Source organism: Festucalex cinctus, chromosome 1 (assembly GCF_051991245.1).
Source record: "Festucalex cinctus isolate MCC-2025b chromosome 1, RoL_Fcin_1.0, whole genome shotgun sequence".
NCBI classification, from domain to species: Eukaryota; Metazoa; Chordata; class Actinopteri; order Syngnathiformes; family Syngnathidae; genus Festucalex; species Festucalex cinctus.
Genome location: NC_135411.1, coordinates 56600269 through 56728766, shown reverse-complemented (window position 1 = coordinate 56728766; position 128498 = coordinate 56600269). Strand labels below are relative to the sequence as shown.

The following is a 128498-nucleotide window of genomic DNA, read 5'->3' as shown; positions in this document are numbered from 1 at the left end:
GCTGCACATTAGACTTGCACAGCCCTCGTTGGCATTTATTAATCAGCTTGTCTTGTGATGAGCAGGACAAGATAATGTCCTGAACTTTTTATTTGGTTGCAGACTGCCAGAGTTCAAAAATGATTTTTCACTTATCCCCAGCTACATATTTTGTTTGACGAATGTCTATTTGATTTATGTTTGTAGTCATAAATTCACGTCTGTTGTGGGCTTAATCATTAATTTATATGTGTGTATGTCGTGTTGGCACATTAAGTTTTATGGATTTTAATAATTTTATTATTTCCAGCTTAAGATTCTTGTAGCTATTTACAATTACTTGTGCATTTATGTTCGACCTGAACAAAATACAGCAAATTATTATTTAAATTATAGTTCTTGATATTCTATAACCCATTTATTGGCTATATAACAACCATGTTTTCTATACAGCGTATCCTCAATATGGTCAAGGGTAAGTTGGAACCTATCCAGGGCACAAATAGAAAAACAACCATCCATGCTCTCAAAAACTCTGATGGACAACCTGCAGTCTTCAATGAAGCTAGTATTTGGGGAAAGTTAGAGGAAACCAGTGTACAGAGAGATTTGAACCCAGGACCTCTGGACTGTGAGGCAGACGCGCTAACCACAAAAACAGCTTGCTGCCCCTGAAAAACTCCATCCGCACGTTTCCACATTATGGTCACTGGTGACGTGAAGGCTCTCCCAGCTAACTTTGGGTGAGAGGTAATGTACACCCGAGGCTGGTCGCAAGCCAATCGCAGGGCAAATATAAACAAGAAACCATTCAGACTGACATTCACACCTGTAGACAATTTACAGTCTTCAATTAACAGAACATGCATGTTTGGAGAATTAGTGAGGGAGTCGGGGAGAATGTGCATACTGCAAAGAGGAAAACTGAAGCCATTATTCAAACCCTGAACCTGAGAATTGGGAGGTGTACTAAGCCCAGAGACACCGTGCTGCTTATTGAACTACAGTATTGAACTTCATACAAGAGCAGCTGTACATTTTTGTATAGTATTTTTTCAGCAGTGGTGTGAGGTTGTAGTCTAGGTATTGTTCACACCCTCGCCACTCATTCTTTAAAAAGGGTTGAGTCTCCAGAACAAGAGCACATGCTGTGCTCCACAAAGTGCCCCGGGGCTCACTAGAGACAAACACTACATGGTCATAACCCCCTCCCGATGCTTGCACCCCCTCACATCAAACCATCATCTGCTTTGCCTCCCCTCCCTCCCACTGTGCCCTACAGTCAAGTCTGCTGTTATTGAGCAGGAATTTCACAGACGCTCCCACTGAGACCGAGTGACCTCATCAGCGGGCAGGAAGTCGAAGGGTTCAAGTTCCCCCTTTGCGAGAGCGATCCCACACAGCCCCGCAGAAGTGGAGAGTGGGGGGTGAGGGCTGGGGGGCTCGCAGAGAGACCCTGCCACATCATCACTGTCATCACATGACGACGGCTTATGCAACGTGAGGGCGAAAGAGAACAATCTCCGAGGGAAACCAGCTGGATCCAGGTGTCTCCAACTTCCCGGCTCCGACGTGGCAGTGGAACAATACGGAGGAAGAGGAGAGGGGATGGGGGCATTTTGACAATAGTATATTTAACCATTAACGAGCAAAGATGTTGCCTGTATGTGACCGTTCATAGACAAAAGCCGCCACCCACTTACCCCCCCCCCCCCCCCCCCCAGCAGCATGACATCAGGGAATAATCATTAATGTGAAACAGGGACACACAACCGACTGGAGGCTTTTTTTAAATTCTCACTACAATGGGTCAACGACCTTGACTGTTTGTCTGTCCCTTCCTGTGGTCTGCACCAATGACATCAGTGGGAATATAAAGCCACATGGACTCAGCACGCCCACCTGGTCTCATCGAGGCTTTTCTCTTTGTGGTAGACTTTAAGTCAAGAAATACAAACTAGGGAAAATGTTGCTTTGTTCTGTTCCTTTTTGTAAGTATGTGGCTAAGGCATTGATCCATTTTCATTTCAGGCCAGAAAGTTGCGAGCACTTGTTTACAGTGAATCAATAGCAACAATTTGATGTAACCTGGGACAACATCACGCACAGGGTCACAGACGCACACCATCCCAAAGCGTTCACAACTTCCCCCGGCGTCCAAGAGGCTCATGTTGCGGTCCAAGGACTGGCTGTAGAAGAAAACGCGCTCCCCATCTAATTTATTCCACCTACCGCACACAGTCAAAAAGCCAAGAGAAAGTTTGTTAGCTCTTTGATGACTCAGCTGAAAAACATATGGCCTGGTTTGGTCACTGCTGATGTGTAAAGCACTTCTATGGACAAAAGTGATGAGAGACACCTCATTATTAATTGATCAAATCAACTGCATGGTACCAACTGTAGCTTAATGCTACTTTTCCATTTCATGTGGGGAAACCTAAAAACTACACCACATTGAATGCATCAGCCAGAACCAGACGATAATTCAAGAGGAAATTGAGGGCAGAGAGAAAACAGAGTGCTGCAGAAAATAGGAGATTGTGGAGAATAATATTGCAATGTCTTCAGGTAATGCACATTTAGACCGCATCTCACTGAGCGGCGAGCGTTTCCGAAAGTAGTGAATGTTGGCTTTGCGTCAGGGTTCGTTCAAGGTCGCAAACGGTCGCAAAGATGTTCGCTATACATTTCCAGTTTTAAAGGTTGCAGACTCCCCGGAAAAATTTTCAACAGGTATTTGCGACTTCATGGTAACCTTGAACAAGGGGTTTTAAACAGTTTTAAATCGTGTTTTTCCCATCCATTTTCCTAACCGCTTATTCTAATTATTATGAAAAAAAAAATACAAATTTACAACTCCCTTTCACTTAATGTTTTTAAAGTTTGCTGTCTAATGCTTTAACATTGTCAATGTACCGGTATATTCTTTTAGTAAATTTTGTAACCTACGTTTGTGTTCTCTTCTTCGCTCTGAATGTTGTTAACTACTGTTTGTTGATGCTTCTTGGTGTTGTCTTTCCTTGTGTAAATCACATTGAGTTGTCTTGTGTATGAAATATGCTGTACAAATTACCTTGCCACTCAATGAGATACAGGATTTAGCTAGTGTTTTAGAAAGTGTATGTCTTTCCTTGTTGTGCCTTCTCATATTTGGGAATAATCTGTGAATCTGCTCAATCACACTTGCAATAGTCAGTAGGTACTGAAAATCTTCCCTGGGATGGACACAAATTGACAAAAATCTTATAGAAACTTGTTAAAAGAGCGTGTACGCCAAACACACATAAATAGATCTTTGCGACAGCATTAGCACAACCCTTGGGAAAACAAAAATAAAAATCTGAAACATAAGGAAGCATTAACATGTTTAAAAAAAAAATCCCCGGTTTATCGCAAAGCAACAAAGAATGCAGAGATTAAATGGTGAAATCTAAACAGCACCACATGTCAGAGAGGCCCACTGTCACCAGGCAATATCACAATGGGCTGCGTGTGTGTTTTTCAAGAGCCTCCGTCTGCATTCGTAGCTGGGTGAAAGACAACATTCAACAAGATAGAGGCTGCACTGAAGACTGGGAGGACATTGACTGATAAACTCTGAACCCTCTCACAATGACAACATTCAGACGAGGCCCGGGATCAGCTCACTGAACGGGCGGCTAGAGAGCATGAAGCCTTGAGAAATGGAACAGTAAATGATGATACACTTCAGTCATCTGTTACATGGGACTTGGAACTGACGTACAATCTTTTTAGCATGTAACAGACTAGACCCCCGCCCCCACATTTTATGGACCGGGGAAAAAAAGGCCACATCAACTGATGGATTTGTGATGTTTTTGGACCCATTTTGCTTGAGTGCTGAGTCATTCAAGGTCTGAGGGTCCTGTTGTATGCTTCTTTGGAAAGCACGCCAGTAAGCCAAAGATATGGATTGGGTGGCTAAAGGTCATCAGCATCATCAGAAGCTAATTGAAGCTTTACATCAATGCTTTATTAATAGAAAGTGTGAAAGAGGAGTAGTGATAGAGAAAGCATTTAGAAGTGAGAGAAAGTGGAGATAAGTGCGGGTCAGTGGAGTCTGGCTGTACTGCATGTTAAGAAGGTCAGCGCTCAGACAGGATTGTCATCAAATGTTGCCGAGTGGGATGCCTGGAAAAGGAACACGGGTTGGGAAAGGGGGAGGTGACATTTTCAGGTCTGTTTGGGATCATTGAAGTGCGTCCTTCAGCTTGGTCGAAAAAGAAGAGGAGAGGACCAAAGGCGAGAGTTTTGGTCCTTCAGCAGGTCTGGTTCCCATTAGACCAGAGGCCCTGGATCACTTTGTTTGTACAGGCAGAGAGTCCCAAAGGGGGAACGCAGAGGCGGCCTGCTGTTGCTCCTCCCAACTTGGCTGCCATGGAGGGAATATCAGCTGCAGTGCTTCACTCTCTCACCCCCGAGTTTGTCCCAGTCCTCCTCCTTCCCACCCACCTCCCCTCTCGAAGTCCAAACGGTCCTTTTCGGAACTGTTTACGGATGTTCTGTGTTTATATGATGGAGTTCCCGCCAGAGCTCTGGGCCTTTCCTTCTTGAATGTTAGCCGTGTGATCAATACGAAATTTGTCAGCTGTAAAGAATCGGGATGCAGTGAGAGTTCATTCCTACCCCTCAAGGAATAATCTATCTTTACACTAATGTACTCCAATGTACACAGTCAATGCAAAAGTACAAACACTAGTGTTAAAAAGGTACAAGTATGTTCTCAAGCTGAAAAGACAAACATCATTAGCACAAAAACAAATCCAGGGGTAGGGTCCTGGTCCTTTCCATGATTTCTCCCTCTACCAACAGAAGATGAGGGTTCCCTACCCATGCCTTACAGAAAGAGTGATGCAGCATGTAAACCTAACCTTTGCATGTCCTAGGAGGCTTGCATGAGCTTACATGTCTGTTGCTCACACGGGTTGGGCCAATCAATAAAAAGATTTTCCACTGGCCTTGTACAAAAAAAACAACAACAAAAAAAACAGCTCTTACATAACATCACTTGTCATGGGTGACTTTCCCACCACCAAATGACACATTGCCGTTGCCGTCTGCACTTTGCGCATTATTTGCAAAAATGTGTGAGCAACACTTTTGTGGTCACGTTTTTTGTGCTGTTTTTCAGACTGTAGACACCTAGACTTGACTGACTGGCACCATCTCATTGTATTGCAGGCTATAAAATCAAAAGAACACCCTGACCACAAGCTGAAAACACTGACAGGTAAATGCAACGGTGGGGGTGACTGAAGTGGCGCCACTTTACGCCAATGTGGGGTGACAGACGGCGTCGTAAAGATCTGAATGCCCAGTGAGAGGCTCAAAGTGAAACAGACATTTGCCAAAAGAAGGTGGTAAAACAGTGAGGAAGTTCTAATACTTCCAGTGCAGTATTGTATAACAGACAGTGAAGAAGGGGAGGGGAGGTAGGTGATGGGGGTTCAACAAAAGGAAAGGGGATGATGTTTTTCCCTTCATGCTCTGCAGGGAGTGGTCTGGGGAGGGTGATTTATAGAAGCCAGAACTTCACTACAACTTTTCCAGGAATCTGTACTTTTCTGAGTGTGGGGGGAGGGGGGAGGGCAGATTACTGAGGAAGAGGTCAGGGGTCAAGAGTGTTCCAAAGTTGGAAATGAAGCAATATTTCACCAGGACCTCCAACCTCAATCTACTTCAGGAAGGAAAACGGGAACCAATTGACTTTTCCTATTGCGGCACACTTTGACTTTGACGATGGTCAAAGGGTTGTTTGTCCTTAAGCGAGTCACACAATTTTAGCAGTGTTATTGCAACCTGTTTAAGCAGGTAGTGCAAGTCCTTTGGTGACTGCCAACTGAAGAAAGAGAAGAAGAAAGCTGGATGTCAACACAGTGTAAAAAGTTCCAAACAGTAATCAAGGTCAAGTGTTTTAAACACTGTAACTGTTTTCCAGAAGCAGAAATGTGAAAAATGGCAAGCAGGTGACATCGCATGGCAATGTTTGGCAACACATAATATAAACATACTCTCTCTGGCTACAAAAATAGGTACACCTACATTACCGAATGAGATCCATTACAGTTATAGAGCTACATCGGCTTTTGACCTCCCATTTGTTTGGCTATAGAAACAACCTGTCATGATCCGTGTTTTTGTTCAGATTTGTTTTCTGGTGGTTCATATTTTATCTTGTTTGTTTGTCTTTCCACCTGTGCTAATCAACCCAGTCTCTTGTGTCTTCCAATCGATTCCCCCAGCCACTTCTCTTAACACCCACTCTTGAGGGTGCTGCTTATTTTGGAATACAGGCGGCCCCTCAGTTTATTACGGCTGTTCCGTTCCTACAGCGGTGACAATCACTAACGTACGCTAATGCAGTAGAAAAAGTCAAAATAGTGGAAATATTTTTACGAAAACCATGACATGATGACGTATTCTTGCACCACTGCACAAACTAATTTAATGCATGACGTTTGCCACCTTGAAATAGTTTATGTCGACGCTACTCACTAGTTTCAACTAGCGAGTAAAAAAATGCCTAAGGGCAGCACATGCACTGATTGACTTGCATGATTTGTTTGGTACAGTTTTTACGCCGGACACCCTTCCTGACACAACCCACCCATTTTCATCCGGGCTTTGGAACAGCAAGTGGCTGGGCATTGGGGAATGAAATTGGAGATGATGTTTTCGTCATTGAAGACCCCAAACGTCATATGGAATAGACTTCAGCTCACCTTTGACCCTAATAAGGATACATCGCTGTAGTGGCTGGATGAATCAATGGATTGTAGATTAATTAACTGATTTGGTTCCAACGGTGTTTAGCATCTGGCTGCTGCGTTGTCATCAAGCTAACATGTTAGCAGTGATGCTTTTACTTTCCCCATTTAATTGCCAATTGTTGATATTGCAATTGAGGCGGATGCTCCTTCTTCCGAGGGCTGAGATAATGAATCTCAAGGCTTGGATGGTGTGACTCACGCACACGTCGAAGCTGAGCCGAGCCCCAGATGGCAAGCATCAGCGTGCGCTCACACTCATCATCATGTGAAAAGCTCCCGCGCTGACGTTACGGCGAGCGAGACTTGTCATAATAGAGGGTGGCGCTCTTGAGTCACTGTGGCTCTTAAGGAAGACTGGATTTCATTTGGAATTATTTAGCCGTCGGATGTTGCCGGTTGCTGAGCAATTATAATAATCATGTCGTATTGAGTTTCTGCTGCAGAAGTCCTCATTTTTTTATTTGTATGAAAGGAATAAGTGCAAATCCATCTGTGGTACATGCTAACTCGCCTTTAATTGAAGAGGCTATTACAGCCTGGCAGCGCTGAGATGGCATTCACAAGTTGATTGGCTGTGGCCGATGAGGTCATCATGCGCACGCAGTCACTGTGGCAGCTGAATCAATAAAACTAAACTCCCCTCACTTCTACCTCGTTTTTCTAACTATAGCAAAACGCCAACGAAATATGCCTCTAAAGTCACAAAAAACTTTGTTGGCTGCCAAGATTAGTCGACTAGTCGTGACTACGTCGACAACCAAAAGCGTCGACGGCTAATTTAAATAGTCGACTAGTCAGTTTTCCATAATATATATCAGCCTTATATTTGTTTTTTCTTCCAAAACTGCCTCAACCGCTTGTTTGACTGCCTGCCGCTCGTCCTCCTGCCTGCTCTTACTGGACGCACATGAGCAGTAGCATTAATCCGGGGTCAGACGTGACGTCACCGGAAGCTATATACTCTTAGCGCAGCTGTACACAGTACGCTATCATGGCTAAGAGACGTCGGACTTCGAACGTGTGGGAACATTTCTACAAAGACGCTAAAGCGAATAATGTTCAATGTAAAATATGCAAGACAGACCTTGCCTTTCACGGCAGCTCATCGGCAATGCATGAGTGTTTGAGACGGAAGCAGCTTTTTTCGAATCCTTCTGACGGCGAGGGACAGTCATCTCAGCCGCTGTAAGTTATATGGATGGTTAGCTAAAGTGAACGTTAACGGAGACGCTTGCAGTATTTAGCACACACTGTGATAAAACTTGCAAAATTGTTACAGCGATGTCATGGCTAAATAGTAAATGTGGCAACGATGTCTTAACGCTATGTTACAGTCCTAAAAGACTCAGTTCCACTTCAATGGAGAGCTTTGTTACGAAGCCATCTATCACGACGCCACGACGTGACGGCTCATGCTTTTATTTTTTGGTTACTTATTTCCTGTTTACTTTGAAAATCACTAACTCCCTTCTCACCCCAGGTCACTTGCCCTTCCTGCTGCCTGCTCATTACCGGTGCCCGCCCATGATTGTCGCCACCTGCCACCAGTTATCCCCTGCAATAAAAGCCATCAGCCTCCTCCCTGAGTTTGTCGAAATGTCACGTTCAGTGTATGGAAGCGTTCCACAGTCCTCGAGTCCTCGATCCTGGTGTCTTGCCTTTTTGCCTTGTTTTTGTGCCTTTTCCTCCCCAGTGGCCTAGACTCTCCCTGCGTCTGAGTCCTACATTTCCACGTCGTGTCACCATTAGCGTGTACGTCACAAAAGTAATTTTTTGTTTTTGTTTGTTGTGTTAATTTTAGTAATCGCTATTTTGGTTTTATTTTCAAATGCACTCAACATTTGTTAAATGTTAAAGGCAACGGTATTTGAGCTAAAAGTTCAAATATCGGCATAATTGTCTTTTTTTTTTTTTTTTTTTTTTTTTTTTTGATTGCACAAGGAATGGGCTCTTTGCACAGCTCGACTACTTCCTAAACTGAATACCACTTTTTTGTTTCCTGTCTTTCATTAGTGGACAAACTGATTAATCCAGGTATGTCTGGCCAATGTTGTTGTAGTTACTGAGATCAGGCACACCTGGATTAATCAGCTTGTCCACTCATGAAAGACAGGAAATGAAGGAATGGTGTTGAGTTCAGGAGGTAGTGGATTTGTGCAAAGAGCCCATTCTGGTAGTGCGCTTTAATAAAAATTGAATGTATTGTTACCTTTCACCTGTCACCATCTTTATTACTAACTTGTACATATATCTTAACAAATTCAAGCTATATGCTAATGATGGTTATATAAGAGGGCGGCACGGTGGTCGAGTGGTTAGCACGTCCGCTTCCCAGTTCTGAGGTCTCCGGTTCGAGTCCAGGCTCGGACCTTCCTGGGTGGCGTTTGCATGTTCTCCCCGTGCCCGCGTGGGTCTTCTCCGGGTACTCCGGTCTCCTCCCACATTCCAAAGACATGCATGGCAGGTTAATTGGGCACTCCGAATTGTCCCTTGGTGTGCGTGTGAGTGTGGAGGGTTGTTCGTCTCTGTGTGCCCTGCGATTGGTTGGCAACCAGTCCAGGGTGTCCCTCGCCTACTGCCCAGAGCCAGCTGAGATAGGCGCCAGCAGCCCCCGCGACCCTTGTGAGGAATAAGCGGTCAAGAAAATGGATGGATGGATGGTTATATAAGAGTAGCTGCTTGCTTGTCAGCCCCTTAAAAATATTGACCTAAGTTGTAAAAATAAAAAAATGCTGGCCACCTTTGCTAAAATTGACTTCATCCTTAGTTGAACAAATAGTTTATTTTATGTATAGATCCGATCCGATTAGTTGACTAATTGCGACTACTGTTGATGATTAGTCGACTAGCAAAATAGTCGTTTGTGGCAGCCTTACTTTAAACCAAAATAACCGTGTTGTTCTTCTTTCTAGTGACACTTCAAAAAGAGTGTTAGGAGAAGAACATGAGCAAAAGGCATTATGGTTGCAAAGCAATGTTAGACCAAAGAAAGCATTTTCTGTAAAAGGCACAACAATGGTGACTCGATCAAAAAGGAGGAATAAACGGTGGCTTCACTCCTGAAGTTCACTCTTGAACTGTAAAGTTAATATAACGACCACCTTTCATTCCAATATAATTAATACAGAACAGAACTTCAAACAATTGAGACATTAACATTTACTTAAAGTTGTACCACAATCCTAATCATGCTGGTTTTGGACACATTACCAAAACAATAATTTAATCAGCTAAAGAAGCAGTTATAACTGAAAAATGAGTTCCCAATACAGTATAAATGATAAATCATAAGGAGCCACTATATTTTCACTGTCACATGGTATGGATTTGCAGGTGACCCAATGCTGTCTCTTCAAGAGCATGACATTCTGCAGTCTATTTTCTTTCCTTGTCCTCCCTCATGCGAGTTTATTCCTGCGAGAGAGCCGTGTGGCTGCTCAGGTTCAGCGTGAGGCCTTATCACTGGTGCCCCTCTCATGCAGAGGTTAAGGGTCACGGGAAAAGGAAAAGATTTATTGCAGCTGCAGGAAGGCGAACCCTCTTTAAAAGCTCATTTAAGAGAGGAATAATCCAGCGTGGCATGCAGTGCATTGGCCGGGTTAGCCTACAACGGACATGCCATTGCGTCATGACTTATTATATTATACACACACACACACACACACACACACACATAATATTTCCTTAAAATTCCCTTAAATTCAGTCAAACAGAGGTGACCTAGGATGGGAGTTAGTTATATAGCAAGGGCCCAAGAGGTGTTCCAGCTGCAGCCAATAAAAAAAATATGGCTGGGGAATTGTGACGGTGATGGGAAGAATGCGTGCAGGATGCGGATCAAAGCGTCGCTTGCCGGGCGGTGTGTTAAGCTTGACCGCATGGGCGGGACGGTCAACCGCACTCTGGTTTATAGTATGCAACCTTTGCTGGACTAGCATCATGTAATATCAATCATCAAGGTGTTATCACTTTCTCCATTATAATTTGTATGTTTTTCATTGAGTGTAGTTTTATTTTGTTGTATTGTATTTACTGTTACATTGTTTTATTCAACTGTGATTGGCTGGCAACCAGTCCAGGGTGTCCCCTGCCTACTGCCCAGAGCCAGCTGAGATAGGCGCCAGCGCACCCCGCGACCCTTGTGAGGAATAAGCGGTCAAGAAAATGGATGGATGGATGTTTTATTCAAAATGATATATTAGAATCCTCATTAAGATTGCATGTGCTCGAGCCTACCCCAGGTGGGAGAGCATGCAGAATCCACAAGGCTGAAGCTCAGATTGTAACCCACCAAACTCAGTAGTGTGAGGCTGTTGCGATGACCACTCAGCCAAAAAGCCTTTATTATATTCAACTAATATGAACTTATAAATACTTCAAATATGGCAGTATTTCTGATATTGCAAATGCTTCCTTTACATGTTGAAAACAAACAGCGGATTGTATTGTTTTGCTTGTGACTAGCATACAAACCAGGGAGATTTTTTATAGTAGTCAAACGATACTTCATTACATTTTGAAATCAAAATAATCCTCACAAGTTACAACAATCCAAAGTCCAATGCTTTTCAATGAGCAGAGAGCTTCCTTTCACGAGTTGACCGCCATTCTGGCTTGTGGCGTAAGGTCGGAATTATAAACACTACAGTACTAGAATGTTTCATCATTCAAGCAAGGTTACATAAATGGTTATAAAATTACATTTATTGATTTACCAAGAGCCCTGCGATTGGTTGGCAACCAGTCCAGGGTGTCCCCCGCCTACTGCCCAGAGCCAGCTGAGATAGGCGCCAGCAGCCCCCGCGACCCTTGTGAGGAATAAGCGGTCAAGAAAATGGATGGATGGATGGATTTACCAAGATAGCTTATAGTCCACTAGTATACGCACACACCCACCCACACACGCACACAAAAAAATCGAATAGTTCAGTGTGGAAGCCCAGTTCTGGTTTGGCACAAAATGGGCATCACACAGTAAAAAGTATCAAGTTGAAGTTTACAACAGGTTTGTGCTGGAAGAAGGGCAGGAGGAAGAGCACTTAGCTTGTCTGCGGAATGATTCTCCGTCAGGAATCAGCTTCCAAGCAGGAGAAAGGAGGATGTTATTACCATCAAGTGCCATATATCAGCAGGTATGTTACAAATTCAAGCTTGTTTCACCATCTGCCTCCGAGTTTAATACATTTTGCTCCATGAGGTCATCAGTTCAGAACCCCCCCCAAAAAATGCTCACCTATTTTTTCTTGGAACTCTGCCTCACTTTCTGTTTATTGGTTGTAGGCTACTTCCTGTGTCACTTGTGTCAACCAACAGTAATTCTGCATTTAAGGAAAGTGGGAAGTCGGACTTTTCCAACTTCAAACCAGGAAGTGTGTACCGAACGGCCCCCCTGAACCCGGAAATCCTGTTTTCCCCCCCGACCCGAATTCACCAACCGACAACAATGTGATGTCACTCTACAATGGCGACCCTATAATGAAGATGACTTGACTTGACTTTGGAAACACAGACCTTGAATGGTAAAACACAATTTACTCAAGTATAAAACTAGATAGTCTCTTCATGTAACACAACGAATGTGATTGAATGCCACTATTAAATTAGACGGTGAACTATTGAACTGTATGGCTTCTTATGAAATAAGATAAATACAATAAATGAAGCAAAATTGCGAGAAGGAAAGTTTGTTGGAGGTCAAAATGTGTTTTGAGGACCGAAATAAATAAACAAGTTATCACTATCTGCCATTTTGGTTGTTTACTTTCGCCTGTCAAAAACCAACACACAAATCCGACTTCCGACCATCCTTGAATCTAGCAACATGCCTAGTTAGCTAGTTAACCAGCTACCATTTCTTTCCTTATCTATCTATCTATCTATCTATCTATCTATCTATCTATCTATCTATCTATCTATCTATCTATCTATCTATCTATCTATCTATCTATCTATCTATCTATCTATCTATCTATCTATCTATCTATCTATCTATCTACCTATGCACTTATTTTAAATGTGATATGACTTTTGATCTACCTATCTAACTGCTTCGCCGTAGGCCTATTAGCTGTGTGTTGTGCTCGAGGCTATATCAGACCAGTGTGAGATTTAGGCCCCCGCTGTTCTCTTGTCATCCCTCCTCACACGCTTTGTCTATTCCAGTGCTACATTTCACCACTTTGACCACAAAGCGTATGTCTGTGTGCGCCTTGTGGTCTGAGTGTGTGAGACAGTGGCAAGGATTCCTGGTCAGCTAAGAAAAGAAACACACACATAGAAACGCACACACCTTGGATTAAAGTAATGGCCTGACTCTGATCCCTCTGATCTGATGACCTCCCCCTCCCACTAAACACCGACCACCCCCTACCCCATCACTCGACAGCCAAGTGGCAGCCAGCGTTGCTTTGGTAAGCGGAAGAGGAGAAATGTGCACCTTTGACGCACGTGTTTGCACAAACTGCCTATTGTTCGCCGGCTTTTAAACAAATAGCGAGCGCCGTGCCTCTAGCAAAAATACACAAAGATCAACGTGGACAAAGTCCTCCGGGCAGGCGGCATGCCGGCCTCTCCGGGCCAGATTCCATCGGGCACACGCTTGACCTGTTTACCCAAAGCTTATTTTACCCTCTACTGACCGACTTCACTTCCTCCCCCTTACACACGTCATCTACTTTCTGGTTTCTCATACGATCATTACCTCTCACATTTTTTTTTCTTTAAAGGATAATTTTCTCAACTAACATTAAGAGTTTCATTCACGCTGAGGCCAAAGCATGAGAACAGATGTTGCTGAGCGCTCACAGATGTTGACAAAGAGGGAGAAGCACCTCTGAATGATCTCAATGTGGAACTTAATAGTTATCGAGCAACTCAGTATGGTTTCATTAATGTGTGAATACTTAGGGACACACAGTTATGCATTGGAATATTGTTGTTGTTTTTTTAGTGAACGCTGAGAGACAAGTATTCGCATAATTCTTCGATAATTAAAAAAAATATACATTTAATGAGTGGTAACTGATTCAAAGTGACAAAATTCTGAGGCACCGTTGACATTCATACGAATGCTATTATGCATTGAAACATTTTCACTCTTATTTTTGAGTGAATGCTGAAACAAACATCATGCGTATTTTTGTTACCTTATTGTATGAATGCTGAGATAAACCTTTACACTAATACTATTGTGCATTAAACATCAATCCTTTGTTTTTGTTTTTGTTTTTACTGCTGAGAGAATGCATTTTTCTTCTTTTTCATGTTGAGTGAATGCTGAGTCCATTGCTTGAACAATTGCTACTTTGCCTTAAAATATTTTTTCTTCACATCATGTGAATGATGAGACAAGGATTCATGCTAATGCTATTGTAAGTCAAAATTTCCGTCTACTTGTGGTAATGCTTTTTTTTTTTCTCAGTGTCAACTTGTCAAATTTTCATTGTGGGCTTGCCAGGACTCAAAATTTTTCAAATAAGTGCCAATTTCAGAGCTACATTTGAAGGTCCTGCAATGCTTGACGCAAAGCGATGACTCACCTTTTGAACTTCCCCTCTGCTCGGTGATTTAGCGTCACAAACGTCAGTCTCGGCTTTCTGGCTGCTGATGGGAGCCACATGGTGATGCCCGAGAAGATTAAATGCCGAGCAACTTGCATGTGTGCGATTGTGTCACGACACTGAAGCCTTTGTAGTGTTTCTGCACCTCTTTAAAAGAAAAAAAGGCAAACTATCCAACCAGCTAATGACTATTGGACCGCAAGGCTGACGGGCGCTCTTTCCGACGACTTGGGCTGCAAAAATAGAGCGTCATTATGGCAATAATAATGGTTTAGACTTGTGATGGAAGTGCGGATTTGAACATGTTTTGCTAAGGCTACTTCTGCGAGGCCCTTGTAAACACGGCCTAATCTGTAGGAAGCCGCAAAAGTCATGACTCTCCCCCCCCACACCACCAACTTCAAACCATGTGGTCCACTTTACTATCCACTCAGATCCCCTCCTTTGCCTTAGTGCAGCACAATACAATAAACACATCCGACATCCAATACTCAAGCAGGATGCTCGTGCTAAGGGCGGTGTTATATGGTTTGCACAAGCAACTTATTGAGGGGATGCTTACACAAAGCTATTTTTAATGGAAAATGTCATTTTGACTAAGGATGGGCGAGTACCGATACCAGGTATCGGTATCGGCCCGCGATACCAGCCTTTTTTCAAGTACTCGCGACGCAGACGGGTACAAGCAACCGATATAGAGGGGGAAGACGTTAAGTGAGTCCTCCTTGCCTCTCACTGGCTCTAGCTTGCAGCAGTTTTTCACCAAAACTTCACCGGTTTGGAAATACTTCACAATTGTGAATCTTAAACTAAAAGAGCATTTTTGTGTTTTATTTTGAGCGTTAAGACTCTTGAAGAGTGACTGTGCTGTTTTTTTGTTTTTGTTTTGTTTTTTTTGTTTTTGTCAAAATTAAAGGAAATATATTTGTTTAAAAATATATTTTAGTGATTTTTTTTATTTGTCAAAATGTACTACTGGTATCGGCAGTTGGTATCGGTGAGTACTGAGGGTCTGAGTATCGGTATCGGTCTGAAAAAAAAAAGTGGTATCGAACATCCCTAGTTTCTATCTAACAATAATATAAAAACAGATGACACACATGGTTGGTAAAGAACCCATAAAGTGAACTTAGAGATTTGTTTCTAAACACAATATACATGTTTGAAAATAATTTATGGAACATGGGAGCTGTGTAAAGTATCATTGGCCATGTAGTTCACAATGCTTTGCTGAAGCGGGTGACAATTAATGTTTTTTTTTTTTTGACAGAGATGTACTACTTTTAAAATTGTAACATGACAATGACAATATCGTGGCAATTTTAATATTATAGGATATTGCGATAGGGCAGCACGGTGGGTGAGTGGTTAGCCCGTCCACCTCCCAGTACTGAGGACTCAGGTTTGAGTCCAGGCTCCGGCCTTCCTGGATGGAGTTTGCATGTTCTCCTCGTGGCTCTTCTCCGGGTACTCCGGTCTCCTCCCACATTCCAAAGACATGCAGGGCAGGTTAATTGGGCGCTCCGAATTGTCCCTAGATGTGATTGTGAGTATGGATGGTTGTTGGTCTCTATGTGCCCTGCGATTGGCTGGCAACCAGTTCAGGGTGTACCCCGCCTACTGCCCGTAACCAGCTGGAATAGGCTCCGGCACCCCCCACGACCCTTGTGAGGAGCAAGCGGTTCAGAAACTGGATGGATAGTGCAATATTGCCTTTAGCATTACATCCCTAGTGGCTACCCTCTGAAAATGCATCTTCCCTTCAGATAGTATTCTGGCATGGCTACTTTAGAGCGCCTCGTTGTTGGCCATGAGTGTATGCACATCACAGTGGAAAAGGTGGAATTGAGAGGAGGGGAAAAGAATAGGAGATTTAAAAAAAAGAAAAAGAAAAAAAAAAGCACAGCCAGTGTGTGGATGGCGGCTTTGTGCTAATGTGGCCGATTTAAAGTGCCTCATCGTGGCGGAGTGGAAAAGCTTTGAGACAACCTGGTGATATATATTTTGGCCACTGGATGCTATAACGGGATATCTTTTTGCGGCTCAAATATTCAGCTATGTGCAGGCATAGGAAAGATGCTAGAAGACTGCTTTTTATTCTGTTTGGACACATTTCCACTTTTGAATAGGAATTAATTTTTAATTTTTTTATGTGTTTGTTTATTATCCTTCAGTAATGAGCACATTTCAAATGTCTCTATGTGTGTGTGTGTGTGGGGGTGTGTGTGTGTGTGGGTGGGTGTGCGTGTGTGTGTGTGTGTGTGAGAGAGAGAGAGAGAGAGAGAGAGAGAGAGAGAGAGAGAGAGAGAGAGAGAGAGAGAGAGAGAGAGAGAGAGAGAGAGAGAGAGAGAAGCGGTAAGAGAACACTGCAAAGTCTCAGGGTGGGGGTGCGTGGGTGCACGGATTCCTTCCAAAAACCTGTGAACAGCAGAGACATGTGGCACAGGCAGCTCTTAACCCGCTGTGCAGAGTGCAGACTGAGATAAGCCAGCCTGACTCCAAGCCACAAGAACTTTACACTGTCGAGGGGTCTTTGTGATACACATCACCATTTCCAAATCTGGGACTTTTATTTCCTCCCCCAATCTCACTTCTCTACACACACTAAGTGCAGTGACATACCCCGCCTCCGTCTTGTGCCCACTCACATGAGCGGCCGTAAGTGAATTTTACAGCTTTACGACATAATCAGTTAAATATAGGTCATTACGGCATTTCTGCAGGGAAGTTGAAGTAAGAACGAAATCATGTGTCGTTGGTGATGAATGTTATGTTTTGCTGAGATGCATCCCATGACTGATGCCTTAAGGCCCTTGCAAACTTCCTGTATACAAATGCTGAAATGTCTTTATGAGCCAAAATATTCCCTGAATGTCCTGAGTGAAAGGAGTAGTTACCCTGTAGAATGGCTACCCGGTGAATATCTATCACCCCTCCCTGAGCGCTCATGTTGAAGAACCTGCTGAGGCCTTTAGGTGTTGACGCTGACTCATCGACTTTTGACACTCTTGAGCCATGTTGTTGCCCAAGTGTATTCATTAATTCCCTTGAAACGATTTTGCAAGCAATAGCAAGGAAATGTGGTTCAGGTGCCCACACCCTGGGTGAGCAAAGTATTGGGTAGGCCCACGTTGTTTTACCTGGCCCAATGAGGATTACATGCTCAAGAGTACTGTAAAATGTGTTGCATGAATGTTTTTTTCCCAAAATGCCTTACTTAAAACATATTGTATACATTTATCTAATTGTGTTAACTAATTTATTGCAAATAATAAAATATTAGCAAAAAACAAAAACAAACATATACCATAAGTTTAACACGTATTTAATTGTTTTAGAAATTCATTTAGTATGGAATTAACTATTTTACATCAATTTTCACTTTTTTTGCTACCTCATCTACAAATGACAAATTTGGAAATCAAATGTAATCCTTGAGTCTAAAACTTATCCCACTGGTGACCTACACCAAAAGAAATAATCTAAGCATTAGAAGATTTTGTGTTCAGACAAGCGCAAATGGATGAAAAGAATGGAGTGAGAAGACCTTTGTTATGAGTTTCGGACCATAACTGCTTCAAATTTGAGGTCAAATTCCAAACTCTCTGAGCACCAAATGGTCCACTGTATGAGATATGCTAGTAAAGTAATGCTAATCTGAGATAACTGACACAAACGGAACTGGGACACTCCGAGTGTGATAAATCCGACTTCAAAACCTCCTTGAATGCAGCATTTTGACTTGTGACGTCATTTTTGGATTTGTCATGAGAGGAACAATTGGTTGTGTTGAGTGTTTGCCTCATCAAGAGAAGAGTTTGCTTCCTCAAATTTAGCTGCTTCTCTATCTTCTTTGTATTTAATGGCAGTCAGCAGGCCTGTGACTCTATGCTGCCTCACAGGTTAGTCCTGGTACTGTACCAGACTTCTACTTTGGGGGAGGAGACTCATGATTGTCGGTGGAGATGTTATATGTGTGGTGTGCTGTGTTGGTTATCTCAAGTACATCACAAACTTTAAGAGCAATGAGAAAAAACAGATTTATTTTTTTTTAGCATCATGTGTGGTGTATGTCACTTTTTGAAAATCAGTTAAGATAGCAGTGTGAGTCCGCCCAAGATGACGCTAAGCTAACTGGCTAGGCTAACAGAATGAGGTAACTGGCTGTAGCTCAAACGCTCAAACTGATGCAAAGTAAGCTAGCTGACTCGGCTAACAGACTGTCAAACTACTGTTTTTGCAATTCTCCCCCCTCGAGATCTGTCCTCTCAGTCACATGTGAAATAAGATGATCTTCCTGTCTTGTGAAATGCATGCGTGTGAAACATTAGCACATCCAAGGTGCACGTCCACCATCTTCTCTCATGGCAGGGTTGGGAAGTGTGTGCTGGTGCTGCTGGGTTGGTTGCTGTAGAAGGCTGCTAATAACAGCTGCCAGATGTGTGAGTCCCTCGAGCCCATGCTCATTCTCACAGACAATGGAATGCTTGTGAGGAGACCCGACAGGAAGTGAGGTCAGGGCTCATGCCCCCTTCCTTAAACTATAAGTGCCGCAGCAGGCAGCTCCAGTGGACAAACTCCTGAGAGTGTGCCGTCGTAAAAAGACGCTCCGTAAAGTGCCGCCTGTGACACACCCCACCGTGCTTGCAACCTGAAACGTGAAAAAAAAAAGAAAAAAAAAAGAGTCCTAAAAAAAACAAGCTTTTCTGCAGCTTGAGTACTTTCCACATACCAGCTGCTGCGGGGGCGGCGAGGAGTGTGCGTTGCACAATCTGGTTGCCGTTCTCCCCCGAGTCAACCACGGGCAGACACGACATGAGTCAAAGTAGCTGAAACGCCTCAGCACAGACTCGTCGGGGTTTTTTTTTTGTTTGCACTGCTGACCTCTCCCTCAGCGCCGCAGGTGGATGCTGTGAGACGTAGGCCCATGTGTAAGTGTTATGATGTCACTCAGTCAGGTATGAGCAAACCGCCTGCCTCAGAGGGAATACTCCATATGCAGTCATAATTAGAGGGAGTCCACCCAAGTGGTTATTACCAAGGTAACTTTATTTGTACATTTTCCAGAAATATAAAGGTGCTGTAAAAGGCAAGTGTCAATTGTACTATGTGATACCCCAATGATAGTAAATCTGCAGAAACACACCACTTGGTCAATGAACTAATAAGGCTGGTTTTACAACACAACGCTCAGGTGGTAGAATTTTGAGTTTTGATTTGCTCTCAAGTGGCACAACTGTGATACGTTTCATGGCAGTGTAGATAATCTGGCCTGTTACACGTGGATGAAAATCTCTTATCGTATCAGATATCTCCTTCTCCACAGATCAGATATACCAATCAAAATGAGCTTGATGTCATCTAATGCAACAATCAATGATTGTCTGCCGAACATATGAACACATAAAATCCCACGGTAAAGAAAAAAGTTCAGTGAAAATCTAGACAAATAAATAGCCAGAATATAATACATTAGCGGTGTCTCTATATTTAAGCTAGCAAAATAAAACTAAATTAAATGCTATGTAATGATTAATAATTGTAAAATTTACATAGCATTGTTTACTTTTATGCTATCACTGCCTGGCATAGACACTTGTGGAGTTACTGTATGTGCAATATATGCTATGATATATATATATATATATATATATATATATATATATATATATATATATATATATATATATATATATATATATATATATATATATATACAGAAGACAGCGTGCCTTCTTCACAAATTTTCTTTTCTGTGTAAATTTAACCAATAAAACGTATGACCTTGAACATAAAGTGTATTTAGTTTCATTAAGCTCCATCAAGTAGTTTCCGAGAAATGGGCATTTAGAATGGGGTCAACCATTTTGGAACACCCTGTTTATAAAACGCGACCTTATAAACTGTCAGTGACATTTTTTTTTTTTTTATCAAAATACCCCAAGGACTAAGAATTCCAGTGGAATTTTCACCCTCATTTTTGCTTTTCTGAAATTAGCTTGTGTCGGGGGGGGGGGTCCTTTCTCATGCGAATTAATCCTGCTCACTCTGCTCCTCTCTACTGTGCAACCAATGCAATGCTATGACATACTGTTTAAGGGCATAGCTAGGAGGCTGCTATGAGTTGAGCCCCAACTCTAAACAAATGTCCAAGAGCTTCTTCGCGGTCATGGAAGCAGCACTTCATCACTAATCTGTTGTGGTCTGTATTGTTGCTCCTGTTAGTCTTGCCAAGAAATTAATACATGCTTGGGATGTGGAAGTACTCAAGAGCCCCTGACCTCAGCCCAGTCAAACACCTTTGAGGTGAAATGGGAAGAAATTCCTTCTGGTTTCAATGCAAAAATATCACTAAAAATCATGTAACTGACACAATTCGAGCTTCAAGTAACATGAATCCACCGGACGACAGAACTCTGCTTATGAGCATGGTGAAAATCTATAACCGCAATACACCTGAGACATGACCTCACAACCACACAAGATGACTTGCCTAGTAATGACTATGAAGACGTTATTTGCACCTGCCCCAGTGAATGATGATGACTGACAAGCCCTGGAGGCCCAGTGGTGAACACAGCACGGTATCACAGGGGTCAGACACTAATGTTCATAATGTTTGGTAAGTAGGCTGTATTGACATGTGAAACGCTGCCGTGGGTCACAGTTTGAAAGCGCAAAAAGCTTCTTTCGGTTGCTCACAGAGGAAGCGAGATTAGATGGGAAAAGCGAGGACTCGGACTCGGCGGCACGCTGGGATCTGCATCAGCGGGAGAGGAAGTGAGGAGGTGGAACATCTGTACTTGATTTGTACTATGTTCCGACCCGGGAAAACAGCCCCAAAAATAGGCTGTAAAATGCATTACCTCCACCAAGGAGGTTCAACTTCCATTATGTTTATTTGTTTGTTAGTTAGAGGCCTTAAACAGGATCATTATACTCAATTTCACAGGGAGGAATGGAGGAATTTCAGTTAGTTGAAGAGGTGTGACTATGAAAGTGTCTGAAGAATTATTTTGTCATTGCGGAGGCACCATTTTCTATGAATTATTTAGTATGTTAGTTGATTACTCGCAGTGTTATGCAAAAACTATGGAACGGATGTAAATGGATTTTGTTTCCCCTGCTGCGTCACGAGGCCCTGAATACCAACCCATGAATGATGACAGTGATTTTACGTCTGATCATGTTTACAGTACAATACAGTGCATAATACACCTGTCTACGGTTGGGCAGTCCAACACACCTGTTTTGTTATTGCTTCATTCTCTTCCTTCTCCCCCAAGACCACCACATCCTCCTCTGCCTTCAAGAGGGGTCACCTGGTCACTCAGTAACCTCTCTGCTAGTCACAGCCACCATTGATGCTTCTGCTGTGAAGAACAACAAGCAAGATTTATGATATATTATATTCTATAATCTAAGTCAATCCATATATGAAAGGGATAAATCACTCACACAATGCACACAAGCGCGCATGCTCATTATTGTTCAACAGCAGCATAATTATATTTTGTTAAAAGATTTACAAAAAATATAAATAAATAAATAAATCACTGGGTCGTGTAGGTCTGGTATGGACCTGTCGTTTGTGACTTGGTTATAGAAATGGTTATAGTAGTTCCATTCAAGTACAAGTTCAAAGTACTGTTTTTCAGTCAAGGTACCACAGCATGTGTTCATGCAGCTTTAGTTATAGTCAGTCATTAAAAAAATAAAAATAAATAAATAAACTTTGTTGCAGATGCTTGTGGATATACTTTTTTTTGTGTTTGTGTGTATGTGCGCGTGCGTGCGTGGCGATGGCGTCATACGCGCGCCTACCAGCCTCTGGAGCGTGTGCGTGTGTCAGCGTGCGAGATTGTGTCGTGTGCGTGTGTTCAGTCAGCAGCAGCAACAGCAGCAGCAGCAGGCAGAGTAGGACGAGCACTCGTGCTGCGGCAGACGTGCTGCTGGATCCGAGAAAGCGAGACCGCTGCCGGACACTTTTCGGACAGCTCCGCGCCACCCGAGTTGATCGGACTTGCACCGGAGTCCGCTGAACTTTGGTCCGCTATGGATTGTCTACCAGCACGGACCAGACGGCGCGTCTTGGGACCAAAACGGTCGTGATTGTCATCCGCTGGATGGAGCAGGAGAGCTGAACTTTTAGTTGTGTTTTTTTCTTACTTCTTCTTTCTGTAAGTTGATGAATACACGTGAGCGCCACTGGGGACCAAAGTCATCTTTTCTCTCTCATGGGGTAAGTTTGAGAACATTTAAAAGTGACGCTGTTAACAAAGAAAGTCCCCCCCCCCCTAAAGTTTGGCGCTAAAGTGAAAGTCGAAGCGCAGATGTGGCAACCACTGCAATTGCGCGTCATTGTTTGCGTGTCTGTGTGCATGTTTAATGGATAACACGGTGTCGTTAAACATTAAATAGATGGCGATGGGTGTACAGTAGGCTCAATGCATCTGTCTTGTGCATGCACGTACGTGGGGGTGGTGTTGAAGGGTGAGTGAAGGGGGGGTGTCCTTAAAGCCGTTGTGCAGCCTGCTGTGCCCCCCTTCCCTACTGCTATGACCCCTCCGATGTTGTTGAGGCTTGTTCATCCGTCACTCTAAAGAAGGCATTGTATTGAAAGGATGTATTAATAAGACAAAAGCCTCCATTATCACCAGCACCATGCCCCCCTGCCCCCCTCATGTTCTGGCTAAATCTCTTGGGTCAGTGATGTCCTCCCCAGAGAAAGGCAACTCACAGCTCAAACAATGGCAGACTTAACACACTCATGTTGTGGAAAACACACACAAAGACCGTCACTACTTTCTTAAAAAGGCATTACTAGTGTCTGCCTCTAAAAAAAGGCCTGAACTGCTGCACGTTGTTTCCCAAGATTAAAAACAGCCCTGGAGGTGTCGGCACTCAGCAGCGCTGTGGTGAGAAGCGCCAAATCACTGTGAGATAAGATGATAAGACGGGGGAAATCATGTTTATTGCTCAGATAAAAGCGCTGATCCATCATTCAGTCTGCTGTGGTAGAGCAGGAACAAGTGTGGCAATACCTGAGTGAAGAAACAACTCTACAAAAAAAAAAAAAAAAGCATATGAATGTGGTGATGAGCTTGAATAGACAACAAATGCCCTTGTGATAACATCACAGCACAAATGGGTGAGAAGGAAACACGCTCGGCAGCGCCGCATGAGGGCTTATCAAGTGTCGAAGGCTCTGTCGGCAGGTTCATTGATGGCAGTGTCGTGCCAGACTTGCTCAGTTTGTTTTGGGTTCCCCTTCTTGGGCAATCCCAGCATACCATGAGCAAACCGGAGTCAACACGCCGATGGTCCTTCTGCATTTTGGTTTTGTGTCATTGCATGGTTCATTGAACCAGAACAAACATTCGGACACCACCAGGGCCTGTTTTGGTTTCTTCACACATGAGTTTCCTTTGTCCTTTTTGTGTTTGATCTTGCAGTGTTATTGAACAGACAGTCAGAAATGTAATGAATGATTTCTGTCCCTAGGTAAAATCGATATGAATCTTGCCTATTGGAACTAATAATTTTATCCTGTGTCCAAGGTTGAAAGGGTAAAATTCTAGTAAAATGTGAATATGAAGAGTACAATAGCAGTCATTTTAAGAGATCCTACTGAGATATAAAGTGGTAAAAGTTGGGTGTTGATCAATTGTATCTGGTTTTGGGTTCAAAAGATAGGAACTGGTCCTAAACTGTGAACGTAAATGAGTCAAAAACATGAACCAGCACTGTAGCATTAAAAGTATTAACCTCCAAATGAAATATCTGGTCCAGAGCCAAAAGGTGCTGCAATGTTCCAGAGCAATAAAATATACAAAACAGTATCTCTGAGTAATATCCCAGTAACCATTAAAAGTAAAGATTGTTCCAAATTTTGTAACTTGTCAAAAAAATAAAACACATATATGTTTCCAAGAAAGCTGTGAAAGTGTAAAACAACATTAGCCTATGTCATGGGGAACACCCCAGACACAAACAGTTTTAACCATAAATTTAGAATTTTCACCAATATACTCCTTTGGGCTAATTATTGGACCCCAAGTTTTGTATCCTGTCATTTTCAAGATACAAAACCTCAGTGACAAACCCGTGTACAGTTAAAGATTCAGTCATGTTGATCATGTTGCACTTTCTCCTGAGTCAAAATGGTATATGTACAGTATGTTACAAATCTGTAAAGGTCAAGGGTTAAACACGAGACTCACTCCAGACACAAGCCTCAAGGTACAGTTTTCATCTAGTTTTGCAGCAAGCCCAAGGCCAAAAGGCACAGATAGTTTCCAGTTTGTAAAAGTCAAATGTGAAGGGTAGACCTGTAAAAACAGTCATTTTAGGACACCCATTTTTTCTGAGATCACATGGCAAATATTGGAATCATTATCAGGGAAGCGCATGCCTGCATGCTGCATGTTTGTGTTGCCTGCATTTCATGCGTAACCGGAGATAGGGATTAGCGTGAGAATTGGCGTCACATAGATCTGTCAAACAAATAAACAGATGTTTAAGTGAGTGCGTAGATAAATAAATGACAATTGAGCGGTGGGAACTGGATTTGCGAGGGACTTTCTTTTTCCTACTGGAACCGGTCACTGGGGGGGTCGAAGGCGGGGACGCGGAGCGGGTGGGTGGTGTCGATCCCCCCTCGTAGGATGCTCGGGTTTCAGCCGAAGCCTGGGAGCGGTCCGTAACAGGACGCAGTGAGGCGGCTTTTCCTTTGGGAGGGTGACTCCTCTTTTGTTGTAGACACACACCACTTTATGCAGCGCGATCGGAGGGCTAACAACAGCGTAAGATCTGAGGACTGCACTGCCAGAGGCATCTACCTGGTTAAGTGAAACCATTGCTCAATATGTGAGGGCAGAAAAGAAGTGACAGATCACAGAAGACAATGCAGGAGTTTATACAGTTTTTTCAGGGTAGTGTTCTGACAGTTCTGACCGGTTTGCCCCCACTCCCAGCCTGAAAAACCTTTTTTGGGTGTGTCAGATGCAGCAAAAAAAAAGAAAGAAAAAGTCTTCTCTCACAAGTCACAACACAACACCGGCAGCGCGTTGCTTTCTGATTCACAGCCAAGAGCAGGGAGTGTCGCCCATCTGAGAAATATATGGCGTAATTTTTTTAAGCCCCTTTTATAGATGGATCCACTCAACATCCCGCTAGCTCTGATTATCATTCTAGACGTTCATACAGGCTCCTCTAGAGTACTGAGGTGTCTCAGTCAATGAAAAATCCATTAACTCCTGTTACATTCCTTTTCCACATGAGGGACTTGAACAAACTAAGAACTCCCAATACTACCCTCCCCCCCACCAAACTTCAACACACTGTGACCAGGCGCAGATTCTTCAAACGCATGCCAGGATATCCTGACGCTTGCTAAAGCGACTCATGTCACGTTTCATTCAAAGGCATCCCCAAATCATGCGAGGCCAGACATGTTACGCCCACTACGTATTTTTAAAACTGTTTCGGCCTTTCATCCACTTTTTTAGGTCAGTGAAAACCAGCGTGAAGACTTTCCAAAAACTGTTGTCAGCATTTGCGTGTAGTCGGGGAAAACCGACGTTTTTATTGGCTTATATCCTTTATATGACGTTACCACCATATCCTTACGTGCGCAGATTTTATGCTTTTTCTTCATGACACACTAAAATAACTACACTTTACAAGCGGCCCGCACATATGATTCTAACGTTCCTTTACACCTTTTACAACTTTCTTCAGGCTTCTGATGGGCTGAAACTGGCCTAGTGCGGCATGTTGCTTTTTTTGCAACAGCTTAAAACGCATGCAGCTGAGCTGACACACAATATGATAGCAAGTGTTAGCAACAATCTGTTGGGGGCAGTGTGATGTTTTGAATCCCATAACGTATGACCAGCTTTAGACTGTTCCCCGGCATTTTAAATGTCAGGTTTCTGGTTCATGCTGTGGTTTTGGACAGGATTGATAGCGGTCTGCAGCCTTCACTTGAGGTTGCACTGAGTGATTTATGAAGTGGATGGCAACGGCTTAATCAGTGTGGTCACGTCTTGTTTTTTTTTTTTTCAATTGCTGATCGTTCTACATGACGGAAAAAGTGCAAGAACAGGTACACACGAGGATGCTGTGGTTGAAAAGACCTCCTCTTCCTTGTTCTTCCTCCCACTTGGGAGTCTTTGTTAACCAATCAGCTTTATTTGTGCAGCTGCAAAACTCAACGGGGTTCCCTCCAATCCACCAGTAAGCCAGGCAGCTTTTTCTTAGGTTTTGAATTGTCCAGCTGTTTGGAACTCAGAGCTCTAAGGATGGCATGTGTAAATATTACACTGCCCCCGCCTCCCACAGCCACTATAGCCTCTTTTGTTTTGAAACGGTTATTAAGTTTGCTTCAGCTCTTCAGGCTTTTAAACATAAAGGATTTAACCTTCAGTTCAACGCTAGCCGGGTCACCATTGAGGCCAGACTACTCCATTGGAACAGACTGGCAAGTGGAAATGGTTGCTTTAATACTGCATGACAGAGCACTTCAGAAGGCTCATCCAGGTCCACGTAATTGACCTAACCGTAAACCATGCCCGCATGACCTTGTAAACCAATCAAGACGCAAAACGTCATGTTTGCGATGGCACGTGTGTTTTGATGCGGACAAACAAAAGAAATCCAGCTCCCGGTGGAGCCATTGCGTGGTTGTCCAAAGCCAAGAAAAAAAAATCAATAAAATGGTTAAATGCTGTAGTCACGACTTGTGCAACAGTGATAGCTGTTATCTCCATCGACTAACCGGCAACCTGCTGTAGTCACGGTTTGTGTAAGAGAGACACGAGCGAGACACTGTCCGGTTTATTCCCTTCCTGAAAGCCTCAAACACCTAAAAAAATGCAAAGAAGAACTACAAAGAATCCCTCCAAAATGACCAGAAACTACTACGTCTGTGCTAAGGTAATGTTCTCTCTTGTTGTTTTTAGCCAAAGGCTAACAATAGCTCTTGGTAGCTAACAATTTACATTTGTTGACTTACTATTTATTATAAATGCCAACAAAACATTGAAACTACAAGGTAATATAAATTTATTCTTACCCTGCATGCCAGGAATAATGTCCAAAAACTTTGGTTTTGCCGACAATGGAAGTGAGTGAGGCGACTCGGTCTTTTCCTTACATCTGCAATAGGAGACAGCGATGCATATTTACTTTTGTTTGTATGGCGAGGGAGTGAAGATACCCTTCACTAAAAAATTTAAAGCCCCCTTTGCTTGCTTGGACGAGAAATATTGGCGTCCTGAAAATACCTCTCAGAAATCACAAGGAAGATCTGACAACTTTGCCATTACAGCGCATGCTGTTTCGCTAAACTTGCCCAAACAATGTCGGCGGGAGCTGCTGGTCGCACAATGTGGTCGGGGAGTGGCGTGCCACGGTAATGTCAATTGGGAAATACAGCATATGGACAAAAGTATTGGTATTCGGAGTATTGGGACATTGTGAGGAGTTTTTGTCCATCTATTCGTGAAAAGATTAGGTGTTAGCATTGTTAACTCTCAAATTGAAGTAATCCCAAAGGTGTTGGAGTGAGCTGGAATGAATTTCTTCCATCGCAACCTCATCTGAGAACGCCCGTTTGGCTTGATTACGCACATATTGGCCTTTCCCAAATGTTTCCCATAAAGTTGTTTCATACAATGGCCCAAAATGCCTATAAAGAAGATGACTTAAGGGCTAAAGAACCTAGCCAACCCATGATTGGTTAATTACTTGATCAAGAGGCATGTCTTAAGACCATATAGTGTGTTTTCAAATGGCCAATAAATGCAAGCTGTCCTTTTGGCAGGCAACAGCATGATTTATGGTGTTATCATAAAAATTGCTCCATGCACTCATGCACCGGTGACTAATAGTAGATTGTAGTTCTCCACGAGAAAAGAGTTGACATCATAGAGCGATATCCAAGACACGGAGAGTTTTTTTCAATGCGTAAGGAGCACAGCCATGTTCCCTTGCTAGGCAACCATGTTGTTTTTTTCCCCCCCACTCCATAACATCGTCTCGTTTTAATGGATTTGTGTTTGCTTGGGGATTCTTGGCGCTTTGTCCTTTTTGCTGGAGTGTGAGGATGGATGGACGTTCCTCCATCAGTCTAGCATCTTATCAGCGGGTGCTAGGCAGCGGCAGTGGAAGCCTGGGTAGGTGGTATCATGTTCCATTTCATGCTGTTGTCAACACTTCTTTCCTCCTCCCTCTTCTCCCCCACGTCTGTGGAGTTCATGCAGTGGAACAAGTGCGAAGGTTGCAGTCACAGCGTGGAAACCTTTCACGAATACGTTTCGTCGCCTCTCCTGATCCTTGACGAAAAGATCACATGTGAACATGAGAAGGGGTGGAGTTCAATGTCTGGAGAGGGGACAATACAGTCCGAAAAAGGGGGTTCCAAGCCATTCATTAGCTTGAGCTCATTGTGAAGATATGAACAAGGAAGGTGTCAGCTGAAACTTGTAGATTCTTTGTACTTTCATCAGGACAGCTAGACCTGACCGCACTTCCTTTTGCCGCACACTTCTGCACACATGTACACTGCATGTCGTGATGACACACAAATAGCTCTTTCCTGATTCTGGCAATGGCGGCAAAATTTCTAATGATCTGCTTGGATGAGTTTGATGTGGAAGATGCCCACACAATACTTTTGGGATGATCTAGCATTTTTCTTTGTTGATAATGGATGTACATTTTCTAGGTCACACTCCAAAAATAGAGCAGTTTGATTATGAAGAATATATTAATAACGATTAATTTAGTAATAATTGCAATCATGATTAGGACGATCATTTGTTTTTTGGTGCAAAATAAGAACATTTTTAAACGTACAAAATATGAAGACAAATGTCTTTAAAACACTATAATTATGCAAGTTTCTATTGGACCAAACAAGATTTATTCCATCCATCCATTTTCTTGACCGCGTATTCCTCACAAGGGTCGCGGGGGCTGCTGGCGCCTATCTCAGCTGGCTCTGGGCAGTAGGCGGGGGACACCCTGGACTGGTTACCAGCCAATCGCAGGGCAACAAGATTTATTAAATTAGTTATTAAAAAAAAAAAAAGTAAAAATATAAGCATTTAAACAACTCAAATTTAGTATTAATAATATTTTATTTTTGTTTAGCATTATACCAATTTTGTAATTGTGGAGTGTAATAATTGGAATTGGAATTGAATTTCGATTAATTGCACAGCCCTACCTAAAAGCCAAAGAAAGTCTTCCCATATTAGAGAAGGGACAGAGCAATGCTACATTCTCTTTTATTTCTGCTTCCTTGCGGTGTTAATGGCCATATGTCACAATACACAGTCTAACCTCAAATGAGGGAAAGGCTAGTAAAACGTGTCAAACGTGCTGCAGACATGAGCTAAATATGTCTTGATGTGTTCTTATCGCCGTTTGGAGCCTGTCCTTTTGAGTTTCGGGATGTTTTTTTTTCTTTCTTTTTTTTTTTAAAGACAATTACGAATGGAAATAGGTTAGAGCAAGCCTGTTTTGTCCAAATTGGATCACTGTAATGCCTCTGATGCAGAAGGAACTAGTCAGCCCCAAATGAAATTACACGCAATAAATTTTCGCCTATGGAACTGTTGTTATTTTTATTTTTTTATTTTTTTCATGGCTCTTTGACCATTGGTAAAGTGTTCGGAAGATTATGTCACATTCTTTATTCATTCATTTTCTTTAGAGAAGTATTAGAGGCTTTTCACCTGGATTTAGGGTGAGCGCAGACTTAGATGCGGACGGTTGGTGCTAGTGTAGTGCTGTAACGTGAATCAACATTGGAGTAAATTAAACAGTTTGGAAGAATATAAGCACCTGTCACCAAATAGATACCTCATCAAACAGTGGCCGGGCTATCAGATAGTGACCCACTGACTCAATTTGAATTCTATTGCTAACAAAAACAGCTGCACCTAGCGAGACACGTGAACAGATGAGTCTTATGCCGGCTGCCAAGACGCAGATTGTTTGGTATTGCCTTTTTTTTTTTTTGCATGTTTATGAAAATATTATTTATACAAGATGTCTGTAAAGTAAATAATATGAATACTGTGAAGACATTAAAGTAATTGCCTTAAGAGAAACCTCAACCCAGCCACCGCTCCTTGCCTCCCCCTAGTATAAAGCAGACTATATTAGGGATTTTGGGAGGGGGGTGTCTGGTCCAGTCATGTGGGTTATGGTTCCTGAGGCGCTATGATGCCCTTTTTGTTGTTGTTGTTTTTACACAGCTCTTTGTCTCCTGAGCCCCCCACCTCACACACAGCAAGAACATCTGCCATAAATAAAGCATTGTAAACTTCCTGAGCTGGACGTAAGTGAAGAAGGCAAGTTCACCACCGTCACCGGACTGACTTAAACCGCATTGACATGCACAAGCGGACCCCTCGGAAGAGACTGCACCCAAACTGTCAGACTCTTTGACAAGCGAAAAGGGTAATCCCTAATTAAAAGACGAGACCCCCACTATGAATTGAGGGCACCCATTTTCACCCCCGCCCTCTCACCACGAATTTCCAGACGCTTATGCGGTTTTAATGAAGCATGTTTTTTGTTCTCATGGAACAAAGAACATGTAAGGTTTTGGTGTTCAAGACAAAGAAATGTTTAAAAAAAAAAAAGCCAAGAGGGAAGTGTTTTATCTGTCAGTCAAAGAGGAAGTGTTCTGAAGTGTTTTATGTTGTCTGCTGTCATCTAATGCTTTGGTGACGTAAAGATACTCATGCGACTGATAGCCTACTCAACTGCATACTTTCATTCAATCTGCTGAGCAAATATGTTTGTTGTTCAGTTTTGATTGACACTTTAAGTGTGGTATTGGTTGAACAAAATGTACACTGTACATTAAGAGTGAAGAACAGTTTAGCACAGACAATCTATTTTCCACCACATCTTTTTAAACTTTAGTCACCTTGAAATTGTTTGGAAATCTCAGTTTTCAATCTTTCCATGTTCTGAAACTGCGCAAAGCTTTTCTGAGTTCCTCTCAGTAACGGGAGTTATTACGGGTCGCACGCCTCCTCTTCCTCGTTTAAACTTCCTCTTCAAGGCGCTGCTTGTCATATGTCTTTGTGAATCGCTAGTTTCAAAATCCGATCCTGGCAGTGTCATCGTCTTAAATGCTCGGCCCACACTTTGCTTACTGTAGATTGAGCGTGAACAAGATGTGTTATGCAAAAGAGGGATTAAGACATGGCACCAGTACATTATTTTGGAAGTGAGAGAGGTGCTTTTGGAAAAAAATAAATAAATAAATAAATCAGACTGATAAGATTTGGTGTTTTGTAACATCCCATTACAATTACTTTTCTGGGGTAACATAGCAAATTTCACTGTTTAAATTCACCATTCAGAATATTTTCCCTTTATCGTGAATTGTGACTCACAGAGGTTAGGTTTACATTTTTTCCTGATGGGCTTTACTTTCACTTCATTGTTGAGAGTTCTAACAACATGACGCAGACCAATCTTGTCTGCATTCAAGTTAGGCGGCCTTACTGAGTGGGAACGTAAGATATGGCCGTCGGTGGCTTCACTTCTGCCAACAGCAAGTGAGTGATATTGACAGTGTTTTATTCATATGTAAGTCTGTGATTAATGTTGTCTACGATGGACAAATAAGCCTGACATGCCGTCACACCTTCTGCCTCTGATTGGTTGTTTTTCCCCATGTATGGTTTCTTGTATTGTTTATGAAATCGGGGGCACAAGATGGGGTGAGAAAAGGCAGATTTTTTTGACAGACCAAATTTATCATGTACTACTGTCATAATGATTGTTTTGCAAATATGAAATATCCATTCAGCCTTTTTGAATTTGGTTGCTAACCAAAACAGTAGCACCTACAGAGCCTTGTAAACCGATTTGATCAAAAGTTCACTGTCGTTTTTTGTTTTTTGTGTGTGTGTTTGTGTTTGTTTGTTTAAAAAAAAAAAAGAGAGAGAGAGATGCCCCTCTGCAGTTAAATAAACGCAACAGCCACTTAGAAGAGGAAATACTGTGAGGGCATTACAGTAGTTACGTCTGAGCTCCCGCATAGTTTAAGTAGACAAACATGGGAGTGTGCTGAGGTGTGGTGGGGGGTTTGGTCTCCCGTCTCCCTCTTATCACACTTTGATTTTAGGTGTTGGAATAAACACTTGTAATGGTGATAAAATTTTGCTTGAGGTGAAAATTCAACCACGTTTGGATTATTTGACTGTCGTAGAACACAGAGTATTGGATCTCTTTACACTATGTCAATTTTTTAGGTTAATTTGCTGAACAGGTGATTTTTACATTGTCAGCTTTTGCATCCTTATCAGCAGCGTGTGTGTGCAGGAGGGCATGCAACGCAGATAAGGCTCGTTACTTACATGTGGGCCGTCACAACTAACATATGTAAGCTCTGTTATTTTGATCTCATTTATTATGTAGTAGACTAAACCAGCAGCACTGTGCGGGCTCGTGATCCGTCTGCACCACCGGGGTCATTCAAAGGATTAGCAGCGCTGATTCTCATTATCCCGCTTTTAAACCATGCGTATCGACCGGGGATCAATACTTGTGGTGTGGCTCGGATCAACCACACGCATGAAGCCTCAGGGTGGAGACGGAGGGAGACTATGGCCACGTGCCCGCAGACCATCCCAGCACTTCCTGTTCAGTTCACGCACAAAAGGACCTCACTTACTATATGATCATGTGTGGTGGCTTTTTGTTAGACAAGTATGTCAGTGATCGTGTTGTCCAAAGAAGGCCAAATCAATGTCAGCCCAGTCCAATTAGAGCTGAAGTGGCTGCTGTGTTGAAACCTTGCACTGGAGTGCTTTTTGCAAAAAGCACAAGATTTCATCACTGTAGCCACTTCATTGTTGTATTTACTGCTGTATTTTTGCCATGCAAGAGATAAAAAAACAAAAACAAAATACGTCTTACAAAAATCATGTACATCTCTAAAAATACGGGCAACAATGATGTGACTGCAGTGTTGAAATCTTGCAGTGCTTTTTGCATAGCAGTTTGTCTCACTCACTCTCAGCAGCATGGCTCAACCCAGAGGTGGTGGGTTCGATCCCCACCCCATGTGACCATGTTGATGTGTCCTGGAGCAAGATACTGAACCTCCAATTGCTCCTGATGCTGTGTCATCAGTAGTTGAATGAAGAGTAAGTGTGAAGTGCTTTGTAGGTGGAAAAGTGCTATACAAGTATCGGTTCTCGAAAGGGGTCAATACCAGTATTGGTTGCCCTCTTGTGGCTGTTTTTTTTTTTTTTTTTTTTTTTTTTTTTTTTTTTTTTTTTTTCTTTTTTTTTTTTTTTTTTTTTTTTTTTTTTTGAAGAGCTCAGAATTGTTCATTCGGTAGTCTTACCGATTCAACGTCTTGTCATCATTGCTCTTTTCCTTTTTTTTTTTTTTTTTTTTTTTTTTTTTTTTTTTTTGTGTGTGTGTATGTGTGCGTGCGTTTGCGTGCGTGCGTTTGCGTGCGTGCGTGCGTTTGCGTGTGTGCGTTTGCGTGCGTTTGCGTGCGTGCGTGCAAATACGTATAAATTTATACTCATTCATTCACCTAAAACCTTATAAATATCCCATTACCCTTCGCCTTAACCAGGTACTTCAGAATCTTGCCAGAGTCGTGAGATTTAAATGGTCAGGAGACCAGAGAAAAGGTCAGAAAAAAAAGAAATAAAGAGAAAAGAAAGGTAAATCAAAGTGACATCCAGCACCGACCAAACACTTCCTGCCTTCCCCATGATTACAAAATCAAAGTCTTACGCCAACCCCGGAAGCCTCTAAATTCCAGCAAATTTAGCGAGATCTCAAGAGCCCAGAGGAAAAACTAAAGAGAGGAAGGAGGGAAGGATCGATAAGGCAGAGTGAGATCAATAGAAGCCAGTACATCCAATCCATCAAAGTGAAGTCCAGCACCAACAAGACCCCTCCTGCGTGGTTACAAAACCGGAGTCTTATGCCAACCCCAGAAACCTCATACTTCTAATAAATTAAGATCTCAAGTGACCAGAGGAAAAACTAAAGAGAGGAAGGAGGGAAGGATAGATAAAGAAAAGTGAGAACCACAGACACCAGCACCAACTGATTCAAGGGGCTGTGGGAGGGAGAGGGTACTTCTGTTGAGTTTCAGTAGATGCTGGTGCGACGGATCTGGCATGCATAAGGACCACCACCAAAGAGAGAAGCCGTCAACCGCGGTCCAGCAAAGCGAGCACCCCCCCCCCCCCCACCCCCCCCGGAATCCCCAGGCCGCGGCAGCACCAAGGCCACCCCCAAGCCACCCGAGCGGACACCGGTCAGCGAGCCGACCCAGATACCCGGAACACCCCCGCCCCAGCCCCGGCCCACACCCCCGAGCCCAAGGCCGCAGAACGAGGCCCAGCGGGCCCCCACAGCGCCCCACCGGTCCCCAGCCCCCATCCCCCCACGACCCCCCCGCACCCCACCCAAACCCGCCATCCACCACGACCCAGGCCCCACCACCCCCGACCCCCAAACCCCCGAACACACCCCGACCCCCAGCACCCAACCCCCCACCCACCCATACCTCCACCCCCCCCCCAAACAAGCCGCCCCCCCCCGACGGCCGCCACCCCCCCCCCCGCGAACCCGGCCCCCCGCGAGAACCCCCCACCCCCCCCCCGGAAACCGGCACCGGGCAGCAGCGCAGAGAGGGAAGATGTGCCCACCCCACCTCCAGCCGCGCGAGATTTGCACCGCGGCGGGAGGGGGGAAGCAGAGGAGGAAGCACCAGGGGAGAAGGCGGGACACCAGAACACCGAGCCCGGTGGGGAGAGGCCCCGGTCGTCACGCCAGAGTACAAGTGACACCTAACCCTGTTACTGAGTCCGCCAGCTCGCCGACTGGCGAGCTCTACCCTTACACCGTGAATGTGGCCCCACCCAGTGTATATACAAGTGTGTGCGTGTGGTGCATTAAAATTGGGAGCAGGTGAGTCGGAGCAGAGGGAAAAAATTTCCCCTACTCCGACACACCCGTATCCCCCCCCAAAAAATGAATATGTATATGTGTGGTGCATTAAAAAAGGGAATGGAGGGACAAAGTGGTGGGGCAGGGACACAAATGGGGGGGACCACAGCGCTGCCAGGCACTGCAGTCCATCCCCTCTGATGGCTCCCCGCCCCAACTCACCCCTCCCCTTGGACGTGAGGTGCATTAAAATTGGAGGGGAGTTGAAGGGTGAAGACGGTGTTTCCACCCTTCCCCACCCCACCAAGAAATGTGTTGTGTGCCCTATGTGTATATTTACAAAGTGTATAGTGCAAGCTAGTGAAGTGAGTAAGAGGAGCGACCAGCGGGGCCTCACCCAACCCGGCGGGTGTAGGTGGCACGCCCGCCCCCCAGCACCCCCACCCCCCGCCGCCCCCCACCTCATCCACCCGGCACCACAATGGGCGGACAGCCAGCGCAGCAGGGCTACCGGACAGCCCACCAGCCACCGGGGCCCGCCCGGGGCACCAGGAGTTATACCGGAGCGGGGCAGGCCCCAAACCCTCGCCCGGCCCCCGGAGCCCGACGCCCGGGCCGGGGAGGGAGCCCCAGGCCCAGGGAGAGGGAGGGGGAGGGGCCGCAGGGCAGACAGGGAAGGGGGGGGGGGGGCGGGGGAAGCGGGGAGAAGACGACAAGAAGGCGAAAGGGCGGCTGCAGGGCAGGAGGCGGGGGGGGAGAGGAGGAGGGAGGGCGACAAGGGAAAAGGGACCGGGAGGCAGAGGAGGATGGGCGGGAGGAGGCGAGGAGGGAGAGGCGACGGGGGGGAGGAAGGGGGAGGGGAGAGGGAACCACGGGGCACACCGGAGGCCCACCCACCCCGAACCGCGCCGCCGGGCACGGAGCAGCGGACCGCGCCGGGACGGCACCGCCCCGGGCACCAGGGGAAGCACCCCAACACCGCACCCCACAGGGGGCCCAGGGAGCGGCCAAGACGCAACCGCCACCGAGCAGACAACGGGGGGGGGGGGGGGGGGGGGGGCAGAACCACCCCCGCCCGACCACAGGGGACGGCGTCAAGAAAATTGACTAATTAGCATGCAGTAACACCAAGTGTTGATGCTTAGTGCCCACTAGAAATAGATCTTAAGGAGTTATTGAGTATAGTGTCGTATAGTGTGGTATGCTCGAGCCCACTAGCAGCAACTAGGTTCCTGACTATATAAAAATAAAAACAATCAGATACAAAATACCAAATACAGGAGCAGCGAAAACAGAAGTTGTAACGATGTGGTGGCTCTCGTTAACAGGCAGAATCTTGGCAGGATTAAGTTGCCAAATTGAGATTAAAATATTCTATGTACATAGACCATATTTGTTTAAATCTTGATACTTGATTTTTATTTAAGGCAGAGATTTTTTCCATTGAGATATAATTTATTAGTAAGTTTAACCAGTGGTCGATATTTAGAGATTGTTTATTTTTCCAATTGACAAGGATTATTTTTTTAGCAATAGTAAGGGCTATAAATATAGATTGAGATTGTTTACATGGTCGCTCAGTTATTGTTAAGTCACCTAGTAAACACAGTCTTGGAGATAAAGGAAGCCTACAGTTTAATATATCAGCGAGCTTTTCCAAGATTTTAGTCCAGAAATGCAGCACTGGAGTACATGACCATAAAGCATGAAGATAAGTATCGGCAGTGTTTTGTGAGCACTGGAGACAAATGTCGGAGTCAGAGAGTCCCATTTTTTTCATCATATATTGTGTAATATATGTTCTATGAAGTATCTTATATTGGATAAGTTGCAAATTTGTCTGTTTGGTCATTTTAAATACATTTTCACAGATTTGGGTCCAAAAGTCTGGTTCCGGAACTATAGACAAGTCTTTTTCCCATTTTAAAGTCGGTAAATACGTTTTATTTGTGTATAAAAATAACTTATATATTTTTGATATTTTCTTTATTGTTGTTGGAGAAAGCTTTATAATATCTTTAGCTAAGACAGGCAGTTGGAGCGTATCTTGAAGTGTTGGGATTTGTTTCTTAACCATATTTTTAACTTGCAGATAATGTAAGAAATTTCCCTTTTTTATTTCATATTTCTGGACCAAGTTTGTATATGATATAAACTTATTATCTGAGAAAAGATGATGAAGGTGTGTAATTCCTTTCTGCTCCCATAGGCTTAAATGGAACGACTGATTATTAAGTTGAAAGTCGGGGTTATGCCAAATGGGAGAGAGCCCACAGGGCGCCAATTGGGAGTTTGTAATTTCTAATGCCTTCCACCAGGCAGTCAGGGTGGCGGCTATCATTGGGTTTTTAAAACAATTATGTCGTCTTATTGATTTTGTAATAAAGAGTAAATCTGACAGTCTAAGATTATTACAATCCTTCTGCTCCAATTCCAACCAACAGTTAGTATCTCTGTTGGGTTGTGTCCATAGCACAAGATATTGTAGTTGATTAGCTAGATAATAGTACATAAAGTTTGGTGCCTCTAAACCTCCTTTAGATTTACTTTCCTGAAGAGTAGATAGACTAATTTTGGCTTTTTTTTATTCCAATAGAATTTTATGATAGCAGAGTCCAGCGATTGGAACCAGTTAGACGTAGGTTTAAATGGAATCATTGAAAATAAATAATTAATCTTTGGTAAAACTTTCATTTTTATAGTAGCTATCCGTCCTATTAAAGAGATCGGAAGATTATTCCAGCGTTCCAGGTCACTACGGATACTATCCAATAATGGTGAAAAATTTAAAGAAGTTAATTCAGTTAACTTAGGTGAAATTTTAACACCTAAGTATTTTAAATTACCTGTAGGAAAGGAGTAGTGTGGATCCTGACTTGTAGGATTCCATGAATTTTCTGTAATAGGTAATAATGTTGATTTTGTCCAGTTAATAGAGTAATCTGATAAGTGAGAGAATTTAGTTATTAATTTAAATGCTTCCCCTAGCGAAATAGCAGGTTCTTCTAAATAGAGTAATATATCATCGGCATATAGATTAATTTTATGTTCTATTGTCCCGGAGTGGATTCCTTGGATCCGTCTATCCTGACGTATAGCTAATGCAAGCGGCTCAATAAATATAGCAAATAATAAAGGAGAAATTGGGCACCCTTGTCTTGTTCCCCTTTGTAAAGTAAAACTCTGTGATGTAATCCCATTAGTAGTAACTGTAGCTTTAGGAGAATCATATAATATTGAGACCCATTGAATGAATGACTCCCCGAAGCCGAATTTATTTAAGACAGCAAAGAGGAAGGACCAGTTAACTTTATCGAATGCTTTTTCTGCATCCAGCGAAATAACAACTGCCTTTTTATCATGCCGCTGTGACATACTAATCAAGTTAAAGAGTCTCCTAATATTATTAGTAGAATGACGACCTTTAATAAAACCTGTTTGATCACTATGAATAATTGTCGAGATTACCGTCTCTAATCGAGATGCCAAGGCCTTAGCGATAATTTTAATATCGGTATTAATTAGTGATATCGGTCGGTAACTTGACGGGAGGGTAGGGTCTTTTTCTGGCTTTAATAAAAGTTTAATTGCTGCTATATTCATATCTTGACGTATATCACCTTTACTTTTAATTTCAGTTACTACTCTTAGAAATAATGGAGCAAACATTAACCAGAAATGTTTAAAAAATATAGCCGGAAAGCCGTCTGGACCAGGTGCTCTGCCATTAGGCATACTGTCTAAAGCACGATACAACTCATCTATAGTAAGCGGGGTATCGAGAATATCTTTATGTTCAATAGATAACTGAGGTATATTTAAGCTGTTTAGGAATTCCTCAATATATTCAGGGTTAGGTCTATTAATTTCTGTGTATAGATTTCGATAATAGTTATAAAAAATATGGTTAATTTCTTCTGGTGATTGTGTGCATTCACCATTTATATCTTTAATAGCCGTTATAAGAGATTTTTCCCGATTCCGTTGAAGTTGATTTGCCAGGAATTTACCTGATTTATTATTATGTTCAAAATTATTATATCTCAACTGTTGTATTATAAACTCTGTCTTTTTAGATAACATGTTATCTAACTGTATTTTTATATTCTGTAGTTCTATCCATATTTGATTATTTGGGTTTAATACATATTCATCCGTTAGTTGTTTAATTTTATCTTCCAGGTATTTTTCTAATTTTTGATCCTGTTTCTTTTTATAAGTTGAATATGATATAATTTTCCCTCTAATTACCGCTTTCCCTGCTTCCCAGAGAAGAGATGGAGATATATTTGGAGAGTCATTTATTTCCAAAAAATCTGCCCACTCCCTTCTAATAATTTTATCAAACTCTACGTCTTTCAGTAATGAGATGTTAAAACGCCATATCGGGGGAGGTTTAAAGGTAGAGTCAATTTGTAGAGTGAGGGAGACTGGTGCATGATCACTTATAATTATAGAATGTATTTTTATAGCAGTTTTATCAACAATAGAATTATTTGTAAGGAAAAAATCAATTCTTGAGAATGATCGGTGCACAGCAGAGAAGAAAGTAAATTCCTTCTTAGTTGGGTTTTGAAGTCTCCAGCCATCGCTGAGGCCAAAATCCTCCATATACTCATCTATTATTTTAGCGGATCGTAATCGCCTTGTATATATCGTATTATTAGAACGATCTATTAACGGGTTCAAGACCGTGTTAAAATCACCTCCAATAATAATAGTAGAATTTGTTGCTAAATCGAGTAACCGAGAGAAAAATTCATGGAAAAAATCAGGGTCATCATTATTTGGGGCATATAAATTACCAATTGTATATACTTTATTAAATATAGTTACCTGGATAATAATATATCGGCCCTCTAAATCTGTTACTATATTATTTAGAGTAAAGAATAAATTCTTATGTATAAGTATAGAGACACCTCTTTGTCTACTATTATAGGAGGCAGAGTAAACTTGACTAAAATTTTTATCTATAAATAATTTTTCTTCTGATTTTTGTAAGTGGGTTTCTTGTAGGAGACAAATATCTGCCTTAAATTTTGAGAGATGGTCTAAAATTTTTATTCTTTTTGCCTGGGAGCGAGCGCCACACACATTCCAGGAGACCAGAGCTAATTTCTGCATACAAGCAATATAGACTCAGTCTTATGTATACATCTATATAAGCTGCTTATTAATATTAACATATTGTAGGATAGCAAAAGAGTAATTAGGCAATTTATATAATTTATATAAAGAGAGAGATAGCAAGTAGATAAGTATAATAGTGAAGAAACGTGGGGGGAAGTGAGTGTGAAGGAAATCTGTGGGGGATTCAACATAACAATACACCAGTAAATGGTGACCTAAGCGAGATTATTATTATTATTATTAATTTATTTTTTTAAGAATATATTTCTATATTATTATTATTATTATTATTATTACTTTATAGCCTATGCATAATATAAATTCATATTCTATTTCGTAACCCATTATCCATACATATACATACATATACATATACATATATATACATATATACACATATACATACACATACATATACATATACCTACGTCAAATAATCACACAATGCTCGGCTCTACCAATTGTCAGTTAGAACAGCCAAGGGGTCGAGGTTGGGTTTCGGAATAGCTGGCCGTCGATATATAATTTATCAACGACCATCGAAGTCCGTTTACCCTCCTGTCTATTTTGTTTCATGATAGGAAACAGTACTTTTCGCCGCTCGTTTATCTCTCTTGGGAATTGATCATTCATCCCGAAAGATGTCCCTTTGAGCTCCCGTCCTTTACTTTTTACCAATTCTTTATGTTTAAAATGTTCGAACTTAGCAATAATAGGACGGGGCTTATTGCCCTTACGAGCTCCGAGCCGGTGTACACGGTGAAAAGAGATATTATTTACCGTCTCCTGTGGGATCTTTAGCGATGATGTCATGAATTTTTTTATCTCACCCTCTGGATTATCTGGAGAATTTTCGGATATACCTGAGAATATTAGATTTTCCCGCATACTACGGGATTGAACATCTAAGACCGTTTCCTTTAGCATTTTATTTTCCTTTTTAATCGTCTCCAACTCGGCTGTGACAGCGACGAGAGAGGAGCGTAGCTCGGAGTTATCGCATTGGAGATCGCTTACCTGTTGGCTAACGAATTCCAAACTTGCCTTTAATTCTTTGACGTCCTCGCGGATAAGACAGAGGACGTCAAGTTTTTTATTTATGGAATCCAGCATACTCACCGATACGTCGGCGGTTGCTAAATCGTCCGTGTCTGTTGACGAGTCATTTTTCCTTTTTTTTTTCGAAGGATTATCCCGACTGGCCGCCGGCTCATCCATCGCGCAGCTATAAAAATGATCGTCAATAAAACGTTCGAGGTCGTCCACACTGGATAATATTTCCGATCTTTCTTAGAAAAGAAAAAAATCGAATTTATCTAATCATTAAATTCGGGTTTAATTAGAAATATAAAGCTAATTCTATTTTAGCAGCAGAGCGCCGCCATGTTAGATTTTCCCAGTCTCGCTACCGGTCACGCGATAGTCACAGCATCTCGCGATGGGAAATGTAGTTCCTCTTCTGTTGTGTCTTCTGTCTGCTGTGTCATCAGTAGTTGAATGAAGAGTAAGTGTGAAGTGCTTTGTAGGTGGAAAAGTGCTATACAAGTATCGGTTCTCGAAAGGGGTCAATACCAGTATTGGTTGCCCTCTTGTGGCTGTTTTATGATCAGGAACTAGAAAATAGAATTTAAAAATTGTTATATTGGGATATATATTTTAGGCCTTTCTTAAAATTGTCTTTTCTTGGATTAGGGGTTAGGGTTTTAGGGTTGAGTTGAGTACTTGGACTAGTATCAGTCTGGGTGTGTGTGTGTATGTGTGTGTGTGTGGGGGGGGGGGGGGGGTTATCGAACATCCCTAATAATAAATACTAATACAAATTGCAAATACATTTTTATTTGATTAATCATTGTGAGTCGAGTGGTTAGCACATCTGCCTCCCAGTTCTGAGGACTCGGGTTCGAGTCCAGGCTCCGGCCTTCCTGGGTGGAGTTTGCAAATATTAGCAGCCATAGCTGGAACCATATTCATCTAGAATTCAGAACGACCCACATTTTATTTTTAGGTCATCAAAGGTCAGATTAGTATTTAACATTCTTAGCATCACATTTCAATACTCTTATTTTTAATTTTTTTTTTTTACTATATTATATCATAATCTTACCCTTGATTTTTACTGCATAAAGAGTACAGTCACCCACACTCAAAATGAAGTATGAAAATATGTTCAGAACAAGAATTAGACTGATTTTAGAATACATCTACAAAAAAAAAAAAGTTTGGGATCACTGTACTATAAAAGTACAGCTAGAACCACATTGGTACTGATAAAAAATGTTTCTTTAGAGAGTTTTTTTTTAATTAACACAATTGTCACAGGAGCAAAGATGTTTCTTTCGTGGAAAGAGTTCGCCATACTTTGTTACAGGATGTTAGTTCCAAACCACAAACGTCTGTGGCCACCAAACAGTTGAAACCCTGTAGCGCAATCAAGGTTTTCCTGTAATGAAAAAAAAAGAAAAAAAAAAAAAAAAAAGAGGACGTTAGGGAGCGCTCCTGTCTTGTAACAGGTGTGCAAAGCATGGAGCTCTTTAAAAGAGTGGAAAGTGAGTGAGTTTTAATCAGTGACAGGTAGCAGGTGGTGCAGTGCTAATTGGAGCTTATCAGGTGTTTGAAAGGGTAGGTGAGGGGTAGCTAAAAAAAAAAAAAAAAACAGCATGGCTGGCTTTTGTTCAGCTGTCACTGGAGAGCTTGAACTGTTGGGACTTTTAGGAGGGAAGCATCAGCTTTCAAGATGATATTGAAAGTTTAGATGGCGTGCACTAGTAATGTGTGCCAGGTGCAGGGCCGGCGCTAGCTATTTTGGTGCCCTAAGCATAAATGTTTTGTTTTGATTAATGTAACTGCAATGGATTCAATTCCTAATGTAAATATTCATATTCTTACTAATGCATTAAATTAGAGCAAGAAGTTTCTACTCTTTGCAGCATTGGTACTTTTGACTGTCTAAAATATGTGCTGCATGAATTTCTCAACTGAATCGAAAATCGTTGTGAATCATGAATTGAATCGGGCCCTTGTGAATCGAATTAAATCGATTCTGGAAATCTGAATCGATACCCAGCCCTACTTGTAAGTGTCAATATTGAAGTTTTAAAAATGTTCACAAAAATAAGTGATAAATAATAAGTCTTTATAAAACTAACAATGACACCAAATACTCAAATAAATAAAGCTAAATGAATTAAAATAAAACTCAATGCCACTACTATTAACAAATAAACATCTGGAAAAAAACAAAGTGCAAGCAAGTTAGTAGAGGCCCTACAGAGGCACATGTCTCCATTTCTGGGCTGCAAAATCGGCTATCAGGTCATCATATGACAGCTTTTGTGCAATTTCCGCATTTATGAAATGCTCCTTGAACATATTGAAGCATTGATCCTGTATTCAGAAATACAAGACAATATTCAGGGATTCTACAATGAAATATGGTTTTGAACCAACCATGGTACAAACATTTTCTAAATTGATTAGGATTATGGTAATGTGCAGGCCTATATTTAAAACACAGGTACATGAAAATTGTAATAATCTACCTTTTTAGACAAGGACTGATAGGGCACTATGTAAAAATTCTGGACATAATGTTAAAACTATGAATATGAAATGAGGAAATCTACTTAGCCTTAAGATGATTATTATTATTATTTTCAAATTACACTTTCACCAGTACATGCCGCTCTTGGCCGTTTCATATGAAACAATATTGTCTCGTCACATTCCATTTAACATACCGTATAATGAATGAGTGTTTTTTTTTTTTTTTTGCTAACTGTGGTCATGTAAACGTAGCTGCTACAAAATAAACAAATTGTCATTGTCATACCTGCAAGTGAGGCGCGAGCATCATCTCATTGTTTTTTCTTTTCCTCTTTTCTGCTCCCAATTCGTGATGCCTTTTTGATGACATGTCCAGATATCCAAGAATAAACTTCTGCCAAATTTGCGATTGAAGCATAAAGTGCACCCCGCCCCCCTCCCCCTTTACCGAGTAGTTTGCTTCGTTGGAGCAAAAGTGCACCCCGCCCCCCTCCCCCTTTCCCTAATAGGAACAAACTACTAGGGGAGGGGGGGCACCAACGTAGACCAGCGATACCGCTCGTCGAGTAAATAATGCTACGTTATTATTTGTATTTATTAACACGCTTTACAAGCTTTTATTTTAAATATTAGACACTGATATTATAATTACTATTATTATTATTATTTTTACGGGCTTGATTTGTTTTTTGGTGCCCCCTTAGGCAGTTGGTGCCCTACGCGCAGTGCGTGATAAGCGTATGTGGAGCGCCGTGTCTGGCCAGGTGACTGTGCCTGGTTTGTTTTCATCTGTCGGTCACTTGTCCTAACACGCCTGCTCGCAGCCGTGACGCTTTTCGTCAGCTTTTTTTTTGGTGTGTGTGTGCCCCAAATCCAGACAGCGTGTCATGTTATTTTGTCTTTGCGTGCACGGTGATGTGTCAAGCAAAACAAAACGTCACCAAGTTTGCAGTCAAAATGAGTGAGAATGTGAGCCAGCTCTGTGTGTTAGCCGGCTTCCTTCAAAGCAGTTTTGACCGTTATTGACAACTATCCGCCCATCTGTCCATTTTAAGTCACACTTATCCTTAATAGAGTGATGGATGAGCTTCAGTCTACCCCAGCTGACTTTGAGAGATTGGCTGGACAGCCAGCCAATCACAAGGCAGATATAGACAACATACGTTCATGCTCACGCTCACACCTGTGTACATGTTCATGGAAATTAAGGAGGAAGTTCCCACGGGCAGAACATGCAAACTCCTTACAGGAAAGCCTGAGGCAAGATTTGAACTACAACCTCAGAAATGTGAGGCAGATGGACTGACCACTAGGTTAGCGTATCAACGTGTTGAATAGCAGGAAGTTTAGCCAGTTTAGTTTGGCAGGTAAAGGGGCGGGGCCACGTGGAGGACGAATCGGATTGAGGGTGTGCGTGTGTCTCGGGAGGAACCGGCGCATCAGGTTTCCCCATCCCGTAACGACAGACGCCAGCTTGGTGACAGGAAGACCGGCGAGCTGTCTCCACAACACATGCGAGATCAGTCATGTGCTAACCTGCCGGAGGTCACAGAAACAAGAGAAACTGCAAGAATTTCCTCTTGCAACGCATGATGAGTTTATTCAAGTAGTTTGTTGCTTTCTTAAAAGCAATTCAGTATGCTGACATACATAAAAGCAAAAGACATAGAATCAAACAATAATGATGTGAGAGGGGAAAAAAATGGCCTTCAACATGAAATAGAAAAAAATGGAAATGCTATTGTAGTTCAGACATTGAAAGAGGAAGACAGCTAATAGATAAATGCATTGACAGCAATTCAGCATATCGATTTTGCTTCTAATCAGTTTTTTTGTCATTTTTAAGGGAGTGTGGGGTTTTCATTAAAGGCAGTTACTAATACCGATTATTAGCATTTAAACTGACGCCGATGGAAAGCCGAGGTGGACCCGGTTCTGGGGATGTGTTCATTTTCCCCGTAGGACTTGGTTCGACCGGTACGGGGGTGACAATCCCAGTAGCTGTACCCGGAAAATGTGCATCGTGAGGACTCGGGTTAGCAGCCCTGACAGGTTGTGCCAAACATTTTACTGACGACTGCTTCAGGAATTTGGGACAATACAAACGTGAATTAGCAGAACATCGTTCACTTACCCCGGATCGGTACCAACTATTGAAAGTAAAGCATGGCCAATATTCCTTCAGGTGCAGACGTGAAGACTCTTGTTTGTAAACAGGAGCACACGGAAAAGATGAGACTTGGCCACGCCCAACTCATTTTGTAGTCAAAAACACACGGAAGTCTGGCGAGCCTTGGCCACGCCCACCAAATTCCGCTCTTTGATGCTAGGCTAGACTGAAACTCTACAACAAGGTACAATTTCGTGAACATTTCTTTTGATACAGTATCAGGGCGTCCAGAGGAAGGTTGGTGTCATTGCTGCAAAGATCATATCAGGTGATCTTTAAGGAGACTGATACCCAATATTTCAAGCCGATATTCTTTTAAACATAGGCCTATAAGGAATTGACCACATTGGTAAACAATTATAACAAAAATTGCAGGGAGCTTCAAGGATCATCAGCATGTGTTACGCTAAATTAAAAACTAAGCAAGTAAATAGTTCCCTGTTGCAAAATTTCAACATAATTTTTTAAAAATATAAAAGATATATAAAACATGTAGGGAGTTCCAGTATCAGCATCATTTTTTTTTTTTTTTATGAAGCGTAAGTGTAAATACTAGGGGTGTGAATTGCCTAGTACCTGACGATTCGATTCATATCACAATTCACAGGTCACGATTCGATTCGATACCGATTAATCCCGATACGAATTTATAAGCCGATTGTTGTGATTTTTTCCATTCAAATTTAGAAAATACTAATCAGTAAACTTGTAGAGTGCAAGATTTGTATGAAAATGTATTATTTATTTATCGGAAACTTCAGTCTTATACAGGTTGTAATCTGTTTCATGTTTGAACAGCATTAAAATAAAATATTAAGGCTTAATGTTCCGTTCATATAACAGTCTTCCATGCTTAAGGTGTGAACCCTAACCCGAAGTAAGATGTTTTGTTGAATATTTTTCCATTAAAAATGGAAGTTTAAAAATCGATTCAGCCGCCTATTGAATCGATTCGAGAATTGCACGATGTAGTATCGCGATATATTGCCGAATCGATTTTTTTTTAACACCCCTAGTAAATACATCCATAAATTAAAGTTCTCAGTTTTTCACTGAGCGACAAATGCATGCAAATGTAGCTAATTTGTGGTTTTCGTCAGGGTTCGTAAAATGTTTCAAAAGATCTTCACAGACAGTGAAAAATTAGTCTGAATATGTTGAAAATGTCTTTGTGACAAGTGAAAACCGCCTTTGAACATCTTACGAATCCTGACAAAATCCCTAAATTTGCTACGTTCGTAAGCGTTCACCGCTCAGTGACATACCAGCTTTATCGGCTTTCAGATTCGTAAAAGGGCCGATGCCGACATTTGTCAAAATGCCAAATATCCGCACCAATAATCGGCCCGGACGATAATCGATCTATCCCTACTTGTTATGTCAGACTATGTCAGACTTGCACATGATGCATATAGGATTGTGTGTAGGGTTAGTTGCACACCCGTCACCATGGGCGGGCCATAGGGGTCCGTGCCCGCCCACCAAGATGATTGTGCCCGCCCATTTGAGGCATGGATCTCTTAAATGGTTCTCCTTTTTTATCATTATATTTTTCCATTCATTCGGTTTAGCACTCTTATATCCGAGTGTCAGTAAACGCAACACAGGTCTCGCGATGTCGGAGGTATGTTACGTTTATGTTAGCTGCTTCAGTTCATTGCTTCTAATGCTCGCCCCTCGCCGAATTGTTCCTGTTTTTTGGAGTCGGCTACGGCCAACGGTGGCCGTTTGTACAAGACAACTAAAAAGGTTGACATTTCCAAGTAACGTTTTCTGGCGGCATTCTTGCAAGATGTCACAATATGAAGAAATAGTTGTAGTTATCTGCAACAGCATCACAGTCTTACTGAAAATAATGTTAGGTATGCCTTACGCTGACTTATACGCATACGCGACAAATATGTCAATGTTGGCGTGCAATGCAAGAGTCATGTACATTTTGTACAAGTGAAGCTGCAAGTTTCTGAGGACGCTGGCGCACAAGACAAGTGAGGAGGGACATACTACAAACTTCTTTCGTGTCGGCAACTAAAGAGTCCCTTGGGAAAAAAAAAAAACTACGGGACCCACATATCGTTTTGGCATCTACAATGAGGTAGGATTTTGCTTTCCTTTTTTCTTTTTAATTCTGCTGCCGCCACCGTTCAAACATGTGGCCCGTTCGAAGCAATATGTCAGCGCATCCGCCCTATTGGATGTGGCAATTGTATTTGCCATTACATCGTCAAAAATAGTAAGATTGACTTTGAATTAGAGATAGACCGATATGCTTTTTTCAGGGCCGATACCGATACCGATTATCGGTAATCAAGGAGGCAGATAACCGATATTTGAAGCCGATATTCATTTGCAGTAAAAGTTAAAATGTTGGCACCAAATTTTTGAATATGCAAACCCTAACCGTTCTTTACAATGTATTCTCACACTACACTTTTCATTTTACATCCTTCTATCTGCAATAAGACGTTGGTGGCGGGGGGAGTTAAATGTGGGGGCCAATGTGACATTACCTTTTATAGCATTTGGGATACTTGTAGTTTTATTCTATAAATGTTATATTTTTATATTTTGAAGTAATAGGAGGAACCCTGTCATTCAAAATGTGCATCATCTGTGGCATTACTTATTACTACAGCAAAAAAAAAAAAAAATTCCATGAGAAAAACTATTCATCCCTGAACACCATACAGTTCTTGTAGACCTTATTATGATTATTGTTATTGTTACCATATAGACAGTATTGATAAGCTTAGGATCTTAAATCGAGAACAGCAATATCATGCTACTCCTCTCTACAAGAGAACTGTCAAAAGACACTTCATCATGTAGTTTACTGCCACTTAGGATGCCCCAATCAACGCAGAAAAAGGTAGAGTAAAATAACTTGGTTATAATAATAGTAAGAATAACTTGGTTAAACAGAAATTGTTGCGGTGGAACGCTGCCAGTTTCTGCTGTTTAATCTGTTTTACACTTATAGACACGTGTGTATATGGGCCCACTATTCTCTCACTACTGTACTGTACTGTATCACTTAATGGCACAGATGTACTTGTCTAAATAATAACTGGGCTGCAACATTGCTAATTCACATTAACAAGCACTGTCTTAGCTGTCCACATGAATAGTTACTAACACACGAGAAAGTTATACAACACACCAAACATGAGCTCATTATTCAAAGTATGATGCACGTAACGAAATTACATCACTAAACACTAATTGCAGCCGACTACGGCCGTAGATGTTACATATTAGTGGCATCCATTGAGAGGATAATGTCCCAAATGACGGCAGACATGACGTGAAAAGAGAGACAAAACGAGCAAATAAGCACACTATACTTTAGTGCACTTCTCTACTAATGCCAAACATACGGAAGAGAACACGTTCATGTAGTTAAACGGTGTTTGAGACACTTAATTAGTTACGGAGCGGACTTTAACGAGGTGCACAACGAGCTGTCAATCAAATCGACGTCGAAGCTTAAGGCACACAATGGCAAACCAGTGCGACAAATAAACACAATATAAAGTAACTAAACGCTATTTAGTGTCACTGTGGCATCTCACTGCATAATAACCGCTATGCAACAAGTAGTGGGCGTGACCCAGAATGCAATGTGTGCGTCACGAGAGGTAAATATTATGACGTTACTCTACTCTTAACATGGAACTAGACAATATAATAATGACAACTGTTAATATTTGGAACCTTTCTAACAAACATTATTTACTTAATTAAGTGAAAATTTGTGTGATTCCCTCCCCGAGTAGTTCAAGTAGCGAATTAGCTACTGGGTGTTAGCCTACATGCTAAGCTGAACACACCACTGTTAGCTAGGGGGGATTCAATGCAAGGCAATGCAGCTCCATTCATAAAGTGCATTTAATACACAACATAATTCAATGTGTTTAGCTTATCATGGTGAAAAGTTCGGCGGAGTCTCTTCTCTTTTAACTTACCTTCGAAGCATGTGTCTCGCGTTGTGTCCGTGGGTGCGTGTGTGTGACAGGCTACTGTGATACATGGCATACACTATTGATTGGTTCTGGCTCTTGCACGGCTAACCAATCAAATGCTGCTATGGGCGTTACGTTGCTGGAGTTGGACTCCATAACAGACAGAGACGCTCTGGGCTGCATTCGAAGCGAAAAGACGGAGTTTTAAATGGATCGCTTATATCGGCCGTCAAATTAATAAAACAGGCCGATACCGATATGTACCAATATGTCAAATATCGGCCCCGATTATCGGCCCGGCCGATTATCGGTCTATCTCTACTTTGAATGGGATAATATAATCAAAGGTAATAATAATTCCTTATTAATCCAATGAGTTGTGGCTTTATGATACATCTCCAAGGAGAAACAGAAGGAGGCATCTTTACAAATAGCTTCACTTTGCCTCATCCAATATGGCTGCGGCGTCAACGTACTCACGACGCCACTGCAGTCTACTTTAGGTGTGTGTACTGTAAATGCGGTCTATGATAAAACTGTCAGCGGGCGCTATTCAATGGATAGATGCACGACAGTGCTACATAAATTTATCCAAATATATTGGGCAAGTTAATGCTGTCAGTATGGTATTCACAATAATTGGGCCCGCCCATGCATTTCATGTGCCCCCCTTAAGCCCGGGCTCTGGTGACGGGTCTGGTTAGTTGTCTTGAGTAAACCACACTATAAGAGCAGTGAACGCACACAGCAATATTTTTACGTGTCATGTGGGATCACATATAAAAAAAAAACCCAAAACGGTTAAGATGTTAAAAATCAGATGTGTGCCGCGGGCTCGATGGCCGTGCATGCTGCTCTAACTTTGAATTAATCACTCCCGGCTGCAAGAACGAGACCTCATGGGATTTGCCCGGGTGCAGCTGGCACATGTGCTCAGTCTCAAGCTTTCTTGTTTATTTCTATTAACACAGCTAAGAGACTGATGCCGACTGACTAGACTTCTTGCAAAGCCATGTTCTGGAGGTTCGCAGCTGTATGTCCATTCTTGCCAGCCCTCCAGATGCATCATCAGCCTCCATGCCAAGTGAGCGGCGGCATTATGAGCGCCGAAGGCCGTCGAGCCTGCCCGCCGCCGCGCTCAAGGACTTTATTGTTCCTCGTTGCTGCTTCAGGAAACACTGAGACGGTTATTGCTGGCAAGGCTGTACAACACCTGTGCTTTGCCCACGCGTACGCATATTCAGCTAGGGCGGATATGGAGTTTTTGAGGCTGATGCCAATTCTGATATCTGGTTGAATACAACTACAATAACCGATGAATTTAAAAAATATGATGAATGGAACAAATCATCTGTTTGTTATTTATTTATACAGGAAATGAAGCATGAGTTTTAAACTGTTTTGGCATCACAGTATTTACGGTTGAAACTATTAATGTAGGCAATTATCAACATTTTTGGACATGAATTTCCTGTGGTTTTGTGCCATTCAGTCCTTATTACTGTATATTCATGAAGAACTTTTTTTTTTTTTAGTTTTTTTTTTCACGGGGGGCTCCGTGTGCGTGCTGTCATTCAGATTCTTGCCATTGTGTCCAGATGCCGTTCCACATGCATGCTCGTTGTGTGGCTTTTACGCTCCCTGACTCACTCCTTCTTCTTCCCTGCAGAATTGTACTCTCGCAACCGAATAGTAGTGCGACGCATCAGTGTTGAATTACCTCCAGAGCACATGGATTGTGTTACTTGTGGCAGCTTTTAGCCCGCCGGCTCCTCCCCTAATTAGATTGTCCCTTTGTTAGCTTTTCCTTTTTTTAATACCCAGTTGACAGATTTCAACTTTTGCTGGAGTCATGTGAATATTTAAACTGCTTTTATTTGCGCAATCATAAAACCCGACACCGTTAGTTCAAAGTTCACCTGCGTGGATTTCACACCAGTACGCTTGTTTCAACCTGACATAGGATACGTCTACAGTACTTACATTTGAACAATATGCATAGAATGGTGCGTGGGAATTGTTTAAATGTTAGAATGCCAACATGTACTCATTGGCCACCCCATTAGGCACAGCTGAATTGGTTCCAATTGATATAACGTCTGCCTTTCCAAAGATAACACCCATTTTTGTTTGACGTGTTTATTATTGTGGTTGGCTGTGGTGTTGCTCTAGTACTTGTTAAACCATGAGAGGGACGACATATCAATATTGTATTTATTTATTTACATTTTTGTGTAGTATTTGCACTTAAGAGATTGAAAACTGGGCACATTCTTTAAAAGACTTAACATTGTTTAATTAATCAAGGTTTTCATATTTCACACCAACATCCTCCACACGATGCAATTGCTAATTTGACACACTAATTCATCATGCTGCCATTGATTAAAAATATCAGCGCTCACGCCAGCCCACCGACCACACGAAGACTTTAATACTTCACAGACATAAACGACACCTTCTCCAACTTTTAGAGCTATAATGCATGAAATAAAACTGACTTGCAGTTTCCTTGAACCAACATCCACCTATACCTTTGTGGTTGATAGTTTGTTTACAGTGATCCATTTTTAAAGAAACAGATTGACTCAAATGTAACTGACGTGTTTACTCAAGCTAACAAAAGCTTACAACGCTTAAAAAAGAACAGACGAAATCCACCGCTCTCTGCAATCTGTCAGCCTGACTGAATTCAGAGGAGCATGACTGGCGCTTTAACATAACTTCCTGTCTCCTGTTGATAATGATTCCACCCAACATGGAATTGCCCTGATGATGATTAATTATCCCGTTTAATTCTTATTCCATAAATGTGATGTAAATCCGCCCATTTCTATCCATCTCTGGGGCTGCCACTGAAATTGACTTCACAGTGTTAACCGGCTCAGCTTGCTAATGTCACTTTTAGTCTCCAGCAGGTAGTTTGTACAAAAAATGTCATCTGGATTTGTATGTAGCTCCCAAGCTGTTGCACAGGCCTGCGGAGGCTGGCGTCGAGAGATATCTCACTGCAGTGGAATGGTTCAGTTCCAACAACAATGCCTTGTGTTGACAGCAGAGCATTCGGGCCGGGCGTTAGTGGAATGTGTCCTTCAGTCGGCCAGAGGAGTTCTCTTTGTCCAGCTGGCAGCCCTCTTCTTCCCCCGTCTTGAACTCAAATCATCTACCTGACGATGAGATCTGCATCTGAAAACGAGAACGTACTGTCCTGCAGGATAATATATGTTCCCCCAAAGAACCGTTTAAAGTTTCTTACAAGACCACTGGATTATCCCTAAAATGCAAGAAGCAGCACAAAGCTTTGTGTGTGGGGGCAGTAAGCAGGTCGGAACAGACCCGCCGTGTTCACCAAATGATGAGGAAACGATTGAAAATAACAATTGATTCGGTCTTCCAGTTCGCTAGGTGATGTTGAAGCGCATTTACCTTTTGAATACAAACTGACACTCAGAGCAGTTTTTATTTGATAGCTCTGCCACCACCACATGAAATCAAATCGAAACCAAGAGGCCCTCCAAAAACCCAGACAATTTCATGCAAGACATTTCAAAGTCCCTACACGGTAAATTGTGTAGAATAAATTTGACTCTATTTAGAGAGGGACCATATAGACCCAGTTTTAGTGTAGGCTAAGATTTACACTAGCAAGAGAGTAAAATAAGAACTTAAGAAAAAAAAAAGTCAAACAAGGGTTGAGGAACGAACTCACGACCTTCAGCTTGGGAGACTGCCACACTACCACCTGAGATATGCCCCTCCTACTGTTTGCTTTTTCCCAAAGAGAACAAAGACACCTTTTTTGGCCTCTTGGAGTTAGGAAGATTCCAGCTGACACGAGCGATTTACTAACAGAAAGCAGGAGCTGTGTGGCTCAGGAAGTAGATCAGCTGTCTCCCAAGCTGAAGGTCGTGAGTTCGTTCCTCCACCCTTGAGTTACTTTTATTTTTTCGAATTCTTTATTTTACTTTCTTCCAATTGCAAATACTATTACTCTAGTCTATTTGGTCCCACTCTAAATAGAGTCAAATTTACTCTACATAACTGATTGTGTGTAAGCGAGAGAATTTCTAACGTTATCTTCTCTTTGCATGCAGGTGACCCACGTAGAGCTCCTGAGACGTGACTGTGGGAAAGGCGTTGGTCCCTCCCAGCCCCCTCCTCCGGCAACTTCCTTCACAGAGTGAATGAGTCTTTGCCGTGAAGCTGCCGTGGGGTGCCAGCTGGTCGCCATGAGGAGCAGATACTCCCAGTACTACAACCGGACTCTGATCCCGTACTACTACGTGTTCGCCAAGAACACCACCATCGAGGACCTGAACAGGAACAAGAAGGTGCTGACGGACCCCAGCATCATCATCCTGGTCCTGTGCACCATCATCATCCTGGAGAACCTGCTGGTGCTCATCGCCGTGTGCCGCAACAAGAAGTTCCACTCGGCCATGTTCTTCTTCATCGGCAACCTGGCCTTCTCCGACCTCCTGGCCGGCTCGGCGTACATCGCCAACATCTTCCTGTCGGGCTCACGGACCTTCGACCTGGTGCCCGTGCAGTGGTTCATCCGCGAGGGCACAGCCTTCATCGCCCTGGCCGCGTCGGTCTTCAGCCTCCTGGCCATCGCCATCGAACGCTACGTGGCCATCACCAAGGTCAAAGTGTACGGCTCCACCAAGACGTGCCGCATGTTCCTGCTCATCGGAGCCTGCTGGGTGACGTCCATCCTGCTGGGCGGTCTCCCCATCATTGGCTGGAACTGCATCGACAACCTGCCCCAGTGCTCCGCCGTTCTGCCGCTCTACTCCAAGAAGTACATCCTCTTCGTGGTGACCATTTTCAGCCTCATCCTGCTCTCCATTGTCATCCTCTACGTGAAGATCTACTTGATCGTGCGCTCCAGCCACCAGGAAGCCACAAACTCCCCCGCCTACGCCCTCTTGAAAACCGTCACCATCGTGCTGGGCGTCTTCATCATGTGCTGGCTGCCCGCCTTCACCATCCTCCTCCTGGACTCGTCCTGCGCCATCCAGTCCTGCCCCGTCCTCCACAAAGCCAACATCTTCTTCGGCTTCGCCATGCTCAACTCGGCGCTCAACCCGGTCATCTACACGCTGCGCAGCAAGGACATGCGCAAGGAGTTCCTGCGCGTGCTGTGCTGCTGGGGGGTGCTGCAGAGCGGGCGGCCCGCCGAGCGCTGCCTCGTGCCGCTCAAGAGCTCCAGCTCTCTGGAGCACTGCACGCACAAACACGAACAGCAGACCACGCCCATCATGCAGAACTGCACCACTTGCGTGTGACGGCGGACAAAAAGAAGAGAGCGGATGCAATCGCGTGAGCTCGCAATCAAATGGCGCCTGTGTCGGGATGTCAGGCCAACTTTGAACGCCACATTGGGGTGCTTCGGAAATGTGAAAATCATGATGGGTGAAATCATATGGAGTCATTTTAATGTATGCTTTCCCCTCTCTCTATTAGGCTGGATTTACACTGCATGGTGTGATGCAATTCGGGTTGATTTGCTCTCAAGTGGTATTTTAAATCAATCAGTCTCACAGTTGTGAGGTTAAGGGTTCGAATTTGCTGTGCTTGCGAGGGTTTTCCTCAGGTCTTCCAGCCTTCTCCCACATTCCAAAAAGGTGTATGTTAAGTTCATTGAAGACTCTAAAATGGTCCATTGGTATAGATGTCAGAGTGAATGGTTGTTTACTTTGTCGACCAATTAGCTGATATTAGCTCATTTAAAGTCACAAAAAAATGGCTAACTTTTTGCTGTTTTTTTTTTTTTTTCCGCATACGTTCAACTTCAAATATTCCCTTCTCTGAAAAAAATATGTACAAAAAATAACCAATTTTTGCTGATATTTTTCCCTCTGTTGTAAAGTTAAACAGATATGACCAAATATTGTAAACAAAAAAGAAGTTTTTATTTATTATATATTTTTATATTTATCGGCTGATTAACCAGTTATCAGAATTTCATACTGCCAACTATTGGAATCCTAAAAAAAAAAAAAATCCATATTGATAAGACCTTAGTTGTTTGTCTATATGTGCCCTTACATTGGCCGACGACCAGTCCAGGTTTACCCCCATCTCACCCTAACTGGGGTAGGCTCTGGTTCATTTACGACCCTAATGAAGATAAACATATGGTGTAGATAAAGCGCTATAAGTGCTATATAAAAAGCAGTCCAAACATTTAAAAAACCAAAAAAATCTTCCAAATGTGGAGGAAAATCCTATATGCATTGGTTTTCACAACACACTGCTTGGTGACATACACACATTTGCATCTTACACAAATGCAGTGGTGCCTTGAGATAAAAATTTCGTTCGTTCATTCCGTTTCAGTTCATTGTGGTGATCCTTCTGGCGTGCTCACCAGGAGGCAGTATAATATAGTCATGCAGACACAAACAACTTAGAATAGCACTTCTCTTATTACTTTAATTGATTCAGTAATATTCTGTAGCATTAGTCCTCTTCGGCAGAGGATGAGGAATATATATTGCGTGTAGTATTAATATATTATCCGTCTAGATGTATTGCGCCACCATTAGCATTTAAATTTTAATAACTTAAGGCTACTGGATGCAGAGAATTAAAATTTGAATCACTACTGCCACCTGTTGATGAAAAATGAGACTGCACACACCGATCTTCACATACACTACGCTCAAATGACGTCACATGGACAGAGGGCGGGAAATTTGAAGCCTAATCCAGTCTGAAAATTATTGGCCAGAGGCTTGAACAGCTAAGGTGTTAATCTACTAATTAAAAGATGTATCAGTCATAAATGGCCAAATGTAAAGGCTATTGTAAAGATATTTTTGGCCAAATTGTTACAGAGAGCAGCTTTAAAGAAGGGGTGGGCAATCCTGATAATTTGATTCACGTGTGTTGGAGGAGGGAAACATCGAAAAACATGCAGGACTCAGGCCCTCGAGGACCAGGTTTGCCCACCCCTGACTTAAAGGGTTCGAAAATACAGTTTTTAATTCATTTTGAATTGAATTAATTTGAACAGAGTTTACTGCCATTATAACGTGCTCGTCTAATCAAAGGGAAAAACATGTATATGGAAAATCTCACGATTTGGATCATTCATACCTCAAGGCACTACTGTAATCTTGTCTTAAAAAACAAAAAAACACCCACTGTAAATATATACAGCAAAAAAACATATATCATTAAATATAGCTTAAATATGAAACCTTAGACATATGTCTATTATAAAATAGCAAAATATTAGATGGAGGCCAATGGAGTGATGCTGTTGCTATTTATTTTTTAAATCAATTGGGAGACTCAGCCAGGCCATAAATGCTCTGTCACATTTCATAATGTTTGTATTATTTATCAACCATTGTTTAATTTCATGTTTCCACTGCCCTGCATTGATGTTTGTGTTTTATTTCCGTGCAATTTGGACAGGCAGGTGATCTGTCAGCGTAAACACAGCCATATGGAATATGTGTCACTTGAAATGGACAAATAGACATTAAATCTGAATTGAGCACTTGGACCTGCAGTGTAAATCCAGCCTTGGAAGCCAAAAACAAAAAAGACCTGCTTAATATCACACTTGAATGCGTGTTATTTTGCAGCGTCTTCAACACAAAGCTTTCAGCGTTGCACTTTGTAGCTTGTAGGCCAAGCTCCTGACACCCGACGTCGTCGCATGTGTTACATTTGGGATTTTCCTCTGAATTCAAAAATGAAATGTAAGAATTTTGATGATGCTATGATTGTAACTCGAGCCATACGATTGCTATTGTAATGCGTTGTATTGTACTTGATAAAGATACAAACTCCTGTACGCTTAAAAAAAAAAAAAAAGAAAGAAAAAAAAAAAAAAAGAAAGAAAAAAAAAAAAAAGTATCCCAAACGAGGAAGTGAATACAGGACATATTAGGCCTTCATATTTAGAAACCATTTCACGATGGACGCCATCAGCTCAAAGCAGGGCTATATAGTCCCATTATAACCTTACTTAAAATCCATTTGAGTAACCATAATCCATTTCCTTGTAATGCATGGAATTGTAGCTCATTACATGTGTATGATATATTCCAGCTTCCATCACTAACCTCCTTTCTTTTTTTCCGGTGCCAATTTTTATTTTTTATTTTAAACATTCATCTTGTGTATGTATCTTAACAGTTTCCTTTAAGGGGAAGCACATTTCCTTCAGTGATTCGCTTTGACTGGTTATTTGTCCTGACAGTGTTGTTAGCAACGCCTCTGTTTGCGTCGTCCCTCTCAGGGGAACTTGGCTGAATGTATGCATGAAGAAGAAGAAGTTTTGGGGCAGGGGTCCCGTGCTCAACAGTATTACTGCTTATCCTGGCTCACTGTGAAGTCTTAAAACAAAAGAAAGTGCAACCCGATTTCATTTGTTTGCCATATGTCTCGTGTACAACTCAATGCCTCCTCTAAAAAATAAACGTGGGACCAGATCTGGTTTGAAATACCCGAGACCGAGAGGTCGGCATCATCCTCGTTCTCGACAACTTCCTGTTGGCGTAGGATGTCCTGTTGTGTTGGTTTATTCATTGTGTCCGGTTCCTATTGTTCAGGATTATACTCCCATTCTTCCTGTGTTTTATTTTTATTACAAAGATTTTTAAATCACAGTTTATTCACACACACACAGTCCAGCAGAAATGGTGAAAAGCACTTTGGCAGCTTCAGTGATGTCTTTTTTTTTTTTTTTTTTTTTTTGAGGCGTCTGTCATGTGTATCACTTTTGTCGCGTCGCCTGACTCTAAATATATGGACATGTATGTATGTACAGTTTATATGTGTGATGTGTTTATGTATGAAAATGTGTCTCGTGTGCAATAGCCTTCTTGTTTGTGTCTTGTAGCACGCTGCCTGTGTCCATTCGGTACAATCTGAAACACTAATGTAGGTACATTGTTTTTGTTTATTGCATTCCTTTTTGTTTTTTACAAAATAAATGAAATACTACAGAATTTGTTGTGTTTTAGTTTACTTAAATCAAAGTAGAGATATCACAGTAAATGTATGAAAAATACCTTTAAGCCCCCCGTGTCAGAGTTTTCAATTAACCTCACCAAGCAATTGCAGTGCACAAACAATTAACTATAGATGGGCGAGTACCGAAACCAGGTATCGTTATCGACAATTTAAAGCCTTCACTTAACCTATATTTTGGTGAGAGAAGTGGGGTACATCCAGGACCGTTCATCAGTCAATCACAAGGCACACAACAAACGGTCACAAAATGTACACGAAACCCACACAAGTGCAAGTATTCAAAGTGAGCCGAGATTCGACATGTTAAAAGTACACAGTGCTTGGGGCATCCCATTCGATTCATTGAGGCACGGCATCAACAGTGTGGGAAGAACAATTTGAGGATATACAGAAATCGAACGTGCTCCGACAAGGTTGCAGGCAAACAAGAGCTAGGTCATGAAAACACGAAATTGGGCCAACTCATTTTCTGTTAATCACGCCTGTCTTACTCAATAGAATTGTTCAATTCTTCAAAGGCAGTGCTGATGGGAAGCTGGGCAGAGTGCAAGGCGAGTGAGAGTCAGGGTGTGGCGCTGACCAAGAATATGTATTTGCAAGCTGGCTCGTCTGAGAAATGCCCCCCAGAGATGTTTTTCGGGTCTGGGGGAGACTCGGGCGAGGGTTGACTTACAGCGGCCTCGAGAGAGTTGGGCCTGTTTCCTGTCAGCCCTCCAGGATTCCTGGGTGGGAACATTGGCTGAATCAGCCCCAAGGGGCTGCGCCGGCTGGGAAGGCAGCCAGATCACAGCACAGCCTTGCAGGATGTGACATCACGCGGTCAAACCTGTAAGGAGAAGTTGCACATGCACATTCAATCAAACCAAAGAAAGATTACAAACCAAGTGAACAAAAGACAAAATTAATGCACTAAGGTGTCCAATGTAAAACATTTCTCAATTAGGATAAAAAATATTTTTTTAAAGAAGGCACGGTAGATGAGTGGTTAGCACATCTGCCTCTCAGCACTGAGGACTTGGGTTTGAGTCCAGGCACTGCCCTTCCTGGGTGGAGTTTGCATGTTCTCCCCGTGCCCGCATGGGTCTTCTCCGGGTACTCCGATCTCCTCCCACATTCCAAAGGCATGCATGGCAGGTTAATTGGGTGCTCCGAATTGTCCCTGGATGTGCTGGTGGATGGTTGTTCCTCTCTGTGTGCCCTGCGGTTGGCTGGCGACCAGTCCAGGGAGTACCCCGCCTACTGCCCAGAGCCAGCTGGAATAGGCTCCGGCACCCCCCACGACCCTTGTGAGGAGCAAGCGGTTCAGAAACTGGATGGATAGTGCAATATTGCCTTTAGCATTACATCCCTAGTGGCTACCCTCTGAAAATGCATCTTCCCTTCAGATAGTATTCTGGCATGGCTACTTTAGAGCGCCTCGTTGTTGGCATGAGAGTATGCACATCACAGTGGGAAAGGTGGAATTGAGAGGAGGGGAAAAGAATAGGAGATTTAAAAAAAAAAAGAAAAAAAAAGCCGCGACCCTTGTGAAGTTGTGAGGAATAAGTGGTCAAGAAAATGGATGGATGGATGGATAATCTTTGAAAGTTTATCTTATTAATTATTATATCAACTCAATACATTGTCAGTGAATGAAGGCTTGTGGCCGGATTTTATTTGCTCAAACTCGTGGTAAAATGGTCACGCCTCAAGGAGAAAAAATTCTAATGTCACGCTACCACCTGGTGGTCAGGTTACGTACTGCGCTCCAAGATAGGAAAAGATCGAGAGAATACCGTATGATTTAAAAAAAAAAAAAAAAAAAGAGGGGGAAATGTGTGACAACAGTACAGGCAGCACTTATCAATTGCTTCCACAAAAAAAATGTCTCATACATTTTTTCTTTCTTTCTTTCTTTCTTTCTTTCTTTCTTTCTTTCTTTCTTTCTTTCTTTCTTTCTTTCTTTCTTTCTTTACTTGGCTCCTGCTTCAAGTTCCATGATGGCATCGTGGTATTCATCCATTTTCTTAACCACTTATTCCTCGCAAGAGTCGCGGGAGTGCTGGACCCTATCCCAGCCAACGTCAGCCAGTAGGCAGGGTACACCCTGAATTGGTTGCCAGCCAATCACAAGGCACACAGAGATAAACAACCATTGACTCTCATAAGCACACCTAGGGACAATTCAGAGCACCCAATTAACCTGCCATGCATGTCTGTGGAATGTGGGAGACTGGATCACCTGGAGACCCCCGCAGGCACGGGGAGAACATGCAAACTCAGGCCAGAGCCTGGATTCAATCTTGCGTCCTCAGTACTGGGAGGCGGACGTGCCAAAATGTTAAGACAGCTAATATTTAGCTTTATTTGTCAACTAGACAGGTCAGAGACTCACACAACAGAAGCTTTGTCAGCCCAATGAAAAACTGTTGTAGATTTACCTCTCGGCTAGACTGCATTGATGCAATACTATTGTATACATTTTAATTGTACCGTTTAGTACATTTTATTATGTTTTCTTTGTGATTGTGTTGTGTTTTTATTTTTTTTATTTTTTGCTTGTATCATGTATGGACCTGTGTCTGCGGGAAAGAAGAATTTATTAGACCATATTATAATACAGCAAAGTATAAATATAATGAAAATATTATATAAAAACTGTTCGATACAAATGTTATTATTTGTAATTATATTATATGTATTATTTATTTTATTTAATCAGGGATTATATTGCATAACAAGTGTTAATATTTGTGTGTTGTATTGCGTGCTGCAAATTGTTGTTGTTTTTCCCAATACAGTATATACCATAAAAAATATACACATAAAACAAACATGAATCATTTAGTTCACTATTTATATTCAAAAAACAAAAACAAACGAACAATTGTAAAATATACATTCATGGCTAAATTGAGTTTGGGTGACTCACAAGATTTGATTTCGAATCTCAAACGTGATTACTTTCTGATTTCCTTCATCCTTGATTTCTTCATGAAAGGAAACTAGCTATTTTTGAACTTTCAGCAAAATTAGATATTACCATCAACATGAACGTAAAGGAAAACGTATTATGGCCATTTTTCCCTTTTGCATCTTTTAAATCAACACACTCCAACCAGTCATTCCAAAACTTAGCATGCCCTGCCACAACTCTGATCCAAAACGTGAGGCTGGATGAACAATTATTTTGGTAAAAATTGCCCAGCAATATTCTGTCTATTTCCGCACGCTCTGACGTCCTCAACTTCCGTATATAAAAAAAAACAAGGGGTTGACTTGTCTTACTGATTTAAAATGAAGACTATTATACCATACATAAAGAGACGAAAACATTAATATCTTATTTTTCATAAGCCAGATTTAATATTTGGTGAGTTTTATAGCAAACTGCCCTGCATTGAAGTCCACACGTCATTACTTTGAAAGTGTCTTACCCTTAGAGTTGTGGAGTGGTACAGTCCGAAACGCCCAGGTTTCCGCGCGAAAAGACGGCCCAGGCGCGCCAATTGCTTTTCTAGCACCCATTCCACAACACGACACATACGGCTGAGCTGCACCATCGCTGTCTTCTGTGTTTCTCGCACGCTCAGCCTCCGCTTTCAACATTATTTTAAAGCCGTTTTAACCGACGCTCTTAAACCTTGATTTTATTGTCCGCCGAGCGTCATGCCAGCCAGGACTTCCCTGTCGTTGCCAGAGGATGTCAGGAAAAGGTACGGATCCGTGTAGAACATGGATGCTAACGTTCTGCGTCGTGCTCAAACATTGCTACTTTTCAGTACAGTTATTCCCCCGGTCATTGTTTGAGTTCTATTGGGCTGTAGCGAAGCTTGACTACTGCCTCCTCACTGTTGCTGTCGTTAGTATGTCGCCACTTGACCGTGGCGTCCCATTGGGCACGTTAGCATGCTGGTTAGCGCCCCAGCCTGTCAACGCGCGTGTGTGTGGGGAAGGATTTGGCGCCACTATGAGCAGTCTCATAGACAGTGGTAAACAAAAGATGAGCTAACGTGGTTTTGACTTGATTTTTTCCCCCCCTTCTTCTCATCTTCGTTTAAAAGGCTGCAGGTGTTGCACGAAGATGGATCCTCAGACGAGGTGAGTTGGACTCCAGCTGTAAAGACAATTATTTTATTTTTTTTGTCACAGCCGCACAGGAGACCTCGAACGTGCCTATATGATTTTAAATAAACAGCAATAAGTTGCGAAACTCCTATATCTGTTTTGTGAAATACTAAATTCACACCGGTATAAGCAATAATGTCAATTAGGGATACGCTATATATTTGGTCCTCATGTAACGACGGAGTTCCGTTCTGACGTCACACGCATACGCAACACGCTCCGTGCTGAAGTCTGTCAGGAAACTACGTAGACAGCACAGTATTTGTTAGAATTACATAATTAGTATTTGGGAATTCCACCTTTGTGGATTGCAAAAACCTAACTTAAAAAGTGTGATTTTTTGAGAGTTCTATTTGCTCAGCTTAAGTCCTTAAAATCCACCTCACGGATCATTGTGTGTCAAGTGAATGTCTTGGCATATTCACTGTAATGTTTAACATTAAAACATTCAGTATAGTTTTTCATTTCAGCAGGTTTAATTAATCTTTTGTGATTAAAAAGCACCACTCTACACTTCATCTCGACCGCAGCCTCCTTTGCTGACACTTAACAGCAGTGCTTCTGTATTTGGCAAGAGCGTCTGTCCGTTGTTGACAGTTGCGTACCTCCAGTGTCACAAAGGTTGTGACCTATAAACTGTGCACCTCATTTGTCTTTTTTGCTCTGCTGGGACAGCCCTGCTTCCTTTTCCGTATAATGCAGCAAGTTTTTGCTGATTTCTTCAAGAATCGTGCAATAAAAAAATTGAATACTTCAATGCATTTAAAGGGTGCGGGATCACTCGAAACAATCACGAAAGACGATGAATTTGTATGTGTTTTCCAATGTGTGAATTGGGACTTAAAAAAAAAAAAAGATTAAAGAAGATTAAAGCTCATAATGTCAACTTTGGAAACTAGTTGTGACCACATTAATCGTCTCTCCAATTTGCGTCAGTTGCTTCAAGTTATGTTTTAGTCAACAGTTGCACACTGTCTACATAATTCATAATCATTTGACTTTTAACAGTGGTCTCAAATTACCCTTCCAGGATCACGTGAAGGAGAAGCTCAAGCTGGTGCAGGACTTTCTGCACGCCGACATTCAGGACGCACTCAGCAGCCTCGAGGAAAAGATGAAAAGCTCAGAAATCTCCATGGTGAGCCCTTTTTTATTGTACCGTAACTTGTAACATTGTGTCTCACATGTTCTTTGTTACCCTCCTCTTCAGGAGGACTATGTCTGCAAAGTGAAGTCCCTGCTGGGAAAGGAGCTCAATCTGGAGAACGGCGACGAGTCCAACGGCAAAGCAAATGGCCTTAGTAATGGCTCCCACAAAGAAGAGGACGGCAGCATGGATGTTGAAGCGGACGACGAAGCCGTCAAATCTCCCAGCGCGCGAGGGAAAGGGCGCAAGAGCAAGGCTGATGCCAAAAGTTGTTTCAAAGCACTTTTCTTTACGATGCATCCAATTTTAGTGTATTATTTTGAGCTTTTACTCTTGATCCCCACACCGCAGAGTCTCCAGCCAGTTCCAGGGTGACGAGAAGTGGCGGCAAGCAACCAACCATCATGTCGATATTCTCCAAAGTGTGCGTTTGGCGCTGATATTTTTTTTAAGTTGTCCAACATACATTGTTAGGTGACCATATCAATGAATGTTTTGTTGAATGTTTGTCGGCTTAAATAGTAATACAATTCAAGCAACATGCAAAAAAAAAAATCAATTTTAATTACATATATATTTGTATTTCAGGATATATGATAATTTGAGTGTACATTGTCTCATTTGAGTGCTTTTGGTGTGGAAAAACACCTATTTTACAGTCAAAAACGTAAGTCTGAAGACCTGAATGGCGAAGCCACACATGGAGAAACTGAAGTGAAACAGGAAGATGGTGCTGAGGAGGTGAGTTGTCTTATTTCCTCCTCCTGCAACTCACTTTTTCAAACAGCCTAATCATTTATTCGAAATGTGCCCCAGTCCCAGGAGAAGCGTCTAAAAGTGGAGTCTGATGACAAGTAAGTTCCTCAAACATCCCGAGATGGCGCTTCCTTGAATTTGTCTCTAAATTACTTGACTTTGACAGGGCTGTTCCTGAAGAAGCCAAACCTGAGACCAAGACAGTTTCTGCAGCAAAGGTAACATGTAATAGCATTTTCCTCTTGGGGAAAGAAATGATCTCTTACAGGGTTGCAAAAAAATTTGAGCAGCTCGCAGGAAATGTTAAAAGCCACCACAGTATCCATAATTTTCCCTTTTTATAGCATCTCAATCACATGGTATCATCAGATGCCCCAAGGGTCAACTCTTGCAGCAAAATGCACGTTGTGAAATGACACCTCGATCGACAATTGTCAATTTTCCATGTCTTCTTTTAAATCTATTTCACACAAGTTACTCATACTGCAACACTTTAACTCAAACACGTAGAGTATTTGAGGAAAGATCTCCTTCTCTTGCATTTTTTTTTTTTAATGACTTGAGTGTCTTTCCCATTTATACAGTAAGTGTCCCAAAAAGTGAATTGCACCTGTCGATAATTTATACAAAAGGAATTTTGCTAGTCTCACATTTTGTGTGCCTTTTAGGCTCCGCCTCCCAAATGTCCAGATTGCAGGCAATATTTGGACGACTCAGACCTGAAGTTCTTTCAAGGGGATCCAGACACTGCGGTGAGTGTGAATGTTTTCATTTATTTTGATGCCTTTCAATGATGTGTGAAAGCCAGCGTGGTCGTGTCTTCAGCTAGACGAGCCTGAAATGCTGACTGACGAGCGCCTCTCCTTGTTTGACTCGAACGAGGACGGCTTCGAGAGCTACGAAGATCTGCCGCAGCACAGGATCACAAACTTTAGGTGACACACAGTTTGACTTGTAAATAAGAAATCGTTAGTTTCGCTATTTGAAGAAAAATCCTTCTGCAGTATCTACGACAAGCATGGCCATCTTTGTCCCTTTGACGCTGGACTGATTGAGAGGAACGTGGAGCTCTACTTCAGTTGTGTTGTCAAACCAATCTATGACGACAACCCCTGCTTGGATGGTAAAGACCACGTTGGCATGTCCATTCATGTACTCTCATGCGACACATGATTAGGCACATCTGCATGATCTGAGCACACTCAAAGAGTTTTTAAATTTAGTTTTTTTTTTTTTTTTTTTTGCAATTATAAAATGTTTAAATTTTTAAGTATTTATACTTTTTTTTTTCTTCACTTTTTATATGTGTATATATATGTGTGTGTGTGTATATATATATATATATATATATATATATATATATATATATATGTGTGTGTGTTACTGCAATTAACAAATTCTGTTGTTTTTTTATTTTTCTTCCTCTTTTACCCTCTCCCAGATACTGATTTAATATTGACATTAATTCAGTTTTTATCTTTCATTTTTTTAAAGGGGCAACATTTTAACTGTTTTTGGAATTCAGTTGCCCAAGGGACAAACTGTTGCTCAGTCTGATGCAGTGCTGTTGTACTACTACTATTACTACTGCATATCTCTGACAGTGTCAGATTTTGTTAATATGTCAAGCTCAATAGATTGCACCAGCATACCTAATAGTGTGGAGGACAGGTGTAAGTGAATATGTTGGCATTAATTGATTACTTTTCCGTCTTGAGGTGGTGTTCCTGCAAAGAAACTTGGCCCCATTAATGCCTGGTGGATTACTGGATTTGACGGAGGAGAAAGAGCTCTCATTGGGTTCACCACTGGTATTGCAACTGTTCTTGTTGTTTTGACCGAAATGGTATTTTTCCTGTCTGATGGAGATTAAGTGTTTCTTCTCTCTGGCCAGCGTTTGCCGACTACATCCTGATGAATTCCAGCGAGGAGTACTCTCCAATCTTTGCCTTGATGCAGGAGAAGATCTACATGAGCAAAATTGTGGTGGAGTTTCTCCAGAAGAATCCGGACGCCAGTTATGAGGACCTTCTCAACAGGATTGAGGTGAGGATGAGGGGGACTGCTGAATTTGATGCAGTCTCAAATCCCCATTCTGCTACTACCTTTATGATGAGTTGAGTGATTTTACAAATATGGTTCCTTGCCCTTTACGGAACTACACATTCGAATGCTGAACGGAAATGACTGTTATTGTAACTGGACATTTTGCTTCTTTCCGTGTCTTCAGACCACGGTGCCGCCGCCAGGCCTCAACTTCAACTGCTTCACTGAGGACACACTGCTGCGCCACGCCCAGTTTGTGGTGGAGCAGGTAGAGAGCTACGACGAGGCGGGCGACTCGGATGAGCAGCCGATCATCGTCACGCCCTGCATGCGTGACCTCATCAAGCTGGCCGGCGTTACACTGGGCAAAAGGTATGACTTTCTTTGCTACGGCAGTTTGATTAATGCGAGGGCTCCGCCTTGGCTGCCTTTTTAAGTTGCAGCTCCTCCAAATGCCCCTGATATTAAAGTTGTAGCTTTTCTTGGAAATAATTATTGGCTTGAAGTACTCGCTAACATCTGCCATTCCTCTGACATTTCCTAATGCAGCATGCTGCTGTACTGGTAGGTAGGCCTGAATGCATTATTGGCTTGTGTGATGTGGAAAAAAAAATCCATGCTCATGTTTTGTATGGCTTCACATAGTCATTTGTATGCACTAGTGTCATTGTGCCATGTGGTTTGTCAAGTCACTCCATAAGCTGTGTGGCGCAGAGCGACACCCACACAAATGTAATGTTATCCAGAGCAAGGGTTCTGTCCGCCTCTCACAAACATAAGGGCTATTAGCTCACTAAAAGCAGCGTTTTGGCTGAAGCTCTTTATGTGGCTGCTGAAAGAATAGCTTCCGATGGCATAAATCACGTTAAGAGCACATGTAGCAGACTGGATAGTGCTTCGAAGGTTCAGGTGATCAGCCCAGTGTTGCCATGGAAACTAGTACATGATGGTCTTTGAATTTGGAGTCTACACCCTCTCACTTTGCCGTTGTTCATGTTAAAATCTTTGAATTACTTGGAAAACCTCATGTTAACTCCAGAATTTTGTGCAATATTACAAGCATAGACTGATCGTTCATGAGCATTATTACCTTCTCTTGCTAATAGGTCGTGAGGTGTTCATTGTGTCTACTGCATTTATAGTGAGGTCTGAACTCTGTATACTAAACTGATACTCTTTTGTACCTGTTATAGATTAAAGTAGTCCATTTGAATTAATTATGCTTCTAAACAATTGGGACACACGCTTGTTAAACCCAAAGATTTAAAATGCAATATGAAGAATAAATACAGAATTGCTGATGATAGGTTTCATTCATACTCGCACTGCACTCCTGCAGCACATGTGGGTGAGTTTGGAGATACACTCCAAGGAGCGCTCTTCTTCAATCAGAATGTTTTTCAAATGTGCCGTTCCGTTATTCACAGTGGCCCAAAAAAGGAGAACAGTGCAGGCAGTTAATGCCTGCATTCAGAAATTAATATGAACGGAACACGCTCTTCATCAGGTCAGCAGCCGAGGATGACAATGTGGTGGCCATTAACTACTTTAAAGGTTTTCTCTTTTACAGTTGTATCTTTAAACAGCTTACCTTAACGTGAATCTTCTGTCGCATTGTAGCCAAAAAGTTCCTTTCTGGTGGATTCATAAGCCTTTTAGATCTTAGTTGCTGAAAGTGAAACCAAGTTACCATGACTACCCTTCTTTGTTTTAAAACAAATGTTTTTTGCAATGTTTTGTTGTATTGTGTGGTTGCTTTTCAAGAACATAAAGGGCCAGCGCACTGAGTTTAAAACCCAGCTCAGAACTGAAACATGGTGCTGCTTCATTTCATGTGAATTGGTGCTCAGTAATACCGACGCAAATCGGACTGTACCGCCTTCGGTACCCATCCCAGTGTATGTAGTTTAAAAATCCCCAATTATCAGTATGCGTTTGTCCTGCTTTACTCTTCATTTTACAGCTTCACTTGTCACTTTTCACATGTTGCATGGCTGGATGCTTTAGATGATTGGCCAATCGATTCATCTTGACATTTAACACAACCACCAGCAGCTCTTTAGGTCTTAAATAACAAATACCTGAACGCAAATGGTCTTTTTCTATTGAAACCAGGCGAGCTGCTAGACGGCAAGCCATCCGTCACCCCACCAAGATTGAGAAGGACAGCAAGGGTCCCACCAAAGCCACCACCACTAAGCTGGTCTACCTGATCTTTGATGCCTTCTTCTCGGAGCAGCTCGAGCAGGACGACAAGGAGAGCTCCACCAAACGGCAGCGCTGCGGCGTCTGCGAGGTGAGCCTTTGCCACACCAAGACTGTGGACCGGGTCTGACTCTGCAGCTGTATATCAATATGGAATGTGGAAGTCTTTACATTGGTCTCTTTTAGGTTTGCCAATCTCCTGACTGTGGCAAGTGTGCTGCCTGCAAGGACATGATTAAATTTGGAGGAAGTGGAAAAAGCAAGCAGGCGTGTAAGCAAAGGAGGTGAGTGTGAAGAAGTACCACACATTACTACTATTCTGAAATAGCAAGAGTCAACAAAGGATGATGTAGTTTGTGTAGTGGCATAAGAATACTTGGTCATGTGGCAGTGGCATAAGATGGCAAGCCTAGGTGGCAGTTTTTCAGCAGTCAGTTGGTAGTCAAGGCTTTCTTGTAATGTTAATTCTAAACTTGGGTGTCTGTTAATGCCCTAGGAATGGTCTTGGTAAATGGAGGACCCCCAGCATTGGAACCAAAATTATGTTGAGCAGCTTATCCTACATATACAGCAAACATCAAAACAATTGGGTGATGCCCAAATATGTTGTCTTACCACCTTTTTGTTGTTTGTAGTAAATTAGACAAAACTGGGATTGAGCTTCAACACGAAAAAAAAACAAAACAAAAAAACAACATACTTAGGGTCCCCTGGAAGTTACCCAACCTCCACCTCGTAGGTCGACGTCCATGCCACCCCTGAAAACTATTTCATCGCACGGTGTTCCTAACCTTAACCTGTCCCATCATTAATGGAAGATGTTTCCTCATTTGTCAACCCCCCAGATGCCCCAATCTGGCCGTGAAGGAGGCTGAGGATGATGAGAACATAGAGGAGGAAGATGTCCCCATAAAGAGTAAGAAAGCATCTCGGGTGAAGAGGAAGAAGCAGACTCAGTGCAAGCTGACGTGGGTCGGCGAGCCAATTCAGGTACGGGCTGCTTCTTTCTTGCACTCAAGTGTGTCACAAATGACTCAGTGATTGTCTTCTCTTGTTTTCAGTGCGAGGGCAAAAAGCAGTACTACAAAAAGGTCTACGTGAATGATGAAGAGCTGGCGGTGGGTGACTGTGTCTCCGTTTCCTCAGAGGATCCGGCTACTCCGTTGTATCTGGCAAGGTACAGCACAGTTCTTTAGTTTGTTTGCTTGTTTTTGTCCATGCATTTGTGGCAAGAAAAACATTTGTTTGCATTATTACTTTATACAATCATCCCACTGACATCTTATTCTGTATTAAAAGTTATTGCTCATGTTCCCCAGCTTTATTTGTTCTTTGAAGGTAATGTTTAACAACTTTGCTGCTTGTGGACTTGTATGTCAGCATTAGGGTTTCAAAGTAGATTTTAAATACTTGAGTTTTCTAGTCTGGATTAGGCTTTAAAACACTTGCACAGTAGTGCTTTGCCTCACAAGTTTGCACAATTGAAATTAATAAACATGCCATTAATCTGTTCCAGCCCCACCAAATGCACCGACAAAAAGTGATTAAAAAAAACAAAAGTAGCACTCTGCAGTATTGCGTCATAAAAACATTCACTAATATTCTGTAAGAAAATAGTGTCAGGGATATGGCATCATGAGATCATGCTTCAGTATATTCACATGCATGACTTGTTAAGTTGCAGTACAATTACGTTTGCTTTGCATAGAGGGTAAAGAATGTGAGTCTTGCTATTGTCCATGAACTTGTGCTGTAATGTTTACTTTCTGTTTCAAATGTTTTCTTGTGCTCCAGGATCACGTCAATGTGGGAGGACAACAACGGCAAGATGTTTCACGCCCACTGGTTTCTCCGCGGCACACAAACGGTGCTCGGCGAGTCGTCTGACCCCCTGGAGCTTCTCATGGTGGACGAGTGCGAGGACATGTCGCTCAGCTACATCCAAGGCAAAGTCGATGTCACCTACAAGGCCCCCTCCAACAACTGGTTCATGGAGGTAAGTCCACCTTGCTTCTGTTGAGTAGGGGGACAGTCTTCATCTTATGCTATGCTCACTGCTACTTTTGCGCATCAGGGAGGGATGGATGTTGACGTCAAGGTGATTGAAGACGACGGGAAAAGTTTCTTCTATCAGTTCTGGTACGACACGGATTTTGCTCGCTTTGAGTCGCCGCCCAAGACCACGCCGTCAGATGACTGCAAGTTCAAGTGAGGGCAAGCAAGCATTTATTCCATTCACAAGATAACGTTCCTCCACTCTAATCCCAGAATTTCCTTCTTTTGTTTTGATAGGTTCTGCAGCAGCTGCATGAGGATTAAAGAGCGCGAGGAGCGGGAAAAGCCTTGCGCCTTTGAGCCCCTGGATGAAAATCACGACGCAAAGGCGCTCTACGCGTTGGCCTGTTTCAGAGGCGAGCAGTTCAGGGTGGGAGATGGTGTCTACATGCCGCCCGAGGCCTTTAACTTCAGGTGACACTCAAGATTCTCAGAAATACAAACAGCTCATTTTAGGAGCTGTTGATGTTGCTGCTACTGCACCCACCCCAAATAAAATTGCAGATCATACAAATGAACCTCTACAGATATTAGAAATTGCTTTGATCGTCACGATTCGTGCACTGTCTTCTCTCTGCTGTTAGTGTGAAAGCAGCCAGCCCGGTGAAACGCTCCCACAGGAAAGAGGACGTGGATGAGGACCTGTATCCGGAATACTACAGGAAGTCCTCGGACTACATTAAAGGCTCCAACCAGGATGCCCCGGAACCGTTCCGCGTCGGCCGCATCAAGGAGATCTTCTGTCACCGACGCAGCAATGGCAAGGCTGACTTGGCAGAAGTCAAACTGCGACTCTACAAGTTCTACAGGTAAAAGATGGACTCTTATGCTCTTCTTGGACTGTTTACATTAAAAAAAAAACATAAAATCAAATAGAAATGAATGTATTTCCTGTTAAGACCTGAGAACACCCTCAAAGGAGTGAAAGCCAGCTACCACACTGATATCAATCAACTGTATTGGAGCGACGAGGAGGTCACGGTCAACATGTCAGATGTGCTCGGACGCTGCCAAGTCGAATACGGAGAGGACCTCAATGAGCCGGTTCAAGACTATTCCAACGGGGGACCTGACCGCTTCTATTTCCTGGAGGTATTGTGTGCGCACCACGTTTAGTAACATCTTTACTCACAATTTGGGGCAATTATGCTTTAAGATGAATTATTCCCATCAATGTACAATTTTTCAGGTGTCTTAAACATTCTGACATAACATCCAAATAGAGTGACTCGAGTACATATTAGTAGCTGTGAAAGTCAATTTTTATGTCTCCTTTAATGTTGTCTTGTAGGCTTATAATGCCAAAAGCAGAAGTTTTGAGGATCCTCCAAACCACGCTCGCTCTGCCACACACAAAGGCAAAGGAAAGGGTAAAGGAAAAGGTAGAGTATAGAAAACATGCATTTATTAAAAGTTCCTCTACAATTGATTTCAGGCAACTTTTTTTTTTTTTAAATCATTATTGATATGATAAGATTAATTTTTTACAACCCCAATCATATAACATCTTTTTATTTCCTAGGTAAAGGCAAAGGGAAAGCCTCCACCGTTCAGGAAACCACGGAACAGCCCACTGAAACGCAAACTCCGCAAGTCCATAAATATCGCACCCTGGACGTGTTCTCAGGCTGCGGCGGTCTCTCCGAAGGCTTCCACCAGGCTGGTACGAGTTCCTTCCCACACGGTTAAATGCTCTAACCCAAACAGGTTACCAAGTGTAGGTCCATTTTTCATTTTGAAGGCATTTCCGAGACGGAGTGGGCCATCGAAATGTGGGAGCCGGCGGCTCAGGCCTTCAGGCTCAACAACCCGGGCACCACCGTGTTCACCGAGGACTGCAACGTGTTGCTCAAGCTGGTCATGTCGGGCGAGAAGACAAACTCTCTGGGCCAGAAGCTGCCACAGAAGGGGGACGTTGAGATGCTCTGCGGGGGCCCGCCCTGCCAAGGCTTCAGCGGCATGAATCGCTTCAACTCGCGCACCTACTCAAAGTTCAAGAACTCGCTGGTGGTCTCCTACCTCAGGTGACAAGCCAAACACAAAATGAAACCACATAGATGAGGATTGGCTAACGTTTGGCTGCCTGTCTTGTAGTTACTGTGATTACTACAGACCAAAGTTCTTCCTGCTGGAGAATGTGAGGAACTTTGTGTCGTTCAAAAGCTCCATGGTCCTCAAGTTGACTCTGCGCTGTCTCGTCAGAATGGGATACCAGTGCACCTTTGGCGTCCTGCAGGTACATTTATCCTCATCCCTTTAATACAGACGATTGGTTTGATACTTCCAATATTTTAGGCATTGTGTGTGAATAATCCCCTTTCCATTTTTAAGACTCCACAATAGTATACATGAATTTAAAACTACGGTATTTGAAAAGATCACTATAAACTATTGAATATGTAGTTTTAAATGTTTGTGAACAGACCACTACCGATAAAAGGGTCCGCATGTAGACGACATTAGTGTTCCAGTTGTGACAAAAAAAAAAATGTTTTGGACAAAAATGTCAATTTTTGAGATTTCTCTCAAAATAACATCCTTGATGTCTCTATTTTTAGTTTCCCAGCAGTTGAATTTGTATTATAATTTATGAAAATAATTATTAGAACAAATGCATCGTTAGCCAACGTGTTTTTAGTAGACTTTAGCTAGCAGCACATCTCGGAAACCTGCCTCAAAATAACCCAGAGTTCCTCGCCTCAACGTCACTTCACAATTATATACAGTAAATGGATGTAGCAACCAATACAAGTCGAAAGACACCATAAGGTGACTGTCCAGGACGAAATTGAACATAGGCCACCCCTAGTCAGAACAATCGCATCCTACTAATGATGTCATGGGTCCGTACACCGCGGCCAAGATTTGTGATCCAAACAGAGATAATAGTCAATTCGGAGAACTATTTCTTAAATAAGTCTATTTCTACTTTTAATTTAAATTTAAGGTACTGATCGCCTCTTAATTTATTTTGTTATTGCGTGTTATTGTTTTGCATACAGCATGCTCTAATTTAGGTTCGGAATTAATTAAAAATGCTTGATGTCTTTATCAGGTGTTTCAGCAAGCTTTCTGATGAACCTTTTGACGCAAACCTCTTGAAAATAGGTTCAAGACAGAACGTCTCGCAATTTATTTATTTTTTTGGTGTATTGACTGAGGTGACATAAAGGGGGTGACGCGAGACAGCCCAATCATGGTAAAATATACGATTTACAACAGGCCCAGCAAAATGACGTTAGCAGGAAATTTGCCGGTCATGGCAAAAATAACCACTGCTATTTTGTATAACAACGGAAAATTAGCAGGGAGTTGGAGGGAATGACCATCACAGACCTCAGTTCGTACACAAAGCCAAAATGGGATGTTTGAGTTAATTATTATTATTTTTTTTTTATTTAGGCAAAATTTGTCCAGCCCTAGTTGTAACTAGTAATGGTTGCCTATACTAAATAAGCTAACATTGATTCATTACATTATTGTTGAGCATCGATGCAACTTATTGACACATAGTGGTCTGTGTACTAATCGCGGTCCTTGTGCTCCAACCTTTTTATGATAGTTTTTCAATGTGTCATCCCTTTGAGGATTAGGGTTTTTAAACTGTCATTAGAAAATAATGTCAAGTTACGTGAGATCATCCTTTCATGAGGTGCGTTTGCTGCTGTTCATTGTGTCACGTGATCAGGCGGGTCAGTACGGCGTGGCCCAGACTCGCCGCAGAGCCATCATCCTAGCCGCCGCTCCCGGAGAGAAGCTTCCTCGCTATCCGGAACCTCTGCACGTGTTTGCCCCCAGAGCCGTCTCCCTCAGCGTGGTGGTGGACGAGAAGAAATACGTCAGCAACGTCACACGGTAAGTTTGACCTCTCACGCGCGCTACACTCATCATCAAATGGCGTTGTAACACGGCGTCTTGCGTCCAGCGGCAACGGCGGAATCTACAGAACCATCACAGTCCGAGACACCATGTCTGACCTGCCTGAGATCCGCAATGGCGCCACCGCCTTGGAGATTTCCTACAACGGCGAGCCTCAGTCGTGGTTCCAGAGGCAGATCCGCGGCACACAGTACCAGCCCATCCTCAGGGATCACGTCTGCAAGGTAAGCATGCAACCAGAGGAAATGTTTTCGGACTGTAATGCTCACTAAGGAAATGTTCACTAGCTCACATCTACTCTCTGCCTCTGGCAAGTGATGTCATGACATGCTTTTGGTAGTACACTTAATTCATTTGAAACAGCATCATACCAACATGAAAAATGTTTGGGGTTTTTTAAATCACAAAAGTCTATAACTGCCCTAAAACATAAAACTTGCATTTTGTATAGGACATGAGTGCTCTGGTGGAAGGCCGCATGCGCCACATCCCATTGGCACCCGGCTCAGACTGGAGAGACCTTCCCAACATCGAGGTGCGCCTGAAGGACGGCACCATGGCCAAGAGGCTGCGCTACACGCACCCAGACAAGAAGAACGGACGCAGCGGCACGGGCGCGCTCAGAGGCGTCTGCACCTGTGCCGGAGGTGAGCTTGGGTTTCGAAGACTCTTGCATGAAGTCACCAGCACGCTAACATGCTTTTGCGCGCCTATGCAGGAAAGCCTTGCGATCCGGCCGACCGGCAGTTCAACACGCTGATCCCGTGGTGTCTGCCTCACACGGGAAACCGCCACAACCACTGGGCGGGACTTTACGGAAGGCTGGAGTGGGACGGCTTCTTCAGCACCACCGTCACCAATCCTGAGCCCATGGGGAAACAGGTTCAAAGAAAAAAAGACCAAACACAAGCCTTTTTTTTTTATTATTATTATTATTATTATTATTTTTATTTTTGGCACTACCATTTATTTATTTTTTTATTCCAGGGTCGCGTTCTGCACCCCGAGCAGCACCGAGTGGTCAGCGTGAGGGAGTGCGCGCGCTCGCAAGGCTTCCCCGACACGTACCGTTTCTTCGGGAACATCCTGGACAAACACAGACAGGTGAGCAACCGCACTGGCATATTGAGCCACACTAAAGAGAATCGGGCTTTAATTGCCATCTTGTCGTCGGCGCCTGGCAGGTTGGCAATGCTGTGCCCCCGCCCCTGTCCAGAGCCATCGGGTTGGAGCTTAAGAAGTGCGTTATTGAAAGGATGAAGGAAGAACAGACAGCAGGTGACCACACTTGCCCATATGTCTGTCTATTGTTGAAACGACTAAACACATCATGTGACTGAACATATCCCCTGTTTTCCTGCAGAGAATATCAAACAAGAGAAGATGGAGGTGTCAGATTAGTGTGTGTGTGTGCGTGCGTATGTGTTCTCCTGCCCGCAAAAAGTGTCCATAGTTGGAGATGATTAAATGAATTCTGGGCCTTTTTTTTTTTTCTTTTTTTTTTTTTAAATGAAAGTGTTTTTAAATCCTTGTTAACATGTTGGACAAATTGTATGTCGTTTTTATATGTAATATTTCAAATAAAGCTCTTATCACATGGATCAGGTCTTCACTTGGATCTTAGGACTCTTGAGATAGGATCACTTATGATGCAAAGACCTGTATATGTCAGCACTTTTGCGCCAATAACTGTCTTGCCCTTGGTAACTAATTACAATATTAAGTATTGCCAGTGTAACGGAAATCGGTCCAATTAATTACTAAATCAATAATTAATTATTAAATTAATTGACTCATTAATTGAAGGAAATGCAAACTAATTATTTAGATGAATTCTGAGTAAGCCTGTGGAGCCCCACATCTATTTTTGATAATTTTATCAGGATAACAGATGAGAACCTTGTTGAATCAGTCATTAAAATGAACCCTTTTTACAATTTTTTTTTTTTTTTCACCTTTGAGGTTAGGCTACTATAAATTGATGAAAAACACAGTAAACAAGTCTTGATTTTGTGCATATTTATTTTATAACCTATGTGGGAAAATAATGTGGGAACTTAAACAGAAGCAAAACTCTACCTACTGTGATAGGAAATAAAAACAAGAACTAAGGCGATAGAAGAAAACAGAAACGGTCTTCACAAAACTGCATTGCGAGGGAATGCAAAGATGTTTTGTGCGGGAACGCAAAGTTGTTTTTTTTTCTACCATGTCACCTTCGGGGCTCCGTACGTTTCTGAAACCCTTTGACTTTTTAATTTTGTGTCAGTCAGAGCGGATGGAGGCTGTCTGTCTGTTGGGGATGCTATTGGCCCCCCAACCCCCACGGTGGCATGTCCAACTCAACTCAAGTTTATTTATATAGCGCTTTCAAACAGCCTGAACTGTCACAAAGAAATTAAATTAAGATTCCTTTGTCTGTTATGAGGTTGCAAAAGTTACAACCGGCCGATATTTGTTAGATCAGGAATTCTGTTTAAGAAGCAGTTTTGTTCCCAAAATACCTTATTAGGAAGTCACTGTAAAGGCAGTATAAAGAGGTTTGTACATCTTCAGTGTAATGGGAGATAAGTTAACAAAAAAAAAGGGTTGTAATGCAAATGCATTCAAATTCAAGTTTGAGTGTTGCTGCACCCAAAGGTGAATGTTTGTAGGCCTCTTGCGCAAGTGCCCATCTCACTAGATTATTTATTCAAAGGGGAGATGGGAAATTACTTTTTTTTTTTTTTAATGCATCATCACAGAGTAGCCAACTCTTTCATGAGACAAAACTGGCTAATTTCAACAAGCAAAGAAATATGTCTCTTTAAGAAAACAGTGACAAGTGATGATGAGGATTCTCTTTATTAGAGTAACAGGCAGGCATATTTTAGTGAACAAATGTGGCCTTCGATTGAATATCCTTCAGTTGTTTGATGGTCTGCAAAGAGAAAAACATGCTCAGTCAGTACACTTTTAAACCCTTCACATTATAAGCAGTGTCAACTTACTTGGCCCATTCAACATTGAGAATGAGATGATCGTATCCGAATCCTGACACGCCCGCAATGGCTCTGGCCGCATCCTCGCGACGGTGGAAACTTATGAATGCGAAGCCCTGCGACGCGTGGACACGTTTGATTTGCTTTTTGTGTTCAGCTATGAGGAAAAACGGCGAGTGTGGAGACGGCTCACCTTGGACTGCCCGGTGTTCTTGTCTTTGGCCAGGTAGATTCTCGAGATGGAGCCGAAGGGTCTGAAAAGCTCCTGCAGGTCCGTCTCGCGGGTGTCTTCCGACAGGTTGGTCACACGGATGGTGGCGTTGTCGTCGGCTACAGACATATTTTGGTTTGGGGTATTTATAAGCGGCATCTACCAGGAGAATTGATTTTTTTTCATTCCCCCACCCTTTTCAATTCTTGACCTCACCTCTGCGGTTGGGCTGCATGGACTCGCCTCTGCGCGTACCCCCGTCCCTCAGGCTGGGGGGCACATATTTGCCAGTCTTGCTCTGTGCAGGCTGCACAGGCTCTGTCTCGGCTGATATGACATAAAATTGATATTTTTCAAAATCTATAATTGAGTTTGCGAACTAAAACAACTGTGTGACTGTAATCTCTTATTGGTCACAAGGTAATGCAATTGATTAGCACCAGCTCATTCCCACCCTAGCACTGGATATCCACACAGTACCTGAGCCGGCAGGTTTTTCCTTGTCTGAGGTGGACAGGCCGAGCTGCTCGGCCAGCTCCTTCTGCATGGGGCCCAAGGTGTCCTTATAGGGACAGCGGGTGGTCCAGTGGTCGCCTTTGCAGATACGACAAGACACGATCTTCTGTCCTTTCAGCTTGTTCATGGGGTCCTCATCCTGGTCTTGGGCGTTCAGATCCTGGGGTAAAGTAGACAACTCATCAGACCCATTCCGCAGAGTTCCCTCGGAGCAAGAGCCGATCCTCACCTCTTTGCTGGAGATGAACGTCATGAAGACGTCATCGCTAACGGTGGTTGTGGCCACATTCGGACCCGCGGCGTCAAACTCGGAGTTGCCAAATTTCTTCCAGTTCTGGAAGTAAGATGGAAATTTTAACAAGTCACTGGTGCTTCATTTCCACTCCACTCTAAACTATAAAAGCCCACCTTCCTCCTCGCCACAGCTTTGGAGGCTTTCCTGGTCTCGATCTTGAACGTCCGTACAATCTACAAATAAATTACATTGTCATTTTTTGTTGAGTGGAGCCCGACAAAATCCGAATTACCTTCAACTTCTTGCCATCGTCATCAATTTTATACTCCGTAATAGTTTTTATGTTCCCTTTGATATTTTCTTTGGGGGGTGGTAGCGTTCCTGTTAAAGACAAAAATCAGTCCAACATTTCCTTCATCAATAGTTTAAACCACAAACTATGATATCAAAACACTTTCAAATGCTTACAAATAACCTCAAACATTGCTGTAGCCTTAAAAATAAAGAATGGTACTCGTGGGGCGGCCTGTGCTGGTACGCAAGTCTGTTTATGGATCCAACACAGCTGCATTCGCACAGACCTAGATGCTGCGTTTAATCCTACCAATCCTACTTTCACACCAGAAGTAGGGATGCAACGATATCCAAACAACGCGATACGATAATTATCGCGATATTGTGTGGGCTCTGGCGATATTTAAAAAAAGATCACAATAGTGTGTAAAAAAAAAAAAAAAAAAAAAAAGTTATGTCCAAAAGCACAATATTGTGCTTTTGGACATAACAGCAATGCATATAAACCACCTACAATCTCTAATAACAATATTGAGGCACTTACTTGCTAATGCAAGCACACATTCATCGCTTCACAAGCAAATTAGGTTCCCTTTCATCTGACAATTAGCATAGATTTTAAACATCGAAGGCCAAAACATCCCTAATGAAAATTAAATTCCACTAATAAACTAGCCACTAGAGGGTGCTAGAACTGCACAAATGGAAATCAACCTGACCTTTTTTTTTTTTTAACAGATGTGTTCCTTTTAAATATTGTGAACATGACGACGATAATGTGACAGTTTTAATATCACGGTATTCCCCTTATCCTGACACCCCTAAACATCAGCAGACAAGGGTTTCTGTCAAGTGTTTATCAGTTTTTTGGGGGTGTTAAAAGTCGACAGTAACCCCGGGTTTACACCGGTTGCGTGTGCGGTGCGACGCGTCTTGACTGCGTGCTCCGGACGCGTCAATTTTTTGGCCAATCCACACCGGCTCCGCACAGCTGCGGTCCGGCAGCTCCGTCGCCGACCACTTCCCGCTGTGTCTCGCGTGACCGCGCGCGATCATGTGGCATTAAAAACGACGACAAACACACAGAAAGTCTGTGCTCAACAGAGAAGCAGAAAGAGAGGTGGACTTTTATTATTTTGTAGCTTTCCACCGCCAATAAAAACCTCTCCTCGTCCATGTTCGCTGGTGTCCAAACCGTGAATGAGCACCTCACACTTTAACTCCAGGCCCGGCTATGCCCACATCACGTTTTGCTAGCATGCTTGCGAAACAGGAGCTGGCGAGTGTTTTATCTTGAAAGGTAACCGGAAATTTATTTTGAAACTGCGTCGGTCTTCCTGTCCCGCTCGATGTGTTTTGTGCTAGCTTGCCATTTGCCGGAGCCCTACCGCTGCGGCGTCCGGCAAAAATAGAAAATAGGCTATCCTTGCGGAAGGGCTGCGGCACGCCGCAGCTGAGACGCAGTTGACACGCAACGCACCCGCAAGCGGTGTAAACTGCACCATTCGAATGAATGGAATCTAATTGCTTGCGTCGCCGGAACGCACCGCAACCGCACCACAACCGCAACCGGTGTAAACCCGGGGTAACCGTGCATTGTCTCAACTTAGATGCTACAAAACAATCAATATCATATATACCATAAACAGTATTTTGCCACAAAAATAACAAATGTTGTACTTGTTTATGGAGGCTTGTTGAGTGACTAACTCGGTCGCAGTGTAATTTGTTAATGGATACAGTCAGCCGCAAAAGTTTCATTAAGCAGATAAGTTTGTTTCTTTGGCGTGTTTATGACTGACATTATCAATTAAACAGATGCTGCAATACAATATCATAATAACATAAGCAGTATTTTAAAATAAAAATAATGTTCAGACATGTTTTGTCAGAACATTGCAAGTAGGTGAGTTTCCGTAAATAATGGGGGGATAAAACCACACAGAAAGGATCATATTACATACATATTTGGGCAAAAGTGACATTTAGGAGTTTCCACTTATTTTCACTTTATCTGTTAAGAAAAAGAAAATAACAACTTCTTGCTGCTGGAAGCGGGTTCAACCAAAACACAGAAGACAGTAAAACAAATACCAAAACTTAGATTGTCATCATTAGCTGTTTCTATAAGCGAATGTAAACACGGATTTTTGTGGGGGAAACATGAGCCTTTATTTTAAATTAAAGAAGAAAAAAAAGTAGCCCTTTGAACACTATCGAGTCAACTGACTAACACACTAGCTTCCCCCAACCATATATTACGTCACATCCGAGAGCATATGTCGCCGCTTTTTCTGCTCGTCTACTTGCGTCAAATGTGCCACTTTCACGTGTATTAGTGACATTCATAATGCCCCCATCGTGAAAGAAAAAAAAAAGTGTGCACGCATAGTTCCACGTCAAGCACGTGGAAGCGTGAGTCACTAGCTGGGCTCGTCAGCAGTCACCGAGTTAGGTCGACGCATGCTAGCGTAGTACGCGCGAGCGTGTTTTACCTTCATCTACTTCCTCTTCGACTTGGTCGGCCCAGCTGGGCTTGGAGCTGAGGGGGAGATAGAAGAATGTTATTGGATTTAGATGCGGGGGAGAAATGGAAATTAGACGTTGGTTGAAGGCAGTACTCACTCGTCGTATTCAATCGACGGCATCTCGACCGCTCGGCTAGCTTAGGTTCAGGACCGGAAGAGGACGAAAAAGTGCAAGCGAGTTGCCTCCATGGTGACATCACTTCCTGTATTTAACATTCAGAATAAAAGTTTATTTGGTTCGCGATTATCGTCAATTGGACTATTCTACGAAAACGATCGCATTTTGGGGACCTAAACATTTACGAAAACTCACCAAACTATGCACAAATGACTTCCGCTTTCCCCGGATGAGCGCACCAACCTTACTGCGGTCAGGCCAGCCTCCACTCGAAAAGACGAAGTCAAGCCAGCCGCACCAACGATTGTTAATATTGTGCATTATGGTAACATGCGGATATGCCGCTGCGTTGGCCACCTTCAAAATAAAAGCTCCTCAAAACCTGGTTTAGGGTTTAAAATAAAGAATCATAAAAAAATAACGGTTTGTTATGCCAGAACCAGACCAGTTCTAAGGGACACTACACCACCCCAGTTATCCAACCAAAGTACTTTGAACAAAAACTGATGTTGCATTTCAAAATAAAACGAATTTGAAAATTGACATTTTAACTATTATTGCTGATTTTAAAAAAAATCATTAAAAAAAATCATGGTTTGTTATCCCAGGACCAGACCAGTTCTGAGGGACACTACACCACCCCAGGTATCCAACCAAAGTACTTTGAACAAAATCTGATGTTGCATTTCAAAATAAAACTCATTTAAAAATTGACATTTTAACTATTATTGCTGATTTAAAAAAAATAAAATAAATCATTAAAAATTCATGGTTTGTTATCCCGGGACCAGACCAGTTCTAAGGGACACTACACCACCCCAGGTATCCAACCAAAGTACTTTGAACAAAATCTGATGTTGCATTTCAAAATAAAACTCATTTGAAAAATGAAATCTCGACTATTATTGCTGATTTCAAAAAAATCATTAAAAATTCATGGTTTGTTATCCAAGGACCAGACCAGTTCTAAGGGACACTACACCACCCCAGGTATCCAGCCAAAGTACTTTGAACAAACTCTGATGTTGCATTTCAAAATAAAACTCATTTAAAAAGTTAAATCTCGACTGTAATCCCTGATTTCAAAAAATCGGTAAAAATTCATGGTTTGTTATCCCAGGACCAGACCAGTTCTGAGGGACACTACACCACCCCAGGTATCCAACCAAAGTACTTTGGACAAAATCTGATGTTGAATTTCAAAATAAAATTCATTTGAAAAATGAAATCTCGACTATTATTGCTGATTTTGAACAAAATCTTATGTTGCATTTCAAAATAAAACTCATCTGAAAATTTGATTTTCAGACATTAATCCCTGATTTCAAATAATCACTAGAAATTCATGGTTTGTTATCCCAGGACCAGACCAGTTCTCAGGGACACTACACCACCCCAGGTATCCAACCAAAGTACTTTAAACAAAATCTGATGTTGAATTTCAAAATAAAACACATTTGAAAATTGACATTTTAACTATTATGGCTGATAGTCGAGATTTCAAAGTACTTTGGCTGGATACCTGGGGTGGTGTAGTGTCCCTCAGAACTGGTCTGGTCCTGGGATAACAAACCATGAATTTTTAATGATTTTTTTTAAATCTGGGATTATAGTCGAGATTTCAAATTTTCAAATGAGTTTTATTTTGAAATGCAACATCAGATTTTGTCCAAAGTACCTTGGTTGGATACCTGGGGTGGTGTAGTGTCCCTTAGAACTGGTCTGGTCCTGGGATAACAAACTATGCATTTTTAATGTTTTTTTTTTTTTTTTTAAATCAGCAATAATAGTTAAAATGTCAATTTTCAAGTGTATTTTATTTTGAAATTCAACATCAGATTTTGTTTAAAGTACTTTAGTTGGATAACTGGGGTGGTGTAGCGTCCCTTAGAACTGGTCTGGTTCTGGGATAACAAACCGTTATTTTTTTATGATTCTTTATTTTAAACCCTAAACCAGGTGTTGAGCAGCTTTTAATTTGAAGGTGGCCAACGCAGCGGTACGTCGCCATGTTACCCGTAATGCACAGTATTAACAATCGTTGGGGCGGCTGGCTTGACTTCGTCTCTTCGAGTGGAGGCTGGCCTGACCGCAGTCCAACCTTCCGGTGCGGGCAGACTTCATTGGAACGCACTGTTAATGTGATGTAAAACTCTTAGCCTAAATCCTTAGCCCACTCAAAAAGAACAGGGGCCGCCCCTTGCAATAACAACTACTAATTAAATCTCCCAGAGCCGTGATTTGGACGGCTTAAGGCTGCTCTGGTAATGACGTAATTGTTTAAAATGATTACTACACGGAAATACAAGCCGTTTGAGTAGCTTAGAAAACTTTTTATTATCATAATTATTATTATTATTATTATTATTATTATTATTATTATTATTATATGTAAATTATGTATCGTAGCTCCTCTACGGGTCCACATTTTTTTTTTTTAATGATACGTTATTAGATAACAGTTTATTCGCACATTAACATGATAGAATAGGAAGGACTAGATCAAATGCACTTCTTCCTACTTTTGAATATGTAATTTATGACATTGATGAATTATTTTCTTTCTTCAAGTTTTTATTTTAACTGCATTTTAATTTCAAGTTATATTTCGTAATAAACCAACCAACCAACCAACCAACAACTCCTCTCTGGTCTGTAGTCTACTCTTCGCCGAAGTCGTCAATATTCTCCTGACTACCAGGAAAAAAAAAATATTGTCCAATCATGTTTATTTTGATATACCCCAATATTTGTGAAGTAATTGGAATGCTGCAAAAGATTTTTTTTTTGAAAAATAAAAAAAAAAGTTTTTATTTTTAAGCTATGGTGTGTCTACTACAGAGGACATTTTTTAAAACTCAAATACAATTAAAATATTTCAAATACTTTGTGTTCTTAAGAGTCTTATAGAACACATGCTAACAACATTTAAAGCCTAAATTTGTTCAGTAAAAAGTGTTATACTGTACACTTTTCCTATTCCCTAAAAAGTGCTTACACTGAGGGAAGCCCCACCCCTACACATTTGGTATCATTGGAAAGCTCTGAATGTCCTCTGTAGATCACAAAGGGATTTAATTCAATCGTATGGACTGGGTGGGAGATAATCAGATTTAAAAAGGTCCACTAAGGAGGACAAATTTTAATTGCTGGTAGTCAGGACTGGAGGATACTTTAAAGCAAATGTAATGATGCCTCTGCTGTTTATATTATTCATGTCAGCCCATGGTGACATGCTGAAACGTGCTTGTTATGGAAATTCGACAGCGGTGCAAGAATAATGAAATGACTCATGCATATTTTTAGGTTTTTAATACAATAAAATGGCAGCATGGGAATAATATACATACAGGCACATAAAAAGTAAAAAAGCCAGAAAGGCAGAAACAGATAATTTTGTAAACAGAGTAAAAACGCACTGTGGTGTATTGTTACTAATGTGACCGCTAGGCGGCGCTGTGGTATGTTGTTGACATGCAGGTTGAGAGAAAACAGTTCAGTAAAGGCATCACCGACCCAAGTTGCCGTCTGCCTCTTTTTATACAGCACTACACAAAGAGCTGTTAACTCCTGCTATAACAAAACCAACACAAGGTAAAGGACCACAACACACATCAAAGTTTAACTTCAAAAGACAGCTCTGGTTCTACTGTTAACAAACGGCGTCCTTGTGCAATCGAGTTATCCCTGCGAATGTTTAACAAATTACAACAAACTGTCTCCGGTGGTCAGCATAAGAGGAGGAAAAAAAACAAGGCAGTTAAAACCTGTCTATATGCGCACAGCAGTGATGTACTGTCTCTACTCTTCTTCGATGCTTTGACAAATGCACGCAACCACACTCATAAGAAACAATGACGAAAATATACTCCAAAACGCTGACAACTGGTGAGGTTCTCTGAAGGAAAACAAATGGCAACTGCCACTACCGGAAAGGGCGGTGCCTCAGAGATTTTCCCGGAATACGTCACGGCTATTTGTGCATAGAGTCCCTACGCTTTTGCAGCCATTAGGCCACGTGGTAAATTTTTATTTTTTTATTTTTTAAATGAAAACTAGTGTAAATAAAATAAGCACATGGAAAAAAATAATAATCGTACGGTTACAGTTTTGTTCAGTTACGTGACGAGTCGATGACCAAATAGTTCTCAGCGTGTCGTTCATAAGATCGAAACGTGACGCGGCGGTGTGCATCAGTGGTATGGTGGTTGTCTCCCAACCCAGAAGTTGTGGGTTCGATCCCAAACCTTTGTGACCATGTCGAAGTATCCTTGAGCAAGATACTGATACTGAATTGCTCCTGATGCTGCGTCATCAGTAGGTGAATGGGTAGTCAAAAATGTGAAGCTCTTTGCTTTGAGGGCCTTATAGGTGGAAAAACGCTATGTAAATTAAGTGCCATTTGCCAAGGTCCATACTATACATCGTCCTTTAAAAAAAAAACAGAAAAAAAAAACACGTGATGATGTTATCGTTATTGCCCAAGTGTCCATCTCACTAGCATTATAAATTCAAAGGGAAGATGGTAAATTAGACTTTTTATGCATCACTTTTTTATGCAGGAGACAAAAACTGGCTAATTTCAACAAGCAAAGAAATGTATATGTCTATTTGACAAAACAGTGACAAGCAAAGTGATGAGGATTCTCCTATTTGAGTAACAGGCAGCCATGTTTTACTACAGTTTTACTACAAATGTCGCCTTCTGATGGAATATTCTGAAGTCTTCAGTTGTTTGATGGTCTGCAAAGAGAAAAACGTGCTCAGTCAGTACACTTTTAAACCCTTCACATTATAAGCAGTGTCAACTTACTTGGCCCATTCAACGTTGAGAATAAGATGATCGTGTCCGATTTCTGACACGCCCGCAATGGCTCTGGCCGCATCCTCGCGACGGTGGAAACGGATGAACGCGAAGCCCTGCGACGCGTGGACACGTTTGATTTGCTTTTTGTGTTCTTGTCTTTGGCCAGGTAGATTCTGGAGATGGAGCCGAAGGGTCTGAAGAGCTCCCGCAGGTCCGTCTCGCGGGTGTCTTCCGACAGGTTGGTCACACGGATGGTGGCGTTGTAGACAGCTACAGACGTATTTCGTTTTGGGGTATTTATAAGCATCATCCACCAGGAAAATTAATTTTTTTTCATTCCCCCACCCTTTTCAATTCTTGACCTCACCTCTGCGGTTGGGCTGCATGGACTCGCCTCTGCGCGCACCCCCGTCCCTCAGGCTGGGGGGCACATACTTGCCAGTCTCTTTCTGTTCAGGCTGCATGGGCTCCGGCTCGGCTAATTTGATGTAAAATAGATCATATTTGACAAAAGTCTATAAATTACTTTGCCTACTACAACAAATTGTGTGTCTGTAATCACTTATTGGTCACAAGGTAATGAAGTTGGAGTTGCCAAATTTCTTCCAGTTCTGGAAGTAAGATGGAAATTTTAACAAGTCACTGATGCTTCATTTCCACTCCACTCTAAACTATAAAAGCCCACCTTCCTCCTCACCACAGCTTTGGAGGCTTTCCTGGTCTCGATCTTGAACGTCCGTACAATCTACAAATAAATTACGTTAATGTCACTATTTGTTTCGTGGAGCCTGACAAAATCCGAATTACCTTCAACTTCTTGCCATCGTCTTCAATTTTAAACTCTGTAATAGTTTTGATGCTCTCTTTGATGTTTTTTTTGGAGGGTGGAAGCGTTGCTGTCAAAGACAAATAATATAAGTTCAACATTTCCTTCATCAATAGTTTAAACCACAAATAGAGGACTGTCTCAGAAAATTAGAATATTGTGATGAAGTCCTTTATTTTCTGTAATGCAATTAAATAATCAAAAAAGCCATACATTCTGGATTCATTTCAAATCAACTGAAATATTGCAAGCCTTTTATTGTTTTAATATTTGTGATTATGGCTTTTTTTAAAAAATTTTTTTACTTGATCTGAGGAAATATTCTAATATTTTAAGATAGGATACTTGAGTTTTCTTAAGCTGTAAGCCATAATCAGCATTATCAACAGTAATTGTAAAAAAAACAAAGGTGGCCTGGGTTGAATTTCTCACCCCGGGAGACATTTTTTGAGTGGGGGGGTGACTTTTTCGTTCTTTATTCAAAGCTACTTATATTAATTGTATATTAAAAGCTAGTGAAATTTAATTAAAAATATGGCTTGTAATCTATTGCCTCATTTTAACTGAGTAGATCTGGTGCTTTTTTTTTCTAATTACAGTGAACGTCGCATATTTTCAAAAAAAAAAAAAAAAAAAAAAAAAAAAAAACATACAACAATCTTAAAACATTATTCAACAAACTTTAAAACATTTAACATAAGGAAGTTTAAAATAATATTTAAAAAAAACAATTAAAGCTGTTTAAAAGTCCCTAATCAAAGGTATAAGAAAAAAGCAGTTTTTAACCTGGATTTAAAAGCATTTACACTCGGGGCTGACTTCACTTCTGTTGGTAGCCTATTCCATCTGTGTGCAGCATAATAGCTAAATGCAGCTTCACCACCAGTTGACCGTATAATTTCATGCAGGGATATAGCGGCAATGCTGTCACGTACGTTGGCGTTACGTGAAGCTATGGCGAATATTTATGAATGAAGAAAGCTATCTAGTTTTATACTCAAGTAAATTGTGTTTTGCCATTCAGTGACGTCACATTGTGACGTCCGCCGGTGAAGTCCGGGTCCTTTTTTATTTCCGACTTCGCAAGTGGAATTTCCGAGTTCAAGGGCGCGTCCCGGACACACTGCCTGGTTTGAACTGGGAAGTTTCAACTCGGGTATTTCCGACTTCCGACCATCCTCGAATGCAGCAATATGCCACGAAAGAGCAGGGACTGTTTTTGAACATCAGCTTTGGTTCCGGTTCAGTTTTGCAAATTGTGGGCTGTTGTGCCTCGGTTGCGCGTTCGCAACCCGGACTCAAACCCGGAATCAAAGCTCAAGTGCAAAAATCACGGAAGTCCCGCCTCTTCCGTGGCATATACACCATTTACCTTGGCCCTTGATAAACGAGAATTAATTTTTTTCGGCGGCAGCGTAACCTGAATGTTTACGTCAGCGCAAAAGCTACGCGTATGCAGGCGTTAAGCCACATAGCAAACTCTTCTGACAGCTAATAATATAAATAAGCAAATATACAAAATAATCGGGCGTTTAGTCTTGCTCAGTCACGTGACAGGTCGCTGAACAAAATAGCTCAGCGCTTACCTCATAACCTCGAAAAACATGTCAACGCCTCAGTACGTACTTAATTTGCTTATTTTTATTAAATTTGATTAAACGTGTTGTTTAAGCTAATCTAGGGACTAACGGACGTATTTTGCCCGACTCCAGTAGAAACCCCCCCCCCTTTTTTTTTTTTAACCGTACATTTGAGCTTGTTTCAGTTTTCACAATTACAGACCACTCTATTGCAACTATTCTTCATTATAACAAATGCATTACCTGCTTTTGTAAAACAGCGAACACAAAACCAAAAAAGTGACCCACATTACATTATTAAAACATTTTTCTTTAGCAATTTATTATAAATGAACATTTCCATAATTGCACTGGGAAAAATATATAATAAACCTCTTCATCCTGCTTTGCTTTTCTCCAGCAGTCAGTGTAACACAGTCTAAGTGCTCAGCCTTTTCCCTTCTTGTGTTTGAAGCCTTTCTTCGCACCTCCACCACTTTTATTGTTAAAGGCCGCTTTGCTCTTCTGGCTTTTGGACTGGAACGCTTTGCCTTTATTTACCTTTCCGCCAAAAGTTCTCTTGCTTTCAAATTTTTTCTTGCTGCCAAATCTATTTTCCTCGTCGCTCTGTTTCTTTCTGAATGGCTTTCCTCCAGGTGACAGCTTCTTCCCAAATGGTTTCTTCTTCCCAAAGGAATTCTTCTCTTGGTTGCCAAATTTCTTTGTCGGTTTATCCTTGTAATGTGCTCCCGGAACACTACCTTTAGTGCCTTTGTCTTGGCCCACCGTCTTATTGACAGACAGCTTCCTCATCTTTTTGGCAGGTCCTCGAGGTCCATCTTTGCTTCTCCTCCTCTTGGCTCCAGGGAACATATCTGAAGGGGAGTGGTTGGTTAGCTCTTTGACCAAAAACGTTTAAAAACGATTAGTAAAATCACGATCGTCAACTTTTTTTTTTTTTTTAATCAATGGGCAGTGTATGTAATGTCTAAGTGCAGCACTGCCTGGTCAATGGGTTGTGGAATCAAAAACTAACTATGGCCAGCAGATGGCAGTATTGTATCTCTTTTCAATGGGCTGGTGGTGGATGGAATTACAATGAAATATGATGGAATCTGATGAAATCGAACGTGTTCAAGGATGACGTGAATGATCAAAGCCTTTGTCATATTAAAGGTTTTTTTTTTATAATGTGGCAGTAAAAGAGGTAAGATGATTAAAGAAGAGAGTGCTTATTAGAGCGTATGGATACCAACCTTCATCTGGCTCCTCTCCCACAGCCTGTCTGTAGTACTCAGCCTCGTCATCCGACTCCACGGCCGCCGCCGCTCTCTCATCCTGTACACCGGGATCCTCCACATCGCTGTCCTTTTCATTTCCTTTCCTTTTGATGCCTGCTAGGCTCTTCTTCCTGTTTTACAGGTAACATTTAAAAGCAGGGTACATACACTACACAATGAAACCAGGCCCAATTTGAGCAATTTTCCCAACCTTTCTTTTTCTTTTCTTTTTTTAAGTTAAACCTGTTCAATATTTATAAAGTTCCACTACTTCTTCTGCCATTAATTTGTTCCAACTCCACCCCAGAAACCCCCCCCCCCCCCCCCCAAAATGTTAAAGGTGCACGATGCAAGATTAGACTCAAATTTGAGTGTTAAAATAACCATATTTTTCACCCGCACATGTATAATGGACAGGAGTCACGACTGTGGCACAATGACTGTTGCCCCTGTTTTTCCAAAAAATGTTGGAGCGTTCGGGTCGGCAACTCTTAACTTTTGCTCTGAGCATGACGTCATGCGCGTGCATGCCATTGTCCTTGTTAGCGCTTGCGATTGTTCACGCAACTTCACGGACAGGACAGCTACTTCAAACTCGTTTTAAAGAGACCTGCACCCGATACGTCTCAATCCTTTATGGAGACTCCACGGAAGACAAAGAGAAGTAAAAAAACTTTCAGACCAGCGTCACGGGAGGACGCGGATAAATATAGGAGCAGCGTTTGTCAGGTGGAGAGAGCTAAGAGCTATCCTGAGGATGAATCGGGACCCACAGCTTGCCGACTTTTTGCTAAAAAGGTAAGACTTCCTAACGAAAATACGATAGGGTCTATTTATGATTAGCAGTGCAGAATAAAACTACCACACGGTCGCTAACTAATGTCTCCGCACTTGGGCATTAGCAACGCACTGCTATCCTCAATGTCATCAGATTCACGGGATGCACTATTTACGTTTGGAAGTTTGTAATTACGTAAACTTTTGCCAGTCAAAATGACTTTCACATACAAAGTAACTTGAAGATTAATACATTTCTTACCTCTGTAGACATTATTAAGCCTATGAAAAAGGCGTTGTGCTCTGTGTTGACGTTTGTTAAATTAACTTGGAGGTTTGCTCGTGCCCGAGAAGTCGCGCACGCCCCTGGCCGTGTGCACGTCGCTGGGGTCCATTCCACGTTTCGCCAGAGGGGTCGCAAATGTGCAAAAATTCTGATTCCTGCTTTGTGCCCCTTTAAGATAGGCATACAGATATATTGTACTCTTACTCTTATTAAGTCTTGTCTATATTAGCTTTGTTAGTGTAGAATATTTTTTCCCTTTTCAATTAGAGACCAATTACTTGTGTGAACATGTAATACTTTTGAATGATGGATTTAAGACATTTTAATGCCAATTAAGGCCTTGATTTGAGATTGATGCATTCAAAGCATTTTAAGAACCTACAGGAATCCTAGCAAGACATCTGCTTTGGGAGAAAAGTGCCAATTGTGGACATAACATACTTGTGCTCCTCCTTTTTCGTTTTCTTCAGAGCAACATTGTTCTCCTGCTTCTTCCGGCGCTCCTCTTTGGCCTTCTTCTGGTCATCCTTCCTCTGCAGGATGGCCTGGATTTCCTCCTCTGTCTTCAAGACTGTGAGGAGAATTAGCTTGAAATAAGAATGTTCCCTTTGTTTCCACATCCACATGGAATAACTTCAAGTGCATCAGTAAGCGTTTACTTGTAGAGAAATCACAGATTTCATAAAGACGACGTCATCCTCTGCACCAAAACTAGCAGATGGACTAGGACGGCCGATGGTACTTACTGGTGGCGTGATACATGATGTTCCCACCAGCCATGCCGTCTTGTATCTTGATCAGCTGCAGGGTCATGCGGGGCCCGATCTGCGCACACGAGCTCTGCATTATAACAAGTAGTGGCTTTAAAAACACCGCGAGTGTTTGTGCAGTGTGCATGAGCATACTTCCGTCAAACGGATGGCACTCTGCTGGGCCGCAATGTTACCGCGGCCCGAGTACACCTGTGGCAGCTCGGTGATGTTGTGCTCGCCGTCCTGTTCGGCTTCACTTTCCGAAAGGTTCGCCCCCCTGTGAAAGGTGGTCAAATAAATCAGATACAACTCAATCTCTTTTTATGGCTGTATTTATCTCATTTGTCTTTAGTGTATCTCGCTGGAATGAAGCTGATAGAATTACGTCGATTCCTATCGTGTCCACTTACTTTATCATCAGCTCACTGATGTCTTCAAACTTGCTCATGTTGGGGAACCTCTCCTGCATCAGCTTCTTCACCCCGCGGCTCATGCCCACCGGCACCACCTTCAGGCTGCTGCAGGGTGGTACAAGCGGGAATGTTTCATGTTAGTTTTCGGATGTGTCTAAAACATCGTCCGTGTTTCATCTTGGGGAGGCCCATCAGTGCGTTTACTTTGAACATGCATCACTGAGCAGTCAAGTTCGCAGTTTGTCATCATCTGGGCCACACTCATGCAATATTGTCACTGTCCAATGGGAAAAATCTCTGAATGGTCTTTCTTGTGATTTGTATTTTTTTTTAATGGCAATGCTTTTCAGTGAACAACAATTATACACATTTGTAAGCAGAACAAATATGACTATTAAGAGAAGCGTGCTCAACGTACTAATGGCGGAACTCAATTTCCTGCGTCTCCGGGTTGTAGTTGAGCAGCACGCACCTCTTGATGGTGTTGAGGCTCACCTGGCGGGAAAGAAAATGGTCATTTCTCATCACAACTCAGCTTTAAACTGGCACATGAATTGAGTGCCAGGCTGAGGAATCAGAAAGCGTTTACTTTTGAAAATCTTCAAAGTGCAACTCAGAAGACTATACTTTCATCATTTTTGTCAGCAGGTCTTCATGGATACAAAAGGAAGGAGATCCAACAAGCCAGTCTAATCAAACTGGTTTGACGAATATACTCAAATGTTTTTGTGCTGTTCAGACACTTCTTCCTTAAAACATAAACTTCCTGATGCAGCTCTCATAATAGTACCTTGTGCACATTAATGGAGGGGAACATGTTCTGGAACATGGTGGCCATCAGTTTGATGTGCATGCCGTCCGATCCAAAGTTATTGAGGATGAGTAGTGGGTGGTGTGTGAACTGTTGCCCGTGCATCCGGTGCTTCTTCAGAGATGAGACCACATCTTTGACAAGAGTGTACTGCAACAACGACAATCGCCTCTTTATAACCAGTTCCAATTCAAATGGAATTAAAAATCAACATTCAAGTGCATCAGTGCGTTTACTTTGAAAAACATCACTTGGAAATCACGTGAGAGAAAAAAGCATCATCACTTGCACCCGTCTACATGTTCTTCTCATGTTCAGGGCGCATATTTACCTTGAGCACTTTGAAATACAGCATGGGCCCTTTGGGGAGTCGAGCCAGCCTCTGAAAATGACAACAACAAAAACTTAGCATGCAGAGGAGCAACTTATTGATTGTTAGTAGGAAATGTGAATGAATTCCCTTAATGGACTATGAGGCCTGAGCAGATTTTCCGCGATATTACACATAATATGTCTGTGAAATGTTTTACTAATTATGAGCTCCAATCACTGTAACAATATAGCTAATGTGTTACTAATATAATTCACAACTTTCTTTCGTTTGTTGCTTGATGGACCATGAAGAAAACTATTCATTTGTTATTAATGTTAATTTTATAAGGCGGATGGATATGTGATTGTTTACATGCTTTTTGGCTACTTAAATTTTACATGGCAAAATTACTTAATATTTTCATTTTTTAGATGAAGGAAAACCTATACTGTTTTAAAATATTTTAGGCTAATTTAATTTTACATAGCTGAATATATATATATACTGCGATTGGCTGGCAACCAGTCCAGGGTGTCCCCCGCCTACTGCCCAGAGCCAGCTGAGATAGGCGCCAGCACCCCCCGCGACCCTTGTGAGGAATAAGCGGTTATATGTGTGTGTGTGTGTGTGTGTATATATATATATATATATATATATATATATATATATATTATATTATAAATATATATACACACATACATATATACATATACACATACATATAAAGTAATAGTAGCTAAATAGATGTTTTTTCCACAGTGGCAAGATCAAGTTGCAAATTTTTAAATATTTTATAAAGGTTACATCAAAGATTAAAACTGTTTTGTTTTGGGTCATTGTTTTCAATATTTTTACACTAGTTTTGTAATTTAGCATGGCAGATAATTCAAAACAATATGAATCATTTGGATTTAAAAAATATATAGTTTCATTAACATACGCTGGAGGACCATTAGAATATTTTATTGCTCTAGTAAGATAACATTTCTATGTTTAAATGTATTGTATTTGTACATTTATTTAGGACATATTTTAAACAAATTGCTCATTTATTTTCCACATATTTTTATATATCACTTTAGACTCAAGCAGAGGCGGGCCTCAAGGGCCAAAGTCCTGCAGGTTTTGGAGGTTTCCCTCATCCAACAAGCTGATTCCAATCAACAGGATCGTGATCAGGCTTATGCAGAGCTTGCTGATGAGCTGATCATATATCAGCTGTGTTGGAGAAGGGAAACATTCAAAACGTGCAGCACTCCGGCCCCCGAGGACCCAGTTTGCCCAGCCTTCCCTGCTTTACAGGGTGGAAAAATTTATTAACTCTTGTTAAATGCACTGCAATTTTTAAGTATGGTTTTATATTCATGTTAAAATAAAGTGTTGTCAAATATTTGAGTAATTAATTTTCAAAAAAAATTTCAAAGGAAAAATATGCAGGGTTAAAATAAACCAGCATGAATAATGGATTACAAAATTTAGCACCGTTTCAAAAGAATTAAGCGTTGGTTTAAAAAAACAAAACAAAAAAACAAAAAACAAACAAACAAAAAAACCTTTCAAGTCCTATACCTTGTCTTCTACATAACACCAAGTGTGCTTTGTGTGCTCTCACCATCGTAATGCTGCCAGGCGTCTTGCTGAAGATTATGAAGTGTGTCACTCCAATCGGTCCAGCTACAGCTACAAAATCTTTCAGCACATTCTTTTTCCTCACCTGGTTATGATATTGATTATTTGGATTATTAAATGCAAGAATGTATTAATAGATATGCAAATATGTGATAACCAATGATAGTAAGCCTGCAAATCAAACCTTTAAAGACTCCGCGGTGTAGGGCTCCATGACTCTCCTGACATCCATGATGAGCTGAGCCACGGTTTTCCCCACTTGGCCCCGATGGAAGACGAACGAGTGCGGGACGGATCGGTACGTCTCCTCGGCCACATGGTTGGCTTCTGCTCGGGACTTTTTCTGGTTCTTGGTCTAAATATCAAGCAAATGACAATAAACACCGTTACACAATGATCATCCCTAATGACTTGTACAAGTGTACAAGTAGGGCTTTTAGGCCAGGCTGACCTCGCGATTGGTTTCAACAGTAGCACTACGGTAATTACTGACCTATTACTTAGTTAACTACAAACATTAACTATCAAAAGATGCGAATAAATATATCTTGTTCAGTATACAAATTTAGCCTCAATTATCTTAGTTTACCGTCGGCCAACTGGAGAGCTAACGTGCTAGCACATGGAAAGCAGGCGACTTACCTTTGATTTGCCCATGACTACTTGAAAAGTAGTTTAGTCCAAATAATTTACCTGCCTTCTTAATATACTAAATGTACAACGACCATATCGGCTATGTTTTTCTTTGTTTAGTTTTTATTGACAATCCCTACAACGGATTTGATCGCCATTCTGTCCACATGGTTCCTCTTTGTACAACACGTTACATGTCCGTGTTTCCACTTCCGTAAAGGGTTCATGTTCCTATCGAAAGATAAGCTTTTGCTAATTGTACCAATGCTTTGGAATTTTACAATAGAAATAATATAATTCGTTTTATAGTTGTTGATTAATATACTTTTACTGCAATCTGTATGGTTTAACTCGTTTTCAGGTTAGAAAAAAAGTTAAGTGTTACTCTAAAAAGCTTCCGTGTACTGTATTGTGTAAAGAAAAATACATTACATAGGCTATGTAATAGATTTTAGCGAAACAAAATGTGGTACTGAATAGTGATTACTAATGATTCTAAATAATTTATATCCATTCTCCTTTCTGCTTACTTAGAACAAAACACATTTATTATCAGTAAATGTTTGGTGTATCTGTCACTGTTCACTGATAATCAGTCATGGGCTTTGCAATGAGTTCATTCATTTACAATTTTGCATCATTGTCAATTATGTTGACGATTATTATTATTATTATTATTATTATTATTAGTAGTAGTAGTAGTAGTAGTAGTAGTAGTAGTAGTAGTAGTAGTAGTAGTAGTAGTAGTAATCGTCGTAATAGCATACAGGTATTTATATTTTGTTAAATTTCTCAACAAATGTGTGCAACAATAGCATAGTCCGAAATATATTACATATCAGTGTGCATCTGTTACAAAACAAAGGTAATCAGACTGTAGATCAGTTGCATCAAGGGTATTGGAGTGTTTCAGGCTTTCAGGTTGATGTTGAGGTAGGAGAGGCGAAACATCACCCAACACCACCAGTGAGCATGCAGCTCGGAGGAGGCGTCATTTTGCACACATTCATTCTTTGTAATTAGCCCTCTCCCTCATTCAACTTCCTGTACAGGCTGTGACCTCTGCACACAAACAAGGGGCTGCAGGACAAGCTGCTGGGTGTCATTCTTCTCCTTCTCCCCATCTATCCACATTTCCCCCTCGATCATATTCTCCCAATTCACAGAGAATATCCGGCAGCTTTTAGGAGGATTTGAATTCGGCCAATTGAATTCTGAAGAACCCATGACCACAGTAAGTTTTTAATTACTCAATATCCATAATGTTTAATTCTTGGCAGAAATTTTTTACGTGCAAAGAGCATTTATATATATATATATATATATATATATATATATATATATATATATATATATATATATATATATATATATATATATATATATATATATATATATATATATATATATATATATATATATATATATATATATATATAGGCTTTTTTTTTTTTTACATTTTATTTGACTGTTTTCAATATATATGAGACATACTTTAAAAGTGTTTTTTAATAGATTTTCAACTTAAGAGTAGCTCAGTTTTTCACTGCATTGTCGAAAACAGTAGTATATCTAGTTTGATATAGGATCTACATAACGTAGTATATCCCATCCAGTGCAATCTTTTTCTATCTTTTTCATTTGCCACTTTAGGTTGATTAATTATTTTCTTATATTTTGAAAATAACTAACTTGGAATGTGTTTGAATATACATATTATTTAAAATGTAAGTTACAATCTTATAGATGCACTAGTACAGTGATATTAAAATAGTTTCCTCTTAAATCTTCGGATTCACATGTAAACTCTTCTTAAGTGGTATTTTCGTGTGAAGTGTTTGTCAACATTGTGTGATTGTTGCATTTACGACGTACTTGTTGTGACAAAGCATCCAGCTGACTGAAGGTGGATGTGTGTGTTGATTCTAGATGCCTTAGTCAGTAAAACTCTGCCAACTGTTGTTTGTTGTCACTTTGCAAGGAAACGTGGTCAACATAAGGCATGTGAAAGTGTTTTACACTCAAATCAATGGTTTTTTGTTTGTTTGTTTTTCCCCCCCAAGAAAACATGGCAACGTAAATCAAAACAATTGCTCCAATTCTTGTTCTTGCTTGCATCACATGTTGTTGCTTGGCAGAATACGTGTAGTGGAATCATTTGTGTACCATCGGCTAATGAAAGAAAAGGCAAACCAGCCTCCTATGCAACTTAGTACATCAATTGAATCACTGTTTTGTATTAAATATAAATGCAATCAACGATAAAGACTCATCTCATGTTTTTCTCCTCCAAAGATGGAGCACACAACATTAACAGGACTGATTCTCCTGTTGGCATTACGTCTGGAGTTGCTACAGGCCAGTGGCCTGAGATCCATTCGGGAGACCACGGAGAAGCATCCACCAATTTCCTCAGCTGTCAAAGCGGGCCGTTGCTCTTATACATTCATCGTCCCGCAACAGAAACTATCCGGAGCGTTGTGCTTGGACACGAAGGCCGCCGCCACTGTCGCCAACCAGTCAGAGGTTGCCGCGTTACGGGCTGAGCTGAAGCGCCAACAGGATCAGCTGGGGAGCCTGCAGACATTGCTGGAGCATGAGGGCAGCTTCATCACGGAGATGAGAATCCTGCGCAAGGAGAGCAGCGGCATGAACTCCCGCATCGCCCAGCTCTACAGCCAGCTGCTGCAGGAGGTCATCAACAAGAAGGACCAGGCCTTGGAACAACGCAGGGTGGAGAACCTCCTGCTGAACGCCACAACGCATGTGAGTGCAGTCAACCCCTGCTTATTTGCTGTTTTCGCCTGTTCTTTTGTTCTGTGGAACAGATCCTCAGCTATTTGCTGAAAAATGGCTTCAAGATACCACAAGATGGCGCAAAAGCCCTGGTGTTTAGGAACGTAGAAATTGGTGTCAAGGAAGTACGTAGATCTTAGTACCAACCAACCAATTAATCAGCTATTTACAGACTCAAGGTCCAGGTATAGAAAAACAGAACACAATATGAAGCAAATAACAGTTTACTCATACAGAGATACATCAAAAGAAGTACCGGTATAAAAAATAGTATTTACAGGTGTTTACTAAAAACCATCAGACAAGATTCAGGACTCCAGGACTGGGACTGGTATTGTGTAGTCTTAGGGTTGACTGAATTACTTATTTCATTTTTAAAAGTAGATTTCTCTGGCACAACATTTTTTACATTTGATGAATTAAAATGTCCTATAAACTGGTGACATTTGTACTTACAAACATTTGGCTTGCACTAGTGCATTAAAACCTCAAACATCATTATAGGCTGCTCTAATTTTCTGCAGGCTTGTTTTGCTTAATTTTAGTTGTATGCTAGTTTTACTGTAATTTGACCATAATTAAGCATGGACGAGCACCAATGCCAGGTATTGGTATTGGGCCGATACCCGGCCTTTTTTCAATGAATCGATACTCTCTGCTTGTGGCTGTGTTATGATCAGGAACAAAATATTGCCATTAATTTTTGTAATTTCCAGGAAAATGCTATATTGGGATATATAGGTCATTCTTTATTAAATGATCTGTCATAGTTTTTTGGTGTAAGTTTTAGATTTAAAAAAAAATACTAGTGGTATCGGTTCTAGGTATTGGTATTGGTGACTACTCAAGAGTTAAGTATTTGTACTGGTGTCGGTCTAGAAAAAAGTGGTATTGAACAACCCTAACTATCCGTTTGAGGCAGAGTGCAATATTCAGTGTACAATGACAACTTTACTTGCATCAAACTCCGGCGTCCTTGAATGTTTAGCCTGAGTAATTAGTGGAAGTTACATACAGGCTCTGCTGAATGTGTGTTTGTACATTCTAGTGCATTTTTAATCTTTTTATATATTTGTTTTATTTTGCTGTTCCCAGCAGGGTTCAGTCTCTAGCCTCTTTATTTCCTGGCCCAAGGTTTTTTTTCCCTTCGCATTTCATCATGAATAGCTTGCTAACATCTAATGTGGAATCCCATCAGGCGCTGCAGGTGTCCAGCAACTTCAGGGAACTGGAGAAGAAATACGGGGCGCTCACATCCATGATGAGCTCCCAAAGTCAATTGATTGCCCGCTTGGAGAAGCAATGCCAATGTAAGGAAGAGTCCCATTCTGACCTGGTAAGAAAGTGGTTTGTCATTTTTAACACAGTCCTTGTAACATATCAAATTTGAGTGAATTGGATTTCTCATTGCACAGGCGCCAACGGAGCCGCCGAAAAGCCAGTCAGCCACGCTGCTTAATGACAGCTTTGAAATTAGCAATGATCTTCAAAGGGATCTAAGTGCTCTGCAGCAAGACAACCCTTTGGGAGCACTGATTCCCAGCACCACCACCAGTCCTTCGACGGGCCAGCCTGTCATTAGCTTCCCTGTGACCAAGACACCAGGCATGTACAATCTCTCATTGGAACATATGAACGTGACCAATAAGGGAGGTAAAATTGGAAGAAAATCTTGTGTTCGTCTTTGCACTCCTCTGAGAAGACTATGGAGCGAGTCTGTAAGAATTGTACCTGAATGGGGGCTGCTGGCTTACCAAATGGACATGAATCTTGTTTTGTACGCTGGGAATAGAAAAGAATCTTTTCCAGCCTATCTTGCGAGAAGCATAGATACAATTATCCAAAATGTCTCACTAAGATGAAAAATGAATAACTGAGCCTAGTTTAACCCTCAATGTCTCAATGCTTTTGTCTGCATACCGTGATGTAGCGAATGCCGAAGGAGTCAGTGACCTCCTTGGGAGTAGTCTTATCTCACTGGGAATGCCAAAACAATGTCAATGGCAGTGTGCACGCCTTATCGGAATGTTTGAAATGAGCAAGCAAATTGGCCTCGAATACACCTTGGAATGATCATTAGTGTGGGAGACGTGGCTTTGTGTATACGTCAGCGCATTCCCTCATACCAAACTCTTACTGTTCCTTCTTCACTCTTAATGGAAAAGTGAATCCTGACATTGAAAAACAAAAGACTGCGCCCGCTTTCCTATTCCTTGCTTGTTCAGGGCCGTGGCGGGACTGCCAACACGTGCTGGAATCCGGCGAGACGACCAGCGGCATCTACCTGCTGCGCTTGCAGAACGCCAACCGGCTCCTGCAGGCCTGGTGTGAACAGAATCAAGCTCAGGGAGGCTGGACGGTCATCCAGAGGAGGCAGGACGGCTCTGTCAACTTCTTCAGGACTTGGGAGCAGTATAAGGTTGGGTGGGAAAATGGAAGGCCGGTTTGGAGCTAAAACATTTGTCATTTAAATGAACAAGCGCTAGTCATAACCAAAATAAAAATGACATTGAAGAGAAATCTTTATCTGAAGTTCCACGGGTTCATATTTGTATTTTGACTTTAGCACCTAGGGAACCGCACTCCATTGAATTTCCACCAGCCAATCATAGGTTTCTTCTGTTTATTTTGATTATTTATGGCCGTGTTGCAGTGGTATAAAAAAGTTCCAGGAATTCTGAGTGCTATACTCCACAAGGGGTATTTGCCCATTAATGACTGAAACATCTTCTAATTAGTAAATTAACACATTAGTTCACAATGGAAATTCCTGCAAGCCTCTGGCCAATAGATTTCAGTGCAGTTTCATTTTTCGGCCACAGGTGGCAGTTGCGATTCAAAATTGAATTTTCTGTGTTCAGTTGCTTTTACAGTACACATCATATTGATGATTTTGAAATAAAAAAATCAAGAATAATTATTTATTCAACTTACTGTAATATCTCATTGCTATTATTTATTAAATATTTACGACAATTTGAAGTTTTGGTACAAATTTTAGCAAGCATCATGTAAGTTGACATGCTTGAATTGCTGTCATGGGCCACATAAAATTATGTGGCAGGCCAGATCTAGCCCAATGGCCTTGACAATGACACCTGTGCTCTAACCATAGATTTTGCTCTAGTTTTTATTGTGGTTTTATAGTACCAATCTATTCTTCACTTTCCAATTTCTATGCCAAGCCATGTGGGTGGAATCCCAGCTGATTACCACTCTGCTGGTTGATTCTTAAACCTTAATGTGACATTTACACTTGATTTATGTGACCTCTGGTTTAGGCGACAACCCAGTTAATTGTGCCCTTTGTTGCTACAAAACTGCAATGTTAACATGATCAACCAGATCCTTAAAAATGTCTTACAGCACGGCTTTGGGAACCTGGATGGGGAGTACTGGCTGGGCCTGGAGCACCTCTACTGGCTGGCCAAACAAGCCAAATACAAGCTGCGTGTAGTTCTGGACGACTGGCAGGGTCGACAGGTGTTCGCCGAGTACGACAGCTTCCGGCTGGAGCCGGAGAGCGACTGGTACAGACTGCGGCTGGGACAGTATCGGGGCACCGCGGGTGACTCGCTTTCATGGCACAACAACAAAGCCTTCACCACTCTGGATCGGGACAAAGACGGCTACACAGGTTCACATTCCCATCATATTCATTATGAGGGCTTATGAGTTTCATGTTGTCGTTGCTGCGTCCGCAGGTAACTGCGCCCACTACCAGAAAGGAGGCTGGTGGTACCACATGTGCGCCCACTCCAATCTCAATGGCGTGTGGTATCGGGGCGGTCACTACCGCAGCCGCTACCAGGACGGCGTGTACTGGGCGGAATTCCACGGAGGGTCCTACTCACTAAAACGGGTCCTGATGATGGTCAGGCCCATTTAATATGTTTGCATCACAGTCGTGGGAGGGAATGTGTATCGGCCTTCCCTTTTTGCTGCTTTCGAGGTCCTTCACTGACATTCACCTACTGATTTACTGTCATGATTCCACCTTAATTTTGTAGTTTTCATGATTGCTGTTGCAATAAAATGACTTTAAAAATGCAGAATATGTTGATTGATTTTTAAGAGGCCATGAATGGTTCCTGGTTGTGTCAGGTTCACATATGTTTTAAGGTTTCCTGTAAAGGAGGGCTCTCTTACCGCAGGCTTGTGGGGTTGTTATCGTAAGGAGAATCTTCAGGGAGCTTTATCTGATCTGAAGATGACCATCAGCTAAATCATCGTGAAACTTTTCTTCATTCCACCTTTAGTTTTTTATTACCTGGAAGGATGGCGCTGTGGATGTTGGCGGCATTATATGGTGAGTAACAAGTGATGCTGAGGACATTTTTGCATATTTCTTGAATCAGGCAGAATCCTCATATCTCTAAAACCAGCACTTTTCAGGATTATGTTATGCTTGATGAGTCATTAACATCGCCACAGCCCTAGAGCGTTGTTGTGAAAGAAGGACGTAAATAGACAGGGTCGCGTAAAACAACTTCCACAGAAACACCGCATAAAGCAAACAGACTTGAAATGTCAGTAGAGGAATGTGGAAATAATTAGCACCAGCACCGAAAGCAACATTGCGGTGGTGAAAACAAATCTTGTGAATGTGTTGCGTGAGGTTTTGTCCCGTTCTAGATGCAGATATGCAACCTGACTGTGACTGAGAAGCTGGAGAATGAGACAGTGGTGCACCGCTGCCAGCATGAGGCAGTGTTGCGCTCAATTGGAGCAAAAGTCCACAGACATACAACATAACCAATAGTGGAAGCCTTGACTTGTTGAGGACATGCAGACAAATTTGTTTCACTTTTAATAGGGAATCAACCAATTAATCATCATATTTATATATCTCAAGGCAATTTAAAGAAACAGATGTCATTTTCAACAGCCCAAAATTACCCAGAAAACATTAAAATATAGCCTATATTTATTTGACATGTGATTGATTTTTTTGTGCCAGTAGTATTGGAGAACACATAATGCATGTTTTCATTGACATCAACTTATTGTTGCTGGGCTGTGTGAGTTTTCAGATGTGCATGTTTCAATGTATCACTTGACCGTTTCAGTGGCATACGTTGGATAAAGTTGACCTTTGTATCTCCACCTGGAACATGATTCCAAATTCATCCTCTTCTCTGAAATGGATAACTTTTTTTTTTTATGATAACTGGAGTCAAGACTATGTGGATATTTTATTAATTATATATTTTATTTTCAATTGGATATTTTATTTATTTTTAGAGTTTATTTTTGTATTAAAATAGTTGATAATATATGATAACTAGATGATAGCATTTTTATTAGAATGTATATTGTTATTAGTGTTGTTCCGATACCGATACTGGTATCGGTAGAGGTGCCGATACTGCATTAAAACAGTGGTATCGGTATCGGTGACTACTCACAAGTAACATGCCGATACCATTAATTCCAACGCTAATATAGGATTTTGGATGCAGCATCTTGTGTCTTGGCTGGTGCACGACATTCACTGGTATGTGACATGTTCACTGCATGCTGATCTAAGATATCCTATTGGCCCTTGAATGCTCTGAACCAATGGCAGGACAGCTTTTTCATGTTGAGGAAAAAAAACCTTAAAGGAAGGCACCTTTAATTGGACATGTATGGCTTGATTGGCAGTAAATAGTTAGTTTAGCTACGAAACATGCATAAGAGCTGAAGAATACACCCCAATATTGATTTATTTAACTTTTTTCAACATAGAAGTACTTCCGTGTTGGAACGCCCTCAAGTGGTGACGTAACAAGTGTGTATACTCGCTTGGCGAACAGTAGTTCACGCAGACAGAACGACGAGGAAGACACAAACGTCACTTATGCCTTACTGTATTGCAAAATTTTGCAAGGTGTCGTCAAGGAAAAACCCGCGAGGAGCACACTGGTATGTTATCCCCCCCCCAAAAAAAGACTATTTGCGTAGAAAATGGCTTGCTAAGTGCTGTCGACCTCCCGGCAAGGACAAGCAGGCGCGGACGTTATGTTTTATTAGCTCGTAAGTTGTTTATACTTCACAAATTGACCATGTTCATAATCTTATTTTAACAAAAAATTTATTGAATGTGGATTAGTGTCATTATCATCGGCATGTGCGACGTACTACATTTGTGTTCTGTCCCGCTGTTCTTCCTGTGGTGCATTCCAGTTTCATTTGCATTTCTATTAATTTCGTTCGGATCCAAACCATTGATAACCAGCCTAGGTAACGGCGTCTCGCATTTCCTTACTTCATTTTGTCTATAAATAAACACGGTTAATACACAACCTTCTTGCAAGCTTTCGTTTACATCATCGGGACGCTACGCAAAAAAAGAAAAAAAAACAGCTAGGGGAGGTTGGGCGCTGTAACGACGATACATATAATTTTACTATTTTTTTCTTTTTCCTGAAATAGTTTGTCAGTTCCACACGTTTTGCATTGCTCGTGCTGTGTGTCACTTTACCTGTTGGATATTGGCTCCTCCAAGACTTTTCTTCTTCACATCTTTCATCGCAACCAAAGCTATCCTGAGAATGTCTATTTAGTATTGCCATGTTGAATGTCTGATGTTCCAGGATGCAGTTGAGATTGTCCGCAAGGAACCGATCCTCGATTTCTTTTATTTCCAGACAGCACACATTCATTAGCGGATTGTCCATTCCTGCAGCTCCCGCACGAGCACCACTCACCCACCGCCTGATTCACTCGTTCATTAAAGTTTATTTTGTGCCCGAAAAGACCATCTGGCGCCACAACTTTCACATCCAAGGCAGACTTTCCTTCGGTAGGGTTATTTTGTCGTGTTGGCTCGAAGCGATAAGGTTTAATCCTTCCGGGTTTGACGCTAGATGCACGGCTGCGTTTCATAGTGCTTCGATCGTGTAGCGTTTACACACTAGTGACGTAAACATCCGGGTTATTTAGTCACGTGTAACAAACATGCCGGCGTTCGATTCATTTTAACATCGGTTTAAAAGTTATTAAATGTACATAAAAAAATAATCACGTCACCAAATTAATTATTGAAAAAGTAGCAACTTTTTGCTGCTAAAAATGGATCAATAAGTAAAGTGTCCCTTTAAGTATCGGTATGGTATCGGTATCGGCCGATACTGCAAAGCTGGGTATCGGTATCGGTATCGGGAGCCAAAAAACGGTATCGGAACAACACTAATTGTTATATTTAATAATCAATATTTAATACTCAAACTTAATGTGAGAGTATTAGTGCTAATATTATATTAAACCTCCCACTTTTCATCTTTGCTGTTACTTGAAGCCTTCTGTGGTCGCGTTGCAAAATAAATAAATAAATGAATAAATAAAATCAAAATAGCTAAATGCTGTGCAATTGGCCTGGCAACCAGTTCAGGATATTTAACTTCCTAATGCCCGAAGAGGTAGGCTCTGAGATAGGCTCCAGCACCCCCACGACCCTTGTGAGGAGTAAGCGGTTAAGAAAATTGATGGAAAAGTAGCTAAGGACAAAGCAAAAGACAGAGCTTGAGTCTCACAGTATTTGCTGATTTTATGCATGCTAGTGACGGTTTGGTTCTTTCGTGTATTGGGAGGTGGGGGACCAAAACGCAGGAAGTGGGGAGGCGAGGCAGGTTTGCAGGGTTTCAAAAAAAAAAGAAAAAAAAGAGAGATTTATTTCCAAAAGAAAACCTAAAAGGCAAACAAGGAACTTGGAATATTAACAAAAGGCAACAAAAAAAGCAGTTATAAAGTAACAAGGGAAACTAGGGCAAAGACAGGACAACTGACAAAGACAGGAATGCAAATGAATGCTCCAACAAAGACTGTAGGGAAAGAGGGAACTAATGCTGCATTCGAGGATGGTCGGAAGTCGGACATTTTCGAGTTCAAACCAGGAAGTGTGTACGGGAACGCCCCCTTGAACTCGGAAATTCCACTTGCGAAGTTGGGAAAAAAAACTACCCCGACTTCACTGACTGACTACAATGTGACGTCGCTCTGAGTGAAAACACAATTTACTCGAGTATAAAACTAGATAGCTTTCTTCATTCATAAATATTCGACATATGACTTGACTTGACGTAAAATAACATACGTGACTGTATGGTGCTATCTCCCTGCATTAAATTATACGGTGAACTACTGAACTGTATGAAATGCAAATGAAATAAGATAAAAACAATAAATGGAGCAAAATTGCAAATTTGCTGGAGGTCAAAATGAGTTTTAAGACCAAAACAAAAGACAATTTATCACCATCCGCCATTTTGGTTGTTTATTTTCACCTCGAATGCTTTAAAGTTGGAACTGGGAAAAACCAAGGCCCTGTCCACACGAAACCCCATTTCAATGTATCCGCACAAGTTTCTGACCGTTTGGGACATTTGTCAACACAGCGGCGCGGTTTCGGAGCTTGAAACCGATCATTTTTGGAACCGGGCTCCAGTGTGGAAAGATTTCGAAACGCGCCCCAGACGTTCTAATGTGGACACAAAATGCGGGATACTGCTCCAGTGATGATGTAATTCTCGCGTGACTGCGCACGAACCGTCAGTCTATCAACAACAATGGTGGATAGCCATATCGTCGTCGTTTTTACAGCAAAATGTTTAGTGTGCTGTTGTACTTGAATCACCCGGCATTGTCACATCTCCTGTGTTCTTCTCACTGATCTGTATATATTACTGGATAGCCGATAGCACTATACACGCCCGTGCAAGCCGTTGAAGCGACTGGGCAGCCATCATAGTCCTCCCATCTCGCGAGCAGACTGATGTTTAAACTACTTTGAAGACCCCTTTTCTTTTATCGCTCAGTTGCTAGACCCCTGTTGTTTCTTAAGTACTGTCTCAAAATGTTCTCTAATTTCGATACTGTAAATGATCGTATGCCAAGAAACGTTTCTTGGGAGGAGTAATATGGCGGCCTCACGGCTTCAAAACCAGCTATTCAGATCAGTGGTCTGTCTTCTTCGCTGATTCTTCTTATACTCTTTCCGTTAACTCCCTCCAAAAGCAGTCCGGTCCCTGAAAGCAGTGCATTTCTTATGCTAGTTAATTTGGTGTGTGTATGTTGGTGTTGCTTGTGGTCCTCCTTCTGGAGCAAAATCCATCTTCCAGCCGCGGGTATCCTACCACAGGGGTGATCCCAACCCAGGAAGACGAACGGGCCCTGATCCAGTTTGGTGGCCTCAGTATTGCGTCTGCTTTTTGCAGATGATGTGCTTCTGTTGGCTTCTTCAACCGCGATATGAAGCTGAGTGTGAAGTGGTTGGGATGAAAACACTCGCACCTCCAATTAATAATTATTTAGTCCATCACTAACTGCACCGCCTAGCAGAATGTGTCTCAGTGCGTCAGAGTGGTAGGGTGTATTTAAATGCTGTAATATGCATATATTTGGCGGAGACATTAAACAGCATCTAATTCACTAGCACCAACGCTAATTGCTACACACAGTGACGCAAATCACATCTCTGAAAGCTGATTTAAACTGAGTTTTGGTGATGGTTAGTGACAGTTTTCTGACAATTCCATTCGCACCTCCTCAGTCCAAGCTCGTGTTCTAATAATTTCATCTTTGTTTTCCAAACTGCCGTTGTTCTGCCATTAATGTTCATGGCGCAAATCCAACGCTGCAATGTAGAGTAAATCAGGTGCAAACAGCACTCAGCTATCAAACTTAGCTGTGTTTGAGCTTGTATATAATTAGTTCAATATCCTTTATGAATAGGATGTTTAGATGGAGCAAACTGTGGGTGCAAAGGAAGAGCAATATCAGCGGACGTTCATTTTTATAGAATCAGCCCTGAGTGAGTAAAGTTGTGAGTACAAACTAACCCCGGGTTTTCACTGGATGCGGTTGCGGTGCGGTTGCGGTGCGGTCTTGACTGCGTGCTCCGGACGGGTCAATTTTTTTGTCAATCCACACCGGCTCCGCACAGCTGCGGTCCGGCAGCTCCGTCGCCGCCCACTTCCCAACGTGTCTCGCGGGACCGCGCGCGCGCGATCATGTGGCATTTCACAACGAGAGGTGGACTTCTTTTGATTTAACATTTTCTTCTTCTTCTTCTATGAGATTCCATGCAGCATCCTTTTTTTGGTTGTCCTTGTAAAGTATATTAATAACGAGAGTCGGGTCAGTGCGGGTCCACTCTTTATTTCTGTCTTCCGCGTCCGGCTGCCGCTCAGTACGGCAAGCGAGACGGGCACAACAAGCAATCGCGAACATCAAACTCACAATACATTACAGTCCTTATAAAAAGGATGTGCCGTGTCATATATTATTTTGTGGTTTTCCACCTCCAATATAAACCTCTCCTCGTCCATGTTCGCTGGTGTCTAAACCGTGAATGAGCACATGGCCCGGCGACGCCCACGTCACGTTTTGCTGAAAAACTTGCGAAATAGGAGCTGGCGAGTGTTTTATTCTGAAAAGTAACCGGAAATTTATTTTGAAACTGCCTCGGTCTTCCTGTCCCGCTCGATGTGTTTTGTGCTAGCTTGCCATTTGCCGGAGGCCTACCGCTGCGGCGTCCGGCAAAAATAGAAAATAGGTCTATCCTTGCGGAAGGCTTGCGGCACGCCGCAGGCCTTCCGCAGTCGACACGCAACGCACCCGCAAGCGGTGTAAACTGCACCATTCGAATGAATGGAATCTAATTGCTTGCGTCGCCGGACCGCACCGCAACCGCACCGCAACCGCACCGCAACCGCAACCGGTGAAAACCCGGGGTAAATTGAGACTTGATCCTTATTTCCCTTTTCTTGCATTTTGTGACATGCGTGCCTGGTACTGTACACCGTTGCGTAATTGCCCTCCCCTTTTTGCTGCTTTAGGTCTTCCACTGACATTCACTGACTGACTTACCGTCATTGACTATGCCTTATATATTCAGTTGTCATGTTTATTGCCATCATGTAAAATCCAATAAAATGACAGAAAAGTATGCTGAAAATGTTGTTTTATTTTTAAAAGAGGTTCTGAATAATCACCGGTTGCCTCATGGCTCGCATCTGATTCAAGGTTTCATGTGAAGGAGGGTGTTGACTCCATAAATCTTGAGCTTGTGCAACTGAAGTAAGCTGAGGCATTATTATAAGGAGAATCTCAATAGAACTTCATCTGAACGACGAGACGCTGATCGTCTTTTTTTACCTGAAAGGATGGCGCTTTGGATGTTGGTAGCAATCCAACTTTGGGCTGCATTACATGGTGAGTAACAGTGATATTCATCTCACTTCTTTAAAACCAGCACTTTTCAGCGGCATGTTTTTAAGCCATTAACAATACATCGTCAAAGAGACACTTGTCAATAATTTGTACAAATAATGGACCAAAATTGCCGTCCTTCAGATAATTACTTGAGCAAAAGTACTCGGGTGAAAAAAACTATTCAGGTACTACAAAACTGGAGAGTAACTTTTGACATATTTTTTTTAAATCAGCAGGCGTGTCAAATAGACAAGAACAAACTAGGAATGTGCAGCTTATGTTATTGTCCGATAATATCACTTAACTACAACAATTATGTATTCAATCTTTCTCTATTTTTGAATCTGCAATTGAGGAACTGCACAATCTCATGTTTTCTCAAGTTTCAAGTGGATTTATTAAGTGAAATTAGTCATTTTTAGGTAGACACAAAAAGAGACAACGCATGACATTCGTGTTCTTCTTCATAGTGAGTGTAAGGTAAACATAGATTGATTCAAAGTGAGTAGTAATTGTAATGGAGTGGTCCTTGCTATGCATATGTGCTACTCATCCACAAGTTCCATATAAGCCAGTGATATGCTGCAACGTTGTGTCTCAATCTGTTTAAAAAAAAAAAAGAAAAAAAAGGAATTAAACAGTTTCCATCACCATCTATTACCATCGCTGAGGTCAGAACTATCACATGACTATTTTGGTGGTGTGTACATTGGATGACATTGACCTTTTCTTCTCCAGCTGTTCCAGATTCAGAGCAACAGGATTCCGATATCATCCTCTTCTGTAATATGGATGTCCAGCTCCATACATTTTACGGGGGCAGGAGCTATGCCTGTGAGGCCTTCAATGAGCATTCTTACAACAGTTTGCATTTCTTCATTATCGTGAAGAAAGCCACTCCCACGCGAGTGTCACGTTTACCAGGTGAATGTGCAACTTCTACACAACATTGATCAAAATATGAGGTCACATCCCTTCAATTTAGTGATTATTAAAGTGTGGTACACGTAGCAGTAGTAGAATATCTGAGCAACAACACATGAGAGCCAAACAAAATTAAATAGGCTTCATCTTGAAAGATAAAAAATATTTCTTCATTAAAATTCTAAAAAAAACATTTTCAAATATAAATGTGACAACAAAATGACCTTTTTTCACTTTTTTTCCCCCTTTGAAAGCAGTAAGTTGAGCAAAACGAAGCCAGCTGGGATCGGCTCCAGCACCCCCATGACCTTTGTGAGAAATTAGTGGTTCAGGAATTTGATGGATAGATTTGACAACATACTGTATTATTTATTTACAGGAATTTACTAGCAGCTTTAATTCAAGAATACAAGAAACAGTTGTAAACTAGATTACAGTGAATTACCGTTTTCTTAATAAAAAGTAGATTTTTACAAGAATAAGCTGGCAATATTTTTTTCCAATTATTTCTTGTAAATTCTACAGTCAATTCGTCACAGTGTAGTGCTGATGCCTGGTATCGAAAAAACAGGTGCCATTAAAGTTTATTTTAGTTAACTAAAACTAATGAAAAAAATAAAACTAAAATTCAAAAAACAATATTATTACCGAAATAAAATAAAAACGAAAATGCTTCTTAAAAGACGAAAACTAACTGAAACTACATTTTATGTTTACAAAACTAACTAAAACTAACTATAATTATAGCAAGCATCTCCTTCGTTTTAGTCTTTAGTAATTAATTTAATGCATGAGTCTTTGGGGATGATTTTAAACGTGATTTTTAGTAGATTTATTTTGATATAAATCGGAATAATGACGTTTGAAAGTATGTCACACAGAAGTGACGTCATCTAGCAGCAGCCAATAGAAAAGCACCTTCAGATGACGTTGCTCCCATGGTGTTTTTTAAATATTGCGCACAAGTAATACACTTTTTTTTTTTTAGACTAATACTAATACTGAAACTAACAAACTAAACTAAAACTAAGCAATTTTTAAAGAACTAAATTAATACAAACTAACAGAACCGCCCTGAAAACTAATAAAAACTAACTAAAATGAAAAATTCCAAAACTATAACAACCGCACTGCCATATTACAAATACATTGGTTTATATACTGTAGCATTTTTCTAAATATGCAAAAGCACAAATAAATTATTTGTACAATTTTTAGGACTAAACACAATTTCTCTTCCTAACATTATGTGGCCCTTACGTCATTCTGATTTTCTGTATGTGGTCCTCAAATGAAAAAGTTTGGACACCCGTGATCTAGGACATAGGTGTCAAACTGTAGTCCTCGAGGGCCGCAGTCCTGCAAGTTTTGGAGGTTTCCCACTTTCAACACAGCTGATTCATATTTAAGCTCATAAGCAAGCTCTGCAGGAGCCTGATAATTATCCTGATCATTGAATCAGGTGCGTTGAAGTAGAGAAACCTCGAAAACAAGCAGGTCTCTGGCCCTCGAGGACCGGATCTTGACACATGTGATCTAGGACATTACAGTTACTGTAGTCATTTTCTATATAAACATTAGTCAATTAACGAAGAATTTATCGTAAAATTACAAATTTTTACTATTAATTTCTCAGTACAGTAATTTTAAATGATTCCCCCTTTTTTAAAGAGTTTTTGTGAAATTAAGATTAATTTACGAGTTATTTTAGCAATAAATATATGTATTTATGTTTAGTATTTGTAAAGAACAGAAATATGTTTTCACCGTTACAGTAATTTCATGTTATTTTGTATTCATGTAAAATCCGTCTATTTTTGTAAATTAAATATTTTTAAAAGATACCAAAAAAATCTGTAAAATAAATAGTAAAATTTTATTTTAAAAAATCTGTAAAATAACCAGTGAAAAAATTGTTATACTGCAACTTTTTTTTTTTTTTTTTTTTTTTTTTTTACAGTGTAATGTTACATGTATCTTTAATTTGTCATATCTACACAATACTTAATCATCAGTGCTTTTGTTTTAGTTGTGATCTACTATTCACATTTTATTTAACTATGAACCAGTCGGGCCATTGCATATTGCTATACTCTCCTCTCTTCCTCTACTCTCCTCGTTGTGCACTAATCAACACGCTGTTTGTCCAATGTCAGTTTGTCCTCTAGCACATTCGTACTCTACAATCCTAGAAACATCTGTTGACCCAGCGTCCAAAAGCTGCGACAGCAACCTTAGTCGTGCTTGGGACACGCTCTTGAACGAAGCAGGCAGAGGAAGAGATCGAATAAATATGACGATCGCAACCAACGACTCTCTGCAGGAGTGGAGCTCAAAACAACAGTGTTACAGTGTTATCACGTCATTCATACAGGAATGCTACGTGCTGCCTCCCATCATTTTGTACAGTGAGTAACGCAATGGCATAAATTGCAATTAGAAGATGTGATGAAATGAAAACACTTGGTTGCATTTGCAGATCTTCCAGATGTGATGACCTCAGTGGACCCAGATTATGATCCCATGTTTGCAGATCACCATTTCAGGCTTATTTGTCATGTCATCAACGTGGCCCCTGTGCAAAAGTTGACCGTCAAGTGGCTGCGAGGCGACAGCATTGTAGCCACTATGCCACAATGGAATGATACCGACGTGATTCCTCAGAACATCCCATTTACCATTTTGGTGAACGCAGAAGAAAAAGGAAAAATTCATACTTGTCAAGCTGAGTTGCACCTGGAGCAACTTTTCTTGTACGAGACCAGCTCTTCCATTAACATCACAGCTCAATGTAAGTACACTCATATTTTCTCATTCAATTCAGTTGGGAAATGAATGTGTATATTAGTCTATATGTGCCCTGTATTTGGCAAGGGACCACCAGGGTGTTCCCCGCCTCACGGCAAAAATCAGCTGGTGTAGGCTGGTCATCCATGACCTTAATGAGGACAAGCAGTGTATAAAATGGATGGATGACTGTGCAAGCACTCTGAAGTGAGTTCTATAATAACAAAACACTGGTGGTTGATGGTTCCACTGAGAGAAAATACAGTATTCATATAAGTCCGTGAGCTAGACACAATCTTCTCACCACAAGTGCTTCCACCCCAGAAGTAGAATAGGTAGGAAGTGTCACACAGTCTCGGGTTACAGCAGTGTTCAGGACCACGATGGGATGTGTCCTTGCTTGATGCGAATGAGAACAGTACGAGCGAGGAAACGGAATATAGTACTTTGCACAGATTTGTCATGTTTAAACAGACTGGAATATGAAAATGTACAGAGACAAGTCCTCTATATGAATCATGTGGAAACGCAAGAATTCTGAAAATTAGACAATGTTAGCAAAAAATACAAGCTCAAGTTGTTACACTTTTATTGAAGACTAAACAATGCGCAATTTTGATATCAACAAATTGGTAACAGTAATTACCAAACGAAAAACAGACGAGATTTTTTGAGTCATTGTCATGTTTTGGTTTGGTGGGGTTGGGTTTTTGTTGTATTTTGGGTGTACATGTTGTCTTTTGTCTTGTATGTCTTCCTTGTCTCGTCATGGTTAACCTCATCCACCTGCGTGTGTCTTCCCTTCCCAGTATGCGTGACCAATCAGCAGGGGCGCAACTACCTGCTTTCTGGGGTTGTATGCAGACATAACAAAAAAGAAAAAGAAAAAAGAAAATAATAATAATAATAATAATTATTATTATTATTATTATTATTATTATTATTATTATTATTCATGTGTATATGTAGCCCATAAATATTATTTTTTGTGGGGATATAACACTTTTATTCCAAACTTAATTTAACGTTTCATTTTACAGCAGGTGATCGGCTTAATCAAAAACACAAGATAAAATGCAACATCAGCAACACCAAGTGCTAAATACATTCTCTGTGGTGGAAATGCAAAATTGAGATCTGAATAACGGTTTGTACATCTAACATCACTTGTTCAATTATTCCTACCTGATGTCATCACTGACACAACTCGGCTGAGTCGAAGAAAAACGGATCCCAGAAAGGCAGGCTCAGAGAAGGAAAACAATCACGGTTTATTCTTTGAATCAACCGGAGAAGCAAAACTTGCTCGCAGGCAAGATAACGCGGATCACAATGAACACTTGCACTCAGCAAGGAACCCGAAGGTAACAGAAAACACTCGCAAAAGGCAAGGAACACGAAGTTAACAAAAAACACTTGCAAAAGGCAAGGAGCACGAAAGTAATACATAACACTTGCAACCGGCAAGGAACGCGAAAGTAACATAAAACACTTGCAAACGGCAAGGACGCGAATGTAACAAAAAACACTTGCAAAAGGCAAGGACAGAATAACAAACACAAAACACTTGCACGCGGCAAGGACTACTCGAAATAGAAATGCGGAAATAATCAAAAAGCGAAGTAAACAACAGAAAGCGACGCGGAAATACACACGTGAATACAGATTAACCGAGGACGAAAACAGATTCAATGATTTTACCAAACTTGGAAACGCGGAGAACACTTGGACACACTGGTGAGCAAATAATAATCCGACAGCTTGCTGTGCAGCTCGGAGTCCTTTTAAAGTCCTAATTGTCAACGCGATGCAGGTGCGGGGCTGGGGAACGCCCCCCTCGTTGTTGGCACTGGAACACACACACAAAAGCACAACAGGCTGAGAACCGAACCATGACAGTACCCCCCCCTTAACGGACGCCCCTTGGCGGACCACCTGGCTTATCTGGATGAGCAGCATGGAAAGTGTCGAGCAAAGACGGGTCAAGGATCCAGGAGCGGGGGACCCATTGCCGCTCCTCTGGTCCGTAACCTTCCCAGTCGACCAGGTACTGGAAGCCCCGGCCCCTGCGCCTGGAGTCCAAGATCTCTCTGACCGTGTAGACGGGATCCCCATCGACCACTCGGGGAGGCGGCGGCGCGGGTGCAGGCGGGTTCAGCGGGCTGGGAGTCTCTGGCTTGAGGAGGGAAACGTGGAACACTGGATGCACCTTGAGTGAAGGTGGCAGACGGAGTTTCACAGTTACAGGGTTGATGATGGTGAGTATTTCGAAGGGTCCGATGTAGCGCGGACCCAATTTCTTCGAGCAGCCAGCCAGACGCATGTCCCGGGATGAGAGCCAGACCTTGTCTCCTGGCTGGTACGAAGGCTCCGGACGCCGCCGACGGTCCGCAATCTCCTTATTGCGGGCCGCTGAACGGGATAGCGCCGCTCGGGTCTCCCGCCATACCTTGTGGGCCCGCCGGAGGTGATGCTGGATGGTGGGCAGTTCGACGGGACCTTCTTGAGAAGGGAACAGAGGTGGCTGGTAGCCGTACGCCGCCTTGAAGGGTGAGAGACCTGTCGCAGAGGACGGCAGAGTGTTCGTGGCGTACTCGATCCAGGAGAGGTGCGACGACCAGGATTCCGGATTGCGCAGGCACACACATCTTAGAGCTGCTTCTAGGTCCTGGTTGGCCCTCTCCGTTTGGCCGTTGGTCTGGGGGTGATAGCCAGAAGACAGACTGACTGTGGCGCCCAACAGCTTGCAGAATTTCCTCCAGACCTGTGAGACGAATTGAGGACCACGGTCGGACACCAAGTCCACTGGAATGCCATGAAGACGGAAAACATGACGGACGAGGAGTTGTGCAGTTTCCCAGGAAGATGGCAGTTTGGCGAGGGCAACAAAGTGAGTTAGTTTTGAAAATCCGTCGACCACTGTCATGATGACCGTGTTTCCCCTGGACCGGGGGAGGCCGGTGATAAAGTCTAGCGAGATGTGCGACCAAGGCCGCGCCGGGATGGGTAGCGGCCTTAACAGTCCCATCGGCGGCTGGTGGGACGATTTCCCGCACGCACAAGCGGTACATGCCTTGACGAACTCAGTGACGTCCTTTTTCATGTCGGCCCACCAAAACCGCTGGCCGACCAAGGCAAGAGTCCGGTTGATTCCCGGGTGACAAGCAACTCGTGAGGTGTGACCCCACTGGAGGACCTCAGCCCGCACCGGCTCAGGGACAAACAGTTTCTCAGCCGGGCACTCCTCCGGAACAGCAATCCCTTCCTGTGCTTCCATGACTCGCTTCTCGACCTCCCATCGAACTGCCCCCACAAAGCAATGTGCGGGTAGGACCGGTTCCGTTCCAGCCTCCGGCGTGGCCGCATCGTGGATCCGGGACAAGGCGTCTGGCTTCTGGTTCCTGGATCCTCGGCGGTAGTCCACGACGAAGTTGAACCTTGTGAAGAGTAAGGCCCAACGTGCTTGCCGTGAGTTGAGTCTCTTGGCTGACCGAAGGTATGCCAAGTTTTTGTGGTCCGTCAACACTCTAAAGGGTTCCTTGGCGCCCTCCAGCCAGTGTCGCCATTCTTGTAGAGCCAGCACGATAGCCAGAAGTTCCCTATTCCCGACGTCGTAGTTCGCCTCCGCTGGACTCAGTCGCCGGGAGAAGAAGGCGCAGGGATGGAGCTTCCCGTCTTCTGGCGACCGCTGGGACAGGACCGCCCCCACTCCTGAATCCGACGCGTCAACCTCGACCACAAAGGACAAATCTGTATTAGCGTGGATGAGCACTGGCGGATTTACAAACTGCTGTTTCAATTTTCCAAATGCCTCATCAGCAACAGGTGACCACCTAAAGGGTACTTTACTCGACGTCAGTTTAGTAAGGGGGGCAGCCCGTAAGCTATAATCCTTGATAAAGCGACGATAAAAATTAGCGAATCCTAAAAATCGTTGTAACTGTTTACGGTTTTTGGGAGTCGGCCACTCGACCACGGCTAGAGTCTTTACCGGATCCGCCCGTAATTGCCCTCCCTCAATAATGAATCCCAGGAATTGTACAGACTTGGCGTGGAACTCGCACTTCTCTGCCTTCACATAGAGCCGGTTCTCCAAGAGACGCTGGAGGACCAGGCGGACATGTTGCCTATGCTCCTGAATGTCGCGTGAGAAAATCAGAATATCGTCGAGATAAACAAAGCAAAAGGTGTTTAACATGTCTCTAAGGACGTTATTAATTAAACACTGGAACACGGCGGGGGCATTAGTCAGTCCAAACGGCATGACACAGTATTCAAAGTGTCCGAGTGGTGTCTTAAATGCAGTCTTCCACTCGTCCCCTTCCCGTATTCTCACTAAATGATAGGCGCTTCGTAGGTCCAGTTTAGTAAAAACTCGGGCCGACTGCAATGGAGCGAATGCTGAGTCAAGCAGAGGAAGGGGATATTTATTCTTAACAGTAATATCATTCAGACCGCGATAGTCGACGCAAGGGCGGAGTGTCTTATCTTTTTTCTCAATGAAGAAGAATCCAGCTCCTACGGGAGACTTGGACGGGCGTATCTGACCTGACACTAGCGACTCAGTAATGTACTCCCGTAAAGCGTCCTGTTCCGGCTGGGACACTTGATATAAGCGTGAACCCGGCAATGGTGCACCGGCAATCAGGTCAATCGTACAATCATACGGCCGATGGGGTGGCAAGGCTCGTGCACGGTCTTTACTAAAGACCTTACTCAAATCATGATACTCCTTGGGGACGTGGTCAAGACATACCGGTTCGGGAGTTAAGCTAGCTGGTACCGATGTAGCCCCTCCTGCCGACTTTAGACAGTGGGCATGGCAGAAGGGACTCCAGTTCTCTAAAGCCGGCTTTTCCCAGTCGATGTCCGGATTATGCGTTCTAAGCCATGGAAGGCCCAACACTAGGGGCGCAGAACGGGACGGCATAATAAAAAACCTCCTTCTCTCCTCGTGATTTCCCGAGAGTTTCAAGTTCAGAGGACCGGTAGACAGTCGGACCTCCGCCAATAAGTGCCCGTTGAGGTCGAAAACCTTTTTAACTTTGTCTAAGGCCTCTACCGGGCTTCCTAACGCTTCCACCACACCCGGGTCTATAAAGCAATCATCTGCCCCAGAATCGATCAATGCACTCACCCTCACACTCAACCCGTATCCTGACAGCTCCCCCGACAACTCTAGCCGTTTCTCACTAAGAGAAGACCCCGACGGCGGGCATAGTTCGGTTCCCCCCGGTTCATGCTTACCCAGGTCCGCTTCCGGCTCGGCCTTCAGGAGCTGATCGGCCCGGCCCCCCAGTCGGGCGGTCGGTCGCGTCTTGCGATTAGGTCGTGCTGGGCACGACGCCACTCGATGCCCCGGTTGACCGCAGTACAGGCAGGCACCAGCGAGCCACCGGCGGCGACGCTCCTCTGGGTGCAGACGGCCACCACCCATTTGCATGGGCTCCCCTCCATTGTCCGGTGGTCCAGGAAGGGTGCGGGCGGCGTCGTCGTTGAGGAAGAGTCTGCACATGTCCTCGTTCGCGGCTGCCCCATGCCGCTCCACCGCTCGTTCTCGGTCCCGTTCCCGTAGCCGATTGTCCAAACGGACCGTGAGTTCAATGAGACCCTCTAACGAGCTCGTGTCGTCGCGGACTGCCAGTTCATCCTTGAGCTGTGTGTTCAGTCCTCGACGAAAGACACTCCGCAACACACAGTCTCCAAACCCGCTCTCCGCGGCCAGTATGCGAAACTCGATGGAATAATCAGCGACCGATTTTTCCCCCTGAACTAAATCTAGCAACCGACCCCCGGCCTCTCTCCCCCTAACCGGATGATCGAACACGCGTTGAAATTCACCCACAAAATTTGGAAAAGAGGACCGAAGGTCTGGTCGCGCGTTGCTCACCACCATAGCCCAGGTAGCGGCTTGACCAGTCAGGAGGCTCATAACGAACACTACTTTGGACTGATCTAGAGCGTAAGTAAATGGTTGCTGGTCGAAAATGAGTGAACACTGATGTAAAAACTGACCGCAACCTCCAGGATGTCCATCGTAGCGCGACGGGTGGGGCAAAACAGGTTCTCTATGCGTAACCGGGAGCGCCGACATGGCAGTGTCCGAACGCGGAAGTTCCGGGGTCTGCACCCCGCGGGAACTGAGCTGTTCGAGTCTTCCGAACATCTCCTCACAACGATGAGCTAGCCTGCCGACCACCTCTTGAAGACCGATCAAGGTGGTCTCGGTTTGCCCGACCCGTTGTCCCTGACTGGCCAAAACCCGTCTCACCTTTTCCGAGTCTGCGGGATCCATGGTCGGATTATTCTGACACGACTCGGCTGAGTCGAAGAAAAACGGATCCCAGAAAGGCAGGCTCAGAGAAGGAAAACAATCACGGTTTATTCTTTGAATCAACCGGAGAAGCAAAACTTGCTCGCAGGCAAGATAACGCGGATCACAATGAACACTTGCACTCACTTGCAAGGAACCCGAAGGTAACAGAAAACACTCGCAAAAGGCAAGGAACACGAAGTTAACAAAAAACACTTGCAAAAGGCAAGGAGCACGAAAGTAATACATAACACTTGGAACCGGCAAGGAACGCGAAAGTAACATAAAACACTTGCAAACGGCAAGGACGCGAATGTAACAAAAAACACTTGCAAAAGGCAAGGACAGAATAACAAACACAAAACACTTGCACGCGGCAAGGACTACTCGAAATAGAAATGCGGAAATAATCAAAAAGCGAAGTAAACAACAGAAAGCGACGCGGAAATACACACGTGAATACAGATTAACCGAGGACGAAAACAGATTCAATGATTTTACCAAACTTGGAAACGCGGAGAACACTTGGACACACTGGTGAGCAAATAATAATCCGACAGCTTGCTGTGCAGCTCGGAGTCCTTTTAAAGTCCTAATTGTCAACGCGATGCAGGTGCGGGGCTGGGGAACGCCCCCCTCGTTGTTGGCACTGGAACACACACACAAAAGCACAACAGGCTGAGAACCGAACCATGACAATCACTGGTCTCCTCTATAACAGATGACTTTACCGACCTCATGTCTGTCTCCTACACCACTTTCATGTGTTCTTCTCCACTAAATCATACGGTAAAACAAGCAATAGCTTTGAATAAATTACAGTTTGCTCATGCAATTTTAAATTAAAATATGGAGAAATGTGCCCTGCAATTGGCTGGCAACCAGTTCAGGGTGTGCCCCGCCTACTGCTCAAAGCCAGCTCAGATAGACTCCAGCACCCCCTGCGACCCTTGTGAGGAATAAGCGGTCAAGAAAATGGATGGATGAATATGGAGAAATGAAACACTTGCTATCAAGTAGCTGTCCAACACTTCCACCTAACATTACACATCAACCTGACGGGGGGTGGGAGCAGATAGGAGGGGCGCCTAATCAGTGACGTGCAGGGATTAGATGAAACCATTACACGTGAATTGAGCTGTTTAATACATAAAATGGCCACTCAAAATATTTTTCCTCTCATCGCTTTGGCGCCCCCTCTGCCGTAGTGCTCCTAGCGGCGCGTACTTCGCATACCCCCTTTTTGCGCCACTGCCAATCAGTGCCCTCAGCCTATTGTGTTTCCCAGGTGTGTCTTGTTAGTGTCTCATTAGTGTTGGTGTATTTAGTCAGTGGTGTTTGTTCATGCGGTGTGGGAGCAGTCTTGTCGAGTTGTGCTGGTGTCTCAAGTCAAGTCAAGTCAAGTCAAGTCAAGTCAAGTCAAGTCAAGTCAAGTCAAAACTGTGTTTTGATACTCTCTTGTCAAGTTTCCACTCGTCTTTGTCACATCATTCCGTCGCCCATGTTCTGTCAAGTTCACCCTCGTCCATGTCTGGTCAAGTTTGCCCACGCCTTGCCCACCCTGTGACTGGGAGATTGTGGTTCAATCGCTGCCTGGGTCATACCCATAGACTATAAATATATATATATATATATATATTTATTTGTATTGCCAATCTCAAGCTACAAAGACATTTGGCCAACAGAGTATACTCAAACTATATTTATTAATCTTAAAACATGATCGATATGATCCATATGTAATATATGGACTAGAGATGAAGTGAAGATGGATTGAGAAGAGGGGAAAGAAAATGATGGACAAGGCAGAATATCCCATTTATAATATGGTCAGTCTTTCAAAAGATGTCAGACAACAACAAAAACAGATTGTCTAACAAGAAAATGAGCCGGACAAACACAGTTTTAGTTGTGTAGTTAGTTGTCATCAACTATTATAATGTTGGAAAGGAGATATGCGGAAGAGAAATTGCCAGTCAATCACAGATTACAGATTATCACTATGTTGTAAAAATCGTTGTGTTGCTTGTTGTTGTTGTTGTCAACAGGCAATCCTTCGTTTTTCGTGTGACATGGAATACACCGAGCCTGAGAATACTGAATGGACAACTCAGTGTGTGGCTGACGGTATTCCTCCGCCTGTCACCACCTGGTTCAAAGATGGAATAGAAGTGGCTGCCCCTCAGCTCTTGACCAGGAACAACAGCGGACAATATATGCTCACAGCCACAAACAGACATGGAAAAGCCACACACATGCTTTATCTGAATGTTTTATGTGAGTCATCAACTCATCACCATTCAAGTACACCCCCCCCCCCCACACACACACACCCACGCACACGCACCCCCCCACACACACACACGCGCGCACACGCACGCGCACCCCCACGCACACGCACACAAAAAAAAACAAAAAACAAACAAACCAAAAAACCCCCCAAAAAACAAACAAACAAACAAACAAAAAACATCGTCAGATAACCATGTTTGTTCAAATGTCTAACTGTCCTCCTCAGATCCACCGACTCTGCGGGAAAAAGAGGATTCTTTTGAGTTTATGCCTGGGCAGAGTTGGCTTCTCAACTGCGATGCTCACGGCAACCCTCGTCCAACTTTTTCGTGGAGCTACGCCAATGCAACAAACGTGAGGACCACCGGGTGGCGTAACAGCGTTCTTGACATCGATGAAGCCACGTCAGCCAACGCTGGTGTTTACAACTGCACTGCCACAAACACGTTGGGGAGTGTTTTTAGGTCTATCACGTTCATTATGGCAGGTAATAGAGGAGCTACGCACTCAGAGGCCACAACATTAGGGACACCTTCATCAACTACAATGTCGCAATGCCAGAACCTTCCAGAACTCCCTTCACCCACAATATGACTAATTTTGTTATAGACCCATACGTTAATTTAGATAGCAAAAATCAAAAATAGATATTGAAGATTAAAAAAAAAAAACTATAATAGGAAATATGGTAGTAATAACAATAATGATGATTCTAGTAATTATTATCAGAGATGGGAAAATCCAGAAAGTAAAAACCCTGCCACAGTTTGGCTACAGCCAAAGTCCACAAGTGCTTCTACTCACCTGAGCACGTTTACCTGCCAGTTGATTAGAAGCAAACTGTGGCAGGGTTTTTACTTCCTGGACCTGAATTTCCCATCTCTGATTATTATTATAGTGTTGACAGATTTAATTGGCCGATAATAGCACTTTTGAAATCAGCAGAAGACATAAACGCATCCAAACATAAGACAAGGACATTGAAACAGCCCCCCACCCCCCAAATTGACAAAAAAGTTGGCTGATTCCTATTTAGTATTGATATGGAAGTATTGATTATATATATATATATATATATATATATATATATATTAATCGACCAATTTATCGGTTATCAGAAATTTATTCTGCCCAAAAAACAAATCATTAAATCAGCTAGTTAATCGGTTATTGGAATTTAAGAGAAACAGCAATGACCTATAAAAATCTATATCAGTTGTGCCCCAATTATTACAATTGTTGTTAAGTAATATATTAGTGTTGTTGATTTTCAAGTGTTATTGTTTGAATGTTTAATAATCAATATTTAATACTCGTGCTTCATATTCGAGTAATACTTCTCATTTTGCACTCACTGAGCCTCCACTTTTCATCGTTGTCAAAAAAAAAAGAGTCAAAGAAAAGGCAAAACAGAGCTGGAGTTTCACAATATTTGCTGATGCCATATGCACAGTGACATTTTGTTTCTTCAACTTTTCTTGGTTTTACCTGAATTTGAATGCATACTTTCTAGCTCTGCAGTTGAGTTGTGCTTTTAATCTTGTTTCTCTTACAGTCCTCGAAAGCAGTCCAGTCCCAGAAAGCAGTCCAGTGCCCGAAAGCAGTCCAGTCCCCGAAAGAAGTCCAGTCCCTGTGGCAGTCATTTTGGTGTGTGTGTTTGTGGTGCTCGTAGTCCTCACCCTGATCTTTATCTGTTTGAACAGGAAGAGACAGGGCCGGTACAGTTTGAAGGGCCGAACTGACAATATCCCCCTAGAAACCGGCTCTGTTGCGAACAGGCTTGTGACATAGATGATACATTATTTGTACATCTGAACCACTCTTTAAATGCAAGTAGACTTAACTAATGAGGCTCTTAATGTGGCGACTACACTGCCCACTGCACTGAGGCGGGGGCAGCAGGGCCTGAGTATGGGGGGGGGGGGGATTGTTTATTGTTTTCGTTTTTGCTGCCTCACAAAAATGATAAGTGGGTGTGTTCAACTAAATTTCCCAGTTATTTGTGGAACAAACAGAACATCATCATAAAAAAAACAAAACACTGTTGTTCAGGCATTTGATATGCATCGGATGTTTAAGAGAAACGTTGACAAATTTGCATCTCTGAAAACTGTATCAGATGTTTTTGTTTTTAATTAATGTCGTGTTTTCAATAAATTATTGTTCCACCTTTTGTCACTTTTCCCACCTTAATAAATGATAACTGTGTGTTGTGTTATAATTTCCACTTCATATTTGACACAAAACAGAACAGTTAGTTAAATTATTTGATATGCATTTTTGCAGGCCTGAAAACTTAATGTATGTAACTGTAGCGATAATTGGGTCGTCTTTTGGACGAATTAATAATCTGGACGTTACAGAGGTAAATTGTATTTACCTCGATAACCTCTGGGGCACCACGTTGACTTTGCTTTGGGTTAACAGGAGCAAACAACGACCAAAATCCTTCTTTCATCAGTCATTGATAATCTAAAGTCGCCACACTCGATATTCAGTGGTTCGTTGTACTAACAAAAGAATAATAATCCACTCGGAAACACAGATGACTTAGGCGGAATACAGTTCATAAAACATGCATTTATTCACGATTGCTACACTACAGAATCAAAATACTGCCTATCTAACTATTCTACCGTCAGAAGAAAAGAAATAAAATAAAGCGAATGAAAATAAGGAAGGAATGCGAATGAATAAAGAAACAGGGAAAAGAGAAAATTTGACCTGCCAGATTTGTGATGTTTCAAACGTAAGTGGCACACAGTGGATACGCCGAGGTAGAAATCAAGCGCACTTACGAGAATTGGAGTTGCGTAGAAACAAACAGAAGTGGCGGCCTTTTTGACAAGGGGGAAAAATAGTCAATGTTCGTTGAAAAAGGCAAGAAAAAAAAAGGGTTTATTCCACAGGTGAGCAAGGGAGCCACGCCAGGGGCCTGACGTAGTTGCGCGGCTCGTCCCTTGATTGGTTGGTCGACTTGGCGAGGTTGGTTCTGCCGGACGGCTGCCCGGTTCCAGGTGGAGTTCGGTCCGCTACGCGCCTGCGTACGGGGAAGGCCAGCCGTTGGAGGTGAGCTAGCACCGCGGCGGGGCGCCACCGAATAGCAGGTGAGGTGCTGAGCGGCTGAGGTGCGCAACCTTGAGTCCGGCGGTACGTTGCAAATGTACCCCGGGGGCCGCGGAGTCCGGGCGGCAAGCACCGATGGTGGAAAAAAAAACACAAAAAAACAAAAGAGTCTTTAGTCAGCGTTGCAGTTGAACCTGCTTTGGCGTGGCGTGGAGCGAGGGTCCGATTCTCGCCAGCGGTTACTGCCAGGAAAGAAAAAGCCACGTGGTTGGCCAGTTTCTTAGAACAAAGAGTTCGAGCAGCCTGGGACACTTGCGGGTCGTGCCAGGGAGTTATTTTTGGTTGAGGCTTGTGAGAGCAGGAAGAGGGCAAGAGAATGAGCGGAGGTCTGCTCGTCCTTTTTAAAGTCTCTGGGTGGGGCTTCAGCAGGTGATGGCACACCCTTCTGTTCGCTCGAGCAGACTTTAAGAGGAAAATTATTAAAGGGATTAATAATTTGGCATTAAATTTGGTCAGTCTGGCAAATCGGTTTTCCCACACAACCCGTTTAACACACATCGTAATTAATGCATCATAAACTAACTTGTGAGGTAACTTCTACTTGTCTAATCTGACTGAACTGAGAGATATTGATTACCTTTCATTCTTTATGGAGTACAAATGAAATAGGATGTTCATACACACAAAGATATAACATGAATCATTCGTAGTTCAGTTGTCTGTCAAGAATGATCATGGTATAAATGTGTAAAATGCGGTTACTTATGTGAATTGTCACTAAGGATAGTTCCAAGTTTCACCACTTGGAGGTGTTGTTGCTCCATCTAGACGTTCCAGGAAGGGCGAGGCGCCAGAATACCCTTTTGTGATTGATAAGAAGTCATGAACATTCCTTTGATCCGTCATTTGTGCATTCCAAACCATTGGAGCCATTTGTTTGGGCTCCGAGAAGACTGCTTGAATACACTCCTTCGGCAGACGCATAAATTCCTTTGTCACCTGGTCAGCGGCTTCAAAAGAGTTTGTTGGTGGCTGGGTGACCACCTGCCGAGCTGACCAGGCTTGGATCCTGTCTGGGCAGTGGAATATTCACGCACTGCAGAGAATTTGCTTTAGGAGAAGCAAACTTAAAAAAAAAATTAGAGGGTAGAGTGGAACTTAGGCAATAGTTGTTACATAACCAATAAATTCATAAAATAACATGATTAACATGTTACATTTGAAGAAATTGTGTCAATGAATGTAATTTTTATCACCCATATCTAATGGTCGCCCTGATTTTTATTTAATTTAAACAGAAACAGACAGGAGCAGTACAGTTTCAAAGGCCGAACTGACAATATCCCCGTAGGAACCGGTTGCGAAAGGACTTGAGACTTATGCAAGGCTGACACATGCACAACTTTTGGCCACGATCTTGTCGTGGAAAGTCGTGAATTTTGGGGCACGAACTGGGAGGTTCCCGCACTGTTCACGCATACTTCACGACGAGTTCACGAATTCGTGACCATTCGTGTCCACATTGACACGAACTGGCACGACAAGTTCACGCATAGTTTGCGAATAGTTTACGCACTACCCGCATTTGCACGACGAGTTTGCGCAATTCGGACGGTGTCGTGCCGACTTGGGCACGCCATATAAAAAGGGGGCCTCCCCAACCCCTATTCGTGGCACTTTGTGACAGTCGCGCTCTGCCACGCATCCTTCCTGCATCGTCCCGACGAGTTCACGAACACTTTGCACATAGTTCACGACCCGGTCGTGAGATTTTGTCGTGATAAAAATTTTGAACATTTCAAAATTTTTGCCCCGACATGGCACGCTGTCACGACGGGTTTACGCACACTTCACGCTACTTTACGACTAATTCGGGCACTGGCACGACTCGAGTCGTGCCAATTCGTGCCACAAAATCGTGCAAGTGTCAGCCTTGCATTAGATGATACATACACTTGGCTCACTTGTTTAATCCATCTAGGTTACTTAATATTGTATGTTGTATCCGCCCCCACGGACGGCATTCTGATTAATATTGTGTTTGTGAAATACGGATTAAGCAGAACAATTCACCCATTTTGATCCATCTCAGGGGACGGCCGTTTAGTCACTTGCTGTCGACTAAAAATTACATCACAGTGCCGAAGGGCTCAGATAACGACCGCCATGACTCACCTGTTTTCTGGCTTTGGTCATGTGACATTCATTGTAAAGAAAATTTTTGACTGTGCCTTTGACATGCCGATTACCACTCTCCACCTGCTCCTCGGCAAGTTGGACCTCCACTCGCCCACGCCCTGATCATCTTGCTCACCACCTCGAATAAACACTCTTCAAACCACTTCCAAACGCCTCTCTGTTTCGCTTTTGGGTCCTCTATCACAGGGGTTGATCACTCTATCACTTTTTCATCTGAGGGCCACATACAGAAAATCAGAAGGACGGAAGGGCCACATAATGTTATGAAGAGAAATTGTGTTTAGTCCTAAAAATTGTACAAATAATTTATTTGTGCTTTTGCATATTTAGAAAAAATGCTACAGTATATAAACCAATTTATTTGTAATATGGCAGTAGGGTTATTATAGTTTTGGAATTTTTCATTTTAGTTTTTATTTTGTTTTGAGTTTAGTTTTTTTTTATTTAGTTAGTTTTAATTAGTTTTCACAGTGGTTCTGTTTTATTAGTTTTAGTTCTTTAATAAATCCTTAGTTTTAGTTTAGTTAGTTTCAGTATTAGTTTTATTTGTATTTTATTTTTATGTTTGAAGTTTTGTAGTTTGTGTAATGTGTAGTATTGTGCGCAATATTTAAAAAACACCATGGGTCTTTATTCCGGTTTATATCAAAATAAATCTACTAA

At 42.2% G+C, this 128498-nt stretch overlaps 5 protein-coding genes, 1 long non-coding RNA gene and 1 pseudogene across 12 annotated transcripts; 4 read left to right on the top strand and 3 right to left on the bottom strand.

Moving 5' to 3' along the window:
- The first annotated feature begins 22232 nt into the window (after positions 1-22232).
- Positions 22233-59073, top strand: s1pr2 (sphingosine-1-phosphate receptor 2). The gene is made up of 2 exons (XM_077496294.1): positions 22233-22571; positions 54193-59073. The coding sequence occupies exon 2, from the start codon at positions 54283-54285 to the stop codon at positions 55387-55389; it is 1107 nt and encodes a 368-aa protein (XP_077352420.1). The 5' UTR covers positions 22233-22571; positions 54193-54282; the 3' UTR covers positions 55390-59073.
- Positions 59074-62563: 3490 nt separating this feature from the next.
- On the top strand, positions 62564-76894 carry dnmt1 (DNA (cytosine-5-)-methyltransferase 1). 2 transcript variants are annotated; one of them, XM_077496279.1, is made up of 35 exons: positions 62564-62793; positions 63142-63178; positions 64236-64343; positions 64416-64620; positions 64704-64776; positions 65012-65093; positions 65169-65206; positions 65275-65326; positions 65777-65860; positions 65934-66043; positions 66113-66231; positions 66827-66919; positions 67003-67154; positions 67339-67526; positions 67704-67718; positions 69270-69450; positions 69546-69643; positions 70205-70349; positions 70421-70536; positions 71154-71355; positions 71434-71567; positions 71652-71828; positions 71999-72223; positions 72314-72506; positions 72706-72796; positions 72937-73077; positions 73156-73438; positions 73509-73650; positions 75103-75269; positions 75340-75517; positions 75745-75940; positions 76012-76175; positions 76281-76397; positions 76478-76571; positions 76657-76894. In XM_077496279.1, the coding sequence occupies exons 1-35, from the start codon at positions 62747-62749 to the stop codon at positions 76692-76694; spliced, it is 4485 nt and encodes a 1494-aa protein (XP_077352405.1). In that variant the 5' UTR covers positions 62564-62746; the 3' UTR covers positions 76695-76894. The 2 variants fall into 2 exon arrangements, with proteins under 2 accessions (XP_077352405.1, XP_077352411.1); XM_077496285.1 differs by lacking the exon at positions 67704-67718.
- Positions 76895-78118: 1224 nt separating this feature from the next.
- Positions 78119-82496, bottom strand: LOC144001719 (eukaryotic translation initiation factor 3 subunit G). Its single transcript, XM_077496268.1, has 11 exons — positions 82372-82496; positions 82156-82261; positions 82026-82072; positions 79529-79617; positions 79410-79469; positions 79231-79335; positions 78966-79161; positions 78702-78812; positions 78468-78604; positions 78284-78390; positions 78119-78213 (listed from the first exon to the last, which is right to left on the bottom strand). Exons 2-11 carry the CDS (start codon positions 82176-82178, stop codon positions 78198-78200), a joined length of 891 nt encoding a protein of 296 aa, XP_077352394.1. The 5' UTR covers positions 82179-82261; positions 82372-82496; the 3' UTR covers positions 78119-78197.
- Positions 82497-85473: 2977 nt separating this feature from the next.
- LOC144001707 (eukaryotic translation initiation factor 3 subunit G-like) lies at positions 85474-89536 on the bottom strand (annotated as a pseudogene). Its single transcript, XR_013278558.1, has 6 exons — positions 88596-89536; positions 87791-87879; positions 87669-87728; positions 87351-87594; positions 86990-87253; positions 85474-86919 (listed from the first exon to the last, which is right to left on the bottom strand). The product of XR_013278558.1 is annotated as a eukaryotic translation initiation factor 3 subunit G-like (transcript).
- On the top strand, positions 85645-87895 carry LOC144001714 (uncharacterized). The gene is made up of 3 exons (XR_013278562.1): positions 85645-85770; positions 87150-87221; positions 87403-87895. It is a non-coding gene; the product is annotated as an uncharacterized LOC144001714 (long non-coding RNA).
- Positions 89537-89678: 142 nt separating the features above from the next.
- ppan (peter pan homolog) lies at positions 89679-96483 on the bottom strand. The gene is made up of 12 exons (XM_077496201.1): positions 96272-96483; positions 95814-95984; positions 95613-95714; positions 94019-94069; positions 93667-93837; positions 93295-93371; positions 92874-92981; positions 92617-92740; positions 92458-92536; positions 92153-92282; positions 90625-90779; positions 89679-90243 (listed from the first exon to the last, which is right to left on the bottom strand). The coding sequence occupies exons 1-12, from the start codon at positions 96284-96286 to the stop codon at positions 89816-89818; spliced, it is 1611 nt and encodes a 536-aa protein (XP_077352327.1). The 5' UTR covers positions 96287-96483; the 3' UTR covers positions 89679-89815.
- On the top strand, positions 90270-103113 carry angptl6 (angiopoietin-like 6). 5 transcript variants are annotated; one of them, XM_077496213.1, is made up of 8 exons: positions 90278-90790; positions 97315-97496; positions 98558-99028; positions 100257-100394; positions 100474-100663; positions 101284-101477; positions 102425-102695; positions 102763-103113. In XM_077496213.1, the coding sequence occupies exons 2-8, from the start codon at positions 97488-97490 to the stop codon at positions 102945-102947; spliced, it is 1458 nt and encodes a 485-aa protein (XP_077352339.1). In that variant the 5' UTR covers positions 90278-90790; positions 97315-97487; the 3' UTR covers positions 102948-103113. The 5 variants fall into 5 exon arrangements, with proteins under 5 accessions (XP_077352370.1, XP_077352339.1, XP_077352344.1 ...); XM_077496218.1 differs by lacking the exon at positions 90278-90790 and adding an exon at positions 95702-96110; XM_077496234.1 differs by lacking the exon at positions 90278-90790 and adding an exon at positions 96613-96623.
- Positions 103114-128498: the final 25385 nt, after the last annotated feature.

Coding starts and splice junctions, on each gene's coding strand:
- ppan (XM_077496201.1), bottom strand. Junction 94,070..95,612: donor CGCCTGGCAGCATTACGATG/GTGAGAGCACAC, acceptor TGTCATTTTCAG/AGGCTGGCTCGACTCCCCAA. Junction 90,780..92,152: donor ACGAAAAAGGAGGAGCACAA/GTATGTTATGTC, acceptor CCTGTAAAACAG/GAAGAAGAGCCTAGCAGGCA.
- angptl6 (XM_077496213.1), top strand. Junction 99,029..100,256: donor TGCTGAACGCCACAACGCAT/GTGAGTGCAGTC, acceptor GAATCCCATCAG/GCGCTGCAGGTGTCCAGCAA. Junction 100,664..101,283: donor CCCTGTGACCAAGACACCAG/GCATGTACAATC, acceptor TTGCTTGTTCAG/GGCCGTGGCGGGACTGCCAA.
- s1pr2 (XM_077496294.1), top strand. CDS start 54,283: ATGAGTCTTTGCCGTGAAGCTGCCGTGGGGTGCCAGCTGGTCGCCATG.
- dnmt1 (XM_077496279.1), top strand. CDS start 62,747: ATGCCAGCCAGGACTTCCCTGTCGTTGCCAGAGGATGTCAGGAAAAG. Junction 71,829..71,998: donor CCCGAGGCCTTTAACTTCAG/GTGACACTCAAG, acceptor CTCTGCTGTTAG/TGTGAAAGCAGCCAGCCCGG. Junction 73,651..75,102: donor GCACCTTTGGCGTCCTGCAG/GTACATTTATCC, acceptor TCACGTGATCAG/GCGGGTCAGTACGGCGTGGC.
- LOC144001719 (XM_077496268.1), bottom strand. CDS start 82,178: ATGCCGTCGATTGAATACGACGA. Junction 82,073..82,155: donor CCGTCGATTGAATACGACGA/GTGAGTACTGCC, acceptor TCTCCCCCTCAG/CTCCAAGCCCAGCTGGGCCG. Junction 79,618..82,025: donor CGAAGAGGAAGTAGATGAAG/GTAAAACACGCT, acceptor TGTCTTTAACAG/GAACGCTACCACCCCCCAAA.